A 121,896-nucleotide genomic window follows, 5' to 3' on the forward strand; every position below is an offset into this window, starting at 1 on the left:
CACTGATCACTAGAATGGGGGGGGGGGGGTTCCTAAGCTCCTTTTTCCTTGTCACTGCGGTGAAAGTTTGAATAAAGCGGTGCCCGCAGTGGTCGAACATGCGCCCTGCCACTCCAAAGTCATTAGCCAAGTACAGCACTTGGGTGTCTCCATCGGCTCCATAGACATAGAATGCTCGACCACTGCGGGCACTGCTCTATTCATACTTTAACCGCAGTGACGAGAAACAAGGGGCCGAACAATCCCTACATATATCTACGCAGTATCCCTTTTTCAGTAGACATTAACTCATGGTTTGCTGATTTTGGTAGATTTCCTATGCAACTTATCTCATTGCTGTGCATACTATTGTTTTACTGTTACATAGTTACATAGTTAGTACGGTTGAAAAAACACACACGTCCATCGAGTTCAACCAAGGGAAGGGAAAAGGGAAGGAAAAAATCTCTACACATAGGATCCTACATTTTTTAGTTCTCGGAAATTATCTAAGCCTTTTTTAAAGCCATCTACTGTCCCTGCTGTGACCAGCTCCTGCGGTGACTATTCCATAAATTCACAGTTCTCACACTAAAGAAGGCTTGTCGCCTCTGCAGGCTGAACCTTTTTTTCTCCAGACAGAGGGAGTGGCCCCTTGTTTTTTGAGGGGGTTTTACATGGAACAGGATTTCACCATATTTTTTGTATGTGCCATTAATATATTTATATAAGTTAACCCCTTCCCGCTCCTGGACGTACTATTAGGTCATGGTAGCTGTATCGTTCGCGCTCCATGACCTAATAGTAAGTCTCGGGAGTAACGGCCGTTTCGGCCGTCCTCCCGACACATACAGGAGCTGTGACAGCTGCTGTGTCACAGCTCCTACAGTGGGGACCGATCGCTGTGTCCCCGCTGATTAACCCCTTAAAAGCCACGTTCAATAGCGATCGCGGCTTTTTAGGGGTTGAGCTGCCATCGCCGGCCTACTACACGATAGCGGCCGGCGATGGTGACTATGGGAACCGGACACCAAACAATGACGTCCGGCTATGCCATCGACGGAAGCCTAGTGGGTCCTGACAAAGTCAGGACCCACTATGCTTGCTGTCAGTGAGTAGCTGACAGTTCTAATACACTGCACTACGCATGTAGTGCAGTGTATTAGAATTGCGATCAGGGCCTCCTGCCCTCAAGTCCACTAGTGGGACAAAGTACTAAAGTTAAAAAAAAGTTAAAAAAAGATGTGTAAAAATAAGAAAATAAAAGTTTTAAAAGTATTAAAAGTAAAAATCCCCCTTTTTACCTTATCAGTACTTTATTATTAATAAAAATATATAAACAAACAAATAAACTATACATAATTGGTATCGCCGTGTCCGTAACGGCCTGAACTACAAAATTATTTTTTTATTTATCCCGCACGGTGAACGCCGTAAAAGAAAATAATAATAAACCGTACCAGAATCACAATTGTTTGGTCACTTCACCTCCCAAAAAATGGAATAAAAAGAGATCAAAAAGTCGCATGTACCTAAAAAGTTCTGGCTCTTAGAATATGGTAACAGAAAAAGTGAATGATTTTTTACAAAACGTAATTTATTGTGCAAACACCAATAAAACTTATCATACATCCCTTGGTTTATAATGTACCCCAATTTTACTTACCCTGATGCACAGCTTATCCCCCCTCGTCTTTCCCCTCTGGGCCCTGCTGTGTGCAAGGCAGCTGATAACAGCCACATGTAGGGTATTGCCGTACCCAGGAGAACCCACATTACAGTTTATGGAGTGTATGTCTCCGGTCAAAATGCTCACTACACCTCTAGATGAATGCCTTAAGGGTGTAGTTTTTAAAACGGGGTCACTTCTTGCAGGTTTCAACTGTACTGGTACCTCAGGGGCTTCTGCATACATGACTTCGCACCAGAAAATTCCCAGTAGGCCAAGTGGTGGTCCTTTCCTTCTGAGCCCTCCCATGGGCCCAAACGGCAGTTTATCACCACAAATGGGGTATTGTGGCACTCAGAACAAATTGCGCAACAGAATGGGGTATTTTGTTTCTTGTGAAAATAAGACATTTTCAGCCAAAACTACATATTATTGGAAAAAATATATTTTTTTTAATTCCCAGCCCAATTCAAATAAGTGCTGTGAAAAAACTATGGGGTCAAAATGGTCACAACACCCATAAATAAATTCCTTTAGGGGTGTAGTTTCCAAAATGGGGTCATTTCTGGTTGGTTTTCATTGCTTTGATACCTCTGGGGCTCTGCAAATGCGACATGGCACCTGAAAACCAATCCAGCAAAATCTGGACTCCAAAGAACATATAGCGCTCCTTTCCTTCTGAGCCCTCCCATGGGCCCAAACGGCAGTTTATCACCACAAATGGGGTATTGCCGCACTCAGGACAAATTGGGCAACAAAATGGAGTATTTTATTTCTTGTGAAAATAAGAATTTTTGAGCTAAAACGACATATTATTGGAAAACAATTTTTTTTTAAATTCCCAGCCCAATTCAAATAAGTTCTGTGAATAAACTATGGGGTCTAAATGGTTACATTACCCATAAATAAATTCCTTGAGGGGTGTAGTTTCCAAAATGGGGTCACTTCTGGTGGGTTTCCATTGCTTTGATACCTCTGGGGCTCTGCAAATGGCACCCAAAAACCAAACCAGCAAAATATGCACTCCAAAGAACACACAGCGCTCCTTCCCTTCTGAGGCCTCCCATGGGCCCAAACGGCAGTTTATCGCCACAAATGGGGTATTGCTGCACTCAGGAGAAATTGGGCAACAAAATGGGGTATTTTGTTCCCTGTGAAAATAAGAAATTTTGATAAAAAATGACATCTTATTGGAAAAAATTACATTTTTTTCATTTCACAGCCCAATTCAAATAGGTGCTGTGAAAAAACTGTGCGGTCAAAATTGTAACAACAACCATATTTGAATTCCTTGAGGGGTGTAGTTTCCAAAATGGGGTCAATTCTGGTGGGTTTCCATTGCTTTGATACCTCTGGGGCTCTGCAAATGCGACATGGCACCCGAAAATCAAACCAGCAAAATCTGCACTCCAAAGAACACACAGCGCTCCTTCCCTTCTGAGGCCTCCCATCGGCCTAAACGTCAGTTTATCGCCACAAATGGGGTATTGCTGCACTCAGGAGAAATTGGGCAACAAAATGGGGTATTTTGTTCCCTGTGAAAATAAGAACTTTTGATAAAAAATGACATCTTATTGGAAAAAATTAAATTTTTTTCATTTCACAGCCCAATTCAAATAGGTGCTGTGAAAAAACTGTGCCGTCAAAATTGTAACAACAACCATATTTGAATTCCTTGAGGGGTGTAGTTTCCAAAATGGGGTCACTTATGGTGGGTTTCCAGTGCTTTGATACCTCTGGGGCTCTGCAAATGCGACATGGCACCCGAAAACCAATCCAGCAAAATCTGGACTCCAACAAACACATAGCGCTCCTTTCCTTCTGAGGCCTCCCATGGGCCCAAACGGCAGTTTATCACCACAAATGGGGTATTGCTGCACTCAGGAGAAATTGGGCAACAAAATGGGGTATTTTGTTCCCTGTGAAAATAAGACATTTTGATCACAAATGACATTTTATTGGAAAAAATGAAATTTTTTTAATTTCACAGCCCAATTCAAATAGGTGCTGTGAAAAAACCGTGCGGTCAAAATGGTAACAACAACCATAAATGAATTCCTTGAGGGGTGCAGTTTCCAAAATAGGCTCACTATTGGGGGATTCCTACTGTTTTGGCACCTCAACACCTTTTCAAACCTGGCATGCTACCTAAAATATATTCTAATAAAAAAAGAGGTCTCAAAATGCACTAGGTGCTTCTTGGCTTCTAGAGCTTGTGTTTTAGTCCACGAGCGCAGTAGAGCCACATGTGGGACATTTCTAAAAACTGCAGAATCTGGACAATACATATTTAGTAGTGTTTCTCTGGTAAAACCTTCTGCGTTACAGAAAAAAAATTAAATAAAATTGAAATTCAGCAAGAAAAATGAAATTTGCAAATTTCACCTCCACTTTGCTTTAATTCCTGTGAAATGCCTGAAGGGTTAAAAAACTTTCTAAATGCTGTTTTGTTATACTTTGAGGGGTCTAGTTTTTAAAATGGGGTGTTTTATCAGGGTTTCTAATACATAGGCCCCTCAAAGCCACTTCAGAACTGAAGAGGTACCTTAAAAAAAAGGCTTTTGAAATTTTCTTAAAAATATGAGAAATTGCTGTTTATGTTCTAAGCCTTGTAACGTCCAAGAAAAATAAAAGAATGTTCAAAAAACTATGCCAATCTAAAGTAGACATATGCGAAATGTGAACTAGTAACTATTTTGGGTGGTATAACCGTCTGTTTTACAAGCAAATGCATTTAAATTCTAAAAAATTCTATTTTTTCCAAATTTTCTTCACATTTTGCAATTTTTCACCAATAAACACTGAATATATCGACCAAATTTTACCACGAACATGAAGCCCAATGTGTCTCAAGAAAACAATCTCAGAATCGCTTGGATAGGTTTAAGCATTCCGACGTTATCACCACATAAAGTGAAATATCTCAGATTTGAAAAATGGGCTCTGAGCCTTAAGGCCAAAACTAGGCTGCGTCCTTAAGGGGTTAATCATGTCCCCCCTTAGTTGTCTCTTTTTAAGGCTAAATAGGTTTAGTTCTTTTAATCATTCCTCATAACTTAGATTCTCCATGCCCCTTTTTAGCTTCGTTGCTCTTCTTTGTATTTTTTCCAACTCCAGGGCATCCTTTCTATGAACTGGAGCCCAGAACTGAACTGCATATTTTAGATGAGGCCTCACTAATGCTTTGTAAAGTGGTAATATTACATCCCTGTCCCGCGAGTCCATGCCTCTTTTAATACATGACAATATCTTGCTGGCCTTTGGAGCAGCTGATTGACACTGCATGCTGTTATTTAGTTTATGATCTACAAGTACACCCAGATCCTTCTCAACAAGTGATTCCCGCGGTGTAGCTCCCCTAGGACATATGATGCCTTCAGGTTGTTGGTACCCAGATGCATAACTTTACTGTAATGGCAGGAAGGAGGTGAAGGGAAAGTGAGCCCTAATCTACCCACCGCCCTGTCCCTGCCTACTTGCAACGACCCGCCCTAGGCGACGGGGTACAACTGGGCGGCGGTCCCTACGCTGTCTAAGTGCACGGGAGAACAAACAGGGAACACGCAAGGGAAGGGGCAGTAGCCCACGGAACGCCGCGAGGAAACGGAGCGGAGAATGAGTAGTCAGGACCAGGATGAAGTGGAGTATACCAACGTGAGCACGGAGAAGGAAGCAAGCCAGGGGCAAAGCGAAGCAGGTAAAGGGGAACTGCAGCAAGGCAGAAGCACGGCAGAAGCAGGCTGGAGCAAGCAGCAGTGGGGCCAGGAATCCAGAAGAATTACAAGCACTGAGGAAGAGAACACGGCAGGTAATAATGGACAGGGGGCGGAGCTAACTCCGACTGACCAGGCCGCGATAGGCTCTCCCACTCCTGAGCCTGCCACCCTGGTTGGTGGGAGCCGGTGTCAGTCTAAGAGGTCTGGCCTCAGGTGTGGATTGATTAATCCCAGGAGTATACCTAGACGTAGTACCTGGCAGATCCCTAACATTTACATTTATCTACATTAAACTTCATTTGCCAAGTGGACGCCCAAACACTCAGTTTGTTTAAATCCGCTTGCAATTCACGAACATCTTCCGTAGACTGAACTATATTACATAGCTTGGTGTCATCTGCAAAAATAGAAATAGTGCTATTAATCCCATTCTCTATATCATTAATAAATAAGTTGAATAATAGTGGTCCCAGCACTGAACCCTGGGGTACACCACTTATAACTGGGGACCATTCAGCGTAGGGATCATTGACCACAACTCTCTGGATACTGTCCTTGAGCCAATTCTCAATCCAATTACAAACTATACTTTCTAAACCTATAGTCCTTAATTTACCCATTAGACGTCTATGAGGGTCAGTGTCAAATGCCTTTGCAAAGTCCGAAAACACTATATCCACAGCGGCCCCTCTGTCTAGGCTTCTGCTCACCTCTTCATAAAAACAAATCAGGTTGGTTTGACAGCTTCTGTACTTAGTAAAACCGTGCTGGCAGTCACTTATAATACAATTTTTTGTCACATTATCCTGTATATAGTCCCTCAATAGCCCCTCAAACATTTTCCCCACGATGGATGTTAAAGGGAATTTGTTGCCAGAAAAACATGTTGTTTTTTTTTAATTAAACATTTAGTGTGTAGGTGATTAAACATTGTTCAAATTTTTTTTATTTTTTTCACGAGTCAGGAAATATTATAAATTAGATTCTAATTTATAATATTTCCCATTGCTGGTCACTAGATGGAGCTATTCCCAAAATTGCAGCATTGCAAAATTGGGTAAAAAGCCCTCGCTCTAGTGAGCTCTCAGCATCCCCCCCTCCTTTATCCTGGCTAGTGCCGGGATAAACGAGGGGTTTGAACGGTGTATCCTCCTACACTGTGTGTCGCCATTTTTTGAGCTAACACACAGTGTAGTAGGTTTACATACAGTAGTAAACGTACACAAACACGAACATACATTGAAATCTCTTACCTGCTCCTGCCGCCGCGGCTCCCTCCGGCCCGTCCGCTCCGTCTGCTGCCGCTGGTCCAAGTGCACAAGTCCGGAAGCCGCGACCGGAAGTAGTAATCTTACTGTCCAGCCGCGACTTCCGGTCCACAGGAAAATGGCGCCGACGGTGCCAATTTCAAATTGGACTGTGTGGGAGCGGCGCATGCGCAGTTCCCACACAGACGGCGTACACAGAAGTGGATGGGACGGGAGCCGTTCGCAGTCCCTATGGGACTGTGGCTGCCGTATTCCATGTCTGTATGTGTCGTTAATCGACACATACAGAAATGGAACAAAAAATGGCAGCCCCCATAGGGAAGAAAAAGTGTAAAAATAAGAAAAAGTAAAACACAAACACACAAATAAATATAAACGTTTTTAATAAAGCACTAACATCTTTAACATATGAAAAAAAAAATTGTGATGACACTGTTCCTTTAAGCTTACTGGTCTATAATTACCCAGGGAAGACCTAGAGCCCTTTTTGAAAATAGGCACCACATTTGCCCTGCGCCAGTCCCTTGGCACTATACCAGTCACTAGAGAATCTCTGAATATTATGAAGAGGGGGACAGAAATAACTGAACTAAGCTCTTTAAGAACTCTACGGTGTAACCCGTTTGGTCCCGGGGCCTTGTGCACATTTATTTTATTTAATTTAGCTTGGACCATATCTACATTCATCCAATTCAGTATTTCAACTGATATATTAACAGAACTGGCACCGGCTACATCAGCTGCTCTTTCTTATGTTGTATATACAGAGCTAAAGAACCATTTAGTAACTCTGCCTTCTCTTGATCCCCTGTGACCAACTCCCCATTACCACTATCTAGGGGTCCTACATGTTCAGACCTTGGCTTTTTTGCATTTATATACTTGAAGAATTTTTGGGGTTTTCTTTTACTATCGTTGCCCACCTGCCTTTCATTTTGTATTTTTGCTGATTTTATTACCTACTTACAGATTTTATTAAGCTGTTTATAATTTAAAAAGGCTACAGATGTACCCTCAGATTTGTATTTTTTCAAATGCCCATTTTTTGTCATATATTGACCTTTTTACAGAAGGTGTAAGCCATGTGGGGTTTAATTTTAGTCGTTTATACTTGTTACCTATAGGAATAAAATGTTGCACTATAATTACCCAAAGTAGATTTGAAAATCTCCCATTTATCATTTGTACCATTATGTGAGATTAGTTCTTCCCAGTCTATATCCTGAATTGCAGCCCTCATCCTGGGGAAATTGTCCTTCTTAAAATTAAGTGTTTTTGCCCTCCCAGCCTGTGTTTGTTTTTTACAGTATAGGTAAAATGTAACTATATTGCGGTCATTGTAATCAAGGTTTTCACGAACACTGACATTCCCAACAAGCTCTGCATTATTAGAAATGACCAGATCCAACAGAGCTTCACCTCTAGTCGGGTCTTCCACAAACTGGCCCATAAAATTTTCCTGCAAGAGTTTGAGGAAATGTCTCCCTTTTGCGGTTGAAGCTGATCCATGACACCAATTAATATCCCGGTAATTAAAATCTCCCGTTATCACTTCTGTACCCGTATGTGCAGCCCGCTCCATCTGTTTATATAGCTGACCTTCCATCTCCTCAGTTACATTGGGGGGGGGGGGGTCTATAGATTACACCAAAAGTAATTTTTTCAGTGTTTATGTAAAGGATTTGCCTGACACAGCTTCTGTGTCGACGCCCGTGGGCAATCAGTCTGTACCTGCTCCTATGTCTGTGAGACTGATTCCATCTTCCACCACTCAGGATGGCAGACTTAGGAGTGGGAGAGCCTATCACAGTCTGGCCAGACGGAACTAGCTCCCGCCCACTGTCTATTTATACCTGCCTTTCCTGTTCCTCCTTTGCCTGTGATTCTTCTATGCTTGTTTCCTGGCTTGCTGCTGCTGCTTGTACTACTCATCCTCTGCTTGTTATTGACCTTGGCTTTCTGACCACTCTCCTGCTCAGCCTTTTGTACTTCGTTCTCTCCTGGTTTGACTCGGCTCGTTCACTACTCTTGTTGCTCACGGTGTCTCCGTGGGCAGCTGCCCGTTTCCCTAGCTTCTGTGTACCCTTGTCTGTTTGTCTGTCTTGCACTTACTGAGCGTAGGGACCGTCGCCCAGTTGTACCCCGTCGCTTAGGACGGGTCGTTGCAAGTAGGCAGGGACTGAGTGGCGGGTAGATTAGGGCTCACCGTCTGTCTCCCTACCCTGTCATTACAGTTTACCTCCCTTTCTAGTTCCACCCACATGATTTCAACCTCCTCACAGTCTTCACCCTCTAATGTCACTCGCCTTCATATCACTTCTCACATACAGACATACACCACCGCCTTCATATCACTTCTCACATACAGACATACACCACCACCTTCATATCACTTCTCACATACAGACATACACCACCGCCTTCATATCACTTCTCACATACAGACATACACCACCTTCATATCACTTCTCACATACAGACATACACCACCACCTTCATATCACTTCTCACATACAGACATACACCACCACCTTCATATCACTTCTCACATACAGACATACACCACCACCTTTATATCACTTCTCACATACAGACATACACCACCACCTTCATATTACTTCTAACATACAGACATACTCCCCCGCCTTCATATCACTTCTCACATACAGACATACAACATCGCCTTCATATCACTTCTCACATACAGACATACACCACCGCTTTTCCTATTTGTCCTGTCTTTCCGAAACAGTGTAAAACCCTGTAGATTTACAGCTCAGTCATGTGAAGAGTCTAGCCGTGTTTCAACAACACCAACTATATCTATATGTTCCTCCAGTACCAAGGCCTCCAGCTCCCCCATTTTGCTTGCTAGACTTCTGGCATTTGTGAACATACACTTTAACTTGCCTTTAAATGTTTCACTTTCAGTATCAGAAATGTGATTATTTGACATTATTTGAGCATTTTTATTTTCATTGCTGTTTTGCAACGAAAGGATCTCCTTATCCTGTTGTCTAGTCCTCTCCCTACAGTCTGTTTCTCCCCCCACCAATATAGTCTGACCCCTCTCTAACCTAACTACCCCTTTATTTTCTATTGAACTCCCTCCACAGCCCTAGTTTAAATACTCCGCCACCCCAGCTAGAATTCTCTCCCCCAGCACAGCGGACCCCCTTCCATTTAGGTGCAAATCATCTGCAGAATACAGTTTCTACCCCAATGAAAAGTCAGATTTTTTAGGGGCTCTTCCAGTTATCGTACACTGGAGGTCTCCACATACTGTTTATTTTTTCTGTTTGTCCTGTGAGTCTATGCACCTGATTTTAGGGGTATTTATTAAAGGTTATAATTTATAGTAGCTACCTATGCTTATTTCGACAGTCTGTAATATTGAGATAAATTTCCATGCACATTTTATATCTGATGCATGGTACTTTGGATGCACTTGTCTATTCCTAGGTCAGGACAACAGCAGACAGACACCCTCCAGCCACACATATGAAGAGGAGGTGGGACAAGCAATTCTTCCTTCTCTAGCTTTCCCAGCTTCCCTACGCTGTGACCAATCAGGTCAGTGCACAGAGACATGCACAGCCACAAGCCTCGCCCACCCACGTCCTGCCCAGCAAGCATCCCATAGCAGTAAGATCACTCACCAGATGGCGCTTTCAAAAGCATAGAACTCTGCACAAGCCCCCCGTCCCCCGCGGCTACCCACATCCCTGTCGGCACATTTAGTACAACTCGCCCAGGTCTTGACCGGGGAGGGTTAGCATCGCTGACACCCCACCCAGGTCGACACTGTCTGGAACTGGAGTTAGGAGATCCCGCCCATGTCCGGCCAAATTCCTCCTCTAGTCCCCCCCCCCCCCACCGGACGTCACATCACTGGATCTCAGGCACCCATTTTTGTGGCCGCAGCGTACACAGATTGGCTGCCCTGCTTTGTAATGTGCGGTAAAGGGAGCCAGTGGGCCCCCCCTTGCTTAGGGGCCCAGTCGCAACTGCGGCCGCTGCGACCCCTATAGTTATGCCCCTTTTTTCAGTGTAAATACTGGCTTGGCCACTGGTTTACTGGCCTGGTGGCAACCCTGGGAGTAGCTATAGTGTATGCAGAGGTAGGAGTCGCAGCTGGGCCCTGGTGTCCCTTTGCCAGATAAGAAGACACCAGTATTATAAATGGCACATGGTAGGTGAGGGGGCCTTTTACAGATTTTGTATTGGCACCCAGGAGCCTCAAGTTATGTCTCTGTACATAATACAACGACATTGAGAAGCGCAGGAATGCCAACATGTGTGCCTCCGTACAGACTTTATGTGAATGAGTCCTTAAATGACCGATGTTCAATGAGGCTGTGTTGTAATTCTCAAAACAGTTCTTTGTTAGAAGTGGCGCTGTTTAAAGAAAAAATTCAAAGCGGCAACTACGGTTTATTGAGCTTTTTCATTCTTGTCATTGGTGGGGGTCACGGTAATCGGACGCACACCGATCAGAATTTGATGGCGTATCTAATCAATATGCCATCAATGCTTATGATGGGAAAATCCCATCAACTGTATAGCATTAAAACAAACACAAATACAGAGAAAGGAATCATGTGACCTCAGTAGGATACTAGTATAAGTGTTGTCAATATAACAATGGTGACCTTGTCAAGTCTAAAACTGCCAATAGACAAATCTTCAGAACCTTGCGCTGTCACTAGAAATCAGCGTCAGTCGGCAACTGTGAACCTATAGAAGTCTTTATTTGGCCTGGAGAAGACCACCCCTCATTTACAAGTGGCTTCACTCAATTTGAATGTTGAAAACAGAACAAAGGCAGGGACGGGGGTTGGGGAGCACCAAGACAAAAATGTAAATCTAAATCTCTCAGCTTAAATACAATAGGACCTTAATTATCCGTATTCCCCACTAATGACGGACCATAAAGCTGAGTGACCAAAAACAATGGGAATTGGATAACATAAATTATAGGACAAACACTTTGTATTGCCTGAATTGTAGGGGAAGGTTTACACTGTATTTTATAAGCATAACGTTACATGTGGGATAGAAACTTAAAAAACTATTTGTCCTTTCAAATTTTTAAAAAAATACATAGCTTTTCTCCTTCATTTCATGTCCATGTGCGTTGCGTATTGGCATCAGTGTGCTTTGCGTGTGGCATGTATTTTTCACGTCCGTGCAAGCACTTAATTTTTTATTTCTCTGCATTTCTTTGTAACTGATGTGTAAAACACGGACAGCAGACGGATGTTGTCGGTGTGCTGTCCATGGTTTTCACACACCCATAGACTTCAATGGGCGACTAGGTGCGCAAAAACGCACCAATATAGGACATGCAGTGAGTTTCACGCAACAAACACTCGCTACGTGAAAACTCAAGCCTGTCTGAATAGCCCCATTGAAATGAGTGGGTCCGTGTGTTACGATCGTTCGTCCTTATACATTTCCATTACGTCGGCAGCACATCTCCATATTTACACAGGGAGATGTGCTGCCGACTAGCGACCATTTTATTGGTAAAAAGAAGGAAAAGGCTGGCACTGTTGAACCAGTGCAAATTTTTGATTGGAGTATTTCAAATGGCTTTTTCTAATGGATTTCAGCAGTCAAGTTGCCCCGGAGGTGCTCATCGACAAATGCAGCACAAACCAACTTGATATCAACAGATAGAAAGTATCGGGTATTTCTTTATTCAAGATCTTGGTCAGGATGCGGAATTAGCCAAATTCCAAATGTGGCTAATTCCACATCCTGACCAAGATCTTGAATAAAGAAATTTGTTGCAAGTCCGGTGAGTGCCTCGATACTTTCTATCTGTTGAGACCATTTTATTGTAGACCTATAAAAAAACCTCTAAAAAGGGGGAGAAGCAGGACCATTTTATTGGACACGTAAACGAGCAGATCAGCCAATGAAGGAGCGTTTGCTCGTTCATTGGCCGATCGTTGCCCTGTTTACCGTTTGCTCGATCATTAGCCTGTGTAAAAGGGCATTAAGGGTTTTGAGGAATGCTCTGACGCATAATGGGCCCCAAAGGTCTAGCAGAAAACAACCCCATTTATAGCCAATCGCTTGCAACTAGGGTCTATTTCTTATGGGGGGATTCACACATAACCTGAAATGTTCATCCCGCATGTTCATGTTTTGTATAGATGGAGGGTGGCCCCCAGAATCATTCTCTATGGTTGGCCCAAGGAACCCCAGTCTGACACTTCTGGGTTTCAGGAACCAGTACCCCGTGTCCGAGTCCAAGTGCCAAACTCAGGGAAAGGCAGCTGCAACGGGTGCTTTCTCTTTGATCTCTATGTTTGGTGAGTGACAGAAAGAGGAAAATGAACGTGATCATCGTTTGTTCATCACCTGTCACAGGCCACAGGACATCAACGTAGCCTGGAGTGATAGGTAACCCACTGGACCAGTGGCGGTAGGGGTCGCAGCGGTCGCAATTGCGGCCCCCCCGCACCACATCAATTAAACAGTTACTGTAACCTCTGTTACTATAGTAACTGACAGTACTTACCTTCCTGGTTCCGGAGCGCACCGGAGGTCCTGACGTCACAGCGCTGTGCGCCGCGCACAGCATTGTGATCCTGGATAGAGTCAGGACAGAACTTCCGCTGCGGCTGAAGAGGAGGGTAAGATTAATATCCCTGTCTGCTGAAGCTGATTGGCGGGGTCCCACTCCCGGGAGCCGGCCAATCAGCTGTTTTGAAGGGGCCGCAGCACTCGTACGAGACAGCACTCGTACGAGAGCTGCTTCAACTTCATTCCGGTCACTTGCTCACACTGAATCCGTGTCGGCAATTCACAGTGTGAGCGAGTAAGAGAAATGAAGGGGAAGCAGCTGTCGTACGAGTGCTGCGGCCCCTTCAAAACAGCTGAAGGGCCGGCTCCCGGTAGTCGGACCCCGACACATCAGCTATTGATGGCCTATCCTGAGGATAGGCCATCAATGTTTAGGGACTGGACGACCCCTTTAAGCCTACGATGTAGCAGGCCTAGGGGCCCATGAGACAGGATCACAGATTGTGTGATGCTGTCTGCTGGGCCCTGTATCTAAGCCAATCACATGGTAGGCTTTGATACATGGCCCATGTGTGATCCTGTCTGATGGGCCCTGTATTTAAGCCTACCACACGGTAGGTTTAGATACTGGGCCCCAGCACACAGTAATTTTATACTGTATAAGATTACTGTCTGCTGGACCCTGTATCTAAGCCTACCTTGTGGTAGGCTTAGATACAGGGTCCCACAGACAGTATCAGGCATGGGCCCTGTATCTAAGCCTAACACATGTGTTACTAATCGTTTTTTGTGTGTTTTCTTACAGGTTCGGTCATTGGACTACATGAGATTCCAGGACTACAGCAATGATGGCTTTTTTTATACTCAATAAAATGGTTAATGAGGGTTGTGTTTTTTTTTAAACTATATTACTACCGCCTTAGTAATGGCCGCCGGCTGATTGACAGCGTCCATTGCTAAGGTGGGGCTTAGTGTTAGCCGGTGCAGAGGCGAACACTAACCCCCATTATTACCCCGGTACCCACCACCACCAGGGGTGCTGGAAAGAGCCGGGTACGATCCAGTACTTGAGCATCTGTAGTGATGGTCGGGCAATGGGGCGGCCGCAGGCTGGTACTATCAGGCTGGGAAAGGCCAGAAGCAGTGGCCCTTCCCATCCTGGTAATGCTAGGCTGCTGCTGCTTTATTGTATCTGGCTGGTTATAAAAAATGGGGGGGACCCCACGTCATTTAAAAAAAAAAAAAATAATAATAATTGGAAAGAACGATGTGGGATCCCCCCCCCCAATTTTCATAACCAGCTAGATACAACACAGCAGCAGCAGGCAGCATTACCAGGTTGGGAAGGGCCACTGTTTTTGGCCTATCCCAGCCTGATACTACCGGCCTGCGGCCGCCCCCAGTGCCTGACCGTCACTACAGATGGTCGGATATTGGTTTGTACCCGGCTCTTCACAGTACTCCTGGTGGTGGTGGGTACCGGGGTAATAATGGGGGTTAGTGTTAGCCTTTGCACCTGATAACATTAAGCCCCGCCTTAGAAATGGAGGTTGTCAATCAGCCAGCGGCCATTACTAAGGCGGTAATAATAAAGTTTAAAAAAATACAAGCACATAGAAAAAATATTTTATTGAAATAAAAAAAGACAACCCTCATTAACCATTTTATTGAGAATAAAAAAACGCTGTCATTGAAGTAGTCCTCGTATCCGACGTAGTCCAACAACCGAAATTGTAAAAAAAACACAAACACAAAAATAATTAGTAACACATAAAGTAGCAAAACAATTATTATTCTTACCTTTCCTGGGTCCAGCTCTGGAGCCGCAATGTCTCGCTGGCTCGCTGAGCCTTATATCTAATCCAATCATGTGTGATACTGTCTGCTGAGCCACTGTATCTAATCCTATTATGTGTGATACTGTCTGCTGAGCTGTGTATCTAATCCCATCATGTGTGATACTGTCTGCTGGGCCCTATCTCTAATCCTATCATGTGTAATACTGACTGCTGATCCACTGTATCTAATCCTATCATGTGCGATACGGTCTGCTGAGCTGTGTATCTAATCCTGTCATGTGTGATACTGTCTGCTGAGCCTTATATCTAATTCTATCATGTGTGATACTGTCTGCTGAGCTGTATCTAATCCTATCATGTGTGATACTGTCTGCTGGGCCACTGAATCTAATCCTATCATGTGTGATACTGTCCTCTGAGCCAGTGTATCTAATCCTATCCATAGTTGATAGGGTCGTAGTGCTATAGATATGCTGTCTCCTATACACACACACACACATATGTAATGGGGCTATTTCCCCTGACATTTTAAGTCCTTAGTGATGCCCCTGGCGGCTAGTGCTGCATTGTTGGGTCACTTAGGAGACCCAGCGATGCAACTGAAAGCTGCGAACCGTCGGCCATGAGAAGTTTGCGGGGGGGGGGGCAATAAGAACTTTTGCAGCGGGGCCCATGAGTCTTTAGCTACGCCCCTGCACTGGACACCAGGGTCAATACAATTAGCCCTATACTAGTTTAGACCACCAGGGATATAAACATCAACCGAGAGTACCTGGGATCCAAATCCACCCTGGGGCGGCAGGTATAATATTTATTGAATGCAAGACCTCAAGGCTTCTGAATATTAAACTCCAAACCACCATATACAACTTGGGATTCTAATATTAACCCAGTGAACCACTGTGGGTATGATTTGCTGTTCCCTTACCCCACAGATATATTATCATTAGTGCCAGAGATAACTGGGATACTAAAGATTTTGTTCATAATGGCCCCTTCATGGGCCTCCAAGGACTGTGATTTGCCCCACTGGGTCAGTCTTGCATAAGGAGATAATAAATTGCTGGTGGAACGTGTGCGCATGGCAACAGTAGAGGGGGAGGGCTGGGGATTTTTTTAAATTCTTTATGTATTGAATCGATTTTTCAAAGTAAAGCTGACCATACAATAGAGATTTTGGATGGCCAAAAAGGGGTAGATTTAGACCATTTTCTACCTACTGTTGGCACATTTTAGTGGCACGAAGGAGCGTGACAGATGCCAACTGATAACATATATCTGTGCAAAAGTTGACCTGCCGTATTGGATCTTTTTCTGGTCGTGGTCGAATGCAGTGGTTGGGAAGTCGTTCATGCCAAAAGACAGATCTGGTCCTAAAAAAGGAAACCCAGACCAGGCCACAGATCAAGGCCGAGATTGATTGGCAATTTGCCATTTTAAGTTATGGCGTTGTTGTCCAGAACAACAACCTTCACAGACCGACCAGGAACGACTATATATGTTACTACGCTATTGATTCTGTCAAAACGACAGAACCCTTGCACAACTGAGACAAACGGAATGTTATGTCCGTGGCTGCGGGCTGTCAGCTCCAACGTCCCCCTGACAGCTGCAGCCACGAGTCGACAAGCGCTGGCCCCAGCCTCCTCCTCAGGAGACGCCAGCGCTCGCGTCCACTCACCTCAGCCACATCACGTAGGGTGCCCGCGCACGCTCGTGCCCGCTCTTAAAGGGACAGCGCGCGCACCAGACCTCGTTGATGAACTTTGACCCGTGAGTACCCTGGACTATAAGAGGGGTCCAGCCCTAGTTCTATGCCTGAGCGTTGTTGTGTTCCCTAGTTTGTCTATGTGATGGCCTCCTAGTGTGTTTCCTGTTCCAGTCCCTGTCCCTATACTTGTTTCCAGTTCCTGTTCCTAGCAAACCATACATCCCTGGTCTAGCACTGAGCTGTGCCAAAGTCGTGCTGTGCAGCATCTACGTCTGACCTGCTCCACCTCGCCTGACGTCCACCTGCTACCTAGTGCCAGCCGAACCTGCCCTGCCGCTGTCTGAGCTGCCACAGGTACCTATAGACATTCACCTGCTCCCTGTTGGCCAGCTGCCTTACCGCCAAGGCGGTACGGCCCAGTGGGTCCACAGACCCTTCGTGACACAGAAACCATTGGCACCAGTTCCATCACCATTGAAATCAATGGGGATGGAAACCTATGGTTTCCGTTTGTGTCTGTCAGAGCTCCGTTCCGACGGAAAACTCAGACACAACGTCAGAACGGAGCCCTAGCGCAGATGGGAACAAAGCCTAAGCAAGTATACAGGAGGCATAGTAAGATAAGATAGTGAGAAGAGGGAAGGGAGGTGAATGAGCAAACTTTTTGAGAGCTGACGGTGAACAAAAGAGAAAACAAATGGGCCTGAGATTTTTAAGGAACCCCTCCTCTTAGAAATACTGTCAATAAAACAATTTTGGTGGATGACCATTGAAGACCCCTATTGGTCACCTTGTAACCATAGAAAACGGCTACATTAGAAAATATGGAATATCCCTTTAAGTTGTGTCAGATGAACTGGGATTGGAATGTTTATTTATTTTTATAGTTTTAATTTGGAATATTTTTTTATTGGAATGGTATTTTCAAGGTGACAAATCTTAAGAGGCATTGACTAACAGCTGGCATGCATCCAATCTGAAACAAGATTGATGCAGCATGTGATCCGCCCGGGGCCTTGTTCCAGTCTCAGCCAGACCCAGTTTTTACATTTCCTAGTGTGGGGTGTTTGCTGACTCTACCTAAACAGACAGGTATTATAATCATTCCCTTTAATACCTAATAATAGCATCTGGAGGTTCTCCTCCTTGTGATATCTGAAGAAGGTAAAGAAAGTACAAAGAAAATCCAAACATGTGCAGAATGTGGTGCAAACCACAGGCCATATTGCTGGTAAGAAGGTGACCCAAACTGCTCTCCCCCAAGAGTCAATTCAATTCCTGGTGCCACAATCATCCCTTATGGAAGGGTGGTTTGGTCAGAGTCTTCACAAACTGGAAGCGATTGCTGACAAACCACCAGTCCAAAAGTGTTTGATCCACATACAAGAATCTAGAAAGAAGGAAATCAAAAGTTTGGTCCCAGTTCCTACCCGAACTATAACCAGTTCTTGGCGGTGGGGGGTAAGGGGGGGGGTGAATTAATACCAGCCTAGAAGGGGGAGGTGCTAAACTACACTCCCCAAAAAGTTATTCCAGTAGTATGAAAATCTGAATAATGAAATATTTTTAGCCCCCCTTATAGTCTAAGACCATTGTGATCGATCGATCTATTGATCGATCTATCTCATATCTATCTATCTATCTATCTATCTATCTATCTATCTATCAATCTATCCCATTGCGTATATATTTTTTATTCTGTTTATTCAGTACCTTAAAAAAACAGCATGCAGGCTGCATTGTGGCTTTCAATCAATAACAGAAGCCACGACGTAGTACTGGAATCCGTCACACAACGTATACCTTGACTTACAATGGGGTCCGCTGGGTTTGGTCGAGGTGTCTGTTGTTTTGATAGCAAAAATAGTGCTGCATGCATCCCGTCAAATTTTACAGGATCTACGACAAAGGTTTTGAATGGCGCCTTTAACGCAGTTGTGATTGAAATGCAGGCCAATACAAGACGCTTTTGCCGTACATTTGCTCCACTGCAAAATCGGAATGTTGCAGACGTTATGACTGTAAACTTTACTTTTTCTCATATATCATAAATCCAATGTATGCCCCAAATGTGATGTAAACATGGAAAATCTTATTTTTGCACTGAAACAGAAAGATATAGAAGAAGTAAAAAATAAATAAAACTGAAAGGGTCAGTTCACATATTGCGTAAATACTGTGGATTTTCCGCAACGGAATTAGCTGCGGAAAATCTGCAGCAAAGTGGATGAGATAAAACAAATGTCATCCACACGCTGCGTAAATACTGAGCGGGGAAAAAACGCTCAGAAATTGACCTGCGGTGCAGAGTTTTATTCCGCAGCATGTCAATTGTATTTACGTACCTGCTGCTTACTTGTTGCAGGTTTTCCCCATTGAATTCATTGGGGAGGTAAATCCCACAACAAACAGCAGTTGTTGCATTTTTTTTGCCGCAGGTTCGCATCGATTCCGCCGCAAAAAAACGCAACTCAGAAAACAACAATTATATATTCTACTTACCTAGGAGTCTGTGTTTCATCCTTCTGGGATGACGCTTCATCCCATGTGACCGCTGATGCAGCCAATCACAGGCTGTAGCGGCAGTCACATGAATGAAACGTCATCCAGGAGGCCGGCCTGGATGACGTCAGAGGACCGGCCTCCTGGGATCATGCTTCATCCCAGGAGGCCGCCGCTGCAGCCAATCCCAGGCTGCAGCTGTCTCCTCAAATGAGACGTCATCCCAGGAGGCCGGCCTGCTAGCAGACCGACTAAGTGCTGCAGTTTTTTCGCAGCGGACATTCCGGGCGAAAAACTGCACCACAGTTTGGTGCGCTTTTTCGCACAGAAGTCTCTGCGGCGCATAGGGCGGATACGCTGTGTGCTATTACGCAGTGTATCCACCCATGTGAACTCAGCCAAACGACAGCAATGAACTTCAATGTAGCAACAACATTGGAATAGTATAGAGCTCTGAGAACGTATAAGCGTCAGTCCAGTTCCGTGTGCGCTGTCGCTTTAACACTTAAATCCTTATACAAGTTTCCAGAAGAGTAAACAATGCAATGTACACCCCGGTATTAATTTCCTTGTCAATGTAACCTCAAACATCCTGGAAGTTCTCCAAGGACCAGGAACCTGTAATAAAGGTGTGACCAGGTAAATTACACAGAGCTGGAGGATAGCGTGTATATCTGTACTGAGACGGTAGATAAAGTTACAGATGTATTTCTATGTACAGTGCTGTAAAAAATATGTGCCCCCTTCCAGACGCCCCCTATTGCTGCACTGGCCCACTTTTGCAGTATTAAAAAAATTAAAAGAATATAGTCAAATTATGTTTATCCGGAATAGATACGGCACAGAGGAATGTTCTGGATTATTGGATGGTCAAAAAAATCTTTTTGTAAGAACTTCAACTCTTAGGAAGGCAGTCCAAAAAGAAACGGCTAAAAAAAAATCTGCTCCTATAATTTTTTTAATCAGACAAGTTTGACAGTTTGTAATGATTATTTGTTTATTCTAGAAATAGGTGCTGAACTATCAGAATTTCTAGATTATTGGATGCCAGATTAAAGGAATTTTGCTATAAATACTAACCCAGATCCACTGATGGGTCACATCATTGTCTTCCTCTCCCTGGCAGCTGGTTCCCTGAGTGCTAGTGGTGTCTATGAATATGCATTACTATCCCTTTGATTCTATGTGAGTGACAACGATAGATCTACAGAAGGGCATGGAAATCCATCATTGTCACCTTCAGGCCACGCCCTCTGTTGCTAAGCAATAGCCCAAATATATTCAGTCTGTTGCTTAAAAAAATGATAAAGGTTCTCCAGTTTTCTGGATCTATGTAAGTAGTATAACAAAAAGGTCTGTGACTTTCTATTATACTTATTATACTAATTATTCATCCTTTTTAAGATCTCTTTTTGCTGTCAATGAATGGAAATATGTTTACATCCAGAGGCTGAAAATCTGCACAGACCACAGACTGGGTTCCCACTGCGAATGACACTTAAACCGCAAAGTGGGAAACCAGCCTAATACTTCTCACAGCTGAAGGTTTGTTACAATTGTATCCAGTCTAGGTAATCATCTGTAAGCGTAACAGCTTGGACTGCAGGCTAAGGCTTCGTTCACAACTGTGTTAGGGCTCCGTTCCGACGTTTCGTCGTAGCTTTCCGTAGTCGACTACGGTATTGATTCCATTAACGTTAATGGGTTCCGTTGGGTTGACTGCGCTATTGTTTCCGGTAATCTTGGCCGGATCTGCAATGAAGGCCTCTAAAGGAGCCACCAACACAGATGTGAAAGAGGCCTTATGCGATTCTTCAGGTACCCTGTGTCAATGTTACATTTTCCTTAAAGATCCGAAACCGTTCAGTATGACAGAAATGTAATAATAAGGGACAATAGAGGAGGGGGATAGTTTTTACTGCACTGTATATATATATATATATATATATATATATATATATATATATATATATACAGAATTGCAGTGGGAACTTCTTGCACAATGGGCAGGAAACCATAGCAAGACACTTGTTTTGGGAATGGAAAATTCTGTTTTGGAAAAATGAACATCAGATGTCTGGGAACCGAGTCTGTTAATGTCAGAGCAGTGTGTGAACTGGGCAGAGAGCAATAAGGCACGGGTATACTGATGTAAAACCTTAAAGGGGAATTGGGTCATGTGAGTGGGAAACCGATGGCATGAGTATTTTTATCTCTACAACTCAGCTTACGGCTACAGTGATGATGTTCGGCTGGTGGATTTTTCAATTCATAGATATTCTGTACGCTCTCCTGACATGTCTGTTTTAGTAGATACAGTGGTCCCTAAAGTCAGGGCCGGCTCCAGTTTTATGTGGGCCCTTGGGCGACACAGGCTTAGTAGGCCTCTTTGAGGGGGAACTCACGGGGGCAGTACATATATGGACATTGCTGTCAAGGGTAACCCCAGAGCCATAGTCCCGGGCAGAGCACTACTAGCACTCTGCTCATGTGCCCTGGTGCAAGAATTCAGCTTGGGCCCCCCTACCCTTCCCCAACACCACCAGACCCCTGCGCACGCCTATGCCTAGCTGCATTGCCTGACAGACCGCATGAATGCCCCCACAGTATAATGCCCCCATAGCTGCCCCCACTATATAATGCCACCACACAGTATAATGCCCCCCATAGCTGCCCCATACAGTATAATGCCCCCATAGCTGTCTTGTACAGTATAATGCCCCCTTAGCTGTCCCATACACTATAATGCCCCCCATACAGTATAATGCCCCCTCAGCAGCCACCATATCAGCCCCCTCTCATACCCAATATAATGCCCCCATATGTATGTACCTAATTGAAAAATAATAACATAATTACTTACATATCCCCGTAACCACGACGGGTGGAGGATCCTTCTCCTCCTCTGCACTGTGATGAGTGACTTGGCTTAGGGACCCGTTCGCAGTTGCGACACCTATAGCTACGCCACTGTCTGGGACAGTGCTCTGCTCCTGAGAACACTGTCCATATATGGACAGTGATGTCAGGGGCTTTCCCAGAGACGGAGGCCCGGAGCAGAGCCACTAGTGCTCTGCCTGGAACTCCTTCTCTCCTCCTTACTTCACTGTCCATATATGGACAGTGATGCCGTGACGACGGTAGCGCCAGTACACAATGGCAGAGTGCCCCCCACCCCCATGTAGTAGGCACTAGCACTTGCTCGGGTTCGCCGGGGGCTGATGCTGGCACTGCCTAAAGTTACAATATTAATTGGTTTGTAACATGAGAGGCCACTGTACTTGTATTCCCCATAAAAAAACAATTCTGAAGCATATTTTATTAACTGTGTTGTGTCGCCCCTCTGTTACGCCTCCTGGAAATGAATGAATAAATTGACAACTGGGTGTTACCAATCCCCTTCTCAATGGGGCATGTCTATACATGGTCTGATACTATCCTATCAGTGATGACACACCCTATTGAAAAATGGAATCGTAACACCCAGTTGTCAATTTATTCATATATTTCCAGGGGGAAAAACAGAGGAACAGCACAAGGAAGAGCTCTAAGAAACAATGTCTGAAAACTGTTATTTCATGGGGAATGCAAGTATTTACTAAAACAGACATGTCAGGAGAGATGACTGGTCCTGCGTAACAGTACAAAATGACACCATATTACAGGTGATCTATAGGATAACATAACGCACTCTAACTTCTTAATACATTTAAGGGGTTGTATGATAAAGAGAACAGAAAAATATATCTGCTTTCTTCCAGAAACAGCGACACTTCTATGGGCATCCTCTGGTATTGTAGCTCAGTCCTATTCAAGAGGATGTGGCTGAGCTGCAATACCAGACACAGCCCATGGAGAGGTGTGGCACTGTTTTATTTTAAAAAAAGCAGCCATCTTATAACCCCTTTCAGAGTGGTAACTGTCCCCAAGCATTAATGTATATCTAAAGTCAGAACATCCATTCAGCTTTATTTATGGATCTGATTATAGGCGTTCGACTTGCTGTATTTATGTGTGATCAGGTGGTCATAGAAGGCCTGGGACTTGAAGGCAGTGTACAATGAACACCATTTTACAAATAACTTTACAATTACTTTGTGAAAACATTACATTATCCTTACTTGTACTTGATCCAGAGTTACAACCTGTATTATAGTCCACAGCTGCATTCTGAATTCTGCAATTTTTAGAGCTGAAATCTCCCAGAAGTCTCTTCTGGCTCAATGTCTGTACAGAGATTGCTCTGGTGATGTCCATTCTGTGAAGTTTCATCTTTACACTACAAACTGTACAGTAATCTGATGTAGGAAAATCTAACTGTCCCCCCCCCACCCCCGCATTATAGAAGCTCAGCTAAGACCCCATTCACATCATGTTTTCCCCTACGTTTACCATACATGCCAGGAAAGCTCCCGACTTGCATGCTAAATGTATGCATAGGGCTCCATTATCCCGACAGAGGCCAAAAGAGGTATACTGTAATGATGGGGGTAAGGAAACAGACAAGTGAGCCCTAATCTACCCGCCACTCAGTCCCTGCCTACTTGCAACGACCCGCCCTAGGCGACGGGGTACAACTGGGCGACGGTCCCTACGCTCAATAAGTGCACGACAGACAAACAGACAAGGGTACACAGAAGCAAGGGAAAAGGGGCAGTTGCCCACGGCAACACCGTGAGCAACAAGAGTGGTGAACGAGCCGAGTCAAACCAGGAGTGTACGAGGTACCAAACGCAGAGCAGGAGAGTAGTGAACAAGACGAGTCAAACCAGGAGTGTACGAGGTACCAAACGCAGAGCAGGAGAGTAGTCAGTAAGCCAGGGTCAATATGAAGCAGGGTCAAATAGATCAAGAAGCTGCAGCAGGGCCAGGAAACCAAACGAGAAGAATCACAAGCAAGGAGGAACAGGAAAGGCAGGTATAAATAGACAGAGGGCGGGAGCTAGCTCCGTCTGGCCAGGCAGTGATAGGCTCTCCCACTCCTAAGACTGCCATCCTGAGTGGTCGAAGATGGAGTCAGTCTCACAGACATAGAAGCAGGTGCAGACTGATTACCTATGGGCGTAGATACAGAAGCTGTGCCTGGCAGATCCTTAACATATACTTTTGTTTTAGGTATGGATTAGCGTAGTAGACTACACTATTCCTTGCAACAGGAACCCGTAAATATACCTGCATATCGCGTGGTATAAGTTTTTAAACATAGGAGTCTATGGAAAGATGCCGAAAAGTGGCATCTGTCACTTATAGGCTATAATGGATTTCGTATACTTCATGAGAGTTCATGACATATATGTTAAACAGGTGCCGTAATAGCCTATGGGTGATGTATGCCACTATTAGGCATCCGTCGCAGCTTGCGTTTAACGTATACATCGGGAGCTTTTTCCAGTTGTACGCTAAACATAGGCCAAAAATGTGAATGGAGCCTAAACTGTTAACAGCGTGTCTGTCAAGATTGTTGTCTGTTCCTAATGACAAATGACAACCAGCAGAATTGTGAATGCAGCTCTGAACTATAATAAATATGCTGTAATTCAGGATCAGTACGAGATAAGTAATGTATTTATAAAGTTACTCAACTTTTAATATTGATGTAAGCAATACATCTTTCTCATAATCTATCTATTATCTATTGTATCTAGCAATCTACCTACCTACTATGCCAATTGTGCATGTATTCTAACTGAGGAGAGGGGAGTGCGGCCAAACACCTCTGGCGGCAGCTTATCTCCCCTGAGAACAACAGAATCGGGCATGTTGAAATTTAACTGCAGAAGTCAGGGGAGGGTCAGGGGGCACCCATACACATTAGATCGTTCCAAACTTGGCATCTTTTTTGAATTCCTAAATTTGGACTATTGGTCGTGGTCTGAAGGCTTGCACACACGAAACACCTGATAGAGGTGATTATTTCAAGATTTGTGGTGCGGTTCTTCTTTGTATTTCCTATCTATCTATCTATCTATCTATCTATCTATCTATCTATCTATCTATCTATCTATCTATCTATCTATCTATCTATCTCTCATATCTATCTATCAAAAGAAGAAATCGCAGGACTCCAACGTTTTTCAAATCAAAGTCGGTGGTTTATTCATCCATGTTGTCATGGAATGTTTCAGCCCTTTCTCAAGCAATGTGATACAGCACTGACAGGTATATATATCCATGTGTGGCGATAAAACAATCAAGTGTACTTAATACAATTCATCATAAAATATATGTGAAAATGCATCATATATATGAAGTTTTAACATATATCATTAACCTATTGTGTGTTTGTAAATCTCATGCAAAAGTGCATTATCTTCAACATTAATATTATAATAAAAATACAGAATAATTAATTAAAGATGTTGTTTGGGCATGTGGCGGTTTTTCATACTGTATCAGTATAATCCAGTATATGATCGGTGGGAAACCGACACCAGGATCATGCACCAATCAGCTATTTCCACTGCCTCAGGGGAACCGGATGTCCGTGCCGGAAGCAGATGGGTCAAAGTATAGCAGCTCTGCTGCAGAACTGCCTCTATTCAAGTGAATAGGAGCAGAGTTGCAGTACTGCAGCACGGCCGATATACAGTGTACGGAGCCTTCTGCTTCCAACACCAGCCACTGCATAAAATCCGGTGCCTGGAGGACCCCCACCGATCATATACTGATGACCTATTATGTGGATAGGTCATAAGTATGAAAAACCACCCCGTGCACGGACAACCCCTTAAAGTATAGCAAATAGAGAAGAGGCGACGAATGGAGCCACTAACCAATCAGACTATCAGAACGAGCTAGCGACCAAAACTATCCAAAATTACATAGCATCCTCACGGACACACTGCGCATATCCAGGGCACAATATAAACATAACATAGTAAAGGAAATATCATATATCCGAGCCAATGGTGCAGCTGAACAAAGTGTCCTAGTTTACCAAGGGTGAATCATATCATTATGCAATGCACGCCTGTGCACTATTATTGAATGGTCAGAATCGGCCGTATTTAATCTTGGCAAGACAAAGAAATTGCCATACAAGCTATTGGTGTGGCGATATTACCCACATAAACTTATACATGAACATGCCAGTTAATAGGTGGCAAGAATATACACAGTGGGGACCTTTTAATAATGTGTCATAAATTCACCTTACTCCAGATTACTTGAATAAGCAGACCCACCACCGTATATTTCCACCGCTTAAAAGAGGCAGATAGTCACGGAGATAATGACCAAAAAGCTCACCATCTACCCTTTCGTGCCGCCGGGGCACTATAGGTACATGAAGCCAATGTATTGGGGTGCATTTTGCATGGACGCACATTGCTACAGGTCTGGGGTTGTATTCATATAAAGTAAACACTATTGTCCCCACCAGGCATCATGTTAATGTAAACAATTAACATTACAAGAAACATAATGGTAAAATGTATCTATTATTAATGACCAAAATCTGTTCCAAGTCATTTTATAAGACACAAAATGTACTTGGTTGCTAGAAATACAAAAGTTAAAAAAAAGACAACGTTGCTAGCTTGATGTAGAGTACATGGCATTCCATCCCTTTATCCCAAGTTATGCAAAAAAATCAGATCAAAGGGAAAGATTAATAAAACTGATCACATCCTCGCTTATACGTACATTAGCAGAATTCAACCTGGTCGAGGCAAGTCCCCTATAAGATACCATCTCATCTGAACATCTGTTTTGTTACCTTGAAGTCAACATTAAGTGCTTGGACATAGGGAGGTCTTGACGCTTTCTCCTAGTCTTCATATCACGTATAATTTCACCCACATACCACAGTTAGAATAGACACCATAAAATATATACCACCCAATCTGAGTCGCAGGTCAAGAAATATTTCAACTTACATTCCCGATGTGAAATTAGATATCTAAACATCCCGACCTTCTGCATTAACGAACAATTAATACATCACAAAGTGGAAAAACATTCGTTTTTCTGTGGTCTAAGAAATGTTTGTTGTCCTTTAGAGACATTAGACATAGCCGTTTTAAGTAGTTTGGCCTATAAGTTTGCGGACCGCCTATATGACATATGAGGGCATATTTGAAAATCCTTAATAACCCTATGGCCATCCCTTTCAATAGGCCAATGTTTTCTAATGACATCCCCCAACTCTTGGCTTCAATCATTATAGGTAGGAATAAAGGGAATTCTCGAAGGTACCCTCTAGGGCCTGTGGTCTACAACACCTTAAGACTCCTTTACGTTCAGCAATAATATAGTCAGGATATTTTCTCTCTCTAAAATTCTGAACCATTTTGTCGAGCGTTGGATATGTTTTGTCCTCTTGGTTAACAGTATTCCTTGCTCGTAGCATCTGACTGTAAGGTAAAGACCTAACAATTTTCTACCATTAGACCTCAAAAAGGTGTTCTGAATAATGATTTTGGTATACAGCTCTGTAAGTATGTCATTCTCAATAAGATTTACTCTCTAGAGTCTCAGTGTAAACTTAATTCCACAGTCCAAAGAGTCCAGGAAAATATGAAACTCCTGTAATTGGGTCTCATCTCCAAGGCAAATAAGGAATATGTCATCAATATGTATGACCACCACCTCAACAAATGTTTAAGTGGTGGGACACATAAACGCACACCTCCTCCATATCTGCAATGAAAGTGTTGGCATATGTTGGAGCCCCCCATTGCAGTGCCATTTAATTGTAAGTAAAAAGAGTCATTAAACCAAAAATAATTGTATTTTAATATTAAGCCAAGCAAGGTAAATACCAATTCCCGACTGGATGAAGAATATTATGCTTGTATTTCCCTCTCATGTTCAATACAGGTATACAATGTCAAAAGATGCTAAAATAACCCCATATTGTAGTTTAATTTAAAAAAAATCTGTAGTATCACATATATGTGATTTATTACTGACAACATTTCGTCTAAGCAGTCTATCAAGAAAAATGGACACAATTGGTCTTCCTGCTGTGTTGACAAGGGACTTTTGTATTTACGAACACACAATATGTGTAAAGGGTTTGCCAGACACAGGTTCTGTGACGACGCCCGGGATTAATCAGCACTCATCAGCTCCAAGGTCTGCTAGAGTGACGCGATCTGTTACCACTCAGGCTTGCAGGCTGAGGAGAGGGAGAACCTATCACAGCCTGGCCTGACGGTTCTAGCTCCCGCCATTGGTCTATTTATACCCTCACTTGCAGCATGTTCCTTGCCTGTGATTGTCTGGTTTCCTGGCTCTGCTATTCCTGCTATTTACCTGATTGACCGCTATTACCTATTGACCCTGACTTGCTTGACTATTCTCCTGCTCTGATTTTGCTACTACGTACTCCCTTGGTTTGATTTGGCTCGTTCACCACTGCTTGTTGCTCATGGTGTTTCCGTGGGCAACTGCCCCTACTTCCCCCTTTGCTTCTGTGTGCCCTTTTCTTGTGTTGTCTGTCTTGCACTTACTGAGCGTAGGGACCGTCGCCCAGTTGTACGCCGTCACTTAGGACGGACCGTGCAAGTAGGCAGGGACTGAGTTGCGGGTAGATTAGGGCTCACCTGTCCGTCTCCCTACCCTGATTCATTACAATATGTTAATATATGATAAAACTTCATATATATGATGCATTTTCACATATATTTTATGATGAATTGTATTAAGTATACTTTATTGTTTTATTGCCACACAAGGATATATATACCTGGCAGTGCTGTATCACATTGCTTGAGAAAGGCCCTGTGATAGGGCTGAAACATTCCATGGCATGGATGAATAAACCATCGAAAAACTTTGGAGTCCTGTGATTTCTTCTTTATATACATACTTAGTTCGGACCCAGGATCAAAGTTCGCTTATCACCCTGCTTACACATTTATTAAAGTGTTGCTTTTTCTGTCTGTCTGTCTGTCTATCTATCTATCGTGTTTGTCTATTTTCTTTTCTTTGTTGTTTTTAACACTGAAATACTCTTGAATAAGAAAAACAGTGTAAAGAATGTTATGAGTTGGAAGAAAATAACCCCAAGTAGCATAGTACACATACTCAAGAGTGAGAAACCCTGTTTAGTTAGTCCAATGGAAACGGAAAATAGAGCGATAAACAGACACAGAGAAAGCTAGTGATGATAGGAAGGAGATAGGAACCAAAATAAAATGAAGATTGTATAAGGATTTCTGGGAAACATAAAGGTCTAGGAAAAGATTGATAGTCAAGGGGAGAGCGGGACACAAAACACAATAGCGGGACATAATACTCGACTACATAGACCGTAGATTCCACAATACAGAAGAGCAAATCTAGTGAGACTCCTGTCCAATTGACTCCATATTTTTCTCTATAGGGGGCAGTATTGCAGATGTTAGTGGTCATATTGTAAATAATTCCAATTTAGTTTGTAAGTATTCCGTTAAATTTGGTTGACAGGGGTGTGGAGTCGAAGTCAGTTTGGGAGTCCCGACTCCAACTCCTGCTTTAAAATAAAATTATTAAATATTTCATATTATTAATATTGTATTAATTTATTAAATGCATAGAGTTTCATATTTAATCACAGGAATTTAGAAAAGTGTGTGATTATCTCCGGGCGTCGTACAGTTGCCATGGCAACTATATCACCCAGCGTGCAGGAGAGTCTCTCACACCCGATGTTAGGTTGGGTGGGAGAACACAAGTAGAGGTACATTTTAAGGCTACTTGTCACAGAAAATGTCAAAATATTCCTACTGAATAGGACATTGTAAGAGAATTAGACTGTGAGCTCCACTATTATTAATATTCTATTATTTTATGGAACATTATAATATGTCCGTGTCACATTTGGCAGATACACTGTAAAAACCCACACTCTACAATGAAGAAAGTCAGTTGAATTGCAGTCATCACCTGTCTGACCAGTATGGTAAATCCTGAACGTCTGCTGGTTATTTTGGACAACTGTGTGTCAATATGGGGTCAGTCTGTTCTAAAACTGTCAAACAGCCCAGTGGGCTGCAACCTGTGAGGTCAGGATGCTTTTTAGAATCTTTTGGTCACCAAACGTTGGTTTTCATTAACCCAAAGACTGGAGTTTTCTTTACTTACATCCTCAACCTATTCAAAAATATCCATTGCCACCCAAGTCTATAAATAAGAACACAAACTGTAGAAGAGCTCTATGCTCAATATAAAAACATACATTATACTGGGAATAGCACCAAAGGAATGGATGACATATGGAGCCACCAGATACTTTTGAAAAACATACAAAGTGCTTGTGTTGGTATCTCAAAGATGTATTAGGTTTCCGTCACTTAATATATTTCCCATTATTTATAGTGTAACTATGTCTGTAACCCCACAGTGGGTCACAATTTCTAGCATACACACATTACGGGGTAACTAAACTTTCAAAAAACTACTGACATGTCATAGTGACATGTCAGAAGTTTAAAATGGTTGGGGTCCGAGAACTGAGACCCCCCTCATCGCTAAAACGAAGTGGCAGAAGCACTCGGGTTAGCGCTGAGCCACTTAGTTTCCAATCGGCTTTTCTCGGAAAGTTGAGCAGTTGGTGTACGGGCCCATTGACTTTCTATTGAGCCCATACACCAATTGCCCGGCTTCCTGTGAAAAGCTGATCAGAAACCAAGCGGCTCAGCGCTAACCTGAGTGCTTCTGTCGGTTCGTTTTAGCGATCGGTGGGAGTCTCAATGCTCAGATGCCCACATGTCAGAAGATTTTCCAAAGCTTGGTTACCCTTTAAGGCTAGTTTCATAGGAAACAAACTAACCCATCTGAGAACTGGAAAACCAGGAGGAAGCTAACATAAAAACTCCTTGTAGATGCTGCCCTGGTTGTATTTCACCTCCGGAACGTTGTGCTGGACATCTTCACAGTGAAATTTATTGCATATTTAGATTTTGAGGGACAGACACATTTTGAATTAGGATCCAGCTAATCTCCATGATGAATATAATTTGTCCACTTTTTTTTGGTTATAAGGGTCCCCTACAGTAAACTTATCATAGGGAGTTCAGCTGCTGAGACCCCCAGTGATCAGTGGTTATCTGTGGGGAAACTGGTTTGCAAGTGTTCAATTTCTCTGCATAGCCACCACAGGAGGTATAATGTATTTACACAGCTCTCATTGAAATAATCTGGTGGTCCAAATATGCACAGACATGTTTTTTTCCTGCAGAGTGAAGACAGCTTTTGTAGATGCTCTCAACACCCTAGTAAGGTATTTGTTTTCTAAACCAGACAATCCCTTTCATTCTTTGTTATAACATCTCAAATGGAGCTTTTTAATTCCATATTTCACATGACAAAACTCAAACAAGGGGTCAATTGTCCACAAGTCTGAGGCCGAAATTGCCCAATCCACAGATTATTTCGTCAATATAACCATTATTGATAATAATAAAAAAAAAAACTTTTTTGCAGCGGAAACCACGGCAAAGACCGTGGCAAAAAACAGCCAAAATTGACTCCCATTGATTTCAATGGGAGGTGGAGGAGTTTTTTTTACTGCGAGCAGAAAAAACGCTCACTGTAAAAAGCGACATGCCCTATCTGGAGGCGTTTTCCGCCTCAAAAACCCCATTGAAATCAATGGGAGAAGTTTTTTGCCGTGCTTTGTGAAGCGTTTTTTGGCAAAACACGCTCACGGTTATTCCATCTTTCTGTTGAAGAGATAGCTAAAAAAAAAAAAGATTAAAAAAACGCTGCAAAAAACGCGTGTGGTGAAAAACCACTTTAAAAAAACGGAGCTTATTTTTCCAGGCCTGCAAAAAACTGTGTGAACATACCCTAAGCCCTCCAAATTTACAGTACGATCTGCTAATATTTATGGGATGGATGAAGACAAAGAACACGCACGGGTATGTATATGGCAAAGAGTCTATAGACACAAAGAATATATAATAAAGCGTATAAATTTATTAACAAAAAATACTCCACAAACACGATAAAAACATTTTAAAAAAAGCAGATGGCTGCTATAACTGGTTCAACTGGGAGATACTGCCCTGATAAGCAGCCCAATACTAACTCCCCCAGAAAAGAACCTACCTCAAATAACCCTCACATAATGATGACAAAGATATGGACACAGATAAAAAGAATATTGCATCAGACCATGTGAATAAATGAGTCCTGAAGGCGTAGTGAAGTGTCAAAAACAGAGGGGGTTATGGCGGTATAAAGTGCCCCACGCATATCGCCACAACGTGGCTTCCACAGGGGTAGTGAAGTGAAGAGTATTATATAGAGTAGAGTTTTAATTATAATTATTGTAAGCTGTGTGCTAGGAGGAAGCAAGGGGGGAGGGGTGCACAAACTTAACTCTTCCTTATCACTGCCTATTGGAAAAAAAAACAATATACATATCCGTGCGTGTTCTTGGTCTACATCCATTGTAGTTTTTAAGGGTATGTGGCAACATTTATGCGGTGCCCGCTGGTGCATTTCTTTCTAATATTTATGGAGGCACTCCAGCTTTCATTCTCAAGGAAAAAGAAATGCACATTATAATTTTCTGTTTGAATACATTGGTTTTCCATTAAATAGGTGGAGCCAAAGGATTCGGCTCCTGAACGTGAGCAATGCTGTACTACACAAGTGGTCTAACGCCTGCTGCTGTCAGGGCATGCTGGGAGTTGTAGTTTTGCAACAGCTGGAGAGCCCACAGCACTATACAAAGTTTGAAATATCACTCTATTATTGCCACTTAACTGGCATGGTTGGAAACCCCAGCTGAAGTTTCTATAGCAGACATGTAGATTGTTTGAATGCTACATGTGGCCTCCAGGTAAGCTCTGAGCATCAGTATTTTTCCTCTGTTCATACTTGACATGTGTTTGCTCATCATAATTACTGATTCTGGTTACCATTCGCTAGTGCGTTCCAGTTCTGCCTTGGGGGTCTTACGTTGGTTCTTTGCTTGCCCAAGCATGTAACATATCTGGGAAGTTTGGCTTGACATTGGCTTGTCATAACTACTTTTGAGGGATTGGGGTTTTGTCTGTTTGGACTCAACAACACTAGTGAGGTAATGTTGATAGTGGACCTTTTAGATATCTCATGTGTTTGCAGATTCTGGTCAACATTCCCATGTACATACCTGGTTCTTGCCTTGGTCCTGTGCTCCAGTCTGATTTTTTTTTAAATTGTTTTTATTTATCGGACTTAACTCTTGACTTTACTGACTACACTCCTGACCACTCTCGAGGGTTTGTGATTCTACAAATTCCTAATGGCATCTCTCTGTTGGGGTAAATTGTAGTGATCCATTTCCAACTTTTCTTCCACCTTGTGAGTATTTAGACACAGGAGAATCTTTTTCTGCCACTACAAGCACAGTCCACATCCACAATCCATATATAACTACTACTTTATTGTTGTCCTCTTCGATAAAATAGCTTTTAGTCTTTGAATCAATGCTGCTCCTTTTAGCTTGTGCAGAATGAAGAAGAGGAAAAGGTTGAAGTATAAATTGATAACAGATACCTGTGTATGAGAAGAGAGAAAAAAATGGCAATGACAGTGGAGAATGGATATCAATGTGGATGGAAAAGGAGGTAGCGAACAGGACACTAAAGAATGGATAGCAGTGTACCGTGGAGAAGGAGGAAGAGGACAGGTAATGCAGTGACACGGGAGAATGGATAACAGTGTACTGTGGCGAAGGAGGAAGAGGACAGGTAATGCAGTGACATTAGAGAATAGATAGCAGTGTACGGTGGAGAAGGAGGAAGAGGACAGTTAGTACAGTGACCCTGGAGAACGGATAACAGTGTACGGTGGAGAAGGAGGAAGAGGACAGGTAGTACAGTGACACTGGAGAACAGATAGCAGTGTACGGTGCAGAGGGAGGAAGAGGACAGGTAGTGCAGTGACACTGGAGAATGGATAGAAGTGTACCGTAGTGAAAGAGGACAGGTGGAGCATTGACACTGGAGAATGGATAGAAGTGTACTGTGGAGAAGGAGGAAGAGGACAGGTAGTGCAGTGACACTGGAGAATGGATAGCCATGTACTGTGGAGAAGGAAGAAGAGGACAGCTAGTGCAGTGACACTGGAGAGTGGATAGCAGTGCACCGTGGAGGAGGAAGAGGACAGCTAGTGCATTGACACTAGAGAATGGATAGCAGTGTAGCGTGGAGAAGGAGGAAGAAGACAGGTATTGCAGTGACACTGGAAAATGGATAGCAGTGTACCGTGGAGAAGGAGGAAGAGGACAGGTAGTGCATTAACACTGGAGAATGGATAGCAATGTACCGTGGAGAAGGAGGAAAAGGACAGGTAGTGCAGTGACACTGGAGAATGGATAGCAGTGTACTGTGGAGAAGGAGAAAGAGGACAGGTAGTGCAGTGGCACTGGAGAATGGATAGCAGTGATAGCAGTGTACCGTGGAGAAGGAGGAAGAGGACAGGTAATGCAGTGACACTGGAGAATGGATAACAGTGTACTGTGGAGAAGGAGGAAGAGGACAGGTAATGCAGTGACACTAGAGAATGGATAGCAGTGTACCGTGGAGAAGGAGGAAGAGGACAGGTAGTGCAGTGACACTGGAGAATGGATAGCAGTGTACCGTGGAGAAGGATGAAGAGGACGGGTAGTGCAGTGACACTAGAGAATGGATAGCAGTGTACCGTGGAGAAGGAGGAACAGGACAGTTAGTGCAGTGATAGCAGTGTACCGTGGAGAAGGAGGAAGAGGACGAGAAGTGCAGTGACACTGGAGAATGGATAGCAGTGTACTGTGGAGGAGGAAGGGGAAAGGTAGTCCAGTGACACTGGAGAATGGATAGCAGTGTACCGTAGAAGAGGACAGGTAGTGCAGTGACACTGGAGAATGGATAGCAGTGTAATATGGAGAAGGAGGAAGAGGACAGGTAGTGCAGTGACACTTGAGAATGGATAGCAGTGTACCGTGGAGAAAGAGGAAGAGGACAGGTAGTGCAGTGACAATGGAGAATGTATAGCAATGTACTGTGGAGAAGGAGGACGAGGACAGGTAGTGCAGTGACACTGGAGAATGTATAGCAATGTACTGTGGAGAAGGAGGACGAGGACAGGTAGTGCAGTGACACTGGAGAATGTATAGCAATGTACTGTGGAGAAGGAGGACAGGTAGTGCAGTGACACTAGAGAATGGATAGCAGTGTACTGTGGAGAAGGAGGTGTAACGGCTGCCGCGCCGTTCCCCGTAATCCCCACGGCCTCTGCTCCGGTTCCTGCGCCCTCCTTTACCTCATGCTCATCCCGAGCTCCACTTACCAGATCCGGACGCTCTGCTGAACCTGGGCGGCGTCAGGTAAGTGCATCCCTTACCTCCCTCCGCGGCCGTCATCCTCGATGTGCGGCTGCAGTCACTAGAAGGCGCGCGCGCTGACTCGTTCTGTCTTAAAGGACCAGCGCGCACCTTAATTCAAAATAATTCCTATTTAAGGATCCTCCTTCCTTTCATGCATGCTTGTACAACCAAGTTCCCCCTGAGTTTCCCTGTGCCCTGGTTCTCTGTTTCCTTCCCTTCTGCCTTTGTCTGGATTTCCCATTGTTGACCTCTGCCTGAACTTGACTATCCTTGCCTGCCTTTACCTATTGCTATCCATACCCGATACGACGTCTGCTGCCTGTCCTGACTTCTGCCTACCATCCGACTGCCTCTACCCGCTGTGCCAAGCGTTGCCCTGGGTTCCAAGCACCATTTCCCAGACGACACAGAGGATCCACAAACAAACCGATGAGAACCGTTATAGTTTGAACAAGCCATGCATCCACTTGACAGAGCCCTGGCTGATATGGCACAGGAGCTTTCTAGACAACGAGTCCGCCAAGATCAGCTTTTTCAGCTACTGCAAAATGTGTCAACTCGTTTGAACGAACTAGCGCCTCTGGCACCTCCAATACCACCACCACCACTACAGCCAGCCCCTGTCTACAGTCCTGGACTACATTTACCTACGCCTGCCCACTATGAGGGAGACCCCAAGACCTGCAGGGGATTTGTTAGCCACTGCACCATCCATTTCGAAGTCATGGCGCATCATTTTTCCTCAGACCGGGCTAAAGTGGCCTACATCCTGTCCCTGCTGGGAGAGAAACGACCCCATCATGTACAACATTCAGAACTTTCTCTCCACATTATTTTTTTTTTTATCAATTCTTTATTTATAGAAAGAAAAATTCACAATATTTTGCATAGCAAATGAGATAATGACATTTTAGAGAAGCTCTACAAGTCATATGCCAGCAAATAACAGGTACATACACAAATTATACACCAGAGATGTAATAAGCAAATACAGCAATATGGAGTACAGAAGAAACATAACATAAATGTAAAAACTATGTACAAGGAAAGAGTGAGAACTGTGCTCATTAAAGTCCATGCAAGTTAAGGGATTGAGAGACAATGGTAGAGAAACGGAGGGAGTAAGCAAGGGAATGGACTAGGTACATGGGGGGGGGTAAATCAATCCAAAGCAATAGCGTCCCTGGCAGCTCTCCAAAGACCCCAGGTCTTCTCAAATCTAGCATGATTCCTATCTTCCCAACTAGTAAGCTAATCCATCCTACAGAGGTGGTCAACCTTATCAACCCACATTCGAATAGAATGTGGGTCAACAGACCTCCATTTAAAGGGGATAAGTAATTTTGCCGCGGTAATCATGAAAGTCACTAGATCATGTTTTGCAGGTTGAAGTGTTGGATCAGGTTTCCACAAGAGAACTAAAGCGGCTGACAAAGTCACATGTTTGTTGCATACAGCTAGAATGGAGGAGGAGATTGCGCCCCAGAAAGGAATAATCTTTGGACAGCTCCACCAGATGTGCGAGAGTGAACAGGTGTGGGCTCTGCAACGCCAACAGAGATCATCCGGGGAGAAACCTAATTTGAACAAAAATTCCCGGGGTCCTATACCACCGAGTAAGGGTTTTAAGGGAGTTTTCTTGAACTCTCACACATCTAGTGAAACCATGAGAACCCCTAAGTATCTGGGTTAAGTCGGGTTCATCTATAATCATCCCCAATTCCACTTCCCACGCCTGAATGAAATTCGGTTTTCCGCCTGCAGGGACTTTACGTATCATGATATCAGAATGGATTTTGGACAATAGTTTATTAGGGGGTGAGGGGAAGCGGGTGAGAACATCTAGCCAGGAGGCTGCAGGGAAAACAGGGAAGCTATTTTTGACAGTTTTACAGGAATGGCGAAAACCCAACAAGTGCAAAGAGTTAGTATGGTGCGATGGTAAAATGGATGAGACATCTGCGGAAATCAGGTCATCAAAGACCTCTGAAATAGGGATGTTCCCTAATGAGTCCCAGATGCCCTCCAGTGGCGGTTTACTGCCCAATATAATAGGGACCATACGCAAGGGGGCGTGCGGCGAAAACTGTGTGGGCGGATCTGAAGAAGCAAGATAGGAGCGAAAAGCTATTATAGTGCCTCTGGACAGTGGACTAATGTTTTTGGGGACAGGAAGGTGCGGAAACAATCCCCACAACAGCGGGGAGTGTAGATCACCTAATAATAAGTGGCGTTCAAGCGCGACATGGGGGGGGGGGGGGGGGTCTTCACCTCTTCTGCACAAGGAAACCCATCTACTTAAATGTGCTGCCTGATAGTAATCAAACGGGTCCGGCAGACCAGCCCCGTCCTGGTGCAGTTGCAGAGACAGTGAACGATACGACAGCCTGGGATGTTTTTTGGACCACAAGAAACGCGCGAACACTTTCCTTAATTTAATAAAAAAGGACAGGGACAGGAAAATGGGTACTGCCTGAATTAAGTATAAGGCTGGGTTCACACGACCTATTTTCAGACGTAAACGAGGCGTATTATGCCTCGTTTTACGTCTGAAAATAGGGCTACAATACGTCGGCAAACATCTGCCCATTCATTTGAATGAGTTTGCCGACGTACTGTGCAGACGACCTGTCATTTACGCGTCGTCGTTTGACAGCTGTCAAAAGACGACGCGTAAAATTACAGCCTCGTCAAAAGAAGTGCAGGACACTTCTTGGGACGCTTTTGGAGCCGTTTTCTCATAGACTCTATTGAAAACAGCTCCAAAAACGGCCAAAAAAACGGCGCGAAAACGCCGCGAAAAACGGCGCGAAAAACGTGAGTTGCTCAAAAAACGTCTGAAAATCAGGTGCTGTTTTCCCTTGAAAACAGCTCCGTATTTTCAGACGTTTTTGGCTCAGCGTGTGAACATACCTTAAGAATTTGGGAAGAATGTAGGTCTTAAGAAAGTTTTTCCTGCCCAACCAGGCCACAAAGGGTAAGGTGAGACCGTCCAAATGTGTTTGAATGTGTTGTAAGAACGAGCTAAAATTGAGAGAGTATAAAAGGGCCGGATCTCTAGGTAAGAGGATACCCAGGTGTTTAATCGCAGTGTCTGACCATTTAAAGGGTGAGCCTCTTCGAATAGGATCTACAACCGTAAGGGGAGCCGACACGTTTAGAACTTCAGATTTAGTAAAATAGATTTTGAAATTAGACGCTAGGCCAAAGTTTGCAAAGATCCGGAGGATCACCGGGAAAGCGTGTCCAGGGTTACTGATAATGAGCAATAAATCATCTGCAAAGGCAGCAGTCTTGTGTGTAAAATTTCCTACCCTTAGACCCCTGATCTCATCTGACCCCCAGATCTTCTGAATGAGAGTTTCCATGGTTAGTATAAAAAGGGAAGGGGATAAGGGACATCATTGCCTGGTGCCATTAAGTATTTGAAAGGATGGTGAAAGAGTGCCGTTAAATTTCAATCTAGCCCTAGGGGAAGAGTATAATGAGAAAATAGCCTGAATAAACCCAGGAGGGAAACCAAATTTTGACAAAACGGCTCTCATGTATTCTCAATTGACGCGGTCGAAAGCTTTCTCCACGTCAGTACTCAAGAATACCAAAGGGACGTGTGATTTTCTAGCATAATGTACAAGATTTATTAAGCGGGTAGTATTGTGTCTGCCTTCCCGTCCCGGGACGAACCCAGCCTGCTCCGGACCAATCAGGTTGTGCAACAAGGGTTTGATCCTGTTTGCAAGTAACTTAGCCCAAAGCTTCAGATCTTCATTCAGTAGTGAGATAGGACGATAGCTACCACATTCAGCCTTGTCCTTCCCCTCTTTGGGGATAAGGGTAATATGAGCTTCGAGGGCTTGAGGCAACAAATGGGAGCCCCGGAGTAAGTCATTGCAAACAGTAAGAAATTTGGGAAGAAGGAGACCCTGAAATCGTTTAAGGTAAGAGATTGGAAAATCATCAGGACCTGGGCTTTTTCCCTTGGGTACCGAACTCAGCGTGAGGGTCAGCTCCTGTAGGGTAAACAGGGCCAGTAAAGCAATTCTATCCATTTCGGAAAGAGAAGGCAGACTCAAAGAGCTCAAGAAATTTTCGATGTGAGTGGAGGATTGTGCATCTGCTGGCAGATTACAGAGAGAGGTAGGTGTAAAAGGACAGAAATTCCCGGGTAATATCGCCGATATCCGACACGGTAGAACCCGTGTTAGTTATAATTTCCGATATATGAGCCACCCCCACCCGTTTATTAACGAGGGAGGACATAACTTTAGAGCCCTTATCACCGTGCGCATAATATTTAAATTGACTACGTTGATATAGTTTGGCTGATCTGAAATTGAGAAGGTCCCTAAGTTGGCGTCTCAATGCACAGAGGTCGTCTTGCAGTGAGATCGCTAAGGATCTCTTACCTATAGTTTCCATAGAAGAAATTTGGGCTAGTAAGGAATTTAGTTTGGACTGTCTCTGTTTTTTCAATCTGGAGCTTAAGGCAATGAACTCGCCCCTAATAAAGGCCTTATGTGTTTCCCACACTAAATGAGGGGAAGCGCCCGGAGTCTCATTCCTTTAAAAAAAGTCAGATAAGGCTTCCTCTAGTCGAGCAACCTCCCTATCGTCGTCCAGAAGAGTCTCATTAAGTTTCCATGACCAGCATCGAGGAGGGAGGGAAGTAACAGCAAGTCGTATGTGAATAGGTGCATGGTCAGATAGTGTGATATGTCCAATCTGCGTGGAATCTATTAACGGGAGATGAGCATCGGACACTAAAAGGTAGTCTATGGTAGGTGTTATGTACGGCTGAATGAAATGTATAATCCCGATCACTTGGGTGCTGAAGGCGCCACGCGTCTACCAATTTGGCCGAATGGAATTTAGCAGTCAATCTTTTAAGCGAAGAAAAGGCTTGCGCAGAACTTGTGGTCGAGGAATCAATTAGGGGATTGATCGCTAGGTTTAGATCTCCGCCCAGAATAATCATGCCTTTTGCAAAAACGAATAGACTATCTATCACCTCCAGCAGCCAATTAACCTGGTTCACATTCGGGGCATACAAATTTGCTATCGTAACCATAGTCCCAGCAAGGTGGCCCTTAACAAAAATAAAACGTCCCTCCGAGTCAGATTGAGTCAGAGAGGGAGAAAAGGGGAGAGACCCTTTAATAGCAATGCTAGTGCCTTTAGAAGCGGAGGAAGGGTGTGTACTGTGGAACCACTGCGAATAATAGGGACGTGACAACTGGGGGATATTATGGGATTTAAAATGAGTCTCTTGCAGTAGAAGAATATCAGAACCAGATTTCTTTAAAAGGGAAAGGATTTGACTACGCTTCCTAGGATCGTTGAACCCTTTGACATTATATGAAGTAACACAAACATCCTGACTAGCCATGAAATGTATTTCCTACCATGGGAGATGCCCAGAGAGTAACGACTCCACTCCGAGGACCAGAGCCACCCAACCATGTAAGACTGAGAAGAATGAGCACAGTAAACCTCTGATGAACAGGGGACAAAGACAGAAACAAGTAATGAGAACCAGAACTATACACTATAGTACCAGAATCACCCAGTTGAGACATCTGGGTCCACGTGTGACCATATAGGGAAGGAGGAGTGTAAAACAGAAATACAGGTATTGCAAAGGGAGGGGTATAGACTAAAACAGTCATAATATATTGTATATCAGGGGTGGGGCAGGGCAGAACACCCGGATCCAATGGAAATGCAAAGATAATCAAACATTGTTCAAAAATATAAGAAGAGAAACAAACGGTATACACGAAGGTCAACAGTGCAAACAAATATCACATGTCCCAGCTGAAACCTCCAGACAAAGGGTTAGTGACAGCATGTAATGGCAAACAAAGGATATTTCACAGATCAAGTGGTGTCCGTGATGATCTTCTGAGATGTAAATTTCCCAGACCTTCTGCGTGACTTACTAGAGTGGCTGGATTTGCTCGGACCCACAACTTCCCAAGGAGTAGGTGGTTGTAGAGCAGGAAGAGAAGCTAGATCTTGAACTCCCGCCCAATCAGGTATGGATAAATCCGGTTGGTTAAGGGCAGCCAGGGCGTCAGGAAGATCTCTGTGGTGACGGATGAAAAATCGTCGGCTCGAAGCCAAAAACGTGATACCAAACGGGAAGAGCCATCTGTATATGATACGTTAGCGACGCAGTTCATCGGTCAGGGGTTTCATAATCCTCCGTTTTGTAAGCGTAACAGTGGAAAGATCTTGAAAAATAGCAGTGAAAGAATTCTCAAAACTGAGAGGGTGCATATCCCTGGACTTTCGGAAAATAGCATCCCGAACTTGAGAGCTGAAGAGTCTACAAATGATATCTCTAGGAGGCTCGGTAGGTGCAGGCTTAGCTCGGAGCGCTCTGTGGGCCCTTTCAATCGAAATTACCTCCGGGAAGTTGTCACCCAGTATTGAAATAAACAGTTGTTTAACCATAGAAGTCAAGGTTTCCGACTCTATGGACTCCAGTAAGCCCCTTATGCGCAAATTATTCCGCCTTCCTCTATTATCTTGATCCTCTATGAGATCCATCAATGAGTTTAGGTGGGTTTGGCAAGCTTGGAAAGAGGTAGTGGAAGCCGCAGTGTAGGCAACGACTTGCAAGTGAGAGGATTCCAAGGTTTCAACCCTAGAGCCAATCTGTTTAACCTCCTGTTTGATGTCTTGTAGGTCCCGTATCACGGGGTCTAGAGCTTTAAGCAGAGCCCTGTTGATGAAAGATCTGGATATGGGTAAGTTTAAGGAAGACTATCGATCATCGTCGTCACTGCTCGAGTCCTGTTGCGAACTAGCGGGAGGTTTTGTAGAGCCCATTGCGGAGGCTGCTGAGGGAGGTATAACTAAGTCTGAAGCAGAGTTCTTTTTTAAGAAGGTATTGAGGTTACCGTGTCTGGTAGAGGCAGCAGAATCGCTGGGTTTGCTGGGACCAATTTTGACCATCGTATATATGTTTCTTATACTCAAAGGATCATGAGGCTGCCCTACATAGGTCTAGGATCAATATATATTCAGACCCATAGGGTGGACATCAATGAAGAAGTGAGGTAGGAAGCGGACGGCTATCCCAGAAAAATTAGGGCCGGGCCCTTAATAGAGGGGGGGCTCTATAGTCCAGAAGACACAGTAGAGTAGACCCCTGCAGCAAGGTCCAGAAAAATTGGGGTCAAAACCCTAGCCTGTCCAGAATACCCGTAGGTAATGAATGCTCAGCAGAGCAACTTGCAAATGGCGGGCACCAATTTCCAGTGAGGGCAGGTGTGGCAGGCAGGTGTGACAGGTGTGGTGGGGTTATGGCAGGGTGAGGGTCGTGTAGATGGTATCTCAGTGGGTTTATGCCCAATTCACTTGCTTCATAGAGGCTACTCACCAACCCCCAAGAACGTCCTCACGTGAAGGCCGAGATGAGCCCAAGAGGGCGGCCAAGATGGCGGCCATGGTCCAGCACTAGCCGTGCCCCTGGGTCCCTGTATATCAGAGAGAAGCCTCTTTGCGGTGGTATGCAGGGTGACGCTCTCAGACAGGAGCTCCTCCGTTTCCGAGGTTCCAGTAGAGTGAGCGTCGGGCACGCCGCCGAACGGGCCTTCCGTCCGGCTGCAAGGAAAATCGAGGCCGCGGCTTCACCTTCACTCCCGCAGGTAGGTCTCAAACCCGGGACACGGCCGAAACAGCCGAGCCCGGTCTCAAACTGATCAGCGGGAGGCGAGGAGGATAGTGCCGCTGATGATATCCCAGCTGTCAGATGGAAGAAGTGTGGATGGCGCTGGATGAGGCTCGGTGGTCAGGAGCTCTCTACAGATGCCGCCGTCCAGTTCCGCCGCTAGCCACGCCCCTTTCTCTCCACTTTTAAAAGTGTTTTGAAGAACCGGGTCGAGCCTCTTCTGCAGCTTCCTCTCTTCTCAAGCTCCAGCAAGGAACCTCCACAGTAGGCCAATACGCCATTCAATTTTGCACCCTGGCTACAGAACTCCAGTGGAATAATGATGCTTTGGTATCTACCTTCTGGGAGGGTCTGGCGGGCCGAATCAAGGATGAACTTGCTGCCCGAGACCTTCCACCATCCTTAGATGAATTGATTACTCTTGCTAATCGAATAGATATATACGTTTCCGTGAGAGACAACAAGAATCTGCTCGAGGCAATCGGTCATCACGGTTGGCACCAACCTTCCAAAGGCCTCATCTTCCTCTCGGTCGGATGAACCCATGCAGGTGGAGAGAACAAGACTCACGCCTGAGGAGCGCCAGAATAGACGCAAGTTGAATTTATGTTTGTATTGTGGTGGTAAAACGCACTTCCTCAAGGACTGTCCAGTGAGGCCGGAAAACTCCAAAGCCTAGGGCAAGTAGGAGAGGCTACCCTAGGTGGAATACCTTCCTCTCAAAAGATGACCATACCAGCAAAACTGTCCTTTGCAGGAACCACTTTCTGCGTTCAAGCCTTCCTAGATTCCCGAAACGCTGGGAATTTTCTGTGCCAGTCCTTGGTAAATCGCTACCAAATCCTAGTGCAAAAACTAACCAAACCTTTGTCCATTGCTTCTGTAGATAGGAGGCTTCTACAGGAGACTATCTATCTTGTCACTGAGCCCATTCTCCTGTTAACAGGGGCGCTGCACCAGGAACGTATCTCCTTCTATGTTTTAAAGAACTCTCTGAACCCTTTGATACTGGGTCTACCGTGGTTGCAGAAGCACTCTCCTGTTATTGACTGGACTGGAGGTCAAATTTCTCGCTGGAGTGACTTCTGTCACCAACATTGTCTACAATCTATTCGCCCACCCATGCCTCAGTCTACAGATCCTAACTCAGCGGGACTTCCTACTCCATACAAGAGCTTCTCTGATGTCTTCTGTAAACAAGCTGAATCGCTGCCTCCTCACAGGCCATACGACTGTGCCATAGACCTGGTCCCCAACACCACGCCTCCCAGAGGTAGAGTCTACCGTTTGTCTTTGCCCGAGACGGAGGCCATGTCTCGGTATATCCAAGAAAATCTGGAGAGAGGATTCATCCGTAAGTCCTCCTCTCCTGCTGGCGCAGGGTTTTTCTTTGTGGGGAAAAAAGACTGCTCCCTGCATCCTTGTATTGATTAAAGAGGATTGAATAATATTACGCTAAAAAACAAGTACCCGTTACCAGTGATCTCAGAACTCTTTGAACGCCTACAGGGGGCGAGAATTTTCACCAAACTAGACCTTCGTGGAGCTTATAACCTCATCCGTATCCGCGAGGGAGACAAATGGAAAACCGCATTCAACACTCGTGATGGGCATTTTGAATACCTCGTCATGCCATTTGGACTTTGTAATGCTCCTGCGGTTTTCCAGGCTTTTGTTAATTACATTTTTTGGGATCTGTTGTACAGCTGTGTGGTGGTATACCTAGATGACATTTGAATATTTTCTCCCAATATTCAAACTCATCATGTGCATGTGCGCAAAGTGTTACAGTTTGCCATACTAGAAAAATGCCTCTTTGAGAAAACTAGCCTGCCTTTCTTGGGGTAGGTCATTTCCGACCAGGGGCTTCAAATGGATCCAGCCAAGCTATCTTCAATTCTCAACTGGCCTCGTCCGCAAGGACTCAAAGCTGTCCAACGCCTGCTGGGATTCGCAAATTATTACCGCCAGTTTATTCCTAATTTCTCCTCTATGACAGCTCCTATTTCTGCACTGACCAAAAAGGGGGTTAATGCCAAAGACTGGACCATGGAGGTTGAAGCCGCATTCCAAGTGTAATGGCGGGGTAGGGAGACAGACAGGTGAGCCCTAATCTACCCGCCACTCAGTCCCTGCCTACTTCCAACGGCCCGTCCTAAGCGACGGCGTACAACTGGTTGTAGAAAAAGAGTGGGTGGATCCAGCGCTGAGATAATTAAAAGGAAACTTTTTCCAAGTTTTAATCTTTCTTCATTAAAATAGATTAGATAGCATATTGGTAATGATGTCCTGCAATGCTGGGAATGTTGAATAAAGATGAATAGCCTACGCGTTTCGAAGGCTGTCTGCATTCTTATTCATGGCTTGAAATTTCAATGAAGAAAGATTAAAACTTGGAAAAAGTTTCCTTTTAATTATCTCAGCGCTGGATCCACCCACTCTTTTTCTACAAACAGCAAGTTTATCGTGTGCCGTCACGAGGACCCGAGCGCTAGGACTACTACTAAAAAACACAAGTCCAGTCAAAAGGTGAGCTGGAGACATCTCCCCAATTTCTGCTTGGCGTACAACTGGGCGACGGTCCCTTCGCTCACTAAGTGCACGACAGACAAACAGACAAGGGTACACAGAAGCCAAAGGAAATGGGGCTGTTGCCCACGGCAACCCCGTGAGCAACAAGAATAGTGAACGAGCCGAGTAAAATCAGGAGTGGACGAGGTACAAAACGCAGAGCAGGAGAATAGTGAACGAGCCGAGTCAAACCAGGAGTGGACGAGGTACAAAACGCAGAGCAGGAGAATAGTCAGTCAAGCCAGGGTCAATATGAAGCAGAAGACAAGTAGTAAGCAGCAGCACAGCCAGGAAACAGACTGAAAGAATCACAGGCAAAGGAGGAGCCGGAAGTGAAGGTATAAATAGACAGAGGGCGGGAGCTAGCTCCGTCTGGCCAGGCTGTGATAGGCTCTCCCACTCCTCAGCCTCCCCGACTGATTGGTGGAAGAAGGGGTCACTCGACCAGACTTAGGAGCAGGTGCAGAGTGAGTAACCACGGGCGTCGACACAGAAGCTGTGTCAGGCAGATCCTTTACACCAAGCCCTTAAAATCGCCTTCTCTTCGGCTTCAGTCCTACATAGACCGGATTCCACCAAACCCTTTGTTCTGGAGGTCGATGCTTCATCTGTGGGAGTCAGAGCTATTTTTTCACAAAAGACTTGTAGAGGGAGACTGGTGGCCTGTGGTTTTTTCTCCAAATCATTCACATCCGCTGAAAAAAATTATGGTTTTGGAGATAAAGAACTTGTAGTTATTAAATTGGCCCTGGAGTAACGGAGACATTTGCTTGAGGGTGCACGGCATCCTATCATCATCTACACAGATCATAAGAACCTCCTATACTTTCAGACTGCTCAACGCCTAAATTATCGTCAAGCTCAGTGGGCATTATTCTTCTCCAGATTCAATTTTCAGCTTCACTACAGACCCGCTGCAAAGAATGCCGAAACTGACGCTTTATCTTGCTGTTTTGACCCCACAGAGGAAAGACCTACGTACCCCCTAAACATAGGGATTGTGTTCTTCACTGGGGTCATGCCTCCAGGGTTTCTGGGCACCCTGGCATCAAAAAGACTCTCAATTTGATTGGCCATCAGTACTGGTGGCCTTCCATGTCCCAAGACACTAAAGACTTTGTTTCAGCCTCCTCCACCTGCTCTCAGAATAAAGTCTCCCTGCTGGCCTTTTGCATCCTCTACCTGTGCCTGACTCTCCCTGGTCGCACATTGCCATGGACTTCATCACCGATCTGCCTAGTTCTGCTGGGTGTACCGTGATCTGGGTTGTAGTGGATCGCTTTTCCAAGATGGCGCACTTCGTACCCCACTCAGGCCTTCCGTCATCTTCCCGACTGGCAACGCTGTTTATCAAGCACATCTTTCGCCTTCATGGTCTTCCTGAGCATATTGTTTCTGACAGAGGAGTACAGTTCACATCCAAGTTCTGGAGAGCCTTGTGCAAACTGCTGGAGGTTAAACTAGACTTCTCTTCTGCGTACCATCCTCAATCCAATGGTCAAGTAGAGCAGATAAACCAAATACTTGAAAGTTTCCTCAGGAATTTTGTGTCTCTACGACAAGACAACTGGGCAAGTCTACTTCCATGGGCCGAATTTGCGTACAATAACCATACGGGGGAATCTACCCACTCTTCTCCTTTATTCTTGGTGTATCGCCAGCACCCAGGAATTCCCCTACCAGTCTCTGTGCATTCTGAGGTTCCAGCTGCTAACACGGTCCACCGTGACTTTGTACGGATATCGCAGAAGGCCAAGGACTCTATCCACAAACCCGCAGCTCCTTTCTGGGGATAAAGTCTGGCTGTCCACCCGGTACATATATCTGAAGACCCCTTGTTACAAGCTAGCTCCTCGGTTTCTGGGTCCTTATGAGATAACAAAACAAATCAATCCAGTAACTTACAGACTTCGCCTTCCTCAGGCTCTGAAAATCTCTAATTTCTTCCACATTTCTCTGCTGAAACCCACTATACTCAACCGATTTTCAAAAAAAATTCCTGTCCATCCTGCTCCTGCGGCTGACACCGAATTTGAAATTAAAGAGATTGTAAAGACGGGGTAGGGAGACAGACAAGTGAGCCCTAATCTACCCGCCACTCAGTCCCTGCCTACTTGCAAGACCCGTCCTAGGCGACGGGGTACAACTGGGCGACGGTCCCTACGCTCAGTAAGTGCAAGACAGACAAACAGACAAGGGTACACAGAAGCTAGGGAAACGGGGCAGCTGCCCACGGGGACACCGTGAGCAACAAGAGTAGTGAACGAGCCGAGTCAAACCTGGAGTGAATGAGGTACAAAACGCTGAGCAGGAGAGTGGTCAGAAAGCCATGGTCTATAACAAGCAGAGGATGAGTAGTACAAGCAGTAGCAGCAAGGCCAGGAAACAAGCAGACAAGAATCACAGGCAAAGGAGGAACAGGAAAGGCAGGTATAAATAGACAGTGGGCGGGAGCTAGCGTCATCTGGCCAGGCTGTGATAGGCTCTCCCACTCCTAAGCCTGCCATCCTGAGTGGTGGAAGATGGAGTCAGTCTCACAGACATAGGAGCAGGTGCAGACTGATTGCCCACGGGCGTCGACACAGAAGCTGTGTCTGGCAAATCCTTTACAGTACCCCCCTTTTATGAGGGGCCACCGGACCCTTTCTAGGTGGACATGGTTTATTGGGGAAACGAAGGTGGAACCTCCTGAGCAATACCCCAGCGTGAACATCCCGGGCAGGTACCCAAGTCCTCTCCTCAGGCCCGTATCCTATCCAATGGACCAGGTCCTGGAGGGAGCCTTGGACCATCCTGCTGTCCACAATCTTGGCCACCTCGAATTCTACCCCCTCTGGGGTGAGAACGGGGACCGGAGGTTTCCTCGAGGGAGCCAAGAACGGGGAGCAGCGTTTAAGGAGGGAGGCATGAAAGACGTTGTGCACTCGAAAAGACGGGGGCAACTCCAGTCTGAAGGAGACAGGGTTAAGGACTTCAATGACCTTGTACGGCCCTATAAACTTCTTGGACGGGACTTTAAGGCGCAAATTTTTAGAAGATAGCCACACCAGATCCCCGACCACAATCAAGGGGTTAGCAGAACGTCTTCTATCTGCCTGAGTCTTTTGTATGCCCTGGGACGCCACTAGGTTCTTCTGAACCTGGGCCCAGACTGTGCACAGTTCCTGATGAACGACCTCTACCTCGGGATTGTTGGAACTACCAGGTGAAACGGAGGAGAACCGTGGATTAAACCCAAAATTACAGAAAAAGGGGGAGACCCATGACGAGTTACTGACCCGGTTATTAAGGGAAAATTCGGCGAGGGGAATGAATGAGACCCAATCATATTGACAGTCAGAGATAAAACACCTTAAATATTGTTCTAGAGACTGATTAGTCCTCTCCGTTTGGCCATTAGTTTCAGGATGGAAAGCCGAGGAGAAGGACAGATCAATCTCCAACTTTTTACAGAAGGCTCTCCAAAACAATGAAACAAATTGTACCCCTCTGTCAGAAACAATATTGACAGGAACCCCATGGAGACGCAGGATGTGTTTGACAAACAAGGTAGCTAACGTCTTAGCATTGGGTAGTTTCTTGAGGGGCACAAAGTGGCACATCTTACTGAAGCGGTCTACTACAACCCACACCACCGACTTGCCTTGAGATGGAGGCAAATCGGTGATAAAATCCATGGAGATATGGGTCCAAGGTCTCTGGGGAATGGGCAAAGAACATAGTAAGCCCGCTGGTCGGGACGTGGGAGTCTTGGACCTAGCACAAAACTCACAAGCGGCGACGTAGGCCTTAACGTCTTTAAGCAACCCAGGCCACCAGTAGTTTCTGGCAATGAGGTGCTTGGTACCCAGGATGCCTGGATGGCCAGATAGTGAAGAGTCATGATTTTCCCTAAGTACCCTTAGCCGGAATTGCAGGGGAACAAACAGCTTGTTCTCAGGAAGGTTCCCGGGAGCTGAACCTTGATCAGCCGCAATTTCGGAGACTAAATCATAATCAATAGAGGAAATGATTATACCCGGAGGCAAAATACAAGCAGGATCTTCCTCCGAAGGAGGGCTGGCCATGGAGCTACGCGACAGTGCGTCAGTCTTAATATTTTTAGCCAAGCCCTATAGGTGACCAAAAAATTGAATCTGGTAAAAAATAACGCCCATCGAGCTTGTCTCGGGTTTAGCCTCCGGGCAGATTCTAAGAAAACCAGATTCTTGTGGTCGGTAAGGACCGTTACCTGGTGCCTAGCCCCCTCCAGGAAGTGGCGCCACTCTTGAAATGCCCATTTAATGACTAAGAGTTCGCGGTTGCCAATATCATAGTTACTCTCAGTGGGTGAAAACTTCATGGAGAAGTAGGCACAGGGACGGAGATGGGTGAGGGACCTGGTACCCTGGGACAAGACAGCAACCACTCCCACCTCGGAGGCGTCAACCTCCACGATGAATGGCTCAATTTGGTTGGGCTGAACCAGCACTGGGGCCGAGATAAAGCACTTCTTAAGGACCTCAAAAGCCTGGACAACCTCAGGAGGCCAGTGGAGGAGATCAGCACCTTTGCGAGTGAGATCCGTGAGAGGCTTAGCGATGACCGAGAAGTTAGCAATAAATCTCCTGTAATAATTAGCGAATCCCAGGAAGCACTGTAACGCCTTCAGGGAGGCAGGTTGGACCCATTCCGCCACAGCCTGGACCTTGGCGGGGTCCATGCGGAATTCATGAGGAGTGAGGATTTGACCCAAAAATGGTATCTCTTGCACCCCAAACACACATTTTTCGGTCTTAGCAAACAGTTTGTTTTCCCGAAGGGCCTGGAGCACCTTCCTGACATGCTCAATGTGGGAGGACCAGTCCTTGGAAAACACAAGTATGTCATCAAGGTACACTACTAGAAATACCCCCAGGTAGCCTCTTAAAATCTCATTTATGAAATTCTGGAAGACCGCGGGAGCATTACACAACCCAAAGGGCATGACGAGGTATTCGAAATGACCTTCGGGCGTGTTAAACGCAGTCTTCCACTCATCCCCCTCTTTGATGCGGATAAGGTTATACGCCCCCCGTAGATCAAACTTAGAGAGCCATTGGGCCCCCTGAACCTGATTGAAGAGATCAGGAATCAAAGGAAGGGGATATTGGTTCCTTACAGTGACCTTATTCAAGTTTCGGTAGTCAATGCACGGCCTAAGACCACCATCCTTCTTCCCTACAAAGAAGAAGCCAGCACCTACCGGAGAAGTAGAGGGGCGAATGTAACCCTTGGCCAGGCATTCCTGGATATACTCTCTCATGACTTCACGTTCGGGACAAGAGAGACTAAATATCCTACCCTTAGGGAGCTTAGCTCCTGGTACCAAATCGATTGCGCAATCGTATTCTCTATGAGGAGGTAACACTTCGGAGGCCTCTTTAGAGAAAACATCGGCGAAGTCCTGAATAAACTCAGGTAGAGTGTTCACCTCCTCAGGGAGAGAAATAGAATTAACAGAAAAACATGACGTCATGCATTCATTACCCTATTTGGTAAGATCCCCAGTATTCCAGTTAAATGTGGGATTATGCAACTGCAACCAGGGAAGGCCTTAAACCAAATCGGACAATAATCCCTGCATCACCAGTACAGAGCACTGCTCCAAATGCATGGAGCCAACAAGGAGTTCAAAAACAGGGGTATGCTGTGTAAAATAACCATTAGCAAGAGGAGTGGAATCGATACCCACTACCGGGACAGGTTTAGGCAAATCAATAAATGGCATAGCTAGAGACACAGCAAATTCCACAGACATAATATTAGCAGAAGACACTGAATCCACGAAGGCACTGCCGGTAGCAGACCTACCACCAAAAGAGACCTGAAAGGGAAGCAAGATTTTATTAGGTTTCATCTTTACGGGAAATACCTGTGCGCCCAAGTGACCTCCCCGATGATCACTTAGGCACGGAAGTCTTCCGCCTGCTTATTCTTACGCCTAGGACAGTTGTTCACTTGATGCTTGTCATCCCCACAGTAGAAGCAGAGACCATTCTTCCTGCGGAACTCTCTACGTAGTTGGGGGACACGGAGGCCCCGAGTTGCATAGGTACATCCGAGTCTTCCGTGGAAGAACGAAGCAACGGAACCTCGGGAGGCATCATGGGGTAGTCAGAGGAGAAGGCACAAAAACGTTCAAGTCGTCGTTCCCTGAGACGTCGGTCAAGTCGTACCGCTAAAGCCATAACCTTATCTAGGGAGTCAGAAGAGGGAAAGCTAACTAGCAGGTCTTTCAGGGCGTTCGACAGACCCAATCTAAACTGGCACCTCAAGGCAGGGTCATTCCACCGAGAAGCTACACACCACTTCCTAAAGTCAGAACAATACTCCTCTACAGGTCTCTTACCCTGACGTAAGGTCACCAGCTGACTCTCGGCAAAGGCAGTCTTGTCAGTCTCGTCATAAATGAGCCCGAGAGCAGAAAAGAAAAGATCAACGGAGGAAAGTTCAGGGGCGTCAGGAGCCAAGGAAAAGGCCCATTCTTGGGGCCCGTCCTGGAGCCGGGACATAATTATACCCACCCGCTGGCTCTCAGAAACTGAAGAGTGGGGCTTTAAACAAAAATAGAGCCTACAACTCTCCCGAAAGGAGAAAAAAGTCTTCCGGTCCCCTGAGAACCGGTCAGGCAACTTGAGGTGGGGTTCAAGAGGTGAGGTGGGGGGCACTACCAGGGTAGCATCATGCAGGTTGTCCCTCTGAGCCAGGGCCTGGACCTGTAGGGAGAGGCCCTGCATCTGCTGAGCCAGGGTCTCAAGGGGGTCCATAGATGTGTCAGGGACCAGGGTAGACTAGGTATATGGGCCTGTGATTATGTATAGACGGGGTAGGGAGACAGAAAGGTGAGCCCTAATCTACCCGCCACTCAGTCCCTGCCTACTTGCAACGACCCGTCCTAGGCGACGGGGTACAACTGGGCGACGGTCCCTACGCTCAGTAAGTGCAAGACAGACAAACAGACAAGGGTACACAGAAGCTAGGGAAACGGGGCAGCTGCCCACAGGGACTAGAGGGCGCGCGCTGACTCGTTCTGTCTTAAAGGCCAGCGCGTGCCTTAATTCAAAAGACTTCCTATTTAAGGATCCTCCTTCCTTTCATCCATGCTTGTTCAACCAAGTTCCCCGTGACTTTCCCTGTGCCCTGGTTCTCTGTTTCCTTCCCTTCTGCCTTTGTCTGGATTTCCGGTTGTTGACCTCTGCCTGAACTTGACTATCCTTGCCTGCCGCCTGCCTTGACCTATTGCTATCCATACCCGATACGACGTCTGCTGCCTGTCCTGACTTCTGCCTACCATCCGACCGCCTCTACCCGCTGTGCCAAGCGTTGCCCTGGGTTCCAAGCACCATCTCCCAGAAGACACTGAGGATCCACAAACAAACCGATGAGAACCGTTATAGGAGGAAGAGGACAGATAGTGCAGTGACACTAGAGAATGGATAGCAGTGTAAGGTGGGGAAGGAGGATGAGGACAGGTAGTGCAGTGACACTAGAGAAAGGATAGCAGTGTACTGTGGAGAAGGAGGAAGAGGACAGGTAGTGCAGTGACACTGGAGAATGGATAGCAGTGTACTGTGGAGAAGGAGGAAGAGGACAGGTAGTGCAGTGACACTGGAGAATGGATAGCAGTGTACTGTGGAGAAGGAGGAAGAGGACAGGTAGTGCAGTGACACTGGAGAATGGATAGCAGTGTACTGTGGAGAAGGAGGAAGAGGACAGGTAGTGCAGTGACACTGGAGAATGGATAGCAGTGTACTGTGGAGAAGGAGGAAGAGGACAGGTAGTGCAGTGACACTGGAGAATGGATAGCAGTGTACTGTGGAGAAGGAGGAAGAGGACAGGTAGTGCAGTGACACTGGAGAATGGATAGCAGTGTACTGTGGAGAAGGAGGAAGAGGACAGGTAGTGCAGTGACACTGGAGAATGGATAGCAGTGTACTGTGGAGAAGGAGGAAGAGGACAGGTAGTGCAGTGAAACTGGAGAATGGATAGCAGTGTACTGTGGAGAAGAAGGAAGAGGACAGGTAGTGCAGTGACACTGGAGAATGGATAGCAGTGTACTGTGGAGAAGGAGGAAGAGGACAGGTAGTGCAGTGACACTGGAGAATGGATAGCAGTGTACTGTGGAGAAGGAGGAAGAGGACAGGTAGTGCAGTGACACTGGAGAATGGATAGCAGTGTACTGTGGAGAAGGAGGAAGAGGACAGGTAGTGCAGTGACACTGGAGAATGGATAGCAGTGTACTGTGGAGAAGGAGGAAGAGGACAGGTAGTGCAGTGACACTGGAGAATGGATAGCAGTGTACTGTGGAGAAGGAGGAAGAGGACAGGTAGTGCAGTGACACTGGAGAATGGATAGCAGTGTACTGTGGAGAAGGAGGAAGAGGACAGGTAGTGCAGTGACACTGGAGAATGGATAGCAATGTACTGTGGAGAAGGAGGAAGAGGACAGGTAGTGCAGTGAAACTGGAGAATGGATAGCAGTGTACTGTGGAGAAGGAGGAAGAGAACAGGTAGTGCAGTGACACTGGAGAATGGATAGCAGTGTACTGTGGAGAAGGAGGAAGAGGACAGGTAGTGCAGTGACACTGGAGAATGGATAGCAGTGTACTGTGGAGAAGGAGGAAGAGGACAGGTAGTGCAGTGACACTGGAGAATGGATAGCAGTGTACTGTGGAGAAGGAGGAAGAGGACAGGTAGTGCAGTGACACTGGAGAATGGATAGCAGTGTACTGTGGAGAAGGAGGAAGAGGACAGGTAGTGCAGTGACACTTGAGAATGGATAGCAATGTACCGTGGAGAAGGAGGAAGAGGACAGGTAGTGCAGTGACACAGGAGAATGGATAGCAATGTACTGTGGAGAAGGAGGAAGAGGACAGGTAGTGCAGTGACACTGGAGAATGGATAGCAGTGTACTGTGGAGAAGGAGGAAGAGGACAGGTAGTACAGTGACACTGGAGAATGGATAACAGTGTACTGTGGAGAAGAGGACAGGTAGTGCAGTGACACTGGAGAATAGATAGCAGTGTACTGTGGGGAAGGAGGAAGAGGACAGGTAGTGCAGTGACACTGGAGAATGGATAGCAGTGTACTGTGGAGAAGGAGGAAGAGGACAGGTAGTGCAGTGACACTGGAGAATGGATAGCAGTGCACCGTGGAGAAGGAGGAAGAGGACAGGTCGTGCAGTGACACTGGAGAATAGATAGCAGTGTACTGTGTGGAAAGAGGAAGAGGACAGGTAGTGCAGTGACACTGGAGAATGGATAGCAGTGCACCGTGGAGAAGGAGGAAGAGGACAGGTCGTGCAGTGACACTGGAGAATAGATAGCAGTGTACTGTGTGGAAAGAGGAAGAGGAAAGGTAGTGCAGTGACACTAGAGAATGGCCCAGGACGTGTTGGAGGGAGGGGAAAAGTAACGCCGTAAACTAATGAAGAGATAGAAGTTCAAGGTTTCACTGTGTAATAGTGGGGGCCTGAGAATAATACGGAATACTGATTTGGTTCTTCAGAGAGGAGAAGCTGGTGCTGTGGCAATAAAGAGGAGGACAGAGACAGGGGAATCTCTGGAGGACAGAGGGTGGAGATGGGATTACAGAACACTCATATGGGGGAATGGTACAAGGCAGTGGCGGTGATGCAAGCAGGCCATGGACTTTAATCATTTAGGCTGGGTTCACACGACCACATTAACGTCCGTAATGGACGGACGTATTTCGGCCGGAAGTCCCGGACCGAACTCAGTGCAGGGAGCCGGGCTCCTAGCATCATAGTTATGTACGACGCTAGGAGTCCCTGCCTCTCCGTGGAACTACTGTCCCGTACTGAAAACATGATTACAGTACGGACAGTTGTCCTGCAGCGAGGCAGGGACTCCTAGCGTCGTACATAAGTATGATGCTAGGAGCCCGGCTCCCTGCAGTGTGTTCGGTCCGGGACTTGCGGCCGAAATACGTCCGTCCATTACTGACGTTAATGTGCTCGTGTGAACCCAGCCTTAGCCAGAAATTATTATTTACACCTCTTAATTTCCACTCCCAGGACAAGCGCCATCGGTGCAGAAAGCAAAGCCTATAAAATGTCCCACTCCCCCCGTTTTACGCCTCGAATTACGCATAAAAAAACACCCCTAATACGCCTACAAACATCTGCCCATTGCTTTCAATGGGAATTACGAAGTTCTGTTCCAACGAGCCGTTATTTTACGTGTCGCTGTCAAAATACAGCGCGTAAAAAGACGGCTCGTCAAAAGAAGTGCAGGACACTTCTTGGGACGTTTTTCATTGACTCCATTGAACAACAGCTCCAAAAATGCCGCAAAAAACGCGAGTTGTTAAAAAAAAGTCTGAAAATCAGAAGCGGTTTTCGCCTGAAAATAGCTCTGTATTTTCAGACGTTTTTGCTCACTGCGTGTGAACATACCCTAAGGATCGGTGGGGAGCGGACGCTAAGGATCGGTGGGGAGCGGACCCCCACTGATCATAAAGTAATGACATATCCTAGCATTACTTTATAAGATGAAAATACGTAGTTCTGTAAAGGATTTTAACCTCTGGATGCAAACATTAAGGTTTCTATTAACTGACAACAAGCAGAGATCTTGAAAATGGTGAGGAAAAATATTTTTAAAAAGGCAAACTTCTTATTAACCCCTCGCTACAAAATGAACATTCCTGCAGCGTGTACTTTAGTTATAATGGTAAATCCAGCTTAGGAAGAGATGACATCAATGGTCAGAAGATCAATATTAGAATGAAAACTGGAGATTAATATTTAACCCACACTGACACCTCAATATACAGAATAACAATGAATGCCACTCTATGGTTGGCACCTAAATCCTTATCCGGCTACTTTACACTGAAACAAAGCTTCTCCTGACATTATCCATGGCGGGAATGTCCGAACTCAGGCCAGCACACTAGTGGACAATGCAGCCCAGACTGATCCATTGCACCGACTAGCCACCCCACGTGGTACTGTGCTGGAATCTAAGCTCCCTCCTCCCACGTTGCTAGGAGACGCTATCACCTCCCCCTTCTCAAACGCATTCCGAAGTAGCATCTATGCTTTCATTGGACAGGCAAATATAGAGGGCGCGTCTAAGCTGTGATTTGTAACTCCGCCCCCTCCCAGACTGTAGTTACTGGGAAAATATGCGTAAAGTGATAGAAAGGTTATAAACAAAGAAGGCGGAGCTTCCTTCGCTGTGAAAAAAAGCACAGACAAGAAGGCGTGGTCTAAATTATGTCCAACGCAGCGATTGGATATATTCCTTTTCTTAGGAATTGATGATTGGTGTTGCGTTCTTCGCGGGGCGTGGTTTAGTCTCCGCTCGGCTGCCTCTAGAACTCCCACACATTAGTGTGGCTCAGTCACCGGACGAAAGTAGAGCTCCGGATTTGGAGGGCTCCCCGGCGGAGGATTGCAACATGGGGCAGCCGGGGATATACGGATTCTTGTGGATGACTGCGGTGTTGCTGAGTCGAGGCGGAGGGATCTATGGTAAGTATGGTGTCCCGGCTGTGTGTTGGGGGGATGTGTGCCCTCGTATCCACGTAGTCGGCACCATCATGTGCTGGTATGTCTGTCTCCCCATGTAATAGTACTGTGTGTGTATACTGTACTGTGGCTATAGGGAGTATGACATCTATAGAAGTTGTCACTGAGTATACGTCTCTGCTGCGCTATGTAGTGACTTTTTGTTTGTTGTTTTTTTTTTTATTATGATCAGAAGTTTTTTTTTTAAGTCGTCTAAATTGGCCTGAATCGCATAAACCCTACGATTTATTGTAACGATGCGATTGACGAAAATGCATGACTGTAAAAATGTATCCATTAATCGCCACCGCAACGTAATTATTGTTAAAGTTTAAAATTGTGTCTGATCGTTTGAAAGGCGCCCTGTGGGTTGTTCAATAAACGCCCCATGTGACGATCCGTTAACGTATGAGAAGTCGTTTGGTCTATGGCCAACGGTGCACGATGCGTTTATATTGTTGTAACGCGTTCACCGCTTCTACGTTGCGATGCCGGTGACTTTCTCTAGCGTTTTACATTTCCCACAGATGACAGGGTGCAGAGATTTTGCAGGACCCTATGGGCAGGAAGTCATTAAGGACTGTATATAAGGACTGCTGTGTATATCCCATGTGTCATAGGGGTCAGTACCTGCGTCCAATCAAGTCCTCCGGTTTAAGTGTCTTGATTTTGCGGCGTAGAAGGAACCATCGACAACCTGTGGCTCCCCATCTATTGCGAAACTACAACTCCCAGCATGCCCTGACAGCCAAAGGCTGCCAGGGCACGCTGGGAGTTGTAGTTTTGCCACAAGTCGGCGGTAAATGCAACTATTAGGCTGCGACTAACCCTGGTTTGACAAGTTTTCTTTATAATCCCATTTATTTTAATATCTTATACAATATTTAGTTTTGATTTATTTTTAACCTTTCTTTTATTGCCTTCCCTTTTAACCCTTGGCTGATGGAATTTGCCCTCTTGCATCCGTTGCGGGTACTTTTAGGTCCTTCCATACCATTGATACTATACGGTATATAATATATTCATGTCATATTTGTACATCTGCACTTGTGGTATATGGGATGTTGTATCTGCCACTCCATACTGTGGATTGGCACTAGACCTGCTGGTTATATGGAACGATAATTGACGAGTCTATGGTGAGATTTTTTTGGAACCGTTCTTATTGGGTTTCCAATATTGGACCGTTTGTGGCCACGTCTACTTTTACGGGCGTTTAGTGTAGAGGAATTTTTGATTGTTTCTCTCCAGTGTTATTGGCGTAAAGATGTAGCAGAGCTAAAGCAGTGTGGTTAGCCCGTTGTGTTAACTCTCTGGGTTAAGATAATTGAGCAAATTGACCAGCAGTCCTATGTAAAAATGACAGATCACACATCAGCAACTGAACTCAAACCCAGCTCTGCTACATCAAACAAACTCTGCTCTGCTACATGTTGTATTGCTATTGAGAACTGATAATTAGACAATGGAGGATGTTTTTGGATCAATCACTGCTATCCACTAATAGTGTTTACGTTGTGGATTTGTGAATATTTTTTGTGACTTCTTTAAGGCTTGGATGCAGCTGGATGTGTATGATCCTTTGTGCTCTATACATGAGGCTGCTCCTCAATCCGTACTGATTTTTTTTTTTTCCCTCTTCAATCCCATTTTCTGAATTTTCCCACCCATCCCCCCTCTCGTCCTCCCCCTCCTCTTTCTCCCTCAGGGCAGAGGGAAGGAGAGGGGGAGGAGGGCTGAGCGTAGTTAGGGAAAGAAGGGACTTTTCTTGTGTGATAACAATTGGGATAAGGGACAAGGGGGAGGGGGGTAGACGCTTCTCAAACTGCCCCCACAAATCTGTCTGCTACCTCCTGCCGCTCTCTTCTCCCCCTCTCTCCTCCCCATCCCTCACCTATTTGTTCTCTCTCAGCTGCTCGATACTTGTCTGCCCGCCTGTCTATCTTGTGTCTCTGCCTCCTCTCTGACCCCTGTTTTTCTTTGCAGAATTTTCCTTTCTAGTACCCCTTCACCCTCCCTTGGCATCCTTATCCCAGTGCCACCATTTTCCCCGCTACCCAGCTGCTCTACACGGTACTTCTCTCCTGTGCCAACTTTCTCTTAAGCTGGTCATCGATGTATCCTCGACCTGATGTTGGTCCCGAAGATAATTTTCCACAACAAAAAGGGCCATCAACTTAGAAAAGTTCTGAAGAAAGTCTAAAAAGTTTCCACCGTAGTTTAGGAATCCTCAAGTAGTTGCACAGACTCCGATTATCGGGGACCTGGGTAGTTATCGGTGGTCTTAGTCATCGGAGGGTCTGCGGCCAGCTTTGAAACCTTATCTTGACCATACCACTCATCCATCGTATCTACATCCACTTTGTATTGTCACCATGCCCTCACTGCTTCACATCAATCTGTCTACTTTTCCCACTCCTTACTGCCTGTTTCCATCTCCCACCCCCATTCCGCCAGGTTACACTCCTACTTAGTTGCTGCTTTTAACAATTTTATTCCCTGCGGGCCGCCTCTGTCTTTTTGCCCTCTGACCTCTTTAAAGTTGCCCGCTCCCACTGAGTCTCTTATCTTCATTGCCCCCCCTTCCTCCACCACTGTCTACATCTATCACTATGCACCCCGTAGCTCCCCCTCTTGTCTCACCCTCGCTGGCCTCCTCTTGTCTATTCTCTCTCCTCTCACACTTTCCCTTTCTCTCCTCCCTCCTTATTCTGACTCTGTCTCATTCTTGTCTCGTCTTTGGGCTCCTCATTATTCCGTACCCTCTTGGTCTCCTTGCTTTCTCTACCCCCCCTCCACCATTTATAAATTTTGCGCTCCTTATGGCCGTGTCCTCTCTATTTTATTCTTGAACTCTTCTCGTATGTATGTGTCTATTTATTTGGTAAAGTCCGCCTACACTGTGCTCGGTTGGTTTTCTCGTGTCCCTTTTGGCCTACTTTTTGTCTGGACCCATTATGAAATATTTCTCTATCCCTCCCAGTTTTTATTTTCTTACGTCCTCTGCTGATATTCTCTTGGAAAACCAGTTGCAATAAATATTAGATAATCCCATTAGGAAGCTTATATAGGAGCCCCCGAAGATGAAACTTATGATGAAGGCATGGTTCTTGTTTGGATCTTGAAGGGTACCCTACCAATAAACATCTGCCCATTCTCCTCCTATTCCCACCATGTATGCATCTGATCCTTCCCTGTCTTTGAGAAAAGGGTAGGGCCGGGTCATCGATAGTAAATTTTCCCCAATAAATGTGAAGGTGGCCATACACACTAGATTAATGTTGACTGAACCTGCTGATTTCTGTAGGATCGGCCGACCATCTAATGTCTATCGGGTCTCTGACTCTTCCCTAACGGCACAGGACGTGAGAAGGATTAGGCAGTTGGATTTCAACTTGCCGATTCTTTTGTTCTCAGGGGTGATAAGTCGTTGCCAGAGGTGTCTAGCCACGGCTTACACCCCCTCCCCATTCAAAATACATGTACACTCAACTGAGTGTGTATGGGGGCATCGGTCAACCTCTATCTGGGTATGGCGGACCTAAGTTATTGCTTATCCTATTAGGGCTTTATAAAACAGAGGATTGTTGCAGTCTGTGTGTGATATGGTCTCGGTGGGCATCAGGTTTTGATCAGTTGCCCCCTCGTCCTTCTGTACGGAAGCGTTTCCGCTCATATAATTGCGTAATGTAAAATTTAACTTTTTCGTAGTTCACGTTTTATCTTTCTACGTTCAACTAATTCCATTTCTAAATTGAACGGGGTCAATTCGACCATTATTTTGCCTTTTTTGCCCCGTGGCATTTCCTGTCGCTGTTTGTGCACCCATTAGTGATTTTCATATTAAGCTTATTAAAGAGGCTGATAAATCACGGAGCAGATACTCCTTGTGTTTGTATGGCTGCTGCTTTTCTTTTCCCAGAGTTTCTTATCTGGTATTTGTCTGTTTACTTAAATGACCGCATACATTAAACTTATCACTCATGGGGTTTGCATAGCCAGACAAGGCTGAAATGGTCATTTGTTATCCTGGAAAAAAAAACATGTTTGAGCTCGGTCCGTGTTCTTCCTCTACTTTTGTGTAGTCCTACCCGGTCTGTAGGTGCCCGTATACTCTGTGGGTTTTGATATCACGGTTGACTTAATTGACAGGGGCAAATAATATCATCATTTCATTGCATTCTGCTAAAATTAAAAATAGGATGTGTGCGTCTTACACGCCTTGAGATTTGGTGAGATTACTCAAGTGGTAACGTGGCCTTCAGCCTTTTTTATCTGCGTACTCAATGACTGGATCCTCCGATTCGGCCATGTTTAAAGAGGCTCTGTCACCAGATTATAAGTGCCCTGTCTCCTACATAATCTGATCGGCGCTGTAATGTAGGTGACAGTGGTTTCTATTTTGAAAAACGATAATTTTTGGCCAAGTTATGAACAATTTTAGATTTATGCTAATTAGTTTCTTAATCGACAACTGGGCGTGTTTTTACTTTTTGACCAACTGGGCGTTGTAAAGAGAGAGGAGTGTCTGACGCTGACCAATCAGCGTCCTACTCTTCTCTACTTTCATTTTTAGCAGTACTCTCTACACAGTGTGATATCGCGAGATCACGCTGTGCTGTCACTTACTCCCACATTGACTTTACCGATGTGTCTTGGGGGTGAATGGACATCGCCTCCAGCCAGGATGCGATGTCTATTCACACTCCCGACACTTTGTTAAAGTTTCTGTGAATGACCGCACGCACATCGCAATCCCTCTTCTTCTTTTTCTTTTTCTCCTCCGAGCTGGATAAGCTTCTGTATCTATTCTACATTCCTGGCCTCTTCATAATATAATTTCAAAAACTTCTCCTGGGCTGCACCTCAATTATAGAATGACTAATCTTACTCTAGTGTTCTACCCAGGGTCCAGGTAGACGATGCACCAGCAAAATCATTTATGTTGAAGTTTATGATTCGCTTCTAGACGTTTAGTGCATTCATAGACTTCAATGGAGAATTATGGCGCATCTCCATATCAGTGGGGGGATCCTACGGCTAAACTCTCTCTCTGTTTCAAAGGTTGAATAACTTTTTTTTTTTTTTTTTTTGGCATAGTTTTTGAGTTCTTTCATAGCATTTGTTCCTTTTTTGTACAGAGCAACTTTTAGAATTCTGCTGGTTGCCCTTGGAAACAGACAGCTGTCTCTTACTACTCTGCTGTCAGGCGTGACATCGTATCTGCGTTCGTGTTTTCATTGCTCTGCTCTGTCATAGGAGCAGAACAACGAAAATCCCGGAGTCTCGGTATCTTTTGCATGACGGAGAGTTTCGGCTCCCAGTGAAACCCATTGACTTTAAAGGGTTCTGTCGGGTCACCGACATTGATTTAGTAATTTTTCCGAATGTAATAGCGCAGCCAGCTGCACAATTTTGTCTGGCAAAGCCAATTAACTCTTGTGATGAAAGATGTAAACAGCCCCCTAACTGTAAGGCTGGGTTCACACGAGCATCTTACGTCCGTAATGGACCGAACGTATTTCAGCCGCAAGTCCCGGACCGAACACAGTGCAGGGAGCCGGGCTCCTAGCATCATAGTTATGTACGATGCTAGGAGTCCCTGCCCCTCCGCAGGACAACTGTCCCGTACTGTAATCATGTTTTCAGTACGGGACAGTAGTTCCACGGAGAGGCAGGGACTCCTAGCGTCGTACATAACTATGATGCTGGGAGCCCGGCTCCCTGCACTGTTCGGTCTGGGATTTACGGCCGAAATACGTTCCGTCCTTTACGGACGTAACATGGTCGTGTGAACCCAGCCTTAGGGTATTTTCACGTGCTGTGGATTATTCGTGCAGATTCCACATTGAAAATCTGCAGCATTTTACAGTACAATACGTGTGCATGGGGTTTTAAACGCACCTTCCATGTGTAGCGGAAATAATCTGTGTGGGATTAAAGGGAATGCTCAGATATCCTAATCCACAGCATGTCCATTCTGTTGTGGATTTGTCTCTGATTTTTCATCCTGTGCAATGTAACACATGCGGGTTTGCTGCCCAATCCGCAGTGGAAATTTGTCTGCCGTGTGTGGGCTCAGCCATAACCATCACATACGCTCTTTGCAATTCATTACTCTCTAGCAAAGGGAAACGTACAGCTTTATCTGTTAATGGAGAAGAAAACATAGGAATTAAAAAAAAAAAAAAGGGGAATTTTGTTTTTGTAAAATGCAACTTTTTTTTGTGGTGTCGAAAGGTGAATTGCAAATATTATTATTTTTTTTTTTTAAAAAAGCTACATTTAGACGAACGTGTCCGATTTGTGCACGTAAAAAAAACCTAGCATTTTTCCTACATTTCATGTCAGTGTGCGTGTGTATTGGCATCAGTGTGGCATGCGTTTTTCACGTCCGTGCAAGCAATTTTTATTTTTTTTATTTGCTTTTCCACATAACTGATGTGTGAAACACATACCGCACACAGATGTCATCCTTGTCCTGTCTGGTTTTCACGCACCCATAGACTTCATTGGGCAACTAGGTGCGGAAAAACGTACCAATATAGGGCATGCGGTGGGTTTCAAAAACTCACTGCATGTCTGAATAGCCTCATTGAAATGAATGGGTCCGTGTGCTGTCAGTTATTTCAACGCACAGCACGCAAACTAGTATTGCGCTCGTCTTAATGAGCTCTAGTGTGAAGGTTGAACAATCCTGTGTCCTATAGGGAAACATTGAGGTCGAGGTAACTGTGCTACCGAATGTCACTATGTAGCCCCCCAACCATACATGGATAACCGTGGATATCCATAAGTGTTAAAATGACCATGGATGTAGAAATTCTAGTCATCAGTCTATAATTTTATTTTTTTTTTTTTTAAAGTTGACCAACCTGCACGTATGCATTTCTGCAAAGCAAATGTAGTAATATATGGTCCATCCGAGTCTCCTGGAGATACTGTTTGCAGTGGCTCTCCGCTATCGCTAAGGGTATGTTCACACGTTAAACAAAAAAACGGATGTGAAATACGGAGCTGTTTTCAGAGGAAAACGGCCTCTGATTTTCAGCTGTTTTTTAAGCATCTAGCGTTTCTTGCGGCCTGTTTTCTATTGACCCAATGAAAAACTGTTACAAAAGTCTCAAAGTGACCTGCACTTCTTTTCACGCCGCCTAAAAAAACGCCCTGTCAGAACGAAACGCCATTTTTCCCATTGAAATCAATGGGTAGATGTTTGGAGGCGTTCAACTTCCATATGTTCATCCGCTTTTCGAGTTGTTTACGGCCCGACAAACGGCTGAAAATGAAGAAGTGTGAATGTATCCTAAGGGCCAGATGAACGTGTCAAATCAGCTGTGGAAAACTGCAGTTTTCACTACCGATTTGCACCTTGTCCTGTCTGGTTTTCACGCACCCATAGACTTCAATGGGCGACTAGGTAGTTTCCGCACCAGTATAGGACATGCAGTGTGTTTCACTGCACCTGTGTAGGACTTGTTTTCTCGGATCCCTCATAAACTTGAGTCTATTGAGGGATCCGTGAAAACGGACAAAAATAGGACGTGTCCTAGCTTTTTGCGGGCCATTTACATGGTCAGTTAAATCAATGGCCATGTGAATAGCCCCATTAAAAATGCCGTTGAAAAAAAAAAACGGCCGTCACACAGACTAAATCTAGGTTCCTCTAAACAAGCCCCAATAGAGGATGGTTCTCTGCTCAAAACTCCTTTTACAAGGTCCTTATGCCCTAAGAGTATGTACACACAACCTATTTTCAGACGTAATGGAGGCGTTTTACGCCTCAAAAGACGGCTCCAATACGTCGGCAAACATCTGCCCATTGCTTGCAATGGGTCTTACGATGTTCTGTGCAGACGAGCTGTCATTTTACGCGTCGCTGTAAAATGACGGCCACATCAAAGAAGTGCAGGACACTTCTTGGGACGTAATTGGAGCCGTTTTTCATAGACTCCAATGAAAACCAGCTCCAATTACGTCCGAAAAAGATGCCGCTAAAAAAACGCGTGCACTTGTAAAAAAATGTCTGAAATTCAGGAGCTGTTTTCTCCTGAAAACAGCTCCGTAATTTCAGACGTATTTGGAGATGTCATGTGAACATACCCTAAGAGTCCAAGGATAATAGTTGGTAGATCTATGATATTAGAAAATTTTGAGAAGTTCATGTGTGTTTGTCCGACCCCTTTCCTGATTGTTTCCATTGTGAAAAATCTTGAAATGCATTCAATCAAGGGTAAATGTCTACATCTATGGCCAAGTCTACACACTATTCCCTGCCTGGTAGCCACACAATGGCAGGTGCCAGATGCTGTCCTACTTTCTTGTTGACTGGCACAGAATACTAATGGGCTGCGGGTACACTGGTATTCTTCATCGAGCTTGTGGTGCCTCAGTGACGTTCTGGCTGCTTTGTTGGTGGTTTTCTATTGAAGATCTTATCGCTGGCCCCAAGGTTGCCTTGTTATAGATTATGAAAGTATATATTCATGTATATACGTGGCGTTTCTAAAAATAACTGCTCTGTATATACATCTGATCGGTATCCCTTCGGGAGAAAACAGTTGGGCACTGGTACTTCCCCTTTTTGGTTGGTAAATACAATAAAGGGGGTAATAATAATTTATTTTGGCTTTTTATACATATGTTTTGCCAGGCCCTGACTGACGGGTATATAGCAGGTATATTAAGAAAAGCAGAACTACCTTAAATTAACCATGCTAATAAAGCTGCTGCTGGATTTCGTATGCTGCGGAGGTTTAATATCTAATAGGGGTTTGGACATTGGACAAGTTGCCGCCTAAAAATCTTTAACTTTATTAAGCCTTCGTAAAGGTGTGTGTTTGTTTTATTTTTCTATGCCAATTTATGTTACATAAATTTTTTTTGTTCATTTCCCCCCTGAAACAGTGACCACCCGTATGGCCGTTACAATTACTTCCACAGAACCTGTCGTGCTGATTTCCCAGACACCTGATTGTTTAATACTCCCCTGCTGAATAGAGGACAACTTAAAGGGGTCTCAGGATAGACACTGGCGGCCTATTACTAAGATATGCCACCAAACTTCGATCATTAATAGTGCGACTGATGTGACTCCCACTGATTGCTAGAAGAAGTGGCAGTGTTGCTGGGAATTACCATGCCCCACAGTCTTCTGTTGGTCCTGCTCAGATTTCTTCTGAGGTCGCATAGTCTGCCCATGTGGTTGCCCGCAAAAAAGCATTTGAAGTTGACAGGAGACAAAGTGGTATCAGTGGGGGATACAGCAGTTGGACCCCTGCTGATCAGACATTAGTGGCATGTCTTAGTGAAATACCACCAATGTCTGCTAATACATCCCTTTTAAAGAAGTATTGCTGGAATTAATTGTGATTACTGATCCACAGAATAGGTGATCACTGTGATTGCCCCACCAATCATAAGAAAGGGAGTCCCGAATCCCCTGTTCTTCCTCACTTCTCTCCTTTTTCTGTCAGTCCTATAGACATTGAATAGAGTGGCGGGCCCATGCTCGGCTGCAGTTCCAATCCAAGCTCCTCCTCACTTTGGGGTTTTTAGTGAGTAGGAAGGGGAGCTTTGAGACCCCCATTCTCTTTGTGGGGGGGGCCCAGAAGTTAGGCCTGCAGCGATCAGACAATTATCACCTCTACCGTGAATAGTTGATAACTGTCGATTCTGGTATAACCCCCTTTAAGGGTATATTTACTGGTGATAGCGTTTTCATGAGCACGTGTTTTGTAAATCAGATCTTTCATGCCAGGGAGCAGCTGGCTTATTTCCTGAGAGGATCGGTTTCGATGTTCCGGCTACTAATTTCTGTAGGCGTATGTTGGGGCCCCAAGTAAAGCGCCCTGTGGGCCGTCGTCTAAATCATTGATCAGAATGTGCCCGAGGAAAGGTTGTTTTGTGCAAACCCCCTCCCCCCAATTCCTTTTGAAAGAATAAAAGTAATGTATTCGACCATCTTGGCTGGGATCCATATGGTTGCCCGGTGCCAGCTCATCTAATGTAGCATGGGCGCCCCACGTTTTTAGTTTTGTTCAGTGAGCGCTCCGTTAAGCATTAGTTTCCATGACTACACTTCTTGGCCTCAGCTAGGGCAACTCAATCTTACTTCCCACTAGTCATTCTGAAAACACCAATAACATGCATGACTAAACGTATTAATTGACTGACTCCCTCCAAAGTGTAACTTCACTCAAAATCTAAATTCAAGTTTGACTGCCGTTCACCCCAATATTTCACTTGTCCCATGTCACACTGGGGTCCAGGAAGACGTGATACAGGGAGCAGTTTGGTGGCTCCTCACACTAGAGCTGCCCCGTCACCTCTTAAGACATGGAGGGAACAAGGTGGTCATGGGTGGGTTTCTTTCTCTGACTAATAAAATGGTTCTTTCTACTGAATCAGAAAATCTATTTTAGTTGTAGGACCAGTTGAACAGATTTCTATGGATTTTTATAGCCTTGAGTTGTTCCCAAAGATTTAAAGGGGTTTTCCATGACCGGACTACTGATGGCCTATCCACAGGATAGGTCATCCATATATAATCGGTAGGGGTCCGACACGCAGACTCCGCACTGACGAGCTGCCTCCGGGCATCGGGCGTACATGCTGGAAGCAGATGGCTCCGGTCACGGAATAGCGTCCGTGCAATACTGCAGCTCTACTCCTACTCAAGAGATTTGGAGAGGAGCTGCAGTTCCTCAGAACGGCCACTATGCAGTGGTCGGAGCTATCTGCTTCCAACTACTGCATACTCTTCAAAACATACAGAGCCCGGAGGCATCCAGAGCGGCTGATCGGTGCGGGGTCCCGGTGTTGGACCCGCACTGATTACATACCTATGACCTATCCTGTGGATAGGTCATCAGTTGTCCGGTCGTAGGAAACCCTTTTTAAAAGGGATGTCCAGTTTAGAAAACCCATTTTCATATACTCTATTAGGCATTCTTAGAGGGGGGGTGAGTACTTTGTTCAGGATCTTCTAACCAGAACCGTTACAAAGAGCGTCTCTCACTGTCTTGTCCTATTGTGCATTACACAGATGATTCTCTGATTTGAATGCCAACTATGGGATTCTCCATTTTACCTGTGGTGGCGCTGCAGGGAAAGGGAATACTTTCTGCCAGGTTTCCCCAAAGATGAAAGCTGATGGTTGGGAGTTCCAGCACAGGGACACTTCGTGATCAGCTTATTGTTAAGGCACCATTCTAACGTAGTGATTGTCCAAATCAGAAAACCCTTTTAAAGATCATTGCACCTAATGCTAAGTCTTCAAATCACCACAATTGTTATATTTATGGCTGCCTTAAAGGATCTCCAGTCTATCTTTCCAGGTTCTGTTCATATCTGCGTTACGGTTTATAATGGAAGTCCTGGCACTCTGCCGGATCCGACGAACCACATATGCCAGCAGTGTCTGACCAGTGGAGTTCTGTCGTGACTGTATGTGACGTGTCATGCTGTCCGTGACTGTATGTAATGCTATATTGACATCAAAATGTGACGGAAATGATCGGCTTAGAACTGAGCTTACTCAAGGTTTCTCCATATTTTACCATTTTATACCAAGTTCTTAAAATAACCAAAAAGGATGACTCTGGTTGGTTTCGAAAATACATATGGGTGTAAATCATTTGTGGTTAGAATATCTGCATTCGTCCAATCCAATTCAGCGATACTATCCCTAAGGCTACCCTATTCTTGATAACGGTCCCGAAAAGGATGAATGGAAAGTCTTGACAATTCCATTTATGACCTAGATAGTAAAAAGAAGTGTGTGGTCAGGGTACATATAGGAAAGTCATGCTGGGTACATGTGTGCAATATAGTGGTTAGTAATAAATATAGACAATGGAGTGTGTGGTATCTCCACGATAAAGCAAAGCTGTCTCCAAAAGACCACCTGTTTGAGAAGACCACCCCTGTGAAGTTCTTCAATTAATCTATATACTACGTATTTAGGCCCTCTAGGGTTTCTTAACTCTACTCTTCATGTACTTACCCCCCCCCCCCCTTCCGTCACATTTTTAGGATTTTTTTTTTTTTTTAGTATTGCACAGGTGACCAAATTCTTAGTACATAAGTCATGTGTTCGCTCTGGGATATCCTCAAATCGTGATCTTTCGGAGGCTTGGGCACTGGAGTTGACCAATTTTCATGGGCGTTTTGGTGATCCTCCCAAAAGGGTCAGTGTAGATCATATTACTGTTATGTTCTGGGGTAAAAGTCTTCTCATAGTTCAGGCCTGTGAGTTGCCTTAGGGCCGCGGTGCTGCTTATCACCACTTCCTATATACCTAGCACCCAGCTTGCTGCCTTCAGAGGAAATAGGCCGTCAGTAAGTGCTAATATCTGAGCTGGCGTTTCAGGAAATCTAGTCATCCTATTTAATTTTAATCACTCCCCATCAGTTCTTGACAATAACCATCACCAAGGGGGGGGGGGCCTTCTGGAAATTGAGTAACAGCTGCCTTCCTTTTACAGTCCGTCCTCATTGTGTAACAGACCAGCGAGCACTTTTATTACGCGATCGCATTTATTATCCAGTTATTTTCTACAATATTGGCATTCACTGGGCATAGGATGCCAGTCTCTGGGGCCAGTGCAGCAACAGTCCTCTTAAGCAGTCAGGGACTGTTGCACGCAGCTTGGAGATGGATGGAGGGCGGGTCCGGGGGCGAGGGTGATGCCAGACTGGTGTTTTACAGCTGAGCAGAAAAGAACAATTCGCATTGAGTAAGAGACACCGGCCTATTTTTTTGTTAAGCCATATACACCGCAAGAATGCAGAATGTGTACCTTTCATATGGAGAAGACTGCGGTGAAAGCCACAGATGTTTATCCAAAAATGTATAGGTTGGCAAACTTTTATAGTCCCATTCTTTTAATCCAGCACTAATTGTATGTGACAAGGGCCAGATTGTCAAATATTCCAGATTATTATACAGTCAAACGTATATAGAATTTTCTGGTTATGGTAGACCAAAAAAAATGCTCATTTAGTTTTATATAAGTTTCTATGGTCATCCAGTAATATAGAATATTTAATAATCTGTCATCTTTCCAGTCCCAGTGATGCCGGATTTAAAGAATTTAAACTTTTTTTTTTTTTCTGATTCACCTCTGTTGTTTAATCTTGGGTTAACCCAGTATGGAAAGGAATGTGAGAAATGGACTGTGGCAAGGTCTGGTATTTCTGTGGCAATAATTTAAAGTTTCTCCTCCTGGTTTTTGAAAAATCAGATTAATACTGCAGTTTGAGATGGTGATGACATGGCCGTGATTTCCGACAATCCTCTACTTTGCCCTTCTTTGCTGTCAATATATAGTGCCAGTCCTGATTTGAACAGAGTATCTGAGAAAAATGTAAGGGTCAATTCACATTAAGTTTTTTTGCAGGCAGAGATAAATCTGCTTGCGAAAATCCCCTCCGTTTTTTTTAAGGCGATTTTTGTACTAACACGCGGTTTTTGAGGCATTTTTTAAAAAGAAAGCCCTCTGGAGGTTGTTCTTCCAAAAGGGCTATGAAAACTCCACCCATCCTCCTCCTATGCGCCATTTCATGCATAGCTGTGCTAGAGAGAAGACTGAAGGTCGGACCTGAGGAGACACAAAAAATTGTATTGGGGCCCCCCAAGAGGCAATAATATTAGTCTGGTTGCTATGCGCACTCTGCCTAATAACTACAGCCTGTTATATAGGTTTATCGGACATCGTATCCCTAGCAACCAGTCTGTCTCCGGTTAGATGAAGCCAGAGAAGGGGCAATGTGGCGGATCTGTACTTGCACGATACTTTTCTATCTCCGTGACTTATTAAATAGATTTCTGGAAAAATGTAGGAGAGTCCCATTAGAACAGTTGCTAAATTACAGTTCTGAATATTGGTTTATCCCACAGGGTGATGGTCGTCCTCTTGTGCAGGTGACAGGTCTGCTTGGTTTTGCAATGTTCTTTACTCTAGGCTGCTTGGTTTATGTCTTGGTAGAGCGTGAGTCGTTGACTCGTCGCTGGTAAAAGCTTATTATAGTGGTAACCACCCTGTACAGGTTTATTACAACATTATTTCATAAATGAGTGGAAGGAAGAAGCAATGTAAGTTTAAAGGGGAGTGAACGGTGGGAGCGGCCATTTTGTTGGCTAATTGTCTTTAGTATGAAGTATACAGCCCAGCACCCTGCAGTGTGCTTAGTTAGGGAAATGCAATCGACCTGCGGACTGTATATCACGGACTGAACACGCTTGTGTGAATCCCGCCGAAGTCGTACATACGGTCGTTGTTGCTTATTGACTGCAGCTGTGTTTTACCCATGCATTCAGCGTAAAAAATAAAAAAAAAAAGCCATCTATACTGCGATAACACTTTTTTTTTTTTTTTTTATATAGAGAAAAACGTAGGACCATTTTCTAGAACTGCTTTTGTAATGCCTCATGTACACGACAGTTGTGCTACTCGGGTCGTTTTTGACGGCATCAGAGTGGCACCTGATAGTCTTCACGGACCCATTCACTTTAGCGGGTGAATCGGGTCCGTGAAAAATTAACAGTCTCCGAACCGAGGAAAGATGGCACATATTCTATCTTTCCTCGGATCACTGACGAGACTCTGACGGCGCACACGGTCGGGTGCATGAGGCGTAAGCCTAAAAAAAAAAATTGCAAAACTGTTTGGATTTTTGTATTGATGCCATATCTGTGACCATACACTATGGATACTATTTATACATAACATGCAGAATGTTTAACTCCCTTACAATGTAAGGTTAAATTTGTCAGCCATTAAAAATATTTTGGTCGCTTACCTTTCATTGTTTTGCTAATTGTTAAAATAGGGATTATAAATTCTTAGGCCCTGTTCACACTGAGTTTTTTTGTTTTTTTTTGACGCGGTAACAGTGTTGGATAACTCTCCGAAGATGCCTCCCATTGATTTCAATGGGAGGCGGAGGTGTTTGTGTTTTTTTTTTTTTGTTTTTTTTAATTTTTTTCTGCGAGCGGAAAAACTGTCTCGCAGGAAAATGGAGCGTCATGCCCTATCTTCGGGAGTTTATGCCTGTGACCTCCCATTGACAAAAATTCCAGACGGAAATTTGAGGCAGAGTTTTCTGCCTACAAAAAAAGTCAGTGTGAACAGGGCCTTGGGGTGGTTTGCTAGGCTTCGATAATGCGTATGATTTGTCTACAAGTCTTTACACATTGAGACAATTGGAATAGACTATCGAAATAAATTGTCAAATTGAGCACATTCTGAAAGCGTGTGAAACCACCCTTAGGCTGGGTTCACACGAGCATGTTACGTCCGTAATGGACGGAACGTATTTCGGCCGCAAGTCCCGGACCGAACACAGTGCAGGGAGCCGGGCTCCTAGCATCCTAGTTATGTACGACGCTAGGAGTCCCTGCCTCTCCGTGGAACTACTGTCCCGTACTGAAAACATGATTATAGTACAGGACAGTTGTCCCGCAGCGAGGCAGACACTCGTAGCATCGTACATAACTATGATGCTAGGAGCCCGGCTCCCAGCAGTGTGTTCGGTCCGGGACTTGCGGCCGAAATACGTTCCGTCCTTTACGGACGTAACATGCTCGTGTGAACCCAGCCTTAGGCCTCCGTTTTATATCTGCATTGGAGGCTCCTTTTAGGGGACTCTGTCGCAGATCTGTTTGAAAATGGCGAGCTAAAGCCAAGGACACCATGACTGAACCGAACAAAGTCTATGGGTTCTGTCAACCGCTGGTGGTGTCCGTTGTACAACGGAATCGGCGCTTCTGTTATTTTCGTTCTCTTTTGATGGAGCAGAACAGAAAGATGTAGGTGTGAACCCAGCCTTATTCATACAGAGTGAAGTGTGTGTGTGTGTGTGTGTGTGTGTGTGTGTGTCGGTCGTCTTTTTAGTTCATTTATTGACGCTATCTTTTCTATCTTCTTCCCACCCTCGGGTCTTTTGGCCGAATGTCTGTCATCACCCTTCTGTCACTATTGTGGCAATGGCCAATAAATAAATTCCATCCTGCCTCTGACCTTTCTTACACCTCAGTTTGTTCTTTTGGTGCCACTCCTCACCTTACCCCCTTCACCCCTGTGACCTTTTAGCTCTTTTATTACCCCTATTAATCCTTCATCTCGTCCAAAATCATGTCCTCATAAGTCAGATTTCTACTTCCAATTGATCCTTCTCAAATATCTTGCCTCTTTTAGCCCATTTCTGTGTTCTATTCATCTCCAATGCTATGTGGAGGGTTTAGGGTACAAGCTTTAGTAGTTTACCTCTTCCTAGAATAACAATTGGACCCTTTGGGCCAGTGCTAAACCACTCCAGCTTGTGCATCAATTGCAACCAGAAGAAAACATTATTTTGTTGACAGCTTCTTTGGAATTACTTGGAAAAGTTTTGTAAGGGTTTGTTCACACAGCCTATTTTCGGCCCGTAAACGCCCCGAAAAACTGCTAAAAATACGGGGGCTGAACGACTCCAAACATCTGGCCATTGATTTTAATGGAAAAACCTGCGTTTTGTTCCCACGGGGCATTTTTTACGCGGCTGTTTAAAAAAAAAAAACAAAAAAAAACGCAGCGTAGAAAGGAGTCCATGTCACTTCTTGAGGAGTATTTAGAGCTGATTTTTGACTCCATAGATAAACCACTCCAAAGACGGACGTAAAAAACGCTGCAAACGTTAGTTGCTGAAAATCGGGCGGTTTTCCCTTGAAAACCGCTCCTGTATTTTTAGCCGGTTTTTGTTAAGTGTGTGAACATACCCTTACAATGGAGGCCAGGTCTGTTAACCAAATTCTCACAGTAGTAGGGAAAGGGGCAGTGACATCAAGAGTTTTGGTTCACATGGCCCGGCTAGGAACGGGATCATTCTTCCAAAGTTAGTATTGCTTCGCAAATCCTAACTTCTAATCATTACTATAAATTCTTCTTAACATGCACTAAAATGCCCCCTGGATTTGCAGAAAAATATATATTTTAAATATTCTGCACTCCCTATTTGTGGCTTTTTTGGTTCAGGCGTTTTGACAAAGTTACAGCAAGGCTGGCTTTGGCGGTTTTCTTTCATCATTTAGCGGTGATTTTCGACCATAGCTTGTTTTTATTTAAAAAAAAAATTTTTTTTTGCCTCTTAAAAAAAACTCAGTGTGAACAGGGCCTAACACTTGATTTTCTTTGTCGCGGAAACCGCTCTGCAAAACTCGTCAAAAACCGGCCGAAAATGCCTCCCATTGATTTCAATGGGAGGCGGAGGCAGTTTTCTCCCGCGAGCGGTAAAACCTCCTCATGGGAGAAAGGACGTGTCCCTATCTTTGCGCGGTTATGCCTCTGACCTTCCATTGACATCAATGGGAGGCAGAGAAAGCGTATTTCGCAGAGTTTTTTTTTGCCCGTAGCGCTCAATGGGCGCGAGCGAAAATCGCAGCACACGCTGTTCAGGAAGGTCAAAATCTTTTCCTCCTGCAAAAAAGCTCTGTGAACGCAGCCTTTAGGCTGGGTTCACACTGAGTTTTTTGCAGGCAGATTTTACTCTGCCTGCACGCAGATTTTCGCCCACGGCCATTGAGTGCTGCGGGCATAAAACGCCGCAAAATACGCTTTCTCTGCCTCCCATTGATGTCAATGGGAGGTCGGCGGCGTAAACGCCCAAAGATAGGGCGTCTCCCTTTTTACCGGGAGCCGTTTTTCCACTTGCGGGAAAAAAACGGCTCTGCCTCCCATTGAAATCAATCGGAGGCATTTTCAACAGTTTTTTGGCGCGTTTTCCGACGCTGTTTCCGCATCAAACTCTGTCAAAAAGTGTGAACTGGCCTTCAATGTGTTTTTGTATAAAAAATAAATATATAGAGAGAGAGAGAGCTATATATAGATATGATGATGATGAAAGGAATGTACCTTTTGGTTTTTTTAGGGGGGAAAAAAAACAAACAAACAAACCCAGACTCCATAAAACACGGCACAAAAAGTGTGCGTAAAGCAATTAGGCAAATTTCCCACAAGTACTATGGCCATACATCCCGGCCCAACCGTGGGTCTGATGACCTGAACTAACTGCATCGTAGGGACCACTGTGGTCATGTCAGGATTTGCCAGCCATAATACGGATGCAGAAATGTATTCCGCTCATGGGAAACTGGCCCTTAACTAGATTTGCTTTCACTTCACCCCTATAACACATTCCTTCAAATTCCTGATGGAAAATGTCTGGCAGACATGGAGTTAAATAATTTCAAGCTGTATTCCCTTATTAATTCAAACCCCCCCCCCCCCCCCCCCCCCCCTATAGTCTGATAGGGAACAATACACACGTCCGTCTTCTATGGGAATGTTTCCCTCCCCTATAAAAGCCTGTCTGGGAAAGCAGGAGGAGGGGAGAGAGGGACTCAAATTTCTCATGGAGCAGTGGATGTGTTTTTTTTATGTATGGCTTTTTTTTTTTTTTTTTTTTTAAAGTCCTTTTCTCCCCTTCTGGCATTTTAATGAGGACCATGGGTATAGGGGGGAAAGAAAAGACCCTATTGAAAGATGTGGGAGAGAGGAGGGGAGAGAAAAATCTGAAAGATGGAAAAGGAGCTCTGCAGCAAGCTGCATCTACACCATGAGGCGGCAAAGGTCGTGGAGGGGAAAAAAAAACCCTGTAAAAGCTAAATCCGATAGCTGAGACTTTGGTATAATCTTCTGAGGTAATGAATCTTAGACGGCGGGAATAGGACGTGATTTATAGCATTTTTTTTTTTTTTTGCCTTTGCCCCATGCGCTGACCATTTTAGCTGAATATGGCATTTCTTCGTGGAAACTGAAAGCCTAGAAGGGCACAACGTTTTGATCCGGTTAATTCTGTAAAAAGAGAAACTTATTGTTTGGCTTAGAAGGCTGTCCTGAAACCCGCAAAAACGTATCCGAAAGGCAGAACACGAGTTGCTGAAAACCACAGGGCTTCTTGTTGCATGGGGGAGAGGAAAAGGGGACTCTCGTTTTTACCGTCTCGCTAAGATTTAACACCCCCCCCCCTTTTTTTTTTTTTTTTTTTTTTTTTTTTTAAATTGAATTTAAATAAATGTCTCTAATGTTAGAAACTGAAACCTAAATAAAAGCAAAGTGGATGTTGGAGTTTTCCTCCTTCTGCTCTGGGATCATTACAACAGAAGACAAAGAAAGCTGCAAAACGCTGCTTTTTTTTTTCTTGAGGCCATCTCAGCCTCTGACCAATTACAGCACTGTCTAAAATGGCTGACAAGTATATTGGGGGGAGGGGTATTCTCAATCTTTTAGTAGTATCTAAACGGGTAATGGCTTTTTTTTCAAAGTTGCACAAATGTATAAAAAGAGAAGTGCTAAAAAAATTTAGCACATTTTTTTTTTTACGTATAACTGGAATTTCCTTTTTTATTTCTGACTTTTGGGGAAAATAAGGTTTCAACAAAAATTTCTCACATTTCTTTTCCCCCTCCTTCTCTTGAGCTTTCTTCTTGGCTACTTGCCTTTCTTTCCAGTCACCACCCTTCACTCTGCGTTCCTCTCTCTGCTGTACATTCATCTTTATTACTTTCACAGTTCAAAAACAATTCTTCCGAGGCGCTAAGGGTACGTTTCATGGGGGTGTGTAATGTGATCCAGGACAGGAAAAAAAAAAAGTTCAAGTGGTGAAGGTTACGCTGTGAAAATCTTGAGGATAAAAATCCCAGTAGAATTGATAAAAAAAATCCCGCAGCACTCCGGTATGGCAAATAAAGGTGATTTATTTTATACGGCAAAACAGGATGCAACGTTTCTGTCCAACTTTAGGACCTTTTTCAAGCATGCTTAAAAATAAAAATAATATATATATATCCAAGGTGCAGCAATTTTATTTTTAATTTGGAGAAAAAGTTACATTATTGTAATCCCATTTAAGAACGTGGTCAGCCTCGCACTAGCCTAAAGTGGCTGATTTCAGGTAACAATAGATGGTATTCGGATGTGTTGAAAATGGTGGTAAGATTGACTTTAAGCTGCCTCTCTCCCAAGGGTCACAGTCATGGGAGACGGGCATTTGGAAAAGTTGGATCCCAGTGCTTCTCGGGATAGTAAGTGATGTCTGGCGGCTGCCCATCTTCCCCTGTTGTATTCACGTAACCGGCCCGTTGATGCTTCGTTGAGCCTAAGGCTGGGTTCACATGACCTATTTTCAAACGTAATGGAGGTGTTTTGCACCTCGAATTACGTCTGAAAAAACGTCTCCAATACGTCGGCAAACATCTGCCCATTACTTTCAATGGGCTTTACGATGTACTGTGCCGACGACCTGTCATTTTACGCGTTGCTGTCAAAAGACTGCTCGTAAAATGACAGCCTCGTCAACAGAAGTGCAGGACACTTCTTGGGACGTTTTTGGAGCCGTTTTCTCATAGACTCCAATGAAAACCGCTCCAAAAACCGCCGCGAAAAACGCGAGTGGCTCAAAAAACGTCTGAAAATCAGGGGCTGTTTTCCCTTGAAAACAGCTTCGTATTTTGAGACGTTTTTGACTCTACGTGTGAACATAGCCTAATAGTTCAATAGATGCTAATAGCTGGGTTAGTGAATGTGCCTAGAAATTTTCAATCTGTGGAAGTTTATATGTCACACCGGCTACTGAATCCCGCTGACTGGCTCCTAAAGTCTACAATATCTAGTGTGTTTGGTTACTTTTAGTGGTCGTATAGTAAGTGATGCCTTGTAGACTGCAGCAACACAACACAAAAAATTCAAAGTGTCTGTACTGGGGGATAACGTGGCCATAAACATGGGCATATTAATGCGTATGGAGGTTTCCCGACTATTCAACTCCTTCCACCCACAGCAGATGTTTTAGTGGGGAGTCCTAAGGATTCACTTTTGGCAGAACCGGCATTTGACTTAAAATGTATGGCTGCCTCTTGACTATTAGGACCAGTACCAAGAATGAGGCGATTTTATTGTTTAATTGGCCACACAGGCACAGTTTTTTGCCTTGTGCACACGGGCGTGCCCGTAATCACGGCCTGCGACATGCCCTATCTTTTTGCGGTACACTTCTATGCCCCAGACACCTTCCCGTAAGGTGTCCGTGGACAATAGAAGTGAATGGGTCTATAATGGTGGTCCACAATTACGGACTATTTTTACGGGCATGTGCATGGGGCCTTAGTCACTGTCAACTCTTTTCAGAAAATGGAAACTTCTATCCCCTAGTTTTCTCGCTCTGCAAAGCCCCAGTGGCCAAGAAGGTCATTAATGATTTGTAGGCCCACAAGCAGTCATGCGAATGATGACAATCTCTGTGGAATATGTTGGTGCTATATAATCAAAGGGATATGTGCTAAAATCTTGCCCCGTGTATAGTACCCCACGTAAAGATTTGCGTTGCATTTTTGAATCTCAAGGCGATCAAGCTAGCTGTTTTTGTCTTCTTGTGGACATAAGTGATTTGGCCCAATCCTTTTCTAAGGCTAGGTTCACACGATCAGGATTTGCCACCAGCATATCCACCAAGGAATATTTTTAGAAAATCTTTAGCAGAAATCGGCAGGTGACGTATTTCTGCGACAACCAGGCCTGAATCCTGACCGATTCCTGAACGTGTGAATATGGTCTAAAAGATTTATTGTGAGCAAAAGATAATTCGTCACATTTGACGTCCTTAGATGGCATTGTTGTGGGGGATAACCTGGTCCTTCATGGTAAAGCATACTTGGCTTTATGGAGTCTTCTAATGATCTTTAGTCCAGCACTAATGGGACGTCAAACTTATCTAATCCAGATCCGATGTAAAATTTAAAAGGTTGAACAAGACCCAACAGGAACACCACGCAGGATAAAATGGCTACTTCAATTGTACCTTTTTGAGACTTCTCCAATTTACAGAGGGAAGCCTATATCTTGCTGTGACGGTTATGGTTTCTGGAATATCAGATTAATGGAGTTTTACTGTGCTACAATATTTTCTATTAAGCCAATCCCCAAACTCATCCACTTTATTGTTTTTATGAACAGCATTTTTAGTTTTTTTGGGGGGTTTTGTTTTCACAAGACACTTGAGTTGGTAAAGGAAAATTTCAAGATGTTTTCAATTTAATATTTGTACTAAAATCTCAATTGTAGCCAACACTTCTTAAGACACCCGCTGCCCGCATATGTTAGTGATTTTTAGAATTTAAAAAATTTTAGTTTTTGCTTTTTTAAAGAATGCACTTGAAATGTTACAAAAAAAGGATGAAACCATTATTCAGACCATCCGTAAATCCCTTCAGAACCAATCGGGTTAACAGCCTCAGATACATTTTTATGGGATTTCTGCTGATGTCGCTAACAGAAAACGTAAAACTTGGACTAAAAAATACTATTTAGATTGAATGCCAGTCAGTAAACGTTTTTTTCTTTTATCTTAAGTTATTCCTTTTCTTCTTTGTCTGCTCCAATTTCTATCATTCCCTTGATGTTCATATATTTATTTATTTTTGCCTCTCAATAGCGAACCCTCCCTCCCTTTTCCTGCTCATTCCTCCACCTGCACTTTTGCATTCTGTCTCTCATCCTCCGCCTGAGTCCTCTTGGCCCCTAGGATCACTTGTGTCTTTGTATTCTCAGTTACTAGACTGGCTTGCAGATTTTTCTTTTCCCTATTCTCCATTTTATAAGATTTTCACTTTCCCGCCTAAACCGTGATTGCCATTTTTTTTTACGTGTTCCATGTCCCTTATTGTTTCTATAAAGTGTAACTATTCCATGCCTTCAAACGATGGCATCGGACACTCATTAGGGGATGAAGGACTCTAGTCGGGCTGCCACCACAAACGGTCTATTCATGTCTTTCTAAAGAGCGCGGATATACAGTACAGTTTTTGTACTTTTGCATCACACAAGACCTTAAACTAGGATTGTTAGAATACCCATTGCAAACAACGGGAGAATGCGTTTTTTTGTTTTTATGATCCTACATAACTGTAACCTTGTTTTTTTTTTTATTGTTTTCTTTTCTATACTTCCTTTTTTTTTCTCGCTTTTTGAAGAAACCTGAATCTTTGTAAAGACGAAGGCCAGTTTTGAACCGCCGTAATTCGTATCATAGAGATATGTAAAAATTATAAATATATTATTAAAAAAAATGAATTTCTCCCCCCCCCCCCCCCCCCACCTTTACGTAAAGTATGCTTGTGGTTTTGTTTTCTTCATGTTTTTTTTTTTTCAAGTTTCACCTGACTTTTTTTTTTTTTATTTACTTTTTTTTAAATTTATTTATTTTTGGCTTGGTCTCTATCAATGTTCTTGGCGTGGCAAGTGAGCATGTGCCGTATAGTCATACTCATACAACATTTTAGCCTTCTAACTTACCTATTTATGTAGGGCACAACCCGAATTTATGCATTTAAATTCCAAAAAGTGCATATGGTCCCGTTCATCCCACTTAGAACTTATTCAGACGAACGTATAATACGTCCGTGCAACGTCTGTGCCGTTCAGACTGTCAGTGATTTTCACGCAGCGTATGTCCGCTGCGTAAAACTCACGACGTCCTATATTTGCCCGTTTTTCGCGCATCACGCACCCATTGAAGTCAATGGGCGCGTGAAAACCGCGCATGGCACACGGAAGCACTTCCGTGTGCCGCGCGCTACAGTATTCAAAACTATGAATGAAAGCAAAAAAGCACCACGTGCTTTTCTGTTTGCAAACCTACAAACAGAATGTCATAATGATGGCGGCTGCGCGAAAATCACGCACCCACACATCATATGCTACTGACACACGGAGCTTTTATGGAACTTTTGTGCGCGCAAAACGCCGCGGTTTTTGCACGCGCAAAACGCACATGCTCGTGTGAATCTGGCCTTAAAACGAATATAGACCCCTTAACACAGAGACCAGACTCTCTTTCTATCTCGCTCTACAAATAGACCAGCAGGTATTAACCTCATTATTTTACCCTACTTTACAAAGGAACAAAATATTAAAAGGGCTGTCCCAGAACCCACTGGGTGTGTGGTCTTTGCCTGATCGCTGGGCGCCCCACTGCTGGGATCCTTGCTGATTGAGAGAACGGGGGTTACAAACTCCCAGTTCCTCCTCACTGCTCGACCGCAGCAAGGAGAACTTTGATTCGAGCGTCTGTCGAGCATGCGCGCTGCAGCTCCATTTATTGTCTAAGGCAGTGATTCCCAACCACAGGGCTGCGGACCAATATCGGGTCATTTGGTACCGGGCTGCTGTATCTTGTATCCGCCCAGTGGCCGCAGGGAAAAACCGCACCAAACTGTGGTGCAGTGTTTGGGCCGGAATGTCCGCTGTGGGAAAACTGCTGAGCATTTAGCCGGCCTGTTAGCAGGTTGGCCTCCTGGGATGTCTTTTCACATGGAATGAAACGTCATCCCAGGAGGCTGGCCTGGAGGAAGAACACAGACTTCTGGCTAAGTATAAGTTTTTGTTTTTTGTTATTTTTGTTTTTTTTCTGACTTGCGTTTTTGTGGCATGGTAACGTTGCGATTCCGCCACAATAAACGAAACAACTGCTCCTTGTTGTGGGTTTTACCTCCCATTGAATTTAATGGGGAAAACCCGCAACAAATAAGCAGCGTTTACACAAATACAATTGACGTGCTGCGGAATAAAACTCTGCACCGTAGGTCAATTTCTGAGCTGTTCTTCCGCTCACTATTTATGCAGCACGTGGATGAGATCTGTTCTATCTCATCCACTTTGCTGCTACTGTATTATGCTCCGGATTCCCGCACCGAATTCTGTTGTGGAAAATCTGCAGAATTTTTTCAACGTGTGAATTGAACCTAACACCCCCCAGTGGCGAAACTGGTCCTTGGTGCTTAAAAGGTTGGGGACCGCTGGTCTAAGGGACTGACTGAAACAGACAATCGCTGTACTTGGCTGTTTCCATCATTCCCATAGACTTTGGATGGAGTAGCAGTGCGCGTGCTCAACAGCCGCTCCATTCTATGTCCTACACACTGCTGTCAAGCTGTGAGGAGGAACAGCTGGCTCAGGCCCCCAGTGATCAGACCATTATCACCTATCCTGTTGATAGGTGACAATTGTGGATTCTAGAAAAAAAAACTTTCACACCCTTTAGTCTAGACCACCAATTATTAACCAACTTTTATCCTGGACCACTAGAACTCGTCACATTTACCCCTCCACTACCTTAGACTACCAGGGAAGTTTTTAATTGGGAAGAAATATTTTTTCTTTTTTTCTATTGCCTAAACGTGAGTGTGTCCTATAGCCCGATGTGGTTTATAGTCCCAAAAATAGTCATTTTCTTTGATGGTAAAGGATCTGCCAGTATATATTCTTGGATGCATGAAAACCACTTTGAATATAGCTCTGCCTTATATTTATCTCTGCAACTTCTTGTCATACATCAATGCACATAAACATGTTCACACTTATACCTCCTCCCTTTTTCAAGTTTCCTGGCTTTCTCCGTTTACAATTTCACTACGCACCTCATCTTATAAAATTTTCTTTGATATATTTTTTTTGCTTTTACATAATCTTGCTTTTATATGAATAGGAAATTAATAATTAGGAAAATTTTATTTAAAAAAAAGACACCTAATGTTACAAAATTTTGTGGTAAAGTTATTTACTTTGCCGCCGCCTCGTCGTGTGGCACTGTATTTTATTGTATTACTGGCGCGTTGTTATTAAGCAGGGGGTGGTGTTGGATGTCCCATGTAGTAAGATTTTGTTTGGCTTGTGCTAGAGGCCAGTCCTAAAAGCACAACCCTATGTCAAACAAACCTATGGATAGAGTAACACCACCCCAATCTAATAGGATCACAATAGGCTTGACGCAGCCTTTGTCCCGTCTCAATAGTAGGTATGTGTCTAGGATTTCAGGTTAACACAAACCACAAAACCAAACCCCACCCGTAATTTTTGTATCCCCGTAAATAATCCGAGGAGGTGTAACATTCCCACGGTTCCCCACCCCAAAACAAAACAGAAAAAAAAATGATTACTGTATTGTCCCATTAACCCTGTCCCAGCACGACTCACTGCAGTTTTATTAGTGTTGACAGCTACTTAAAATATATTGGTCATCGTTATTGTGGGTGGGAAGAGGTTTACACTGCAGATTTTATGTCGCCAGTTCCTAATTTCTAGGTTGCAACTATATTTTTCATTAATAAAATTTGTAATGGTACACAATTTATTTTAAGATGATTCCACGTGCCTTTTTTTTTTTATCTAGTTCTTCTTTCCTATTCTAAATCCAGAAATTGATGAAGACTTCCGCTTCCTGCACACAATTGTGTGCGCCGGCCGAGTCCCGTCAGTGATCCAAGGAAAGATAGAGCATGTCGTATCTTTCCTCGGATCAGAGACTCTGATAATTTTTCACGGACCTGATTCACCCACTAAAGTGAATGAGTCCGTGACTACTATCGGAATGCCGTCAAAAACTGCTAGAGTGGCACAACGGTCGTGTGCATGAGGCGTTGGGCTCTAGTCAAAAAGGCACCGCATGCTGAGCTGTTTTGTCAGGTAACACGACGGACGCCATGCCAGAAACCCGACGGAACCGTTAAAAGTGAATGGGCTGCATCGGGCGCCGATGGTGTCTGTCATTCAACAGCTCTGGTGCTTTCTGTAATTTCATGCTCTTTTCCTATGACCAAGCAGAACAACGGAAATACAGAGCGAAGCCTAACCAGCGGTCCTTTGACCTCCTTTAAAGGGCTTTTCCAGGATTAGGAAAACATGGCTGCTTTCTGCTCGTAAACAGCGCCACACTGGTCCCAGGTTGATGGACTAGTTTAATTTCAATGGTGCTGAACTGCAATACCAGACAATCCATGGACAGATGTGCTGCTGTTTTTGGAAGAAAGCAGCCATGTCTTTCTAATCCTGAACAACCCATTTAGTCTTGACTCAAAAGGAAGCGAGATGAGTGACAGCATCCAAAATTTGCTCTTCCGTTTGTCCAGACACATTGCATATAGGGCAACGTTTCAGCTCAAATAGAACATGTGAAATTTAGTATTTGATCTGCTGGAGTATTTTTAGATGCTGTCACTTTAAATATATAATTTTTGGATTTTCTCCAGTATAATCAGCCAGGCGTCTTCAGACCTGAAACTCTCATGCCTACTGACATTGGGCAGACTTTTTTTTTTTTTTTTTCAGTTCAATGTATTAAGCTCCCTCTGGTGGTAGCTGTCAAACATATGTCTCATGGGACTATACAGTCTATGGGTTAAGTCACCAGCAAGTGCGGTTAAATTTATTCGACTCCCCAGTAATGATAGAAACTCCAAATATCAGATTAAGCACAAGAGAAAGAAAGAGTCGGAAACTATCAATAAATGTAAATTTGCCAGATGGCATAGAAAAATATATATTTTATTGGACAATACAAGTAACACGATTAAAAATAGACTACAAATCAAAAAAGACTGTATATCTCCAAAAGTATGGGAGAGGAACATGGGTCATAGAGGTAAAACAATACAAACAGTTTATATCGGTGGTTGTTAGTTTATAACAGTGGTTCTAAACAATTTGCAAACGATAGATACAGAGAAAATGAGGGTTAATTATAACCGTACACAATACCGATACATATCAGCCAAGAGCGATTGGTCTAGTAACAGGCATGAAAAAGATAAGGAACCTAGTAGTTAGGCATAGAAAGTCTCAGTACGACAAAACCTGTTGTCTAAGTAGACATTAATGGACATAAGTGTTTAGCAACTAAACCTATCGCAAGCTTAAAGAAGTAAATGTATCAATCAATAGTCATATATTTAAGGTTGCAAAAGAAACACCGTTAGTACTGACCCATATCGTTCCAGGAATATGGTGACTCCCAGAAGTGGAGTCAATATGACTATTGATTGATACATTTACTTCTTTAAGCTTGCGATAGGTTTAGTTGCTAAACACTTATGTCCATTAATGTCTACTTAGACAACAGGTTTTGTCGTACTGAGACTTTCTATGCCTAACTACTAGGTTCCTTATCTTTTTCATGCCTGTTACTAGACCAATCGCTCTTGGCTGATATGTATCGGTATTGTGTACGGTTATAATTAACCCTCATTTTCTCTGTATCTATCGTTTGCAAATTGTTTAGAACCACTGTTATAAACTAACAACCACCGATATAAACTGTTTGTATTGTTTTACCTCTATGACCCATGTTCCTCTCCCATACTTTTGGAGATATACAGTCTTTTTTGATTTGTAGTCTATTTTTAATCGTGTTACTTGTATTGTCCAATAAAATATATATTTTTCTATGCCATCTGGCAAATTTACATTTATTGATAGTTTCCGACTCTTTCTTTCTCTTGTGCTTACTCTGGTGGTAGCTGCAGACAGCCAGGATTTATAATTTAGAGCTCTGAATCCGAGCTCCAAAAGCTATAAAGACATATTAAGAATTAAATCGGCACAAATTTTGGACCTATTTTTGTAAAATAAAAGTGTTCAAAAGTTGGCATTCGCTTTAAGCCGGTTCTGTGAATCCGATCATTATGATTGCAAAATTTTGTGCGAGTGAATTACCTTTTTTTATTTTTTATTTTTACGGGGTGCTAATGATTTTGACTGGCTGAAGGCGTCTATTTAGACATGGTGATCACCACATTACTGCCTGTCTGACAAACCCAATTTAAACATTTCTGGTTGATTTCCGGCATGATGAAAGGAGTGCTTGTCAATTGAGAATGGGCCTATTGGATCAGTTATTTGCAGCAATAATTGATAGATACACGAAAACCAATTTATGGTGTCGTAGGGGCGCAGATTTACCCAAGATCCAATCTATTTATTATCTTTTTATTGCTTTTTTTTTAATTATTTTTCTGTGTGTGTTTTTGGTGTATGTATGTAACAATAATTTTCCTGATTTATTCTAAATTTGAATTTCTATTGTTATTTACAGGTTTCCAGTGTCTTGATACCTACAGGCCGTGTCTCAATGGAGCGAAATGTACATTGTATTCTAATGGAGAAGCCTCCTGCATGTAAGTAGTAACATTGGCGATTAAACTTGTTTAGAAATTACTAAAGCTGGAGTAGGCTATACTATGTATCATAAACCTAAATCAGTCCTACCCGGATGACTAGTGGGTGCTGGACCCCATATCCTGTTCTTTTAGCCGTGTGTCCCAAGTACTGTGATTGCACCATCAAGTCTAAGTTTCCACAGTCAAAATTAGAGTGGATGACTTACAGGGGTTTATGGTTATAGTGGTGATGTCTAAAGGTTTAGGGCACGCTTAGTAAGAAGTGTGTGGTTTTTTTTTTTTTTGTTTTTTTTTTACTTGAATGGGTGCAATTTAATGCCCTATACACAACCTACATAAATGTGCGGCATGTTCTTTTAGAAATCACAGCTGATTATCAAAGATTTCAGCAGCTCGACCCGTAGTGATTAGATGATCGTCAGTGTGCCCTGCTTTCAAGAAGATATCATACAGCTGGCACAAGCCCTTATATAAGGGTAGATATAAATAGTAGATGGCACCATGTATTAATAGGTATCTGTCTCCCAGACTGTTTAAATTAGTCAACCTTTTAGGCCTCATGCACACGAACGTAAAAACGAGCCGTAATTACGGGCCCATATACTTCTATTGGCCACGGGCACCTCCCCGTATGCTTACAGGAAGGTGCCCGTGCCGTTGAAAAATATAGAACATGTCCTATTTCAGGCCGTAATAACGGCAGGGACAGGCCCATAGAAGTCTATGGGGCTCCCTTAATTACGGGTGGCTACGTGTGTGCACCTGTAATTACGGGAGCGTTGCTAGGCGACGTCAGGGGATAGTCACTGTCCAGGGTGCTGAAAGAGTTAACTGATCGGCAGTAACTCTTTCAGCACCCGGGACAGTGACTACCGCTGGAGTTAAAAGTATTAACTTCACTTACCTGCTTCTTCCTCCAGTCCGGCCTCCCAGGATGACGTTTCATCCCATGTGACCGCTGCAGCCAATCACAGGCCAATCACAGGCTGCAGCGGTCACATGGACTGCCGCGTCATCCAGGGAGGTCGGACTGGATGTCAAAAGAGGGACGCGTCACCAAGACAACGGTACGTATGAACTTTTTACTTTCAATCGCTGCGGAAACTCTGCCCGAAAGGGCTGCCCCTTCTCTCTTTCCACCACTGATAGAGAGAAGGGGCTGCCGATTAGTGCAGAGAAAACGGTTCCGTAAATACGGGTGGAATACGGGTCGAATACGTGTGACAAAGGACCCGTATTTACGGCAGGAAAAAATACGTTCGTGTGCATGAGGCCTTAGATGCCACTCCTAGTGGTTTTAACAAATGTAGAACTCTTGAACCATCACGTCTGCCCCTCAACACCCCACAAATCTGATCCAGAGGGCTGTAAGGAAGGACATGTTGAATGCCAAGCAGCACATCCCTATTGGTTTATTCGGTCACCAGACGTGCTTCACCGTACTTATTTGTAGGCAAGTGACCATGGACCCTATGAAACCTCAAGGGTGCACTGCACTACACACATGGTCTTCTGCCTTTTGTCCCCTTATTTGATCTTAGGGCTCCGTTCAGTGGGTGTTCCTACCAGTTTAGTATTAGGGCAGGAACCTCCGAGAAGTAGGTTAAAATGACAAGAGATTATAAAATCTGCTTCATCACATGAGTGGATATGCTTAGTGAGAAGAATTGTAGCCTTTAAAGAAGGCTTGCCACCTTTCCTGACACGTCTGTTTTAGTAAACACTTACATTCCCCATAAAGTCCTAATCTGGGAGCTTTTTTTTCTTAAAGCTCTGCATTGCCATTCCTTTGTTGTTCCTCCTGGAAATGTATGAAAAAATTACAACTGGGTGTTCACACTTTCCTTGTTAAATGGGTGTGTCCCTACAGTCAGGCATTGTCAACACTAATTGGACATTGTCACTGTGTAGGCACCCCCCCCCCCCCAAACTGGTAACACCCAATTGTCTATTTATTCATAAAACGTTAGGAGGCATAACCGAGGAAAGGCACAATGCAGAGATTGAATGAAAGACTGATAGGAGGATGATGGTGGAGGTATGATTTGTGTACATGATGTGTAGCTGTATAATGAAGAGGATGACCGTGTGCTGTGCTTGGCTGTGTCTGACATACTGCATAACGGTGGTGTACTAGGGGACGGTTGGCCCTGTTGATGGCACAGATGCCGATTGTTCTCTGTATTTTTGTTTTCAAGTGATGGGTCTCTTGCACACCGCAGGGCAAACCTCTGCAGAAGGAGTAGAACCGGTTGTATTCTCAGGGTGTGTGCACGCGGGGAGGAAAGTTAAGTACCAGGGAGTGCCTGACAGGTGCAGTGAACAAAGGCTGAAAGATTTTGTGAAGGTGGAGAGGGTATTCTTCGGGTATACAGCGGCGTGCAACCAGAGGAGCGGACTCTATTACCTGCAGACTGCTATAGTCCCGACTTCCCTGTTGTGTGCCTATTGGATTCCGACATCCATAGCCCAATGTTTGGCAATGAGTCCTAAGGTATCCATGTAAAGCAAATCTATGCTATACGGTGTCTATAAACCCAACTCAAAATGGCGACCATCTTCCAGGGCCCCCAAACTTCCAGTATCATGTATTCCTACAATAGTCAGAACTAGCACAATGTACTCTATAGTCATCCATGACCTGACAATACGACTCCACCTCTGTAAAACAAGCTGCATTAAGCAATGTCTGGCATGTGTTCTTCACCATATAATTTCTACAATGAATCACCAGATTAACCTTTTCTGGAACCATAAGGCCATGTTCACACAGTTTTTTGCAGGCAGAAAAATCTGCCTCAAAATTCCTTCAGGAAAAAAGTGCAGCGAAAAAGGCTTTCTGTGCCTCATTGATTTCAGGGGAAGAGAGCATGTCACTTTTTTTTTTTTTTCCCACTTGCGTGAAAAAAACATCTCTGCCTCCGACTGAAATCTATGGGAAGCGATTTTGGCCGTTTTTGGTTTTTTTTTGGCGTGGTTTCCGTGTCAAGAACTGCGACAAAAAACGGCATTGAGCTAGGCCTAAGTGTTGCTGCCTTTTATCCTTTTGGTAGTCTGGAATTGCTGAAATGTTAGTCTGAATAGATAATCTATCTACGAGCCACAAGATATTGCGTATATTCTGGATTGTTGGGCAGAATTTCTGGATTATCAGATTGCAGATTTTAGCATATAGAATTAGATGGCTTCTTATGACCTGCAATGCCCAGGTTGTTGCAGCACTTGATTACTCCAGAACACCATGTCATAGCAAAGGCAACTCCTTTTTTGGCACTCTTTGGAACTGTCGCACCCCAGTGAATGATGGGGACTTTGGGTCTACTATGCCACCCCTCATTAGAAAGAAAAAATTTCAGACCACATTGGGCGTTCAGTCAAACCATACAACTGGTTCTGCAGGTGGTAAATGGTCTAACAAATCCAGCACCCAATTTCTGTTATGTTTGAAATCAATGAGCAAAAAATTGTTTGGAGTATTGGTCACCTATCTGCCCAACCGAATTCCGCTATTTCCGTCAATTTCCATCTAATGTCTATGGAAAACGTAAAAGCTCGCCTTCGAGTTTTTGTTTTTAAACTTTTCTCTCCTGATATATCAGAACGTCTCATCCTTGAAGGGTCCATAACCTGGGACCACAACAGATGTCTAGTGTGAAAGGTTGTCAACCAATAATTATTTGGAGATCTCCTATCTTAAAGAGGCTCTGTCACCACATTATAAGTGCCCTATCTTCTACATAAGGAGATCGGCGCTATAATGTAGGTGACAGCAGTGCTTTTTATTTAGAAGAATGATCTATTTTTACCACTTTATGAGTGATTTTTAGCTTTATGCTAATGAGTTTCTTAATGCCCAAGTGGGCGTTGTACAGAAGAGTGTATGACGCTGACCAATCAGCGTCATGCACTTGTCTCCATTCATTTGCACTGCACTAGCGATATAGTTATATCGTTATGTGCAGCCACATACACTAACATTACTGCAGTGTCCTGACCGTGAATATACATTACTACCAGGACGTGATGTTTATTCAGAATCCTGACACTTCTGAATCTTTTCTGTGAGATTCCAGTTTGAAATGACAGGTTACATTGTAATCTCGCGAGATTACGCTAGCCTTGCTGTAAATCTCAGAGACGCTACAGACGTGTCAAGATACACACGACGTCCTGGCTGGAGGTAATGTATATTCATTATAAGGACACTGCAGTAATGTTTGTGTATGTGGCTGCCCATAACGATATAACTATATCGCTAGGTGCAGAGTAAATGAAGGGAGAGGAGTGCATGACGCGGATTGGTCAGCGTCATACACTCCTCTGTACAACGCCCACTTGGTCTAAAGTAAAAACACGCCCACTTGAACATTAAGAAACTCTTTACCATAAAGCCAAAAATCGCTCATAAAGTGGTTTAAAATAGATCGTTTTTCTAAATAAAAAGCACTGCTGTCACCTACATTATAGCGCCGATCTTATATAGGAGATAGGGCACTTATAATGTGGTGACAGAGCCTCGTTAAAAGCCAAAGGGGCACGAATGCTGATGGCCCCTGCACTCTAGAGATCAATGGGCTTAACCGCTTACAGACACAATTGTTGTTTTTTCCACACCGTACATGGAAAGGAGCGTGGGAGCAGGGCCCATTTATGTCTATCTATATGTTAAGGAGTTCCGTTCCTTTTGTCTGTACGTCTACGTTCGCCGAGGACCCTATGATCTTAAAACACTGTCAATGTTTGCAAATGCTCACACACAAATCTTCGTTTAAAGACCCGTATAAGACGGCCTGAAAAAAAAAACCAGCATATCGTGGGAAACGAGCGTCAGACAGAACTTGCTAAACGGGTCTGGTTAGTAGCTGACTGGTGCGGGAGAACAAGAGCGTGGGGCGGAGTGCTGTACGCATGCCAGCGCAGATAAACCCATCTTATATGCCAGACGAATAAGGACACCTATGTCCCGTAATACCACTTCGGCTTCTTCCTATAGGAGGACGCACCCGTTTCCCCGTTTATTACGATCTTGTTCCTTCAGCCTTTTTATACCTTTATTGGGCAAGATTTTCTTTTTTTTGTTTTTGGAGTGACTTTCATAGTTGGGTCATGTTTCAGCAGCCCACACTAAGCTATGATGATGCCATGCTTGGCCCTAGGCACTGACACTGTCTCAAGGCAGCTGAGATGACTTATGCTTTATTACGTTTTTTTTATGGTTTTTTTTTGGTCTTTCCGGATGTGTGTAGTCTCTTGGAAAGAAGGAAAAGCAGAGAGCAGGGTGAAACTAAAATATTTATCCCCCTCTTGTACAATTATTCTCAAGTCCAGCTGTCTCACGAAGGGGGGAAAGGCAGGGGGATCGTGGGAATTCGGGACAGAGCAGGAACATCTGGTTTTCAGCTGGATTAATATATCCACCTGTCCTTGCCAGTCCGTAGCTGTGTATTTTTGATCTTGTAGTCACCCGTGAGTTAGAGGCCTGGGGTGGCAATGAGTTTAAGAAACTCAATCTCAGCGATTTTCCAGGCTTGCAATGGATTCTGGGAGTTCTTTGTCCTTTTTTCCCCTTTTTGAGGTTTTGGCAGATGTTTTTCTTGGCGTTCTTCTACCCAGTTTCTCTAGTTTTTAATTAGAAGTTTCTTCTCCTATAAAAGGGCTGCAGCACATTCTTGCATAACTGTCGTCTTTATTCGTTAACATTTTCTTGCCCGTTTTTCTATATATATGATTTTAAATTAAGATTGACCTTTTTAGATTGCTGAATATTCTGATTATAATTTCGGGCTTACCTAAATTTCCATTGTCAAAACAATTGAATTGTCGCTCAATTTTTAACTACTTAGTTTCCTGTGAGTTGGGTACAACTTCCATGTTTCCTTATGTGGGAAAAGTTGTGAGGCCGATAATCGCAAGAATTCCAATGTTGTAATTCACATGACTTTTTTTTGGGGAAACATTGACTTCGCAATAATGCCAATATTTAGCAACCGGTTAACATTTTCCATTATTGGCACGCTATTTTGGCATCCATAGAACAATAGGCCTTCTGGGTTTTCTCTATAAAATATTATCTAAGCCTTCTATCCTGGAAAGGGTTACTGCGCGCTCTGTTAACACATCCCAGCTGTTTCATGTCTAGTTCTTGAATCTGCCCCCCCCCCCTTCCTCCGTGTCCTTTCCTGTTTACTTAAATCTATCTTTTTTCACACGTTTATCATTTCTGAATTTGCGCACTGTATTTTATTTAATTTTTTATTTTTTTTTTCCAAGTATTTCCCGGTTTGCTCACTTTTTGTTTGCTTTAAGCATAGAAGTTTCTACAGAAAATAATCTCTTTAACCTCTGCCGGGTTGAAATCGTGCACCTTTGGTCATTGATCTCTGCCTGTCGTGTTTTTTTTCAATGAATCACCTACGACGTACAACCACCATTAGTCGCTGGCGTGCATGAGGCAGGTCCAGCTTTGAAGAAAATTTTTTCGCCAGGAGTCATTGATTATTTTCCGCAGCTCGTTTAGGTGCTAGGGCTTCAGTTACTTTTGGTCATCCGTGGGTCTTGGTAAAATTACCGCAGCCTCAAACTTTGTCTATGAGAAACTTCAGACGACTTATGACGATCCCAATAAATCTGACCTAAGGGGAGCCTCAAGGCCACAGAAGATGACACAATTTTATTGTGACTCGTGGGTAACCAAATATCACTGTGGAGCCCTAGCCGAAGGGAGACGGACGCACCTTTATATATTTCTATATGTACTATGCTAGCGATAAGAAACCCCTGACTCCATAAGCGACTTGGAAACTTGAAGAGATGCCCTGTCACTTACTAGCCAATACTTCACCAGTAAAAGACCTTAATTATAAATCCTCTAACTATTTTACGTTTACCTAATTGGTTTATAAATACTTTGCTATATGGTTTTTGTACAGCTTTCCATTTATTTCATGCCATTTTCTCCATTCGTACACCTAGTTCTCAAAATTCTTCTGGTTGCCCTTGGAAACAGACAGCAGTTCCTCTACTCCACTGTCAGTCACGTGACCTTATTGATTAACTTTCACTTAGTTACTGTCATCTGAGCTCCCACAATGCACTGCTCTCTGGAAACAGCAAATCGATAGAATTATGGGTTTTGCGTTCTGAGTTGTCACTTAAACTCCGTATAAAATAAGTCAATCAATTGTTTATAAATGTACTCTGTTTTTTTACATTAGAAAAATGTTGACTGAAATGTCTATTTTGGCGGGATCAGTCGAAATAATGTGTATGAGGGTCTCGCGACTTTCCCTGGGAGATGTCGGTAGAAAGTTGGATCGAGGATGTTGAATTTCAACATGCCCGATCCTTTGTTCCTGTGGTAGATGATTCGCTTATTCCCTTTTCCCCATTGAAGGAAATATTCGCACTCTTCTGAGTGTAGATGGTTGAGTTGGGATGAATAGGCGACAGCTATCGTACGTGTATGGGTACCTTCTTTTAAAGATGTTTTAGAAAAACAGGTTTACTTCTAAAAACTGCATCACACCAGTCTGCAGGTTGTGTGGTATTGCCGCTCAGCCCCATTTATTTCAATAGAGATGGGTCGTCTCTGGTATTCCAGCTCATGTACTGGAGCCTGGCATTGGTTGAAGGTTATCGATTTGATGTGCATCTGTGCCAAGTCTACATTAGGGGTCACTTATTTCAGTTTTTTTTTGTTTGTTTTTTTTATCTAGATGTTTGAGTGGCTGGATAGGGGAATATTGCAAATTTAAAGATCCATGTGTGCCAACGCCTTGTGTTAATGGTGGCGCCTGCCAGAGTTCCATCAAAGGAGGAACTGTACAGTATGAATGTAGCTGTCCCAAGGGTTTCAGAGGTAAGATTTTTTTATTTCGACACTTTTTCTTGGTAGGAGTCAATGCCTCTTCTAATCTCTACTCTTACTCTCCGAAGGGCAAGATTGCTCTCTTATTGATGCCTGTGCCTCCAATCCTTGTGAGAACGGGGCTCGCTGTACAAACTGGAATGGGCGATATAACTGTACATGCCCCCCAGGATACCAGGGCCGAAGCTGCAGAGTGGATATTGATGAATGCCGAACCCCTGGGCTTTGTCAAAATGGAGGCCAATGTATTAACACTGCTGGTTCCTTTCGCTGCCGCTGCCCTATCAGTTTTACTGGACAGATATGTGAAGTACCCTATGTGCCATGTTCACCTTCACAATGCCAAAATGGAGGCACCTGCCGACCAACTGGGGACCTCACGTACCAGTGTGTCTGCCTACCAGGTAAGGAGATGGTTCATAACCTGTGCTCCTATAAATGCAGTCAATTACCTTTGGCCAATGTTGCCTTTTATTATCGTCATTCTCTGTCCTGCAGGATTTGAAGGACCAAACTGCGAGGTAAATGTGGACGACTGTCCTGACCACAGATGTATGAATGGTGGCACGTGTGTAGATGGCGTGAACACCTATAACTGCCAGTGTCCTCCAGAGTGGACAGGTGAGCACCAATATGTCTTCTCCACATCTTCCGTCACCAGCCGCATTACACCCCCTGATATTGTATTCATAAACCAGGAGGATCAGGATGAACAAAGCTATAATTCTTACTCGGCTAGAAATAAAAATGGTGCGGTATGTGACATTGTGGGATGGAGCAGTCTTGCTTTATATTCTGATGCTGACCTAATGAAAGGTTTAATCTTTTTACCTTGGTCTACCAAGCATAGGAATTACTAATCCAATCTGAGGGTAAAATTTCCTTTTGTAGAAAGTGGACATGAGAATCCATCCAATTACAACTAGCGATATTGTATCCCGAAAGAGTACTTCCTCAAATCCGATTTATTGGATTAGCAATCTCCACCGTCTGCTGCAAGAATTTCAGTCTTTCCTTAATTTGCGTTGGGCTTTGTACCGGCATCGTTGCAAATACACGAGTATCGAGACGAATATAACAAAGCAAACTCCTTTTCATAATCAGGCCTGCGAGCATTTGTTACAATGTGTCAGTCTAGGCAAGCCTCTAAACTGCTTGGACTCTTAGTGGATATTCTTTACTTACACTGACACAATGCAGCAAAACCTCTTGGAAACCCCGCTGACTAGTTAAACAATGTACTGGACTGGCCACACGTTTTGCGGGCAGCAGCTGCTGTAGCATTGTATGGCGCTCAAGCAAATAGCCAAGCCGAGTCTGCCAGAGCTGAAGCCAATGTTACTTAGCAGCTCTCCATCCTGGCTAATAAAGTGGGGTCCTGAGTAGGGAACTGGGGGGGGGGGGCCCACCTTTGATGTCCATGTATAGAGCTTATGGACAGTAGAGAGGATTCTGCTGTCTTTAGCTCACAGATTATCACTTAGCGTTCTAAAGCTGGGATGAGTTTTCAGCATTTTCAGGTTCCGCTTCATTTATTAAAATAGTCGCCCATAGCTACCATTCAGAGCTCCGTTTTTGTTTCTGTAACTGCTCTGGAAAACAATGAAAGCTGAGCTCTGATTGGTCTCTTGCCCAAAGAAACCATTCTACTGTCTGTTTTTATAAATGAGCCCATTTAAGTTTCCATTCGCTGAATGCAAGCAATGATCTTAAAATGGCGAGGAACTAACGCACAAGTGTGAATTGGATAGTAAACGTTTTTGTGTTTTTTTATATCATGCAATGTTTGCCTTATGCACTTAAAGAGGCTCTGTCACCAGATTTTGCAACCCCTATCTCCTATTGCAGCAGATCGGCGCTGCAATGTAGATAAGAGTAAAGTTTTTTGTTTTTTTTTTGGTTTTTTTTTTTAAACGAGCATTTTTGGCCAAGTTATGACCATTTTTATATTTATGCAAATGAGGCTTTCTAAAGTACAACTGGGCGTGTATTGTGTGTGTGTGTACATCGGGGTGTGTTTACTTCTTTTACTAGCTGGGCGTTGTGACTAGAAGTGTATGATGCTGACGAATCAGCATCATCCACTTCTCTTCGTTACCACCCATCTTCTGGCAGTGCACAGACACACAGCATGTTCTCGAGAGATCACGCTGTGACGTCCCTTCCTGCCCCAGGTCCTGCATCGTGTCGGACGAGCGAGGACACATCGGCACCAGAGGCTACAGTTGATTCTGCAGCAGCATCGGCGTTTGCAGGTAAGTCCATGTAGCTACTTACCTGCAAACGCCGATGCTGCTGCAGAATCAACTGTAGCCTCTGGTGCCAATGTGTCCTCACTCGTCCGACACGATGCAGGACCTGGGGCAGGAAGTGACGTCACAGCGTGATCTCTCGAGAACACGCTGTGTGTCTGTGCACTGCCAGAAGATGGGTGGTAACGAAGAGAAGTGGATGATGCTGATTCGTCAGCATCATACACTTCCATTCACAACGCCCAGCTAGTAAAACAAGTAAAAACGCCCAGATGTACATACACAATACACGCCCAGTTGTACTTTAACTTTAAACACGCCCAGTTGTACTTTAGAAAGCCTCATTTGCATAAATATAAAAATGGTCATAACTTGGCCAAAAATGCTCGTTTTAAAAAAAAACAAAAACGTTACTCTTATCTACATTGCAGCGCCGATCTGCTGCAATAGGCGATAGGGGTTGCAAAATCTGGTGACAGAGCCTCTTTAAGACTGAACAATCCTTTTAAGTGGACTATTAAAACTTGGTCCGACAATCTGTGCCTCTTTCAAATCAATTGTTTTCCACCAAGTAAAATCTTCTGCGCTGGTTGTAAAATCTATCGGACATTATGGCAATGTCTAGTCTTGACGCATATAGCGGTATCGGAGTGATTTCTGATGTGTCCGTTTTCTATGATCCTTGGAGTGTTTCTTGAACTCTTTTGGCTTCCTCACCACAGGTCAGTTCTGTACAGAAGATGTGGATGAATGTCAGCTCCAGCCCAATGCCTGCCACAATGGAGGGACCTGCTTTAACACCCAGGGTGGCCACACATGCGTTTGTGTCAATGGCTGGACAGGGGAAAGCTGCAGCGAGAACATTGATGACTGCGCTACTGCTGTCTGTTTCAATGGTGCCACCTGTCATGATAGAGTGGCTTCCTTCTACTGTGAATGTCCCATGGGCAAGACTGGTAAGTATTATGTAACCGGTCAGTTGTGTCCTTCAGTTCTGGACATTCACACCTGCATAGTCCAGTTTAACCAGTGATCCGTACAACGATGGTGATAAATGAAGTTAAGCCTCATTTAATATATCTTATTGATTTTGCCAGGTCTCCTATGTCATTTGGAGGACGCGTGTGTTAGTAACCCATGTCATAAGGATGCCATGTGTGACACTAACCCAGTGAACGGACGTGCCATCTGTACATGCCCTCCTGGTTTTACAGGGGGAGCTTGTGACCAAGATGTGGATGAGTGCTCAATAGGTAATCAATATGATTGATTTCGACTGGCTTATGGAGGGTTGACCGTAGATGTACAAGATGGATGGAGTGCTGGAGATAGGGTTGGGATTAGATAGATCGATATACCAGTCTGATGCTGAAATATCATTCTTTTTCCGTAGGTGCCAACCCCTGTGAACACTTTGGGCGCTGTGTAAATACTCAAGGCTCCTTTCAATGTCAGTGCGGTCGTGGTTACACCGGACCGCGCTGCGAAACGGACGTCAATGAGTGTTTGTCCACCCCCTGCCAGAATGACGCCACCTGCCTGGACCGTATCGGAGAGTTCACTTGTATCTGCATGGCTGGTGAGACACTTTGTAGCATTACAACCCACACTTCTGTACAGGACGTTGTGCTTATTATCCATGTGGTATATGGTTTATTGGGTCTGTAAATCTTTGTTCTCTTCTCCTCTGTACTGTCAGGATTTACTGGTACATTCTGTGAGCTCAACATCAATGAGTGCGACAGCAGCCCATGTGTTAACGGTGGAGTCTGTAAAGATGTGGTGAATGGATTTACGTGTAGTTGTCCAGCTGGTAAGTATTGTTAGTAGACATTATATATCATGTCTGTATTAATAACCGTATATACATGTACTGGTATTCTACACATTCACATTGGGTATTAACCGATCCTGGAGTGTAGACTTATTTAAACTTTCTATTGAGCCCGTACACCGTTCGGCTTCACACAGCTCCCACCCGAGCGCTACTGCTGCTTCGTTTTAGCGATCGGTTGGGGTCTCCGTTCTCTGACCCCCCCCCCACTGATCAAAACTTCTGACTTGTCACTATGACATGCCAAAAGTTTTCTGAAAGTATAGGTGCACTTTAAAGGCGTATTCAAATCTTAAAATGCGATTACATAACTTGGCAATGTCACCACTTTATGATTGGTGGGAGACGACCGATGGGAAACCTGTAGATCCTGAGAGCGAAGGGACGGGAGGTCTTTTGGGCGTTTTCTATGCAGAACGCGGGTACCACCCACCCCCCACACCTCTCAGCAGGTGGATGAGAGCAATTCCATGCAGGGAGAAAACGTGAAGGCCTCTGGCATTAGGACCCCCATACATCCGGTCTTTTGGTGCGAAATACCCATTTTAAATAGACTTCTGTTAAATTGTTCTCATGAGCTGGCGTAATCTGATGGTTCTCTCCCCAGCTGTTTGCATTGACCCGCTACAATTAAATACATATCGAAGTTCTGTGGTGACCTTTGACTTGTTCCTGAAATGGGAGCATGTTATCTCTGGATGCAGAGTATTTATAGGAATGAGGAAAGTAGTGGTGGTGGTACCCTGTCCAAATAGGTGAGGCCTACAGGACTGCCCCGAGCACCAACACTAGGTTGGAAATCTGCTACCTTTGGTGGACTCGTCCTGTCCGCAGTAGTGCTCGATTTACCAGAAGAATTAAGGAATTTGGGTTCAAGTGAAGGACTAATCTCTTGGTTTGAGTTCATTTGCTTTCCTTTTCCATTTATGAACAAAAACGTTCCATCTGCAACACAAACAGACGGTCCATAGAAGTTGGGTGGGAACCAAAAACAATAGCGCTACACTGAATTCTAGACTCTGACCAAGTTGATGACCTCACATTGCATTCTTATTAGGATCCCAGGGGAGGATTAGCCAAAATATGAATTTTAATATGCTTGGGGAAAAAAAAGTTTGAGAATAAATGTTGGAGTAATGGTGTGAATTTTTCCTTTCAGGTTTTACAGGCTCCATGTGTCAGGTTGACGTTGACGAGTGCGCCAGTACACCCTGCAAGAATGGAGCCAAATGTATGGATAGACCCAACGGTTACGAATGTTGTTGTGCGGAGGGTGAGTTCTTCGGTCCAGGTTAACTGACTGACTGAGGGTAACCTTACGCCAGGGGTCTGTCTCTGATGCAGTATCCTGTTCTCTCTCACGCTCTCTGGATGTCTCTCTTTATATATTCAGGGAGGTAAGTCTCGAACTATCTCTAGATTTCCATCTTCTCCCATCTGCCTGCTCCATTTGCTTCTCCAATCCGCTGGACCCAACTTTCTGTTCTTCATGCTTCTTCATCTTGTGCTTCTTCAATGCCGGTTTTGGCTTTTCCCGTGGCTTTGCTCAGTGTTGGCTCCACCATGTTGGCATGTGCTGCTTGTCTTGGCTTCCTTTCACCCCTTGCCTGCTTCCCTATTTTTCTTTGATACCAATTTTAATTGTCTCCTTTTCTGTTTCAGGTTTTGAAGGTCCTCTCTGTGAACGTAACATTAATGAGTGCTCTCCTGACCCATGTCACCATGGAAAATGCCGCGATGGCATCGCCAGCTTCACCTGCACATGTGATCCTGGATACACTGGCTATCGATGCGAGAACCAGATTAACGAATGCCACAGTAACCCTTGTCTCCATGGAGGAAAATGCATTGACCTGGTCAACAAGTACTTGTGCTACTGTCAGCCAGGAACCTCAGGTTAGAGCTTGGGGACCTGATCCTGTCACAAATAACTTGTGGTTGCCTAGTACCCATGTCTAGCCCTTCCATTTCTTTGATTCGCCAACATCTTCCATACAACAGGTCCCTTTCAGCTCCTTCAACAGAAGGAGCTCTGTTCAGTGCATATAATGTCTTTTTATATAACATGAAAGAACTATGAGGCAAGATCATATCCAGGTCAGAAGAGGGAGTCGGGTACGACAGGTTCATCTTGTGAGTAATCTATTGTGCTTTGTAGGTGTTAACTGCGAATACAATTACGATGACTGTGCCAGCAACCCATGTGAATATGGTGAATGCAAAGATGGGGTCAACAAATATGATTGTGTGTGCAAACCAGGATTTACAGGTAAGGAGTCATGCTGTTTCGGGGGTGGGGTATGACGGGCTTTAAGGGGTTGTACGAAATTAGAAAGTGTTTTTGTATAGTTTTTATTTTCTCCTTCCAGAAACCGCACCACTATTGGCCATGTGCGGTGTCTAGTATTGCAGCATTTACATCCGTGTGGCAGGGCTGCAATACCAGACACTTCCATAGAGTGGCCCTGTTTCTAGAAAAAAAATAATTTTTTTTTTTTTTTTTTTCTTTCCTTAAATCTATGTATGTGAAAACTTCAAACGCTTCTTAGGACCTTTTAAATATGATCCAAATAGGTGAAAATTCTGGGCATGAAGCATACATTAATTTTATAATAGTCTCTTCTGTTTTGGTCTTTAAAGGGCTAATCCCACTTTAGACATTCATGGCATATTCATTGACTATGCCATAAATGTCTGATGCAGGTCCCAGACTAAGATGCCTCACCAGGCCGGATGGGTGTCTAGAGATAGGTGAGGGTCCCGGAGCTGAGACCCGCATCTATCGGACATTTATAACATAATATCCTGTGGATAAAAGAACAACATTGAGATACCCTTTAAAGTCGTTTGTTTCTGGCAACGCTATGTTAGTTTAATATTACAGCTCCTGTAGCGTTGTCACCCAGCTTTCCCATGGAAGAGGTAATGGCTTCCAGCTTGTTTTGTCATTTTAAAAAATTCTTTCTTTTTCTTTCCTCCCTTTTTTTCTTTTTTTTTCTTTTCGTTTTCTTTTTCTTTTATTTTGTGGTTTGGTGTTAGTCGGAGGTCTGTGTATGGTCAGTAAGTGCTGTAGATGCCTTTAGAATATCTAGTTTGGAGCTGGCAGAAACATGTAAGGAATGTTGGCGTAGTCTAATGTGATTTTACGGCCTCTGGAATACAATAAGACCTTTGTAGAGGTGGAGACTGGACATCTCTATCCAGCTGGAAACAGATGGCCACAACCATGTCTAAGCAGCAGGGATTACTCCAGCCTCAGGTTGGAGGGAGCAGGATTTAAAATGCATGTCCATTTTGAATGAAGTTTTACACTATATAGGATGTAGGAGAATCTGTTTGTAGAGAATTGCTATATAAGTACATTCACTCTAGAGCTGGTCACAAACAGGACTTGAGATTGTCGGGAGATCCCACCAGCTTCAACGGGATCGGCTGACATTCTCATGGCTGAGGAGAGCACTGATTGTCTTGTGTCCATCAGGGGGATCGGGCAGGATGCAATCCTGTTATTTTCCACAAGATAAAGTTGTGTCTGCCAGCCGCTCAACTCCCTCCCTCCATAGACTACTGCTAGTAATAGAAAAATCTGCTACGAATAGAGTATTCTACAACTAATTGAATATACTACTACAAATACATCATAACATTTACTCCTACTAACCCTAATCATACACGAAGAAAATGTGGCATGTAGTTGATTTCAGCTCTTGGTGACGCTATATAAATAGTATTTCTCCAGAATGTCTTGTCTTCCTGTTGGTGTATTCCTGATTTCTGTGGTTGTACGCTAAATAACAAGGTGCCTAAAATAACCCTGACATGTAAAATCCAACCCTAGCTGTTCCCAAAATGTACAGTATTGTAGTTGTAGTAGAAAGTTACTGCTCTGTTAAGACCCAAGGTGTGTGTGTGTGTGTGTGTGTGTGTGTGTGTGTGTGTGTGTGTGTGTGTCAATCCTGAGCCTGTTTCCATGCAGAGCGCCCCTCATGACTAACCTGATATTATCTGTACTGTATAGTCTGACTACCCCCTGTCGTTTTATGGGGGTGTTGTGTGTATTTTTTATTTATTTTTTAATTATAGCTACCAGGTGCCCGGGTAACTAACCGTACTCGTAAAGATGGTTCACACACAGACAGCTGCCCCTTCTGACTTTGGCTATTTTTGTATAATGGGGCAGATCTTCCAAGATGTCTTGGTATTTGTTGTTTTTTTTTTTTTGGACTTTACTAAATTGATTTTGTTTTTTCATCTATTTTTGGATGATCTGAGGAGGATTTTTTTTTCTTTCTCCCATGACCATAGCCTTCGCTTGGGACCATAAATGGTCAGTAAATGAAGTAGACCATCCTAATGAAGAGCAGATGGCAATGGTATTTGGGAAAATAACATTTTAGGAAGCTGAGATAGTGAAGGGTGTGTGGACATGGACAGATGACGTTGGATAGGGGAAGTCAATGAGTCAACCTCTTCTGTTCCTGGACAAGCTGTGTGACAAAAATAATAGCGGTCAATACAGAAGACCTCACCCAAATTTAGCCCTGAACTGCAGATCTGTTTGGTTTTGCAGTAGTACAGGAGGGGGGGGGGGGGGTGTTTAGACAGATTTGCCTTTTTTGAGAGTCCAGGAAAGAGAGCTGAAATATTTTTTTTTTTTACTCCACCAGAAATTGCTATAACTGTTATGTATCACTTGAAAGAGGATTACCCGAGAAACAGCGCCACTCTTTACTAATGGCTGTGTTTGGTATTGTACCTCAGCCCCATTCAAGTGAGTATGTGCAATACGAGACACAGCCTGTTTACATGAGTGGCGCTGTTTCTGGGGTGGTGCAAGAGCAGACCCTTTAGTAAACCCGACAGACAATCGCATACATTAAGACACGTAATATGTATGCTATGCCCTTGTACCCCTGAGATGTATTGAAATTGATTATTTTCCAATAACTCCTATGGAACAAACAATATTTTAGGTTTCAAAAATTAAACTTTCATTTTAATCTATTTTTTTTTTTTTTATTACAATTTTACATCTTAAATTTTATTCAAGTCCCAATTTTGTCTTACAGGTCCCCACTGTAATGTGAAGGTGTCCCCCTGTGCGTCTAACCCTTGCCAAGCTGGAGGTTCCTGCCAGGTTGTGGAAAGTGGCTTCCGATGCGTCTGCCCAGAGGATGGTGGACCACGCGACTTTCTGTGCAACCCCACTCAACTCTGCATACCTGGATGCATTCACGGATCATGCCGCAAATCCAACGAAGGGTGCGTGGTGTTATGACTGTATCTAAGGCCTGCTTAAGACAGCCGTCTTCGGTTTGTGACATATGAACTGTATGTTGGCCCTATTCCCTGGACAGAGCACGGTTCAGGGAGTCTGACTACTAGCATCATAGTCATCCATGACACTCTGAGTCACTGCCTCCCAGCGGGACTACTGTCCTATACAGTGATCATGGTTTCAGTATGGGACGGTAGTCCCCTGAGGAGGCAGTGACTCAGAGCGTCATGGATGACAATGATGCTAGGAGTCACTCCCTGAACTTTTAAAGGCGAGTACCTTATATTGGAAGGCACTATTTTACTAGAAATCAATGGGGTGATGGAAAGTTAAGGGTGAGAACACATTGTGGATATAGGTTTTATTCCCAAGTCTTCCTCCAATATGAACTATGCCATGTCATTTAGGGGGTATTCCAATTTTATGTACGTAAAGCTTTGTATACTAAAAGTTCTACTTTGCGTGTCAGCTTAAAATCCTCTACAAACCTAATACTCTTCTCAGCTGAGGCTTTGCTGCACTTGTATCCAGTTTATACAATCCTCTGTGAGCTAAACCGATCAGTATTAACAATCCGTCTCTTGTTCTGATAGTTTGTTACATTGTATTAGTGTAGAGTCCTGGTGGCTAAGATTGACTAGTTGTTCTTGTTCTATGTAATTAGCTGGAAGGAAATCAATAAGCCTCTTGGTCCTTTTCTACTCAGGTATGCATGTGAATGTCACTCAGGCTGGCATGGCAGGTCATGTGACAGGCGGAGCACAGACAGCTGTTCCGGCACGTTTTGCCAAAATGGAGGGACTTGTATGGTGGACCACACTGGAGTACCTGTCTGCCGCTGCAGAGATGGATTCATAGGTAATGTTCCTGCGTATACTGTAAAATCCTGCTTTGATGCCATTTGAGCATAGAAAAGCTATATGGGAGCTGTAATCATTGCCCTGAGATATGGCCAAATGTAGTTTGTTTTTTTTTGTTTTTTTACGTCGAGGTTCTCTAACTAAAAATGCAATACGATTTTGTTTTCTTGCATATCGTTGGCTTTGTTGTGTAATTTTTGAGGGTTTTTACTTTCTAGGTAACTTGTGTGAGACCAATATTAATGAGTGCGCCCCGGGACCCTGTCTAAATGGAGGGACATGTGTGGACGGCATTGCAGGATACAGCTGTTTGTGCACATTGCCATACACAGGTATGTTTTCTGAGATGGGTGTGATATCAAGGGGTTAATCCTCATCGGACAAAAGAGCTTTTGGACAACAAATAGCCAGTTGTCCTATTAATGATTTGTGAGATTTGGACATTGCCTTATTAGAAGAGTCCACTGAAAATAAGCTGATCACAGGTTGACCCATAACCTGGACCCTCAGGATCAGCTGTAATCTGAGAGGGAACCTGGCGGCAGGTGTTCAATTACCCAACAGTGCCACCACAGGAGAAATGGAGCATTACATTATTCCATTGACACAAATGGGCTCTAAGGCCACGAGAGTATCTGATTCACGCATGTGATACTGGTGCGTGTGTGTTGCGTTATGCATCAGTGTGCCTTGCGAGTGGCATGTGTTATTCACGCACTCGCAAAGCTTGTGTTTTACTGCAGAAAATGGTGCGTGTTTTGCTGCGTTTTTCTCAATGCTGGGATTGGTGACATCGCCTCTGAAAAACGCAGCAATTCCGTCCACTATCCGCAGCAGGAATTGACAAGCTGCGATCTGAAAAATACGCACTGCAGGTAAATTTCTGCTCTAATATTTACTCAGCGTGTGGATGGGATTTGTTCAATCTCAACCGCTATGCTGCTACTGTATTCTGCTGCGTTCCGCTAGGTAATGGGCGAGCCCTAAGTTTAATGCGTAAGGGTGCCGCTTATAGTTGAGTATCTTAAACGGGATCCCCTCTCATAAGTCAATTTATTAATAGGGTATTTGATAATGGGTTTTCAAAAGCAGCAATCCTTCATATATATATACATACATACATACATACATACATAGCCTACCAAATGAGGGGTGGGGATATGATTGTTTTTTTTTTTGTGGCGTTACCCTTTAAAGAGAGGTTGGCTCTTACTAACACTCTCTTTTGCTTAAAGGGCAGACCTGTGAATCCCTGCTTGCCCCCTGCAGCCATGAGCCCTGTCGTAACGGTGGAGTCTGCTCACCTACCTCAGACTATGAGCGTTACACCTGCAAATGCCCCCTTGGCTGGAATGGTAAGTGTAAAATATCTAGATATCTAATCTCTCGACTGATGTTCACATAATATTCATGTTCTCCTGCATTTCTCATTAAAAAAAAAATAAAAATTGGAAAAGGAAGAAAATATATTTCCAGAATTTATATCTAATAAACTGGTTCATAATACCTTTCCCCTTACAGGTGATTCATGTGACATTGATGTAAATGAATGTAGCCGCAACCCTTGTCAAAATGGCGGACAGTGCACCAACCTCCCCGGATCCTACAACTGTGCCTGCAGAGCCGGATACACCGGACCCGACTGTGAGACGGATATTAATGACTGCGCACCAAGTGAGTCACACAGCAAATCCTACAGTAAAACTAGACGCAAGCATTCCGTCCTTGGCAGACATTAAGCTTTCTTTTGTCGTCTTTCTCCTAGATCCCTGTCTTAATGGCGGCTCCTGCAGAGATGGGATAAACTCCTTCTCCTGCACCTGTCTGCCTGGATTCACAGGATCAAGATGCATGAATGAAATAAACGAATGTCTCAGTAACCCCTGTCGTAACGGAGCGAGCTGCCTGGACTATGTGAACAGCTATGTGTGTATCTGTGCCCCTGGGTACACGGGACCGTTCTGCGAGACCAATGTACAGGACTGCACCGATAGGTCTCTACTTCTTATCCTATCTCACTACACTCACAGCATGCTATGGCCGGTTTTGTTCTCGCTCTTTCTCTCCGTGGTGCACAACTTACAATCTTTACTGTTTCTTCATATTCTTCCCCTTTTCTTGCGTTTTTTTTAATCTTCAAGCTGCATGTGCCTTTTGTGCAATTGTATGTGGGTGGCACCTAAAACAAGCCTCTGTAGCATTTACAGGGAGTGTATTGTTTAGCAGATAGAATTTCCTTTTGACTACTTTTGTGACCACCTCTTTTTTTAATATGAATGTTACCCCCGCGATCCACTACCCAGATTCTTGGCAAACCGCTAATGTATCCCCCTGCAGCGGCCGCTACAGGGGAAATGTAGTATTGACATGCATTTGAATGTACAACATGGCCAGACCGGGCCCATGAGAACCACTGCTTGTTAGTAACTCTTCGATCTGGCTCATAGAATAGGGTCTCAATTAGGGGATCCCCCTCTATGATATATGCCTTTAATAGTTCATGTGGTAAGAGGTTGTCAAGATGACAACCCATCTATAAGGTCTTTTTAGGGAAGAAAAAAAAAAACTACGGTTTTCCTAGTAATATTTCCTAGCCCAATGGGGCTGAGGTGCATTGCCAGGCACTGACTATGGGCAAGAGGGGTGCGGTTTCCTAATCTTATACAATCCCTTTGAGAATAGGTTAGATGCAATCTAGCAGTATGCATCTAAAAGGAGGAGATCCAACATCATATGCACAATATTGAAACTGCTTAGTCTACCTAAACATTTCTAGGTTCTCAGTGTGTCTATTTGAGTATCTGTTTAGATGAAAGATCAGATTTATGGCAAAAAAAATAAATAAAATAATCCGCGTTCACTATGACTAAATTTAGAAGTACTCGGAGTCTTTGGCAATTGCTTGACCCGTTCCCATCTGTCTGTCACCTTCACGTTTCGATCTTCTGTCCACAGTTCGTGTTTCAATGGCGGGACTTGTGTGGATGGCATCAACACCTATACCTGTATGTGCCGCCCTGGCTTTACCGGATCTCATTGCCAACATGAAGTGAACGAATGTGACTCCCAGCCCTGTCAGAACGGAGCCACATGTTTGGACAAGGTGGAGTCCTATCGCTGTATCTGTCCGAATGCATTCACAGGAACGCAATGTCAGGTGAGGCATACTGTATCGAGCCATGTGTTTTGCAAATAGACATGTGGAGTAAGATGTAGCTTAAAAAAAATTTGGAATAACTTATCCAAAAATAGAATTGCAAACTGTTTACGCATCTGTATGGAGAACTTGCTAGTTAATAAAGTCCTGTACTTACAGCAGCCTCAGCACTGATTCTTGCAGGTGAATACTGGGTGTGAGGGTCTTGACCATAGATGTTTTTACTGGAGGTACACTTTTTAATGTGCCAGCATGAAGTGCTATAATACTGCCCCCTATAGATAAGAACATACAACTGAAAAAATGGGACATTTCCTTCTTGATTTGAGAATGGTTTTGCTGCTTAAAGAGGCTCTGTCACCAGATTCTCAAATCCCTATCTCCTATTGCATGTGATCGGCGCTGCAATGTAGAGAACAGTAACGGTTTTGTTTTTTTGAAAAACGTTCATTTTTGGCCAAGTTATGAGCTATTTTATATATATGCAAATGAGCTTTGAAATGGACAACTGGGCGTGTTTTTTTTCGTATGTCCAACTGGGCGTGTATTGTGTTTTTAACTAGGCATGTTTACGTGTATGACGCTGACCAATCAGTGACCAATCAGCATCATGCACTCCTCTCCATTCATTTACACAGCACATAGTGTTCTTACTAGAACGATGTGCAGCCACATACACAAGTGTCCTGATAATGAATGCACATGACCTCCAGCCTGGACGTCATGTGTATTCAGAATCCTGACACTTCTGAATCTTTTCTGTGAGATTACAGCAAGGCAAGCGTAATCTCGCGAGATTATGAGGTAAACGAGATTTTGTTTCGCTTGCTGGAAATCTCACAGAAAAGATTCTGAAGTGTCAGGATTCTGAATACACATGACGTCCAGGCTGGATGATCATGTGTATTCATTATCAGGACACTTGTGTATGTGGCTGCACATCGTTCTAGTAAGAACACTATGTGCTGTGTAAATGAATGGAGAAGAGTGCATGATGCTGATTGGTCAGCGTCATACACGTAAACACGGCCAGTTGAAAACACAATACACGGCCAGTTAACACAATACACGCCCAGTTACAAACACAATACACGCCGAGTTGGACATAACGAAAAAAAACACGCCCAGTTGTCCATTTCAAAGCTCATTTGCATATATATAAAATAGCTCATACCTTGGCCAAAAAATGAACGTTTTTCCCCCAAAAAAAACACGTTCCTGTTATCTACATTGCAGCGCCGATCACATGCAATAGGAGATAGGGGTTTGAGAATCTGGTGACAGAGCCTCTTTAAGTGCAGCTTCAGTTAACTTTGTAGCGCTCAATTTAACCCTTTTATTCAATTTACTTTTGATTTTTCAGACTCTAATGAATCTGTGCGAGAGTTATCCCTGCAAAAATAGTGGTCGGTGTGAACAAAAGGGCTCCTCTATCTACTGTGATTGCCCTTCAGGATGGTCAGGAATTTATTGTGATGTGCCTCGCGTCTCTTGTGACGTGGCAGCCAGTAAAAAAGGTAAGACCGGTGCCAGCTGTCATGGTGGAGGAAGGTGTTCGTACATGAGAACTAGGATTGTAATTCTTTGTATTTGTGTCTTAGGTGTTCGTGTAGATCAGCTTTGCCACTCAGGAGGAACCTGTATTAATACTGGCAACTCTCACAAGTGTTATTGCAGAGGGGGCTACACGGGAAACTACTGTGAAACCCCCATTAACCAGTGTGACCCAGACCCCTGTCAGAACAGCGGCTCCTGTCATAGTTACCTGGGTGGATATGTATGTGAGGTAAGTGGAGCTGACTAACTTCGCATATAACTTTTTATTTTTTTTCTGGTAATGATTCACTGTAATTTAATCTGCCATTTTTTTTTATTTAGTGCCCAGCTGGATATGAAGGAAAGAACTGTGAGATTGACATAGATGAGTGCCAGTCCCATCCCTGCCAAAATGGAGGGTCTTGTATTGACTTGATTGGACGCTATATCTGCTCTTGTCCTCCTGGCACCCTTGGTAAGAACTCTTTGCATCTGAACCCTTTAGTACCGGGAATACTATTGCTTTGTCAGATGGCATTATGGGATGTCTAGCTAAATTTGTGGGGATGTTCTTTTAATGTTAAATTATAACTATGGCCCCATACTCAAGGACCCTTCTCCATTACCAGTGTAGGTTTTCTGACTTTGGATTCTCTCTTAAAATCCTCCCCTTATTTTACAGGAGTGCTCTGTGAGATCAATGAGGACGACTGTTCCACCTTCACTAATACAGGCCAGTCCAAATGTCTGAACAATGGGACATGCATTGATAAAGTTGGTGGCTACCGCTGCAATTGTCCACCTGGTTACACTGGCGAGAGGTGTGAGGGTGACATCAACGAGTGCTTATCTGGTCCTTGCATTGTCCACAACACCCGTGACTGCGTCCAGATGGCAAATGACTATCAGTGCATATGCAAGAATGGGTATACTGGTAAGGAGAATGAAAGATGGAAGCCGTTTGTGCTGTGAAATTCCTCTAATCCAGCATTTATTAGTCTGGCGTTGGAAACCTGCATTTCTCCTTTGATTATTTTTTTATTTAACCATAATCTTAAATAAGCCAGTTGCCTTAAAGGGAATGTGTTGCAAGTTTTTTTTTTTTTTTTTTTTTTTTTAATTGAACAGTTAGTATAAAAATGATTAAACATTGTTCTAATTTTTTACTTTTTTTCACTAGTCCGGAAATATTATAAATTAGATTCTAATTTATAACACTTCCCAGTGCTGGTCACTAGATGGAGCAATTCCCAAAATTGCAGCATTACATGTGGTAAAGCAACCACATTGCTTTATGCTGCAAAATTTGGGAAAACTCACTCTCTAGTGAGCTCTCAGAATCCCCCCCTCCTTTATCCTGGCTAGTGCCGGGAGAAACGAGGGGATTGAACGGTCAAACCTCCTACACTGTGTGTCGCCATTTTTTGAGCTAACACACAGTGTAGTAGGTTTACATACAGTAGTAAACACACTGAAACACGAACATACATAGAAATAACTTACCTGCTCCTGCCGCCGCCGGTCCGTCCGCTCCGTCTGCTACCGCCGCTCCAAGTGCACAAGTCCGGAAGCCGCGACCGGAAGTAGTAATCTTACTGTCCGGCCGCGACTTCCGGTCTACAGGAAAATGGCGCCGGACGGCGCACAGTTCAACTTGGACTGTGTGGGAGCGGCACATGCGCCGTTCCCACACAGACAGCGTACAGCATAGTGAATGGAACGGGCCCCGTTCCGACTGTAGCTGCCGTATTCCATGTCTGTATGTGTCGTTAATCGACACATACAGAAATGGAAAAAAAAAATGGCAGCCCCCATAGGGAAGAAAAAGTTAAAAAATAAAAAAAAGTAAAACACAAACAAACAAATATAAACGTTTTTAATAAAACACTAAAATCAAACTGATGTAAAAAAAAAAATTCCGTGACGCTGTTCCTTTAAATACATCTTAGGATTTGTTAGAATTGCCATTTGAGTTTTGGGTTTTTTCGTGACCCCCCCCCAAGAGAGTTGTTAGAGGACTGTCACTTGTTTAGTAATGCCCTATCTCCTAGCTAATCTAATAGGCGCTGTCACACTGATCATTCCAGTGACAACTGTGCCCAAAAAGTTTATTTCAAAGATGCTCTCACCAGTTTAATACTTCTCTATCTTCTACCCCCTCTAATAAACGCTTTATTGTCGGTAACTACTGTTTTTTTTTTTTGTTTGTTTTTTTAAACGTTTATTATTGACAAAGTTCTGATCATTTTAAGATTTATGCAAATTTTTCCTAAATGCTCTACTGGGTGTGCTTGGTTTTTTTCATTTAACTAAGTGGGTGTTGTAAAGAAAAGTGTATGATGCTGACCAATCCGCGTCATACACTTTTTTCTCTTCATTAATGCCTAGCTTTATTCACAGCATAGCACGGCGTGATCTCGCGAGATCACGCTATGACGTCACGTACTCCCGCAGTTCCTTCACGGGAGCGACTGCAGAATGACCAGACGTCTCCTCCAGCACCTATTATCCTCAGCAGCAGTCCTGGCACGGCTGGAGGCAATGTCTGGTCATTCTCCTGTTGCTCCGGGGAAGGAACTGCGGGAGGAAGTCGCGTCACAGCGAGATCACGCTGGGCATGAATGAAGAGAAGTGTATGGCGCTGATTGGTCAGCGTTAGACACTTTACTTTACAACGCCCACTTGGTTAAACAAAAAAAAAAAAACAGTTCTCGGCATCAAAGCGTTTTAGATTAGGTAGGAGATAAAGAGGCTCTCACCAGTTTAATACTTCTCTAAGTTATAAGCTTTTTGTCTAAATATACAAATGAGCCTATACTTGACAAATGGGCGTCAACAGCAGCGATTCTCTTGAAGTGGAGCCGCCTCACAGCCTCTGACGCTGTCCAATCAGCATGAATCTGCTTCACACCTTGTGAGAGACTGAGGCTGGAGGGAAGGGGGATCACTTAAAACGGCCATATCTCTGGCTGTGCACCACTTAGAACAGCATGTGAGATTCTAATCTTTCATATGCCATCGCAGTTTTAGCTGTGAAAGCAGAGATCTCATCCGTTGAAAACAGTCGGGAATGGAAGCTGTGTACTATAAGATCATGCTGTGTTGCTGGGTAGAGAAGGGGGAAGCTGTAAGCTGATTGGACAGCGTCCTACAGAAAACATTACACAGCCCAGAGTGAAAAAGTTACCTCCTATTTGGCTATTATAGCCAAATTGGCATTTTTAGAAAAAAAATCACACACTAGTTATCAGCATCATAGCTACTATTAGATTAATTTATTAGTGTTCTACCTCCTAACTAGTGACAGATACTCGAAGTGCACAAATAGGTTGATATTTAAATAGGAACTACACTTTTTTCATCAAACTTTTGATAGGTCCTAGAAACCTATCAAAAGTTTGAATCGTTGGGAGTCCCGGTGCTGATATCCCCACTGGCTCAAAAGCGCTCAACTGAGCGCTTTGCTCCTTCGGCTGTGATCAGAGCTTATCGTCAGGCTGAAGACTGCTTACATAGAACTTATGGAAGCAGTCTTCAGCCTGACGGTGTGCCGATCACAGCTGAAGGAGAAAAGTGCTCAGCTGATCGCTTTTGCACCAGTGGGGGTATCCGGACCCCCGCCGATCCAAACTTTTGATGGGTCTCCATGTGACAGCACAGCGTGATCTCTCTAGATCATGCTGTGCTGAGTACAAATGGACATGAATGGAGAGAAGTGTATGACGCTGATTGGTCAGCGTCATACTCTCCTCCTTACAACGCCCACTTGGTCAAAAGTTAAACGTCCAGTTGGGCATTAAGAAAGTAATTAGCATAAATCTAAAATTGTTCATAACTTCCTCAAAAATGATTGTTTTTCTAAATAAAAACCACTGTTACGTACATTACAGCGCCAATCACATTATGTAGGAGATAGGTCACTTATAATGTGGTGACAGAGCCTCTTTAACTCCCCCTTGATGCCAGATTAAAGGAGTTTTACTGTAATGACGCCGTATAGGTGTGTGGATTAGTCACTTGCTGGCAGCCATATTGTTATCTACTAGAATGGTTGAGTGACTAACTTGTATGTATTTTTCAGGTCGACGATGCCAGAGTGTGGTGAACACTTGCGAGTCCCGACCTTGTCATAATGGCGGAGTGTGTCGTGTGACCGTAAACACCCCTCTTGGCTACACTTGTCGCTGTCCTTCGGTAGGCATTCCCTTTTTATAGCTGTTCAAACTTGTCCGTACTTTCTGCTCATGGAACCCATGCAAGATTTTAGTATTTTTTTATAAAATGTTTTAAAAATCTTATTATTGCTATACAACTTGGTTTAGATCAAGCAGCGCCACTTCCTGTTCTTTGGCTTAATTTACCTACAAGTCCTTTACCTGCTTTCCTTCCCTCCCTGTAACACATAAAGTGAATCGCAGTATTTTGTAATCCTGTAATTTCCAGTCCAAACACTGCGCTGATTAATTTCCTAATATATTTTTATAGGGGTCAGGGCTTTGTTTTTCTGATACATTTCTCTAAATCCCATTATAGACCAACTTAAAAAAACAAAACACAATGTCTGCCTTCAGCCACCACTAGAGGGAGCATGGGAGCTTACTGTAGACTGACTTATTGTGCATGCAGTAATCTCCCCCTTGTGGTGGTTGCATGTAGCCAGCATGATATCTTATCCTGGGAATCCACTGAAATCGGGGACCCCCCCCCCCCCCCATTACCCTTTTCAGCTATTAAATCTTTCACCCCCTTCTATTGGCTGTGGAACTTCCAATCATGAAAAAGGGGTTGTCCAAGCCAGACTCTGCTTTTAATTCCACTATACTTGTCAAAACTTAAGTTCAATACACTAACTTTTTTTCCTTTTTTTTCCCTTTTATTTTATAGGGTTATTCCGGGCCCTCATGTGAGCACCCAGTAAAGTCCTGCAGAGACCTTGCCTGTCCATCTGGCTACACTTGTGTCCCTTCACCACAGGGCCCTCGCTGTGTTTGCCCGCCTGGCATTGATTGTCGTCTTCTCAATACTACATTACATACACCTCGTCTATCATCTTGTTCCCCTTCCCCATGTCAAAACAATGGACAATGCGAGAATTCTCCTAAATTTCCTTACTTCAGCTGCATTTGTCCACCTGGGTTTTTAGGACCAAGGTGTGATATCAAACCCCCTTTAATAGCTTTCCCACCCCAGGCTCCAGAATGTAGCCCGGCTCGGTGCCTTAATAAAATTGGTGATGGCCATTGTGATAAGGAATGCAGTTCTAAAGAATGTCAATACGATGGCGGAGACTGCATCTTCCAAAGAGAAGACCCATGGAAGAACTGTCCTCGACCAGACTGCAGAGCCCGCTTCAATAACTCGCAGTGTGATCCCCAGTGTGTAATAGCTGAATGCCTCTATGATAACTTCGACTGTCGAGGTGGAAGCGCCCGTAGCTGCAAGTAAGTTGTGTTATTAATGGTTGGGGTTGACTCTGGAGGAATAGTGGGGTGTGTGGCGACTCTTATGAAGACATGATGGGGAATAGTGGAGGTCTGCCTGAAGAAGGGACAGATAGCTGACCAAGGAATTGCTATAAGGAACACTCTACGTCTTCAGTGTTGATTCATATAATCTCATCCCGATCTATGTTGGGTTAGAGAAGAAATCCTAATATTTAGAATGTGTAGTTTAAGGCACGTTTGTTTTTTTTTTTGTTTTTTTTAATTTCAGTCAATTTTATTTTTGGTTTTAGCCCACTCTATGCAAAATACTGCATGGACCATTATGGAGATGGCCGCTGTGATCAAGGATGCAACTCTGAAGAATGCGGATGGGATGGCCTTGACTGTGCCGAAGGTCAGGATGGAGAGCAGCTGGCGGATGGCATGTTGGTCATAGTGGTTCTTCTTCCACCTGAGCAGCTGATGAAGGAGAGCAAGGCCTTCCTGCAGAGGCTCAGTGCCATCTTGAGGACCGCTCTAAGGTTTCGTGTAGACCAAAACGGGCAGTACATGATAAAACCCTACAGAAAAAGTCAGGCGGCAGAACGGCGAGTCAAGAGAGAGCTGGATCACGATATCATAGGGTGAGTACAGTGCTGTGCTTAGTGTGGTGGTCTTGTCAAAGTAAACCGGTATTTGAGTGTTTTTGTTGGCTTCACAGCTCGGAGGTGTCACTGGAAATTGATAATCGCTTATGTAAGAAACAAGTTGACGACAAGGAGATGTCTGAATGCTTCCCCGATGCAGAGAGTGCAGCAGACTACTTGGCGGCACTCAGTGCTGTGGATATGCTACATTTTCCTTATCCACTAAAATCCGTGATCAGTAAGTCATGTAACAAGGGTGGAGGCCAGACATGAGATGACTGAGCTAAATGCGTTAAAAGATTAGTGACTTCAACATAGTTTATTATATGGCTGCACGTATGTCTTCTCAGGTGATAAAAAGAAAGAAGACACATCTGCTTTCCATCTGCTGCCGCTAGTAGCGGTAGCTGGACTTCTAGTCTTGGTGGTGGCTGTGTTGGGTGTCCTGGTATCTCGCAGAAAAAGAGCCCATAGCACCCTATGGTTTCCTGAAGGTTTCATCTTGAAGAAGGACAGAGACCGCAGGGAGCCTGTTGGTCAAGATGCTCTTGGACTCAAGTAAGGATGGGCTGTCCTCTTGCTCACTTTGTCTATGGTCACTCCTTCTACCATGCTCATCATGTTGATGTTTTTCCAGGAACATTGCCAAAGCTGAACGTCTCATGGAAGACCCATCTGAAGACTGGACCGAGACAGACTGTCCCGAGACTAAGAGACTTAAGGTGTGTAAATATGGGTCATTCTAGGTGTTGGACCCTATGTTTAACGAAGCCTTAACAAGGAAATAAATTCACTCTGGGACATATAAATACAGTTCTTAATTCTGTTATATTTTTTTTTCCACAGACTGAGGAGCTTTCACCGTGTCGTCAGGATCCTGTTGACCCCCGTCCTTGGACCCAACACCACTTGGCAGCTGCCGATATACGACTGCCTCCAGCTACAGCATTGACACCACCTCAGGGTGACTATGAGAGTGATGGCATGGATGTCAATGTTAGAGGGCCAGGTGAGCACGCAGAATAGATTTATTGTTGCTCATTTCTTTAAATGGGTTCTTCCAGTCCAGCAACATTTGCCACAATTATTGATTTAGATGTCAGTGAATTAATTTTTCACTTGCTGTTCAAGTTTATAGGAAAACCAGGGATTATATCTTCCACTCCTTCCTGTCACGTCTAGACCAGTAGGGGGTGTTTCAGTCAAAAGCATTTTGTAAAGGGAAAACTATATATGTTTATTATTATTGTTCTCCTACTGGGGGACTTGGACATGCGATTGTATCGCCATTCACATAATACACTGCAATACAAAAGTATTAAAATGTATGATGCCTATACGTGTAAGACTGACAGGCAGCCGATTAGGTATACACATATGGCAACCCATGAGCACCCTGCAATTGCTACAATGGGGTGACAGATGGAGCCCCCTCCCTCTGTCTAACCACTTAGATGTTGCGGTTCACCGCAGCTAAGGGGGTTTAATAGCCATAATCCGTGCTCTCCGATCCGCCGTGCAGCAGATTGTCAGACGTAATATACAGCTGACGTTTGCTGTTAACTACATAGTGCCATACATGTACAATGTTTTTTTGCCAAGGGGTTAAGGTCCACTCGCTGTTCTTTAACCCTTTCCCTCCTCAGCATTTTTCTGATTTTCATTTTTGTCTTTTCCTCCCCACCTTCCAAAAGCTATAATTTTTTTTTCCCGTCTATATAGCCATATGGGGGCTTGTTTTTAGCGGGACAAGATCTAGTTTTTCATGGCACAATTTATTGTACCGCATAATGTACTGGGAAGCTGGGGGAAAAATTATTTGTGGGGTGAAATGGGCAAAAAACAGCGATTACGCAATTTTTTGGGGGTTTTGTTTTTACAGCGTCCATCAGGCGGTAAAAACGACATATTCACCTTATTCTACAGGTTCATACGATTAGGGCGATACCAAATTTGTTTTTATGTCTTACCACTTTAAAAAAAAAAAAAAACTTCTGAGAGCCATAGTTTTTTCACTTTTCCATCAATTTAGTGATGTGAGAACTTGCATTTTGTGTGGCAGGCTGTAGTTTTCAGCATACCATTTTTGGGTATATGCGAGTTTTTGATCACTTTATTTCATTTTTTTTTGAGCGCTAAGGTGACCAAAAAACAGCAATTTGCGTGTTTTCTTATAACTTTAAAAAAAATAAAAAAATAAAATATATATATATATATATATATATATATATATTAAAAAAAATTATTTTTTTACGGCATTCACCGAGCGGGTTAAACAACGCTATATTGTGATAGTTGGGACTTCTACGGACGCGGCGATTACCAGTTATGTTCACTTTTTTTTTTTTTTATTTATTTTTTTTAGTTAACATTGATTTAGGGAAAAAAAATTGAAAAGGGGGGGTTTTTTGAACTTTTAATACTTTTTTTTTATTTTTTGGGGAACATTAAAAAAAAGTAAAATAGCGTTAGTTTTTTTTTTTATTAGTCCCCCTAGGGGACTTGAAGTAGCGATCGCTTGCATGATATACTGTAGTATTAATGTAGTGCAGTATATCGTGATTCTGACAGTCTCCTTTGAAGCCCTTCCAGAGGCAGAGCTTCAAAGGAGTACAAAGATGGCAGACCTGGGGGCCTTTGTTAGGCCCCCAGACTGCCATAACAACCGTTGTTACCGGCCGATCGTGTCACGGGGGGTGCGATGGCTTGTTAGAGGGGGTGATTGACCGTGGCATTTATGGTGGTAAATGGGCAGAATCAAAGTGAACGTTGATTCCGCCCGTTGCAGTGAGGTGCCGACTGTGTAACACAGCTGTCACCTGCTGTGTGTGGAGCGAGCTCAGCCCGTGAGTTCGCTCCATATCCCCCCCCCCCCCCTTCACACTTATCACATACAGTTACGCGATAATTAGTTAAGTGGTTAATGATAGAATACTGACTGTTTCCTCTTCCCCATACCTTGTTCTAGATGGATTCACCCCGCTTATGCTGGCTTCCTTCCTGGGAGGTGGCTTGGAACCTGAATCACAAGAAGAGGAGGAAGAAGGGGAGGTTTCTGCTATTGCTGATCTAATCTGCCAAGGAGCATCTCTCGGGGCTCAGACAGATCGGACCGGTGAGACCGCGCTACACCTCGCAGCTCGTTATGCCCGAGCAGATGCTGCCAAGAGATTGTTGGATGCAGGCGCAGATCCTAACGCACAAGATCATACAGGACGCACCCCGCTGCATGCCGCTGTGGCTTCTGACGCCCAAGGAGTTTTTCAGGCAAGTCCAATACACAGAGGCCGGATCTAGATCTCCTCTACCTCATCTGTTTTAGTTATATTTGTTTGTTGGGAAAGTTAGGTCACAACCACTATGGCATCCGCTGCAGCTCCCACAGGGGTTGTCACTTTGCTCTCCTAAACTCCTGACTAGGAAAATCTGTCGTTCACAATCAAATAGCAGTGTTTTCATTTTCTTCTTTGCAGATCCTGATAAGGAACCGCTCTACAGACCTGGATGCTCGAATGGGTGATGGTTCCACAGCGCTGATCTTGGCTGCCCGGCTGGCTGTGGAGGGTATGGTGGAGGAGCTGATAGCCTGCCATGCTGACGTCAATGCCGTTGATGAACTTGGTTAGTATTGGCTTTTATTCATCTATTTTGTTATGATGTAGAATGGAGCCTGCCCATGATGTGTTTCTTGATCTGATCTTTCCGGTTTGCTTTCTTCAATTCAATATGATCATTCTTGTATATATCCACAGGCAAGTCCGCTCTGCACTGGGCTGCGGCTGTGAACAACATTGAAGCTGCCGTGGCACTGCTTAAGAACGGGGCCAATAAAGACATGCAGGACAGCAAGGTATGTGCAGGGTGCATAGACAGGTAGAGCTAATCAAGTTAAATGGGCTAAAAAGTGGGTTATGTTAAAGGGGTTTTCTAGGAGTTACCTTCCACTGATGGCGGAGCCTGTTTTTGTATGGCAGCAGACAATCTTAGAAAGTTTTACCACATATGACAGGCTTTCAAGTTATACTTAGTATTTGTATTACCCACTCTAAATAATTGTTTTACCTTCCAGGAGGAAACTCCATTATTCCTGGCTGCCAGAGAGGGAAGTTACGAAGCTGCAAAAGTTCTTCTTGACCATTATGCCAACCGTGAAATCACAGACCACATGGACCGGCTCCCACGTGACATCGCACAGGAGAGACTACACCATGATATCGTTCAGCTCCTGGAGGAACACAACACAGTCAGAGGGTCACAGGGGACAATGGGAGGGCACACCATGTCACCACTGCTTTGCCCTCCAAATGGCTTCATGGGCAACATCAAGCAGACACAAGGTAAGAAGAATCGCCGGGCAGGTGCCAAATCTGGCGGAGCAAGTCTGAACCGGGGAGAGGCCAAGGAAGCAAAAAACAGAAACAAAAAGCTGTCCCTTGACTGCCCTTCAGGAAATGGAGGATTGCTGGAGAGCTCAGTTACACTCTCACCAGTAGATTCCCTTGATTCACCCCGTGCTTACAGTGCCAATCCTGGATCCCCAGCTATGCAGGCCCCCGGCACATTTCACCTTGGCTCCATGTCTGTGCCCTCCACCCCTCTTGTGAATGGGCTTATGGAAGGGCCTTTCGCTGTGTCGCTGGCACGTTTAAATGAGATAGGAGAATCTCAAGGGAATGCAATGCTGGCTCTGCAAGGAAGAATACCATTGCAGCGAGCACCAAGCTGTGTTGTGAATGGGTTAAACCTTGGCATGTTAAACCCAGGAAACATGCCCTTTGCTTGGCAGGGCCCTGTGAATCCTTCACATCAGGCACGCAATATAATGGCAGGGGCTCCTGCAGGATCTGTCCCTAACTTGCATCAGCTTCATGCTCAGCAAGTCTTGATGTTACAGAACCAGATGGCAATGCAAAGTCCTGTGAAGATTTCTATGGAACAGCGCCAGATGCCCCCAAACACCGCTCATCTGAGGCAGCAGAGCATGCCACATGTAGCTGATAGGTCTACTCAGCCTCTTACCCCCAGTGAAGGAAACTTCTTCAAGCAGCAAAGTGTTTCTAATGAAAACCGCATACAGACGCCACCAACTGTGCCAACTTCCTCTCAGCAGACCTTCGCACCACCTCAAGAAGAAACCCCTAAACACTACCTGCACATCCCAAGTGAGCACCCCTATCTGACACCCTCTCCAGAGTCGCCAGAGCAGTGGTCCAGCCCTTCACCTCACTCGGTATCTGAGTGGTCTGATGCCACCCCAAGCCCTGTGGTAGTTGGTGGTACACAAGGCCAGACGACTCGCCTACCTGAGCAAGCCAGCAATATGCAGGTGTTTGCCTGATCTGCGTAGGACCTCCTAATTGTTTTGTAGTTGCCTTCACGTCTTGCCTTTTCTTTGACTCTGTTCATGTTCCATTCTCTGTATGCCATCCTTTGGCTGTGGCTAACCTGCCAGTTTGCTCTTCATCTTTTTTTTTTTTTTTTTTTTTTTTTTTTAACTCTACAAAGCAAAAAGAAATGAAGTCTCAAGTGATTCTGTAAGTTTTGACGGGACCATGAAGAAAAAAAAAAACTTCTTTGCGAGGGGACCATTATAGATATATATTTTGTATTTTTTGTAAAGACTTTTTCATAATAGTACATTTTGTTGTTAGAAGGAGAGACTGCAATTTTATATTCGATCAGCAGAAGAAAAAAAAGCTACAATTTTTATTGGGGCGTGGTTCCCTGCCTTTTTTAAAAAAAAGCTATTGTCACTGCCCTATGCTGCTCCACTTTCGGGGGTTAATTATGACTTTAGATGGACTTTATTATACAAGAATTTTATTTTTAATTCCTCTTGTTTTAATTGTTTAAAAAACATTTCCATGTGAACTATGAAAGATTGAAACGGTACAGAATTAAGCAAGAAATGTAAAGTCACTGATTTGAGGCTTTTACTCCTCATATTAGAATGAAATTGTCACTTTTTTTTTTATTTTATTTTTTATTTACTATCCGACTTTTTTTTTTTTTAATTTTTTTTTTTTTTTTGTGTATCCATGACCGTTATCTACTTAATGTAAGGGCGTAAAAGCTGAAAATTACTTTTGACTGGGCGTCTGTTTTGCATTGTTCTTGTTTTTTGCTAAGTTGTAAGTGGTATTTCTCGTGTGAGAATAAAATTGAGGAAGTTGAGGGGGGGGGGGGGGGGTTTGGCCAGATTTCAATCAAATTTTACAAATTGCTTCAAATTTTATGCTGAAGCTTTTTTTTCTGCTTACAATGCCCTGTGGTTAATGGGGGAAGACCTTTGGTGTTACCAAGATTGTAATACTTAAATTGTATAATGTTAGGCTGTAGCCACATAAATATGTCTATATATATTTTTAAATATATATATTTTTTTTTGTGTACTGGGTATACATAGAAGAAATTCACCTTCTTTTTTTTTTTTTTTTTTTTTTTTTTTTTTTATATTATATATATTTGTTTTTTGCAAATATGAGACACACGGCAAAGGAATCTGTTCAACCGAGCGCGGAGGATATTAATATACAAAATGAATTGTACTTTATTTATACTGTGGTATAAATACATATATATGCACATATCTAGATCATGATGTGTATTTGTTTGTTTTTTTTTTTTTACACTGCCTTACAAATATTCTAGATTTCTTCTTCATACATGAAGTACACTCTAATAACTGCCTGCACCATTAGACGCTGGGGGGGTTGTTCCTCTTCAAAAAAAGAAATAAATATATGTATATAATTTTTCATTTTTTTTTTCTTTCAATGCAGTA

The 121,896-nt window shown here is 44.0% G+C and overlaps 1 protein-coding gene across 1 annotated transcript; it reads left to right on the top strand.

Moving 5' to 3' along the window:
• Positions 1-57,087: 57,087 nt before the first annotated feature.
• NOTCH3 (notch receptor 3) lies at positions 57,088-121,544 on the top strand. Its single transcript, XM_075858790.1, has 34 exons — positions 57,088-57,235; positions 86,174-86,255; positions 93,974-94,116; positions 94,194-94,529; positions 94,624-94,746; positions 97,100-97,333; positions 97,475-97,630; positions 97,771-97,956; positions 98,077-98,190; positions 99,371-99,484; positions 99,874-100,107; positions 100,370-100,480; positions 103,281-103,473; positions 104,196-104,347; positions 104,568-104,681; positions 105,585-105,704; positions 105,871-106,023; positions 106,115-106,343; positions 107,305-107,506; positions 108,870-109,023; positions 109,108-109,292; positions 109,385-109,517; positions 109,725-109,976; positions 113,124-113,236; positions 113,927-114,483; positions 114,777-115,109; positions 115,187-115,350; positions 115,463-115,670; positions 115,750-115,834; positions 115,959-116,121; positions 118,081-118,379; positions 118,586-118,733; positions 118,865-118,962; positions 119,182-121,544. Exons 1-34 carry the CDS (start codon positions 57,163-57,165, stop codon positions 120,448-120,450), a joined length of 7,230 nt encoding a protein of 2,409 aa, XP_075714905.1. The 5' UTR covers positions 57,088-57,162; the 3' UTR covers positions 120,451-121,544.
• Positions 121,545-121,896: the final 352 nt, after the last annotated feature.

The sequence above is a fragment of the Rhinoderma darwinii genome, chromosome 3 (genome assembly GCF_050947455.1).
Source record: "Rhinoderma darwinii isolate aRhiDar2 chromosome 3, aRhiDar2.hap1, whole genome shotgun sequence".
Lineage (NCBI taxonomy): Eukaryota > Metazoa > Chordata > Amphibia > Anura > Rhinodermatidae > Rhinoderma > Rhinoderma darwinii.

Excerpts from the sequence above, each read along its gene's own strand:
- NOTCH3 (XM_075858790.1), top strand. The coding sequence starts at position 57,163 with ATGGGGCAGCCGGGGATATACGGATTCTTGTGGATGACTGCGGTGTTG. Across the intron at positions 97,631-97,770 it reads TGTGGATGAGTGCTCAATAG|GTGCCAACCCCTGTGAACAC; the intron begins GTAATCAATATG and ends CTTTTTCCGTAG. Across the intron at positions 109,024-109,107 it reads CGTGGCAGCCAGTAAAAAAG|GTGTTCGTGTAGATCAGCTT; the intron begins GTAAGACCGGTG and ends TTTGTGTCTTAG.